Source organism: Sceloporus undulatus, chromosome 6 (assembly GCF_019175285.1).
Source record: "Sceloporus undulatus isolate JIND9_A2432 ecotype Alabama chromosome 6, SceUnd_v1.1, whole genome shotgun sequence".
NCBI lineage: Eukaryota > Metazoa > Chordata > Lepidosauria > Squamata > Phrynosomatidae > Sceloporus > Sceloporus undulatus.
The window spans coordinates 24,115,467-24,259,645 of NC_056527.1; the positions used below are offsets into that span (position 1 = coordinate 24,115,467).

Below are 144,179 nucleotides of genomic sequence, written 5' to 3' on the forward strand. Positions count from 1 at the left end.
GAAATGGGCAGCATGAGGTTTCCTAGACTTCAGTCTACTTCCTCAGGTGCATTTGGTGGAGTGCAAACCAGGCACAGGCATATGTGTGTGTGTGTCTGTCTGTCTATACATGTGTCTGTAGAAGCCAGGTACAGGGGTGTGTGTGTGTGTGTGTGTGTGTGTGTGTCTGCGGAAGCCAGGTACAGACATATAATATGCCTGTGCCTGGCTTCCAGTCCACCAAATGCATCTGAGGGAGTAGACTGAAGTCTACAAAAGCTCATGCTACTCATTTCGTTCTTTCATTTAGTCTCAAAGGAGCTCCAAGATCTCTCTAGTACTGATTCTACAGAGTCATCGTGCAGACGTCGGCTACAACTACTACAACTGGAGTAGTTGTACAAGGAGGCCATTCCCTGTATCTTGCGCTGCCCAGATCCAAGAATCTCAGCCTGTCATTCACGGGTGTTTCTTGCCTGCTGTGTGGATTCTTCTTCTTCTTCTTCTTGGAATGTTTCTTCTTCTTGCAAACTCGGGAGTAAAACAAGGATAGGTTGTTGGTTGTGCCCAACAGTCACCAACTAATCTCCTAGAGATGAACAGCTTCTGAGTTTCAGGCTCTTCTCAAATATTATTCCCCAAGGGCAAAGAGGGAGGAGAGGCACCCACTCCACACTTGTTGGGACATCGTTTCGAGTCCTTTGCTGTCTGCCTGCCATTTTGTGCGCATTTTACGCACAGAAACCTGACTGATTTGGAACGAAAAAGATTAGGATGGTGTTGTGGTTTGAGCTCTGAAGGCCAGGGCTCCATTCCCTGAAGGGCCATGGACATCCACTAGGTAACCCTGGGCGAGTCACACTCTCTCAGCCCCAGAAAACCCTGCGATAACTTCGCCTTAGGATCGCCTTGAGTGGAAACCACTTGAAGGCGCACAGCAACCACAACGGGATGAAGAAGATGGTCATTCGCACAGCGATGCACGAACCCCTTTTAAAAGGCGGTGATGGTGGGATAACGTGGGCAAGCAGATTGCTAGTGGTTTGAGTGCAGGGTGAGCAGACGCCCTCTTTTTCCAGGACGTGTCCTACATTTAAACTTTCTGTCCAGGAGGAATGTCAAAACATCGGAGCATGACTAAGAAGCACGCATTCACATTTCTACGCACGTTTTTAGCTTTTATTTAGTAATGTCCTACATGTTTCTGGGGATGCCCCACATTTTGTAGGGAGGATGAGCACAAAATGTCGGGCAACCCCAGAAAAATGTAGGGCATCGGGGTTAGGACATTCGGCCACCCTCTGTTTGAGTGTTGGACTAGGAATCTGGAGACCAGGGTTCGAATCCCGCTCGGCCATGGAAAGATCACTAGGTAACCCTGGGCAAGTCACACCCTCTCAGCCTCAGGGAAAGGCAATGGCAAACCTCTTCGGAACAAATCTTGCCAAGCAAATAGGGTCGCCCTGAGTCGGAAATGACTTGAAGGCACACAACAACAACGACCTTTCGGCATTTCCAGCGCTCGGGAGCCCCAGGTATCCGCAGGGTGACCAGCCCTCCTCCTTTTCCAGCACATGTCCTACATTTCGACCTTCTGCTCAGCAGGAATCCCAAAATGTCCTCCATTTTGAGCATGACTAAGAAGCAAGAATCCACATTTCAGTGAGAGTTGTTAGCTTTTATTTTGGAATAAATCAAAGATTTGTTTTTCGTGAAGATCCTACATTTTCCATGCCTTGTCCTCCTTTGTGGCTAGGATCACCTGCCCGCCTGGGAGAGAGCGCCCCCTGTCGGCCTCAGCCTGGCACTGCTCCCCTCACCTGAGCCGGAGGGAGAGAAAGGAAGGACTGCGAAATCTGGAGAAGGAGGAAGAGGAGGAGGAGGAGGAAGAAGAAGAGGAGGAAGAGGAAGAGGAAGAAGAGGAGGAGGAGGAAGAAGAAGAAGGAGAAGGAGTGAAGGATGAGCCAGGGGGGAAGGACTGCTGAATCTGGCATCCCCCAGTGATGATTTTCTGGCCGCTGCAAAAGGAACCCCGAGATCCTCCTGAGAAAAGAATGAAGAGCAGCAAGCGATCTGGAGGAGGAGGAAGTGGGAAGAAGAGGAGGAAGAGGAAGTATAGGAGGAGGAAGAGGAAGAAGAGCAGAAGAAGGAGAAAGAGGAGGAAAAGAAAGAGGAGGAGGAGGAGGAAGGGGAGGAAGGGGAAGAGAAGGAGGAGGAAGAGGATAAGGTGAAAGAGAAGATGAGGGAGGAGGAGGAGGAATAGACGGAGAGGAAGGAGAAAGGAGGAGGACGAGAAGGAGGAGAAGGTGAAAGATAGGGAGGAGGAGGAGGAGGAGGAGGAGGAAGGGGGCAGGAGAAGCAGGGGGCTCTTTTGAAAAGGCAGCACCTGCAAGGCTTGCGGGTTGTGAGGCGCAGGATGAATGGCTGGGGATGGATGGAGGGATAGGGGGAAGCCGAGGGGCGTACCTGCGCCTCTCTTTCGGTCTCTCTCCCTCCCTCTCTCCTTCTTCTCCCCTCCTCCCCCTCCTTTTGCTCTTCCCGGCCTTGGAGGCCTGGGCTCTTGCTTGCCTCCCGTCCCTGGCGCCCGGAGCGCTTGGGAAAAGCTGGCCAAGCTGCAAACCGAGGCCGGTCCATGGGAATCTGGCCACTTGTGCGCTGGGCCGCCGGGAGGGAGCCAGAGAAAAGGAAGGCAGAGAAAGGAGAGGAGACACAATTAAGGAAAACGCTCAATGAACATAATAAATGATGGGCAATCGCTCCGCAGATTGCCCTAGCAAATCAAATTATATATGGTCGCTCACGGGTGATTGCCAGGCCTTTGACAACCCCAAACAGGTATCTTTTTGTGCATCTGTCTCTTGCCCCGGCTTGGATCCCCCGCCTCTTAACCACCACCAACAACTCCGATTTGCAGGAACAGCTTTCTTGAAACAACAAAACAAGAAAGGGACCAAATCGTGCCCCCCCTCCCCTCCTTCCTTCCTTCCTTCCTTCACAGACGTCGGAGAGAGAGAAAGCCTGATGAAAAGCGGGCCTTTGGGGCATCACTCACATCTCTCGACATGGCCCCCTCTCCTCCCCAAAAAGACCACAACTTTTGTTAGCTGCTGGATTTTACACCAGGAGTAGGCGAAGGCAAAGGGAAGAAGTAACACTTTTTACAGGTTGCATCCATACTGGAGAGATAACCCGGTTTGGCACTGCTTTAACGCTTTGGCTGAAGGCTATGGAATTCTGGGAGCTGGAGTTTGTTGTGGGGTCCACAGCGGAGCAGCTCCGCTCTGGACCCCACAACAAACCCCAACTCCCAGAATTCCATAGCCTTCAGCCAGAATGGAGTTAAAGCGGTGAAACTGGGTTTTTTCTCCAGTATGGATGCAGCCAGGAGAAATAAAGGTGGTGTGACCTCCTTCATAGAGTCCATCCATGTAGCATTCAGTCTCTCTCTCTCTCCCTATCCTATCTGCAAAACCATAAGTTGACCTCATGTCTATGTCCAGGGAGGGCAGGTTTGGGGTCCAAAATTACAGGTTTTGTTATGACCCATGGATAAAGTCAAGGGCAAAAACCTAAGGGCATGTAACAAAGGCTCTAAAGGATGAAGCAAAGGAAAGCAAGGCCAAAGGACATACACAATTCTGGCAAGTATAACTCTTTGTGTTCATCTAAATGTTGGATGGATGAGAGAGTAGAAGGGGAACAGTGTTTCTGTTTCTCACCTTTCACCAAGGGATGGATCCTTTTTTAAAAAATAAGTGTTAAAGTACAGTACTTAGATTGACTGGTGGATAAGTCAGCTCAGGTCAATGTTTGGACTACAGTTTCTAGACTTATACATGAGTATATACAGTACTTCCCTCCGCCTTTCCTAGCATTGTTGTCTTTTCCAGTGAGCTTCTTTCCACAGCCTTTTACCTTTCCTAACTTTATTATCTTTTCCAAAGTACCTTCTCACGATCATCTTGGCTTCCAGGAGGATTTCAGACCTGATCTGTTCAAGGACCCATTTGTTTGTCTTTTGGGCCATCCGCAGTATCCTCAGGTAGAGGATTCAAGTACAAAAACATCAAAAGATATCAAAGCCAAGCCTGTCAGGGTCTAGCTTTTAAATCAGCAGAGCAGCAGAAACGTGTCCTTGTCTAACAATGCTTCTCTAAAACCTGAGCCTGACTCAAAGGCAACACAAATACCTTGAAGTTTTAAAAAACTTTACTAATGGCTTAAATCTACATATGCATAGAAGCTACATCCTAACCTATCTAATGAATACTTCAGGTAAAAAAAAAAGAAATCTTTATCTCACCATCTTTCGGAAGAAAGTTGATAGAGTAGGGAGATAGGAAGCCCTGAGGATAGCAGGAGGATCTTTTGTGTGTGAGAGAAAACTTCTAAAAGGAAGTTAGCGGAATCACATGACTTGTTTACCAATTTACAAATGTATTTATTGCCCCTGTGATTCAGTGGGACCAAATGGCATGCTTTAAAAGAGGGAAGTCAGTGGAGTTTGCATGCAGGGAAAATCCTATCCATCTGAGGAGGGGGAGAGAGAATGCAATGCTTTTCCAACACTCTTCTCCAGCACCACATCTCAAATGAGTGCATTTTCTTCTTGTCTACTTTCTTCACTGTCCAGCTCTCACATCTGTACATAGTGATGGGAAATACAATGTCTTGTACAATTCTAACTTTGGTGATCAGTTGTATATCTTTAGGATCTTTTCTAGTTCTCTCATAGCTGCCCATACCATTCCTAGTCTTCTTCCGATTTCTTGACTGCAGTCCCTATTCTGATTAATGTTTGATCCAAAGGATTGGTCCCAGTATCCAGGTAAGAACAGAACAGCCAGGCATTTGGCATCACCTTTCCTGGAATAAGTCCATCCGCTCAGTTATTTGATGACACATAGCTTTCTTCATTTCATAATTTAGGGCAAGAGGGGAGTCATTTTCTAGCCACTGTTAAATCAAATAGAGTCAGGAATTCTTGCTGGTGGATAGCAAAATATCCAGAGATCTACTTGTAGACCCAGATACAGCAGCTTCTGCCCAACACCACTCTGTGCCAATCTTTTTTCTCTCATCTACACAGAGGCCTGATTTCTATGTATGAGTCTGAACACTGAACAGCTCAGAAAGATGACAGGAAGAAAATTGGGGCAGTTGAATTTATGGAGAAGGGTTTGAAGGATAGCAAGGAGAGCTGAATAGACAAATGAATGGAGTCCTGGAGTAAATCAGACCCGATGACTAAGATGAAGCTGTATGCAAAGGGATCTTGTAGCACCCTTGAGACTAACTGAAAGAAAGAATCTGGGAGCCTGAGCTTTTGTAGACTCAAGCCTACTTCCTCAGGTGCATGTTTGGAGCAGAGAGTCCAGAGACAGACCTATACGAGCTCTGGACCCTCTGCTCCAAACATGATTCTGAAGAAGTAGACCCAGGTCCATGAAAGCTCATGCTACCATCTTCTTTCTTTCAGTTAGTCGCAAAGGTGCTGCAAGATCCCTTTGCATACTGATTTTCCAGACTAACACAACAATGTCTCTGAAAACTGAAACTGTGGTACTTTTGACACATCATGAGATGGCACTAGAAACGTTGAAAGCAGCAGGAAAAGAGGAAGAGCTCATTACAGATGGATAGACTTAACCAAGGAAGCCACCCTCATGAATCTGCAAGACCTGAGCAGGACTTCTGCTGTCTTGGAGGCATCTCATAAATGCATCTGAGGAAGTAGACTTAAGTCTACAAAAGCTCATGCTGTCAACTTCTATCTTTCATTTCATCTCAAAAATGCTACAAGATCTCTCTACATACTGATTCTACAGACTAAGACAGCTATATTTTTGAATTCTACCCTAACATCCTGCTAATGACACAGGATAGTATATGTTGTGCTAAACATGGGGAGGGGTATTCTTGGACAAAAGCAGAATTGTGCATATGGGACTGCTTGAATGTTCACAGAATAGTGTGTGAAGGAGCATTGCCTCTGCACATTTTGTGTTGCAATTTCACAATAAATTATCAGCCATGTGCATTGGCCATTAGTCTGCATATGTTTCCCTGTGTTGGTATCCAGGGCATGGTTTGCAAAATATAACCCCACCAGTGGATATATACACTACCCTGAAGCAATATAGGATCTCAGCTGTTGAAAGACAGAGGTGGAGCTTGTGAAAACTCCTCTTTTTTTGGAGTATAACTCTCCCAATCCCCAGGGGATTCTGGGAGTTGTACTTCAAAATAAGAATTTGACCAAGTTCTAGACAGCAGCCCAAGTCCAGAAATAAATTCAAATATTTTTTTGGAAGGAAGGAAGGAAGGAAGGAAGGAAGGGAAAGGAAATAAAATAAACTGAAGGCAGTTGTTTTTCACTTTGTCCAAAATTAAAAGGACTGTTGGAAGCTACAGTAGGAGAGGGAAAAACTAACAAAAGTATAGAGAGATTGATGAGAGAGATTATTTTTCTCAGGAGATAAGAGCTGATGAGAAGCAGCTCTAAAATAAAGGATATATTTCACACTACTTGCTAGCTAAACCTATTGCAACAGAATCATAAGAGACACTACCTTGGTGTGAGGAGGAGGGAGAGAGGGAGATTGAGAGAGAAGGGACTGAGATTTATGGTGCTATCTACGCCAAACAATTCTGAGTTATGTGGAATTCTGGGATTTGTGGTTTGGTGAGGAATTTAGAATTCTCAGCTGCTAGCAGTTTCTAGTGATGTAGTCTCAGGGTGAGTGGGCACAAAGAACTCTCTGCAGCAGAGAATTACAAGTTCCTCACCAAGCTATTAACCTCAGGATATCATATGATGTAGTCATTGCAGTTAAAACAGTATCAAAGTGCTATGAAATTATAATGTGGATGATAAAACTGTAATCTCTTGAGTGTTTATTTAGGAATATGTTTAATGGAATTGAAAGGGATTTGCTTATGACCAGCCATACATGCCTGCAATGCTTTGTGCAGTCTTCACTTCTGAATAATTTCAGATGCCGTCTTGTGCACATTTATTTAGGAACAACTAGCCTTTCCAAATTCAAGGAGATTTATTTCTGAGAAAACATGCATAGGAGGAAGCTGTAAATTATATAAAGCACAATGGAAGCAAGTCTGCAAGGAACTACTTTTTACCTCTGACAGGCAACATTTTTTATTGGTAGAGAGGATGTCACATTTCTCTGATTGATGGAACCTGGTCATCTACCATGAGAGGAAAGAATATGAATCTTTTCTGCTTGTTGCAAAATTCAGAATAATAAAAAGCTGGGTATTTATCCATCAAGAGGAATTTAATCCTACAAGGATAATGGTCCACAGAAAGAGATGTGCAAGATATTTGGAGATGAGTTCTGAAGGTTGGATTTCTGAAAGGACCAAAGCAAGTAATCAGTTCTATAATTTCCCCAATTAGTCTGATGGTGTGTGTTACTAGTATAGCATCTTGCATTCCCAGAGGTTGTTGAACTATAACTTCCAGAAGCCCGGCCCCTATCACTAGCCATACTTGTAAGGGTTTCTGGGAGGGATACTTCAACAGCATGTGGGGAACCAAGTTTGAGAATCACTATACTGTACTAGAAGTGCCAACATGGTATAGCGGGTTGAATGTTGGACTATGACTCTGGAGACCAGGGTCCGAATTCCTGTTTAGCCATGAAAAACTCCTGTGTAACCTTGACCAAGTCACTTTCTTTCAGCCTCAGAGGATGGCAAAGACAACCCCCCTCTAAACAAATCTTGACAAGAAAACCCTGTGATGGGTTTGCCTTAGACTCACAATATATTGGAAATAACTTGTAGGCAAACAACAACAGCAACAAATACTGTACTAGAGCAATCCTATATTTATATTGGGTCACAAGTATAACTTTATATTCTGCTTTTTCCTCAGCAAGCTCATGAAGTGCCTTTGGTGGGCAAACGTTTCCAGTCTCAGTTCTCTCTAAAACGGAATTATGAAAGAAGTGGCAGCTGCATTTGTGCATGGTGGAGAACACTAATCTCCACCATGGAGATCCTTCAGCATGTTGCATTCCTTGTTGCATTGATGCATTCTGCTTGTTGAAAATCCTTTAGATTGTTGCATTCCACTGGAACCTTTTGCAATAAACGTATTCAATCCAGATTTCATCAAACTTATAGTAGGGCTTGTTAGTTGTGCTATGGGTCCCACTTTCAGAGGTTGTTGTCTCAGTGTGGCTGTATGGCTTCATCCCAGCATAATGAGGGGGGAAATGCCAGTGAAGAAAAGTTAACACAGACTAGAGCGGGCAGAATCCACTGTATCTGGGTCTACAAGTAGATCTTTGGATATTTTTCTGTCCATCAGCAAGAATTCCTACTCTATTTGATTTAACAGTGGCTAGAAAATGACTCCTCTCTTGCCCTGAATTATGTAATCAAGAAAGCGGTGTATAACCAAATAACTGTAAATTTAGTGTATATACTCATGGTATAAGTTTAGAAATTTTATTCAAAAAATTAACCCCCAAAACCTGAGTTGACTTATCCATGGGTCAGTGTAAGTACAGTACTTTAACTCTTATCAAAAAATGAACCATCCCCTGGTGAAAGGCAAAAATATAATCTGTACGGGAATCACTGTTCACCCTCTACTCTCTCATCAATCCAGCCTTTAGTGTGACCAAACAGTTATAACTGTTTGTAAGTTTTTTAACATTGTTTTCCTTTGTTTCATCCTTTACATTCTTTGTTACATGCCCCTAATTTTTACCCTCGACTGATCCATGAGTCATATTAAAATCTATGATTTTGGCCCCCAAACCTGCCCTCGACCTATATGAGGCTGATATATAGTTGAATATATATGGTATATGTGGACCAGGACTGGGCAACTGTTAGGGGTTGGATGATGCATTGGCCCCTCAGGGTCTTCTGTCTTCCAGCACCACCACCCCGTACAAAAATATTAAAAAGACATCAAAATCGCATATATTCCTGCATTCAACTAGTCTTACTGTTGGTTTGAAAAAACCTCTTACAGCATCATGCATGGTAGATAAAATTTGAAGAGCTGGTACTGATCCATGTATTTGTCATGTCTGCATCCCTCCCTTTGCTCCTGACCATAAGCTGGGGTTATGGGAGTCTGGTCACATCTGAAGGGCCACAGGTTGTTACCTCCTCATCTACTGGCTGTGCCCAGACCACACTAGAGATGGTACTATTTCATATTGCTAAACTGAAGTCAACAGCAGCCGTTAGCCAAAGCCACATGCCTTGCACAGCGTCTTCTTTTTAAAACATCTACTCACTGTATGGTCTATGGTTAGAAAGGGGGATGCTTCCTTCCACTCCCCTAAGGTCAAAAGGTAATGTGCATTGATGCACGTTTTTGGAGTGTCAGTGGAAACACTAATAACCAGCTTGGCATGTATGCACACAGGATAATATCCAATAGAATTAATGGGGAAATCCTAAGTGTGTCTCCTAAGGAATAAGCCTCATAGAGTTCAAAAGGTTTTACTCCCAGCCAGGTGTGTATATTCAAGGCAAAGAATCTGGCAAAACCACCTCTGAGTTTTTCTTGCCTAAGAAACCCCTATGAAATTTATAGGGTTGCCATAAGTCAAAAAGCCTCTTGAAGGCACATACACAGGCAGGTATGTATAGGACTGTAGCCTAAAGATGTTAAATGCAACCATTTTGATTTAGTGGAATTATAGATCAAGCTCTTAGGGCCCTTTTGCATTGCACAATTATACCACTTTGATTCCACTTGAACTGCCACATCTGCATCCTATGGAATCCTGAGATTAATAGTTTATTGCGGCACTTAGAATTTTCTGCCAGAGAGCTATAGTGATTATTCAAAACCTCAAATCCCAGGATAACATGCAGCCATGCCAGTTAAAGTGACATCAAAGTGCTTTAATTGTGTAGGATGAAAATGCTCTTAGTTGGTCATCAACATTCCTTAGACAATATATTTTCCTCCTACCACTTATGTTTTGATTTGCTGGGCCACATAAATCATGTAACTGCAAGTCCCAATAATTTAATTACAATGAATGCTGTACCAATATGTACAGCCAGAGGTCCTAGTGCTGGCAGAATTATCTCATGCCACCTGTCTCCGATTACTAAAATGAGTAACACTGTGGCAGGATTTAATGCTTATTTGTTTTCCTTTGTCCTCTCATGTTGTTGTTTGGGTGGGGCTGCACCTGTTCATTGCAGCTATGTGGCTTGGGGAGCAACAACAAGCCTTCTGAGCTGGCATATGAAGACTCAGGGAATGGGTGTAAATCCAGTGCCCTCTTTGTATGGTGCCAGTGTTCACTTTGGGCACCGCGTAGCTCTGTACAGCTTGTGTCCTAATTTATCATCCCCTCTGCTGGGTATTTCTCACACTGAGTTTGCCTTTCCTCTTGGAACGATGCCATAGCTGCTTAGAGTCATTAGATCAGATGGTTGGCATATTCCTGTCTCCATGAGAGCAAAATCATCGTCATTTGGAAAAGCTGATAATATTCCCCAACATAAGGCTGTGTGATGAATATCTTTTTTGCTTGCTAAGAAAATATCTTCTATCATTTGATCATGAAATATTAAATGCTGAACAGATTAGGAAACTGATTTTCCCAATGATAGGTTTGATAGGGCTTCAGATCCAGGAAAGCTCAAAATACAGTTTGAACTCTTCCAAGGATTTTGGCACAGATTCAAATTTTGAAATAAGAATTAGGGCAGGCCAATCAAATGCAGATCTCGTTTCTAATTTCTGGAAGACTAATTATGTTATAGACCAATCCTCTGCTCTGATGTGCATCAGCAGATTAACATAAGATCACAAAGTTGTCAGCTCTGGTAGAAGAATATGTTGTCCTCTTGATCTGAGCACCAGAAGTTGCCTGTCAAGATTAGAACGCAAGAGGCTTTGATGTGATAACTGGAGTAGAGCATACATCTCTAGCCACTTTATACTGTGTATCATTTTGGATGAGGTTCAGACCCCTTGCATTAAGAGGCCCTTACATCATGCCCCTCATCCCAAGAGACTGGCATCAGTAGTGACCAGGATTCTAGGAGGAATCTCTGGGGAAAACCCTTTTCATCAGATGCAATCTCATTGTCTGGTAGACAAGAGAGCCCCTGATTCTCAGCCACAGCCTCATATCTGACCCCCCAAGGTGAATACTTTTGTGAGCTTGGAAGGGCAAAAGAAGCCAATGAAGGGAATAACAGAGTTGGAAGAGACCACATCCTGTCCAACCACCTGCCATGCAGGATGCCACAGTCAAAGCACTCTCAACAGATGGCCATCCAGCCATTTAAAAATATGCAAGAGACTCCACCATACTTGGAAGCAGTGTATTCCACTGTCGAATGGCTCTTACCATCATGAAGATCTTCCTGATGTTACGATGATAACTATTTCCCTGTAGTTTGAATCCCTTGTTCTGTATCCTAGTCTCAGGAGCAACAGAAAACAAGCTTGCTCCATGTTCAATATGGCATCCCTTCCAATATTTAAACATGGCTATCATGTCATCCCTTAAACTTCTCTTCCCCAGTCTAGGCATATCTAGCTCCCTATGCCAGTCCTCATAGGGCATAGTGTTGAGACCCAAGACAGTCTGAATGCATGCTTATCAATAGGCCCAGAAGGTAGACCAATGACATGAGGCCTGCTGCTTTAGACTGAGAAAATAGGTTGCTTCTTGCATCCTACTGAGTTGAGAGTCAGACAACTGGGTCATGTAGACCAGCATTCTCTACAATTTGCATGACAGTCTGTCTGACAGCAAGTTCTCCAGTTAAGTTCTCCAGCTAAGCTGAAGATAGCAAGCTGATTCTCTACCTGGTGACAGCAAGCTGCCCACATAAAGCTGAAAACAGTTGGTTCCCAACTTTAGTTGGACTATCCACTAATTGAACCTGGAACTTTTTTCTATGGAAAGCATATGCTCTACCACTAAGCTATGGCATCATGACAAAGCAAATATCTATGTGGTGACAATGAGCTAGAGAAAGGAGGTAAGGCTGTATAGGACTTAGGTACCACCAGAGAAGTCTTGCCCAATTCTGACAGAGTTTCACATTCTGTTAGTGACTTACAATACCTTAAGTAGACTGAAGTCTACCAAAGCTCATGCTGCCAACTTCTTTCAGTTAGTCTCAAAGGTGCTACAAGATATCTCTATATGCAAAACCTTAAGATGAAAATGTGTTTTTATAAGTCTTTTTGTTATTGCAGATGCAGTGAACAACATCCTCCAGGACAGGAAAAGAGATTCCACTTCAACATTAGGAAGAGCTATTCAACAACGGAATACACTACCTTGGAGAATGGTGTAGTCTCCTTCTTTTGAGATTTTTAAACAGAGGTTGGATGGCCATCAACTGAGTTAAAAAGTATTTTGTGCATTCCTGCATGTCAGGTGGTTGGAGCTGATGGCCCTTCCAATTCTTCCATGATTCTAACTCACCTTTCAGCTGCTACGTTCCTATAGCGGGATGCAAAATAATGGCTTTATCCATCAGGACCCACAGGGGCTGTGGAGTGGGGACTGTGACAGCTAAAAAGTGAGAGGAGGGGAAGAGATGGAGATGTATCATGTTTTTTTCTAAGTATTATTATTATTAACCTTTATTTATAAAGCGCTGTAAATTTACACAGCGCTGTACATACAATCTTTTTAAGTAGACCTTCATGATACATCTCCTGGTGCATGATCTCTGCTATCACCTACTAAGTGGGCATACAATAGAGCATGGGAAAGTTACTTTTTTGCAACAAAGTTCCCACAATGTGCCTAGCCAATATGGGGAATGACCATAATGTCTGGGGCATTTAGGGGATTTTAATCCAAAAAAGGATTATAGCCACTATGGAGAACTGTTTAAAATGGGAATGCTTTGTAGCATGTGCCCGTTCATATTTTCATGGATGAGAATGTGTTTGTAAATTTACCAAAGATAAGTGGACAACAACTGGAAATTCACTTTAGTTCCTTTGTCCAATTGATTCACTTCCCCTTTCCCCAATAAATCCTTAAATCAGAACATTGAAAATATATGTGATGTCCAGAAAAGTATGTGTTTATTTTGAATTTTATTTTTAAATTAAAAGCATCAACCTTAAGCAGAGGACTTGCTGTGAAAAGAGAAGAATTTGCTCAACCCTCCCCTCTGCCCTGCTTTGCTTTTCACAACGCCTTGGGAAGGACTCCCCCCCCCCAGAAACACATTACACCACATTACCACACTTGTATACCTATGCTTTATATGGACTCAGTACTGCATCTGAAGTAGTGGACTTATATCTACAAAAGCTCATGCTAAAATAAACACCAGCTAGTCTTAAAGGTGCTATCACATTCCATTGTTTCTTCCTCTCCCCTTCCTTTTTATTACTGTTTTCCATCAGTACCCACATATGGAGTGCAAGCAGCTGCTGTCCAAATATGTTTGTAAAAGACAAAAGAGATTATTGTTTAAACTACAACTCCCACAGTCCACATGCATATTGCCACTTTGGGAGCTGTAGTCCAACAAGGTACATTTTCCAAAGTAACTCAATGTGTATACACCCTTGTACTTCAGTTGTCCAACTCAGGTGAAAGTGAGTGGCTGAGGTCAGGTACATACTTTGTTGTTAACTGCCCTCAAGTCAACTTTCAACCTATGGTGACTCTATGACTGACACCTCCAAGTTATCTTATCCTCAACTGCCCTGCTCAGCTCTTGCAGACGAATGGCCGCGTGACTTCCTTGATTGAATGTATCCATCTTGTATGCAGCATTCCTCTTTTCCTATTGCCCTCCACTTTACCAAGCATTATAGTCTTTTCTAGTGAGTCCTTCCTTCTCATGATATGCCCAAAGTATGACAACCTCACTTCAGTCATCTTTGCTTCTAACGAGAGTTCAGGCTTGATTTATTCTAGGACGAATCTATTTGTCTTTTTAGCAGTCCACAATATTCACAGAAATCTTCTCCAACACCACATATCAAATGAGTTGATTTTCTTTCTATTAGCCTTTTTCACTTTCCAAGTACAAACTAGTATAATTATTAGTGGAAGCACTTCCTTAACACCCCCTCCAACCACACTGATTTTAGATACAAGAGCATCATTCCCTTTCTTAGGTTTAGCCAGCAGAACATTTAACTAGTGATACACTCCAATTGAAAGAAGGGGGCAAAGCACACAAAGTAAAACAGGGAACAGGTTAAATTGGAGGGAAGAGAATTCAGAGAATTCTCCATAACTGGGAATCAAAACTAGGAGTGGTCCAATTTGTTCTGCATGAGATCAGTTGCCTTGTAGGACTTCCAGTTTGTTTCCATTTAAGTTATGACTGTACAGTTAGAAAAATAAAGCAAATATTAAAAAGGCATGTTAAGTTTTCAGTACTCTCTTGCAAAGGGAAACTTAACTTAGTAATACTTCCCAAGAATTTGTCACTACAGTACTTGGAGAAATGGGGAGCAGGAAACAGGAATTATTATTCTTATATAATAATAGTATTATAATAATGGAGTCATTTTTTTTTAATATGGGGTATAGGCAAAGGTGGTAGGAGATGTAACTGTACTGTGATGCTTAAAGAATATGATGTGGGATTAAAAAGACACAACTATGAAGGATTGCAGGAGGCTTACTCTCTCCCAATGCAAACCAGTGTTATCTTCTCCACACCAAAGAAAGAACACTGTACATCTGTCAAGCAATCAGTAATATAAAATAAACTGTCATGAACCAGTGGGTCAATTTTTCTTACTTTATTTACCCCAGTGTTACAAATGGTGACTATCACAAGAATGTCTGTAGGGCTAAATTGGTTCTTTGGTGCCATCTTGTGTGTTAAAAAGGAACTAATGCATTTCTTAGTCTTGTCATTGCCTTTCCTGTTGAGCCTGAAAAATTAGTTTATGTCTTCTGTCATAACTCAAATCTTAGATTGTCTGGCTGTAGATTTGTAGAGAGCTTGCAGGAATGTTCTAAGTATATCTAGCCTCATCCTTTATTAGAGGTGTTCTGAGTTTCGCCATGTATTTCCTTCTCCCACTTTCATTATTTGCACAGGATAAGATTATTCATACATATATATAATAACGAACAGTTAGATCTATTCATATCCTTCTTTTCCTCAAGTAAGTCAGAATAACATTTTTCATCTCACAAGAATATTGTAAAGAAATTAAACCCTCTCTCTGTGTGTGATTTGTTTTGGTTTCTCCCCCAGCCCCAATTTTGCTGGTTATTATTTTAAAGACTTTTATACTTCTTTCCAATTTCTCATCTGTACCATACAACATCAAAATAAAATCAATTCTTAAATTACAATAATGCAACCACAAATGAGGGACCATGCCTCAGTGACAGAATGACGTCTTGGCAAACATAAGGTCTTTGGTATCTCTTGCCAAAAGAATCCTGGGTAGCATAGCTTGGGGATATCCTAGGACAGTCATTGCCTGTCAGAATAAACAGTTCTGAGCAAGGTGAATTGGTGGTCTATCTTGGTATAAGGCAGCTTTGTACATTAATATTAACGAATTCAGTGGATCCTTGATATCTGCTGGTTTTTGGTTCCAGGAACTCCTGTGGATACCAAAATCCATGGATGTTGAAGTGCCATTATATCCAATGGTATAGTAAAATGGTGCCCCTTATATATACAGTAATGGCAAAATCAAGGGTTGCTTTTTGGAACTTATATAGTTTTGAATATTTTCAAGCTGTAGATGTTTGAATTCATGGATAAAGAATCTGTTGATACAGAAGGCTGACTGTACAATAAGACACTGCCAATAGTTGCTGAACTAGTTAAAAACAAATAATTCGCAATAGGTACTCAGGAAGTCAGAATAGTTTTTACCTTGGCCGCACTGCAGAAGTGATGCAGTTTGACACCTTTTTTAAACTGTCATGGCTCCATCCTATGGGATCCTAGGATTTGTAGTTTGTTGCTGCACCAGAGCTCTCTGGCAGAAAAGGCTAAATATCTCACAAGACTACAAATCCCAGAATTCTTTATAATTGAGCCATGGCAGTTAAAACAGTGTCAAACTGCATTATTTCTGTAGTGTGGATACAGCCTTAGTGCCTCAAAACCATGTCAGGCAATAGCTAGTGAAACACAGAAACCTGCCTTATATTAAATCAAACCATTGGTCCGTTCAGTTCAATGTATCTACACTGGTGAATAGCAGCTTTGGGGGATTTTGAGCAAGTGATCTCTTTCTTAGCTCTGTCCGGAGATGCCAAGAATCAAACATGGGATCTTCTGCATGGAAAGAATGTGGTCTCTAACAGAGCTATGGCCTCTCACCATAGGAGAGGGAGATGCTCATGCTGGTCACTACTACTTCTCTGAGGGAGAAGGCACTCGGAGGGCCTCTCAGTCAAATCTTAACTGAGACATTTGACTGGGCATAGTGGGTCTTTCACTTGTCCTGGTCCCAGTCTATATATGGCTTAATGGAGCAAAAGCAACATTTTGCAGTGTTCCCAGAGACAAACCTACCGTATATGAAGTTCTTCAAGTGATGGTGCTGCATATTCATTCTTCTTTTTTACTTGTTTTATTTTTTGTGGGGGGGGGGAGTGCACTGTTATTTATAAATGTAGTGGTAAACCTCAGTTAATGAAGCATGTATCCTAGTAATAATTGCTTTTAAAAGATATGTAAAGTTCTGTGTACAAGCTGTGAGTAAATGTATTAACATTGGACTTTTAAAAAAGCTTTCATTATTTCTGTGGATGCAAAGAGAAGGTAGATGGATGAGGCACTCAAATGTAGTCAACTTGTCATGCTGCCCCTTCAGATGTCTGCTGGGTGCTTCTTGGCACCAGGAAAGATAGTTCCTTTTGCTTGGCATTATCTCTCTCTTCAGCTGTTTTTCCTCACTGGATGTGTCAAGCCTGTACCCGTTAGCGAGGTCAGGTAATACATACAAAATTGTACAATGAATGCTTTCTTGTGAACAGACAGAAAAGAGGGCATTTACCTTGGACCCCTGGTTCACAGTACACATGCTTAGCTTCGACTCTTCCTAATTCATAATATGGCACCTGTACAAGCCCCTCTCTGCCACCTCCCAAATAAAGCAGTCCTCTGCCTTTCGGTTCTGTGCTACATGCAGCATGCAAATCAAGGAACTGAAGCCTGTATCTCCTTTGAACCTAAGAGTAATAGCACAGAAGATAATCAGGGTTGAGAGCCAGCTGTAGGGGAGTTCAGATAACAAAACAAGAGATGCAGATACAAGATCACAGATTGCCACCTGCTATGTAGCTTTAATCTACACCCCTAAAGTCCAATTGTTTGCAGAAGTTGCTGGCAAAGGAAGAAATGGGGATTGCCTTTTAAGTACAAGAGGCATTAGGATCTCATTGGAGGACCTATGAACAGCATAGCATTAATGCCAACTTTATGCTCAGGCCACTTGCTGGGTTCTGGGCTCCATGAATTCCTTTTAGCTTTCTGTAACACTCTTGATGTGTTAAGTGTTTCAGCCCTACTGGGAGATGTAACTGTTTTACAGGTAGGAAACAGAGACAAACATTACATGAGGTGTACTAAGGTTACTACACGTGGCTTTAAAAAAAGGTCTATTACCAAGGGCAGAAGTGCCCTTGAAACCTAGCCAATATGAAGTCAGCAGAGAATGAACCACAGCATTTGTCATTTCAGTTTCTAGTAGACAGAATAAACTGTTTACCTGGTAGAATAAACTACGCACATTTAGGCTATCCTCATGCATCAGGACAGGATGTTTAAGTGCCATCAAACTCACTTTTTAAGAATACAGACAGTACCAGAACAGGGGTGCCAGAGTGAAAACTAGACATGGCTCCTGTACCTTTAATGGTTGTGTAGAAGAAGGAATGTCAGTAGGTGGTTCTTGTCAGGCAACTAGTAAGACGCAACACTAGCTGAATATTGTTTCTGAAGGACTAGGATAGCTGTCATTCTCCATGAATTCCAACAAAATTGACTGTAAACTAGGAAATGAATCCTTCTCTCCTCCTCTGAAACAGATACACACACCTACAGGAATACAAACTGTCTGACAAACAAGCTCCTTGTTAGTGTTTTTATGCCTATCCAGACCCCTTTTCCTCCTCACCATGCTTAACTGAAGGTTTTTATTAGCAGCACCTGTGGTGAGGGAGGATTGGAGAAAGACACTTTTGGCATCTAGTTGCAGTAGCATGTCTGTGGTAAACAACACAACAAAGCTTGAGTTGGGAAAGAATGGGGTTCTACTATAGCCAATCCAACTACCCGTGTATGCCTGCCTACAACAGGCAAGGTGAACAGCAGTTGACTCTACAATCTCTTATTGAGCATGTGCGAACAGCAAATCTGAGAGAAAAGGTGAAAGCAAATAAGCCTGCCTAAATAAACCAAGTACTCCCCAGCATGTTAAAAAGCATAGATTTATAAGTTTGGCCACCAAAGTGGAAATCATAAGAAACATGGAGACTGAGAGCATGTGACTTGCCCAGGGTAACTCAGTGGGGTTTGTAGCTGAGCTGGGAATCAAACCCTAGTCTCCAGAGTCATTGTCCAACACTCAAACCACTATGGCATGCTACTTATGAATAATTCTGGGTGTATATCCACAGTCTAGGTACAGTGTACATGCATTGAATGTGACACATACTGCTGATTTGTATACTGGTAGATTTTCATATGTAACATTAAACACATGTGTATACCATATCGAGACTGCTGATTTCCTTTCTGCACATGAACACAATACTGTACCTTTGTTTACTGTAACATGTGAATCCCTTGTTGAGAAAGCGCAACTGGCCCCTGCTGACACATGTCATGGCTAAACACAGATTTGAATTTCTGATTTCTCAATCCCAATTCATGCAGCACATCATCAGTCTAAATCAGCCCAAGACATTTTCATGCCTAGAAAACCAAAATGTTGTTCCCCATAATTTTGCACTGGCTTATGGATCTATGATTTTCTTTCTAGTTATAAAATACACAGCTAACTTAAAATGAAGTTGCATGCATGCAATCTAGGTGAATATAATGTTTGAACCGAGGTGTTTTATGAAACAGATGTGTCCTAATTCAGGAAGAGAGGGTCTATGGTAATGTGCAACTGTATTTATCTCTCCATCATTTTACTCATCTAAACTCTACTGAGAGAGCCAGTCTGGTGTAGTGGTTTGATTGCTAGGTTCAACATACTCATTCAGCCTTAGCCTGAGAGGAAGACAAAGGCAAATCCCCTATGAACAAATTCTGCCAAACCTCCCACTCCCATGATAGGCTTGCCATTAGTCAGGAATGACTTGAAGGTACAAAACAGCAACACCCTATACTGAACTGTTTATCACTCCTGATACAAATAAGTATACACACCTATGTTTCCAGACCCAAACTTTTACATATAACTCCTTCTGCAACAGGAGTTGGATCAGCTATGTTTGTAATTGGGCCTAGCCTCCTAGGGAGGCTACAATGGCTCCTTCTTGCTGTCCTTACATCAGTGAGGGAAAACTTTTCTATGCCAACATGCATTTAGGAATTGAATGCAACAAGTTCCTAAGTGAACTGCCTTGTTGATTTTTATCTTCTGTTTAATGGATTTTTAAGTAGTTGATTCTATAGATTATTTAACTGCTTTTTAAAATAACTCTTATGTATTTTTGCCAATTTGTAAGCCACCTTGAGTCCTAGTGCTGGGAAAATAGAAGGAATGAATATTATGAAATAAATATAATGAATAAATATGAAATAAATGATTATTACTGTGTTGTTGTTAACTGCCCTCAAGTCAACCTCAACTCACAGCAACCCTATGGATGAGATTGTATACTCAAGACCCCCTGTCCTCCACTATTCTGTTTAAGACTTGTAGATCAGGGGTAGGCAACCCTTTTGAGCCGGGGGCCGGGTTGCTGTCCCTCAGACAACTGGGGTGCCGAAGCCAAAAAATAAATAATCAAATACTTAAAAAAAGTTTTAAATAAATAAATAAACGGGGACAAATGTAGGACAAAATTTTCAAATGGAGGGCACTTTTTAAATAAAAACTAAGGACATGCGAAAAAATTTGCTGATTTTTTAAAAAATATTAAGATAAATGCATGTTTCTGAGGCTTCTATAGACAATTGCCCCAACATGCCCCTCGCGCGAGACGCCAAAGGCCCTGGAGGCAATCGGCAGCAGGACTGGGCTGGGGCCGGTCCCAAGGCCTTGCTGGGCCGCAGGTTGCCTACCCGTTGTAGATTAATGCCTGTGATCTCCCTAATTGAGTCTAGCCATCTGGTGAGCGGTTTCCTCTTTCTACTAGCCTTAACCTTTCCTAGCATTATTGACTTTTCTATTGAGTCTTGACTTCTCATGATGTGGCCAAAGTATGGCAGCCTCATTTTGATCATCTTGGCTTCTAGGGCTATTTCAGGCTTGATCTGTTCAAGGACCCGTTTGTCTTTCTTTTTGGCTGTCCACAGTATCTTCAGTACTCTTCTCCAGCACATCATCTCAAATGAATTAGGGTTTTTTGTTTGCTTTCTTCACTGTCCAACTCTCACATCCATACACAGTGATGTGGAATGCTATGGCTTGGATGATTCCAATGTTAGTGCTTTATATCTTTGCTTTTTAACATCTTGTCTAGTTCATCACTGCCCTTCCCCAGTCTTATCTCTTGACTGTAGTCACTATTCTGGTCAATGCTTAATGCTAGGTATAGGAAATCTTTTAACTACAGCTCACCTTCCCCAACTGCGGGCTTGTCATCCGCAGATTTAAGCATCTGTGGACGGAAAGCCCCATTACCACTAATGGCAGAATGACCATGTGTGCATGAAGGACACCATTAAAAACCATGGGACTTGAGATTCTGTTGTTGTTTTTCATCTGCAGGGTGGGGGGATTCAGAATGGAACCCCCACAGATATGAAGGGCTCATTGTATTTTAATTTCCTAATTGTCTAGGTTGAATTTATGCAGGTCTTCTGTGGTCATTATTTTTGTTTTCTTTATGTTCAGCAATAAGCCTGTATTTGCACTTTCTTCCTTGACCTTCCTCAGTAATTGTTCCAAGTCTGTAATGTTTTACACTAATAATATGGTGTCGTCCATATATCCTTCCTCCTAACTTCACCTCTCTTCTAAGTCTAAGCCTGCTCTTCTTATGATATTTTCTATGTATAAGTTGAACAAATACTGTAGGGTGACAGAATGCAGCCTTGCCTGATCCCCTTGCCACTTGAGAACCATTCTGTTTCTACATATTCTGTTTGAACTCTTGTTCAGAACTTTCAAATGTAGTGGAGCTCCCATGTCTCTGAGAGCAGTTTTCCATGATCAATGCAGCCAAAAGCTGTGCTGTAGTCTATAAAGCACATGCTGATTTTCTTTTGGAAAAGAAATTTTGGTGCATTCTATTAGTCATTATATGTTTGCAATGTGGTCCCTAGGGCTTCTACCTATCCTAAACCCAGTTTACACCTCTGGGATTTCTCTCTTCATGGAATCTGTGTTACAGAATTTAAAGCATAATTTTGTTTGCATAATAATGATGATGACATATATATAATTTTATAATTTAAAAAACACTGAGTTTAAGTTTTGGAAATTGGCATATTTATTTGCATCTGCTTGATCACATTGTACAGAATAAGTTCAGTAATCAAGTAACCACCTTTAATTGATTGAAAAAAATAATTTTCTATGTAACAGAATATAAACATAGTGTTCTTATATATGGTAATATACACATACTGTTTGTTCTTTGATGTTTGTGCAGGATTTAATACAACAGTCTCTTAGTAAAAGAGCTCTGCATGCGTATACAGAATCCACAGACTGGGCTGGCTACATCAAAGAAGCATATTCCATTACAGAATAAACACAACAAATCTCACATCAATGGCTTGGCACTGGCTACATAAATGCTAATTAACTGCCTTCACTATACAAGTATTTACATAAAATAGACACATTAGCTACAGGCACCTGGCTCCTGATCCATTTTCAAGGTAGTCCACTTTGTCAAGAGAATTCTGAGTATTAAAGCACTTTTAACATACAATGTAAATATCCAAGCCTCACTGTCTTGAATTCGGTTTAAATGTTAATGAAACGCTGTTGATGCAGAACCGCTGCCCAGATGGCTTGGGACCATCACTGAACACATGGCCCAGATGGGCATCACACTGTAAGAGATGAACAGACTTGAATGCAGCACCAGTTTCTTAAATTATAACCTATCTACATGAATTATACAGATTGATTTCATAGCTGAAGGGGCCAATTAAATTAACAACTGCCATTTAAGCAACACCTTCTGTGTTTAAGTACTTGTTTCCAAAAATCATCCATTCTAGCCTCCATGTTTGTGAACATCCAATTATTCTGGAACAAAAAGTGCAACTTTTCCTGGCTAATTTTTTTCTATATGTTTTCCTATGTCAGGAATTATTCTTACTGTAGACACTATTTCAGATTCAGTTAATAACATCAAAAAATTGAAGCAAACAGAATCTTCTCATTGTTACCAGCATCCCACTTTTAAATTCCAAGAGTTTAAACACCGTATGACTATTGAGAGTCAACTTTGGAGGGAGGGGGGATGTTGTATTTGATGGTACTTCAATTTAAATTTGCTCAATGCAATGCAATGCAATTTTATGCATATCTACTGCAAAGAAAATCCCACTGGGAGCAAAGAAATTTACTTCCAGGGAAGCATATACAGGGCAGAAACTATATTGCATTATTATTCTTGTACAATATGCAACTGACCTGAAGAATCTTTAGGTGGAAACACTAGATGAATTCACCTAGTTGCAGATCATGCAAATGGCAGTTTCCCAAGATGCTAGCAAAATTAGCACAACACCTGCATTATAGCACCTATTAAATTTTGTGCAAGTCAGATATACCTGTTTGCAAATGACTTCTGTCCGGCTCAATCCTGATGCATTATCAGGCCGCCTCATGATATTAGTATCACTTTCATCTGTTCCTTGTGTTCCATAGGCTTCTGAAAAAGAGGGCCACCCTGTGCCAGAATCATACTTTGCTTCTGAGCTATTAAGGATAGCAAAATAGAATATTAATGAAGTCTTACTATAAATTAATTATTTTTATTGCTTATTATATCATTTTTTTGTTTTGTTTTCTTGTGAGCTGGAAGCTTTGGAGAGGTGCGGTTTTTGAATACAAAAGGGTTAACCTTCTCCTGCTGTCAGCCCCCACCTCGGGGGTTTCATTACCTTGAATACCCTGCCCCAGTGAAGACCAGGAGACTGGTATTAGTCTCACAATATTTTCAACATTCTGTGCAGTTTGAGCCTACTGGGTTTTCATACGGAACCTTTATGTTGCAGAAATAAATTTGTTCATTTTGTTTGTTTGTTTTATAACGCCTATGGTTTGTTAAATGAAATAAAGGCATTTGTTCATTAATTCATTCATTCACATTTGTTCATGTAAATACAATCCTCATCTGTACGAAGAAGAAATGTCCACTAACTCATCACTGACAACTTCAACCTTTTGGAGAGGTTCAATGGCTGTTCTTTTAAACAAAATTGAAGATGTTGTTTTTAAAAAGGTGTTCTAGGAATGTTCATCTTCTAACATATCAGATTCAGTTCTCTTTAGAGACACCTAGTGGAGGGTGAAAAAATGAACAACTACTGTATAGAGACTACAGAAAAATCTTGCCCAACACTTAAAATAACCTCAAATAGAAATGAGAAAAAACCCCCTCATAAACAAATGTTTGCAAACATTCCATAACCAAGTAAAAAACAGACTTTGTTTTAGCACTTCCTTTAAAATAGGGCTTAGGAAATAAAGAGGAAATTCAAGCAAACGTTAAACACTTGAAGTCCCATTCATTTCAAATGGGGAGATTTAAGCCCACGTATATGCTCTCAGCCTCAGGGGAAGGCAATGGCAAACCTCCCCTGACCAAATCTTGCCAAGAAATTATAAGATTTTCTTAGGGTCATCATAAATTGAAAGCAACTTGAAGGCAAACAACAACAAATAATAAAATTAAAGAACCAGTGTAGTATAGTACTTTGAGTATTGGACTATAACACTAGAGGCCAGGGTTCAATTCCTGGCTCAGTCATGTAAACCCACTGGGTGACCCTGGGTAAGTTACACTCTCCCAGCCTCAGAGGATGACAATAGCAAATCACCTCTGAAGAAACTTGCCAAGAAAACTTCAAGATATGGAGACTTTGCCTTAGGGTCACCATAAAGTGAAACCACTTGAGGGCACACAACCACAGCAGCATAATGAAAATCTGCAAAATCCAATGCATGATCTAAAACAGTGTTACTCAAAGTGGTGGTCCTTGAATCAGTACTGACCCCTGAGCCATTGTGTGCTGACCCTTAGAAAGTTTCCAGGAAAGAAAAAAAAATTAGCCAATGGGCATCAATATAGTTCCAGTTCCAGTCACGCTGGTGAAAAAAATAGTGGCCCGTCCTCCACATCAGCTAGCCTGAAAAACATTTATGAATTTTCTAAGTTATTTACAACTGAGTTCAGCTGGACTTACACCAGTGAAATAAGTTTAGCATTGTAGCTTGGTACATGTCCAGTTTGCACTGGATTATGCCCAAAGCTTCCACGTATTGGTATCTATACAGTACTATTAAGGGACAAGGCAAATGTGAAGTCCAAAGAAAGAAATAATGCATATCTGCTTTCTAGTTTAAAAAAAGAAGCTGAAATCTATAGCATGCTTGAAGGAACAAAATGAAAACACAATGTCTAATTATGACAATTATTTACTAAAATGAACGAATCTTTATTGTTTATAACATCCTAAAACCAATAACCTTCAGTTGGTAGACTGTGTGATCCTTTCTGTTTCAATACAGATTCTGAAAAGGGTTTACTTTCTGTATCTCAGGTATGCCACTTCAGCCACATTATAATTAATAAAGGGATGGAAACCAGGCAAAATCCAAACTAAGAAGGGGGAAAGGCAGAAAAAATATATAGAACCCCACCTTAAATTATTTCTTTTTCACATCTTCTAATAAAGAGTAGATTCTGGACCATGAAATACATGCCACAATGAATGAATGAATGAATGAATGAACGCAAACGGAATAAAGAAAGACTCACAAAAAAATTGTGATTTCTATTAGGTTAAAAAAGACAAAGTGTTTTTTATTTGCATTTTTTCAACTTTCAGGGGGGTTCTGTGTCCCTAACCCCAGCGAATACTGTAATAATAATAGAGAAGGGAAAAAAGAGGGAAGAATGTAGCATGAGCTTACATATAATATGCAGCTAAAGATTACTGACTGAATGATAATAATAATAATAAATAATAAAATTTTTATTTATATCCCGCCCTTCTTATAATCAGGGTGGCTTACAACAAGATTAAAATACAATCATACAATGATAGGTAGAAAATGGTTATCTTTCTAACCTTAGAGTAGGAGTCTTTTGTAGCAGTAAAAGAATGCAGGATCCAATAGCTGCTGCAACTGTTAAGAGACAATAGCCTCTACTGATCTACTGCAAATTGTCCCAAGAGCCACAAACAGAATCCATACTTCTTTCTTTCCATTCGTACTCTTTCTTCCAAGTGTGCAAGCAGCTATTGTTCTTGCTGGAAATAAGATCCTGCTTCTAACTTTAAATAGAGGTCATTCAAAAATCATCCCACAAAAACTGAGCCTAGGATAGGGTGCTGAAGAGGTTTGCTGGGGCTACATGCAGCCTGCACTTTGCCCACCCCACTCCACTCAATTCATAATTGGAATTCAGAACAGATAGCATCCATCTGTGTGCCTGAACTGAGGACCAAAATCTATCCATCTTAGCCAAAGTTCTGCCTTGTTAACATATAAAAATATGGCAAGTTGTCTGGAAAAAAACACACAGAAAAGGGGAAAGGCAATATTCTGCCACCTGCTGGCATTCATTGGCTTTTAAAGCAATTTTCCTCCAGTCCAGCTCACTTCTGGTTTTGGAACAGAGCTGGAAGGCAAGTGCTTAAGGCCACAGAATGAATTGAGAAGGTAGTTGGATAGACAGGGGGACAGAGAGAGAGATTTAATGTGACCAGACTCTCCGTTGACTATCTTATTCAAGAATGGAGCAGACACGTGGATGGCTCCTCATGATGTCTTGTTTGGCAACAAAAAGGAGATAACACACCAGAGTTACATGTTTAGGCTTGAAGATATCTCATGCAAAGCAGTAGTTGTGTAGGAACATTCCTGATTTGGGACCAACACAATTATACTCTCTCATTCTACTGACTGTGTTTTTGAATGGGTCTTGTTCATTGTCCCTTCTGCATCAACTCAATTGTTTATACTTGCCGCCAAAACTCTGTGCCAATTTTCCATCCTATTAAAATTGCTCCCTGCCACAACTGTCCTTGGGTGGTTTATTTATAGATACACTGCTTAGATTTCTGCTAGAAACATTTTAGTGGCCACCAAAATACTGCTGTTTGACATTGTATTTGTCCTTTGAAGTAGTTCACCGGAGCATTTATAGATGAATGGACATTCCTCAAACATGTGCACTAGATTAGCTTTGAATACACCATACCTCCAACATATGTTGTTTGCTTTGATCTCTGTTTTAGCTGTCTTGAATGCAGTTGAGATAATTTTAAGAAGTCTGACCCTTGGTTGTAATTTTATGACTGGATTGAGGTTCCATGTTCCATTAAACTCCTGTAATTTGCTATCTATAAAAATTGAGGCTTATGTTCCATGTATTCCTAATACTCAGTGAGTGTTCTGTAGTAGACAGCAGCAAGCTACATACTGCAGAAACATTTCAAGTATCAAAGATATGGATACTTTAATGGACAGTTCTTTGGATGGGTTCTGAATGTGTCTTTAACATATTAAAAATCTGGGACTTTTTTTCTACTTGCAAAAGTCTCCATGTATAGATAACAATTAGCTTTTTACACTAGACCCAGAAATACAAAACAGTTTGGTGGAGAGATAATACAATTGGCCCTTTGTTTTCGTGTTCCAGACACACACATCCCAGTAAAAACAGAGGCTCACACTTATTCAAGACCCATAGGCTTGAATGGAGCATGCTCCTGTGCATGTGTCATGGGCGTGTGCCCCCAGTGCAAACGCCATTGCAAATAGTGGAGGTCACCCCTCCACGAATATTCAAGTGTGCGGAGCTCAGATCTGTGCATTAGGAGGGGCGACTGTAGTTGAGTGTGTTTTCTGTTGCTCAGTATTCAAAACAGAAAGGATTTTGCACTAACTGGTATTCACGCCTTCTCCATTCTGGTGCTCAGTGTCCTGTCCTACAATACCCATACATTGTGGAATTATGTGAGTTGTAGCCCAAAACATCTGGAAGACATGAAGCTGGTCTTAAACCACCTATAAGAATGGCTCCGCATAGAGCACAGTAAAATAACCAACCTGAATACCTAAGCATACAAAAGAAAGGCCAGTTGTCAGGAAAAGGACTATCAGATTGAACTGGTAAATTTAGAAAACAAGACTTTTTTCTCTGATTAATAATAATAATAATAATGAAATATGTATTTGTATCCCGCCTCTCCCTTTAGAGGATTGAGGCGGGTAACAGCACAAGTTAATACAAATACAAAGATAATAACAAAGAAAACAATGCCCCAAAGCCATAAACTCTTCAAACCTCCCTCCTTAAATATAGAATTACAACCTATAGGCAGTGGGTTTCTATTACTGGTCCAACCTACTTGTAAAAAATTACTGTTCAAGGTGCCATTAGGAACCATGACTGTCAATAGTTTAGCATCAGATATGCTTTGTGTAACACTTATGTAGGTATAAAAGGGATTCCTCCTTTGATGAATGCATGTACATATGATTTCTCATGTTATCCCACATTCTATCCCAGATGTGGTGAAAATGAAACTCTGGACTGAATACAGACTCCTAATGGTGTTTTTATGGCCATCGGCTCTTCCAGATTCCTCGGCCTTCCCTATCACTCTGGCGAAATAAGGAAAGGGTAAAAAAAAAGGGGGGGGGGAAGGGGAAGTTGCCTGCCTTGGAGAGCCAGTGTGATGTAGTGTTCATCTGTGACTCTGGAGACCAAGGTTCGATTCCCAACTTGGCCATCGAAACCCACCGGGTGACTTTGGGCAAGTCACACTCTCTCAGCCCTAGGGGAAGGCAACTGCAAACCTCCTCTGAACAAATCTTGCCAAGAAAACTGCATGATAGGTTCACCTTAGGGTTACCACAAGTCAGAAACAACTTGAAGGCACACAATCAACAAAAAGTTGCCTCTCCCAGAAGTCTTGTTTCAAATAGGTTGAAGTTTTTTTCCTGTTTAGCTCCCCAAATACCTCCTTTTCAAAACTAGGTGTTTTGGGGCTACTTTCACGTTACTGTGCTATTTTTCACAGTCCATGTGGCCCCTGGAAAGTCTTAAGAGAAAGACAATTGCCTCTCCAGCCCCAACTCAGTTGCTCACTGCTGTTTCACAGGGGGTTACCCTTCTCCCGAATAGCAGCTGGGAGGAGGACTGGGGAAACTGTGAAAAGAAAATAATTGAACTGCTCAGTCCCCATTTTGTTTTGGGAATCCTCTCTTTCAATTGCTTTTTGAAAAAACAAGTGGAAGATCCAAGTTCCATCTTTCTCCAATTCTACCCTTAAATCAAGGAAAGCTCATCAGGTGACCTAGGCAGGGTTGTTATTAGGATAAATAGTGGTAGTGGTGGTAGTAAGCAAAGCAAATGCTCCTAAGAGGGAGGAATCTAAATATGATAAATAAAAAATAAGTATGTTACAATTGGACGCCTACCTGAATAGTGGGGCATTGCAGCACACACAGTGGTACATCCCAGGCTCCGTGTTAGTCAGATGAATTCCACTAAAAGGCTTCAAACATGTATGTTAATATTCTAGAGAGGTGCAGGGCCTTCTCTCTGTCACTTATCTTCTCTCCCAACCTGTTTTCCATGGTAATATTTCAGTTGTACAGTTAGATCTTATAGTCTCTTGACTTGCTTTACCAGGTGGTGTGTTTACCATTTAAGTGAAATAACTTAAAAATATCCTAAAGGACTCCAGCTGCATTTTTCGTCCATTTACTCATTCTGATAAGTTAGGCCTGGACATGTGCCCCAAAGTACTACTTGGATGGCATCACTGATTCCACTCCACCCCTCTCTGTCAACTGGGCAAACTGGTCTTGTGAAAAACTGCTGCAAGGAAGAGGTTGCAGAACGTAAAATGCTCAACACTCTCCCATCCATGCCCTCCCCACTTTAAATTCTGAGTAGGACAGAACCACATATAAATACATGGATCTGTCACAGATATATTTAGTTACCCCATAATGAAGACACCTCCACTCATTAAGGAAAAAGCAATTTTACATTATGGTCCCTGTCATACTACACAACCATGATTCCACTCTTCCACTCTAGGTGTAGTTATTTGAGTGTCAGACTAAGAAACTGGGGGACTAGGGTTTGAATCCCTGCTCAGCCATGAAAACCTACTCGTGACTTTGGACAAGTCACACTCCCTCAACCTCATAGGAATGCAAAGGCAAAGCCCCTCTGAACAAATCTGGCCAAGAAAACCTTGTGATAGGTTCCCCTTAGGTTTCTTAAGCCAGAAATGACGTGACATACAGCAACAAATGATTTCACTCTAACTGCTATGTGAATCCTACAGCATCCTGGGATATGTACTTTGGTGAGACATTGTCGTTCTCTAAGAATTCTAAACACCCTCTCTTTACTGCACACCTCAGGATTCTACAGGATATTTCCATGGCAGTTACGGCAGAATCATTGCCTGACATCCTGTTATGGCATACACCTTATGCCCGTGTATGTCTTTCTTTAGTCGTTGAGAAGGTTGATTCTCGTTCTCCTGTTGCAATGACCAAAGGTCCTTCTCCAGAATTTACCATTGGGGCATTGCCATTTTAGGGCTTCTGGAGAACAGTGGGAACCAGAGAAATGTCTGGCTATATCCTTGTAGCCAGAAGTGTTACAAGAAGCACAAGAAATGATTACACAATCCATTGAGACGTCCAGGGACCTTAGAAGACATGTATTTTTCTATATAGACATATAGAGACTTAGGGAGAGGCTGATCATGACAGGTGCTAATGAAGTAGGTAGGATAAAAATACAGTTGGCCCTCAATATTCATGGATTCCTTAACCATAGATTCAATCATTAATTATAATTGTTACTACTAGTAGTAATTATAATACTACTTGGGGTCCTCAGTGGATGAATCCTACATGGACATACTCAAGACATTTTCCCAATCTCCCCCCGCCCCAATTCCACCACCCACAGAATGACTAGGCTGTGCAGAAGCAACTTAGTGGTAAGCTTAGGAGTGTCAAATGGCCAACTGGAGCATATTTCGGCCTATGGAAATCATAAGCTGTACTCTGCCATACACGATTCTGGACGCTGTAGCATAACTGCGTAATATGAGTAGGTTTGACATATCTATACAGAAACATACTGTCTATGTATATATCCATACTCATCCCATATTTTTGGAAAATGCTACATATTTTAGCTTACCAGTTCAGTCCCTTTTTCTCTGGTGACATAAAACTGCTCAGGAGTCAATTTCTTCTGCCAATCAGTAGTAATTCTTGATTCATCATATCTTGTCAAAGAAGCTTGATTCTTATCTGGAAAGGCAGGACAGCAAGAAGCCTATCTGAATGTGATGAAATGCAACTGAGTCACCATATGCAGAACAGGTGTCTACATACCACAAATTGCAGCAGAAGGAAGCCAATAATTGCAAAGGGAAGGGGGGAGAGGGAGGCCTCCAATCACAGCTGACAGTGTGCAGAAAGATGATGCATTTGGAACAGATGCTAAGAAAGGGGTTTCACTCTGTAGCAGGGGAATTTTACTAGGAAATTTTCAAAGGCCGGTTTTCATGTAGACGATATTTAATGGAGCCCTGGGTGTAATAAAAAAGTATTCCATACAGTTACAGAACAAAAGCCCCTCTGTAATTAAAATGATTTCAAACAGATATACTGACATATGAACATCTCTTTCCCCTCCCAGTGGTCACATCCATCTTCTAACACAAGACAGCATCTTAACCTCTTCTTCTTAGAGTTTGGAGGTAAACAGCTACAAACAACCAAGTTACCTGCAAATAATTATACTGCTCATTCACCCCTTAATGAAGGCAAAACACGCTGCAGAAATAATTCATTTTGAGACTGCTTTGTCTTGACTCAGCTCTAAGGAATCCTGGGAAATGTAGTTTATTATGGAACCAGAACTCTATAACTGTATGGAATACTTTTCTATTACACCCAGGCCTTCTGCAATGCACCTGTAACTTACTTTTCAGGTAATATTAGATTACAGAATGTGGATAAATGATGGAGAAGGAATATTACAAGATTCTATTGCTGGCTTGTGGTGTGCCTCATGCCCTACTGCGAGTGCTAATGAAGTAGTTAGTATGAAAGCACAGTTGGCCCACAGTATCCACAGATTCCTTATCCATGGATTAAATAACCCAGTTTGAATATATAAATTTCAAAAAGCAAACCTTGATTTTGCCAAACTATAAAAGGGACACTATTTTACTACACCACTGTATATAATGGGACTTCAGCATCCATGGATTTTGGTATCCATGGGAGGTCCTGGAACCAAACCCCATCCGACACCAAGGGGGGCCACTGTATGTTTTGTAGCACAGATAACCCAGCATGAGACCGCTTTCACTGCCCTGGCTCAATGCTAGGGAATTCTGGGAACTGTAGTTTTGTGAGACATTTAGTCTGGCAGAGATTTTTGGGGCCACAATAAACTACAATTACCAGGATCCCCTAGCACTGAGCAAGGCACTCAAAGAGGTATCAAACAGTGTGTTTTGGACCTATAGTTTAAATAAACTGAAACAACAGTGGCAACTAATGGCTTATGAAGGGTTTTTAAAAAGCCTCGGAAAGAAAGGAGTAATTTGGCAAGTAGTTTGTCCAAACAGGAATAAGAAAACAGTCTGTCTCTCCAGGCTGCCAGAATGAAAACTGGAGACGGCTCCTGTACCTTTCGTGAAATACAGTAACAACCAAAACCTACAAAAAGTGATACCTTTTATTCAGCTAACCAAAACGCACAAAATGACGCAAGCTTTCAAAGCTCCACTGGCTTCTTTGTCAGGCAAAGGTGTTACGAATCACACAGGAGACAAAAAATTATAAAATGACAATGTTAATCACCAGCCTGCATTTTGGGTGTTATTATGCTTTGCTATATGGCCAGCAAACACAGCTACCTGTGAATATGCACCTTTAATGGTTGCGCAGAGAAGTGCCACATTCAAGTCAGACAACAAGCAGCTGACATTCCTCTTCTGCACAACCACTAATAGCTACAACAGCTGTCTCTAGTTTTCACTCTGGAAGCCGCAGTCCTCTGCACTGCTTTCAAATCCCAACTCAGCCATGGAAAGCCATTGGGTGACTTTAAGCAAGCCACACTCTCTCAGCCTCAGAGAATGGCATTGGCAAAACCCCTCTGAAGAAATCTGCCAAGACAACTTCTTAAGTTTGTTTTAGGGTCACCATAAGTTGGAAACGACTTGAAGGCACACAGGACGACAACATATCAGAATAATTCCTAGTTAGTCGTTGTTTGTTGTCGTGTGCCTTCAAGTTGTTTCTGACTTAGGCTAAGCTTCGTACCCTGTTTCGGGCACGAGGAAAAGAGTTGTGAGGCCCATCATTTAACAGCTTCATGGGAATAAGTTTATTGTCTTTGCCTCTATCTTACGCGGCATCATGGGGTTTTCTTGGCCAGGTTTCTTCAAAGGGGGTTTGCCATTGCCTTCCTGTGAGGATGAGTGACTGTGACTTGCCCACTTCATCTCCCAGAAGCCTCAGCCATGTTGACCAACAGTGTGGGATTCTGGGAGCTGAAGTCCAAAAGCCCTTGAAGAACACAGTTTGGGGACCACTGCTCTAAACCAATGGTCCCCAAAACTGTGTGCTGCCATTCAAGGGATGCCAGCTTGGCTGCAAAAGTCACACTCTCTCAGCCTCAGAGGAAAGCAATGGCAAGGGCCCCTCTGAACAAAGCTTGCCCAGAAAACCCCATGATGATAGATAGGGTCCATAAGAAAGCACGCAACAACAACATATTACACAACATATGGCCTCCAGGCTCCATCTCTCTCTGTAGGCGGGAAACAAACAAGACCTCCGCCTCCTCGCCACAACTGCTGCCCCGCTTTGGGTCGACCTGGCCCGGCCCCATGTAGCCCAGCAGCCCACTCCCAGAAGCAGCTACCCGCCGGGCTGTTGTCGGTTTTGGCCCCTCGCCACAAGCCAACCCAGGCCCCGCTACGATGAAGGGCCCCCGGCCCAAGGAGGCAAAATGGCGGCGCCCGCCCTTGCAGGCCAGGGGCCAGTCTCCTCAGGAGCCCAGCAGCAGCAGCCATCCTCCTCGCAAAGGCGGCCTCGCTCGCTCGCTTTTCCCCTCGTCAGGCCCCGAATAAATAAAAGCAAAGGCCGCAGGCCCCAAACTCCGCCCTTCGCTGCTTCCTCCTCCTCCCTGACAGCCTTGTCTTTTAAAACAATGCTGTGTTTTAATGTTGTGTAACAAGCTATTGCGATATTTAAAAATTTTAAACATTAAAAAAACTTTTTATAGTTTTGTTTTGAAAGTGTTGCTTTAATGTGTGTGTGTATATACACACACACACACACACATTAATACACTTATATTATATATATATACACACACATTAATACACATTATTTTATATATATATATATATACACACACACACATTAATACACTTATTATTTTATACACTTATTATATATATATATATACACACACATTAAAACAACACTTTTATTATTTTATATATATATATATATATATATATATATATATATATATATATATACACACATATACACAAACACACACACATTAAAACAACACTTCATTATTTTATATATTATTGTTATTTTTATTATTATTATCCCACCTTCCCCCCAAAATTGGGACTCAAAAGCAGTTTACAGTCTAAAAAACACAGCACAATTAAAAGCTTTACAAAAAGTGACAACTGAAACAATACAATGTGTGTGTGTGTGTATGTATTATGAGCTGCCTTGGGCCCCAACTTGGGAGAAAGGGGGGGATAAAAATAAAATAAATTAATGAAAATAAATTAAAACACACCAAAAGTAGGATGCCATTAGAAAAAGAGAAAGGCAGTTTTAAAAAACCATACGCTTAAAATAATTCCTAGTTAGTAGTTGTTTCAGTTGTCACTTTTTATAAAGTTTTTAATTGTGCTGTGTTTTTTAGACTGTAAGCAGCTTTTGAGTCCCAATTTTGGGGGGAAATCAGGTTAACAATGATAATATATATCATCTAATAATAATAATAATAATAAGTAATATCACTTAACTATAACAACAAAAATAGATAAAGTGGGGTACTACTACTACTACTAATAATAATAATATCATCTAGAATACTAATAGATAATAGTAATATCACCTAAATATAACAACAAAACAAAAATAAATAAAGTGGGATAATAATAATATTAGAAAACTAAATGTCTCACAAACTACAGTTTCCAGGGTTCTCTAGCACTGAGCCAGGGCAGTTAAAGCAGTCCCAAACTGGATTATTTCTGCAGTGTGTTTTGGACCATTGGCTTTGTAATAAGATAGTTGCTGGGGGATTTCATGAAGCAAATAGATGGCAGATTCATCATAGCAGATAGAACAATTCTGTGGTTATAGAACTACAGTATCAGACTTTACCTAGATGTATACTTTAAATTTTGTCAACAGCATTTCACACACATAGTCAGTGGACATTGCTAAATGTAATGGAAACCAATGTCAATATTCATTAAAAATAAATAAATGAGATTAACAATCATATTTTATAAGAGAAGTGAATTGCGAAGATAGCTTTTGTGTTGGCCAGATTTACATCTTACAGAACAATTTAGCCCTACATGTTTTTTTTAAAATTGCTATTGCATCATTCCCACTTGACATAAATTACTTGAACACTAAGCATAGGTGCTAAGTTCAGTGGAAAGTGAAGGCACTCAGGAGATCAAATTATTAGACTCATCAATTTCTGTCTAATCTTGAGTCAAAGTTCATGAAAACTATGCAGTGAAAGAGGCCCAGCACTAAGTTTAATTAATGATTAAGTCTGATTGCTTTGGCACTCAAAGGGAGCATGCTGTTAATTATGGGGGTAATGATTTTATAGTATGTAACAGGGGGTGAAGTGAATCTACATTCTGCTTGCAACAGTTCCTGGAGAGACATTGATTGAACAAAACATGAAACAGAACAAAAATGTAATTGCATGAGTTGGCAGGTATGAAATCAGCCAGCACTAGGAATAATGCTACTGTATTTTAGTGTATGCTTAAGGCAATTAAATATGTATCGATTCTGATATGGTTTATGTTACACACTAACGGTATTGTGTGTCAGGGTTTGTTTACTTGTAATCTGACAAAGCAATATAATCAAGCTTAAAATATAGAAATGGCAGTGCAATGTCTAAATGCAGTAATAAACTCGACAGCAAACACAAAATCGGCCAGTATATCAATAGCTTTCAAACACCTTCTTAAACTAGAAAGGATGTTCATTGGATGATGACTAAAAACAAAGAGGGACAAGGGAAGCATCTTTGGTTGGGTGAGGGTGAGAAGACCTGTGCTGCAGAATTAATGCAGTTTGATGCCACATTAACTGCCATGGCTCAATGCTATGATAATCTGGAATTTGTTGTTTTGTAAGATATTTCACCTTCTCTGTCAGAGCGCTCTGGTACCACAATAAAGTACAATTCCCAGGATTCCATAGCATTGAGCCATGGCAGTTAAAGCAGCATCAAACTGCATTGTTTCTACAGTGCAGATACAGTCTCGTGCCATTATAAGTCTTATTACAGGAAAAGAGGGAATACCAACCAAAGCCTTTGAAGCAGGTCTGGACATTCCTAAGGGATATTTGAAATGCAACGCAACCTTCTAGGAAAACATCTTTTTGTGTAACAAATGAGTAGTAATTGTTCATTTATTGCACCATGAACCCACTGTCTGTGTGGTACAGAAGGGTGAATGTATTATGAATTTTAGTTTCACCAAATGTCTTATTTCTCTGATCGCAAATTCAGTTTGGCCTAACTTCATGTGGCAAAATTCATTCAAAGGAAGTCCATATAAAAAATAATTCTAATTTTTATGCACGTTTCTTATAATACTTGCTTAGTCTGTGTGCACTTTTTCTAGTGTGCCCTGATTTTGCAAGCATTTTGCCCTAATGGAAAGTGTATTCCTGTGTGCATGGACATTTTTGTATATCTTTTCCTACATTTATGCTACCCCCTCTCTGCCCTGATATTAGAGTTGTAGACTGGATGGCTAGATACTGGAAAGGGCAGATTTCAGAGGTCTGCTGGCTCATGTAGATTTTGTTTTCAGTAGGTTAACTTGGTAAGTCTATACAAAAAAGCCAACCTGAAGACTTTCTCCTAAATGCTTAATATGAGTAGACTCTTCATGGATGCAAGCAGATTCAGAAAAGGATAGCTTGTATATAACCTTGCTAAATACTGGGAGTGGGGAGCAGGAGCAAGATAAGAATGGTTGGATCTTTCAAGATTCATACTTATAGGAAGGAGCAGCAGCAGCAGCAGGCGGAAAAACAGCATGTGTGTGGGTGGGTGTTTGAAAGTGTAGGTGGTAATATGGCAAGTCTCTTCTCTATACAGCAATATCTTTTTCCTAATTTAACTGTACCTTGGCACAACCTAGTTGGCAACTTTGCAGGGCAACCTAGTCAACACATACATTTATGTCAACAGATGCTGAGGCAAGTGGGTGATTCATGAGGAAGCAGGCGTCACCTTGTACAAACTCCTTTCAGCAGCAAAGTTTCTGAAGTATGTACTCAGTTCTACAAACTTTCTGATTTTCATGTAATTAATATTATGTCTCTCTTGCACTAATCCCTAGTACATTTGGGCAGATGTCTGGTGTCTATGTATGACTGAAGAGATGGACCACTGAGCTGAGTGTTCTACCTGCTGAGATCCTTTCTGCTAACTCTTGCAGCAGAAGTGAGCAAGATGGATTTTGGTTTACAGTAGTAAGTGGTGTTCTTTCTTCTCTTAAAATGGTGTTAATTGGCCTATCCATTGTTACAGTCACTAAGGCATAGGTGGGCAAATGTGGTCCTCCAGCTGTTTTTGGTCTGCAACTTCCATAGTCCTTACCTCTGTCTATATAGTGTAAGCAAAAATCTGTCTCAGGGGCCATAGTTTCCCATCATTTTGGACTGCTGGTATAGTTTGAGTCTTCCATTACCTGGCTAAAATAATCTTAGTAACTAACCAACAGGTACATCCATAATCTGCTCTTCAAACCTGCTAGTACACCTCAGTGCCAAAAGTGAACAGAATACATGTGAGATCAGTTGGATATTAGTACTATATAAAATGAGATTCCCCTGATTTTTTATACAATCTGGTAGAGATCATATAAGTAATCTTATTCTGAGCCTCCTCCTGTGACAGCTGGGTACCCACTATTATTACCAATAAAACCCCACCCACTTTCAAAGGACTGAAAATGCAGCTTTGTATGCCAGGATATTTTGGACTCATCTTTGCTTCCACCAGATCTCAGAGAATACAAATCTTGGAACAATACAATGGATGAAGAATCATTTGTCCCCAGCAGCTTCCCTGTAGGTTGTTTGAATGGATTTATCACCCTGAACTGGGTCCAGGCCATCTGTTACATCCTCTAATTACAAATGTGGAAAGAGGTAATTCACAATTGCATCATAAAAAAAGTGAAATATAAATGATTTAAGGGCAGGGGTATGTCATGTTTCATGCACCAATCAGGACTAAATGGGCTTCTTTTCTCGACAGACCAATTTCCTTGCTAAAAGTATCTGGTTTCTTGTAACAGGGGAATCAGTCTGGAATTCTTCCCTCAGGAACCAGAGATGTGTTTTGGTTAGCTGTGTCCACTATAAATGGCGAATGAGCAATAATTAAATACGGCCTTCTTATTTGCTTCAGTGCCCTGTTGCTGATTATTTTAGTGGATTTCATATTCTTTGATTAACGTCACATTTTCTTTTCTCCTTTGCGGGTGTTTTCCCCAGAAAAGTATGTGGGGAGCGAGGTCCAAAATGGAAGGAAGTATTTCTGGTTTAAACCAACACTGTCGGGAGATCAGTGCTTCAGTTTAGTGGCTCTCAGGCTGCACACACTCTAGTCTCCCAGAACCTAAAAACTCAAGCTTCAATTACATGATTACAGCACAAGCAGTTTGACTGAGCAAAGAAGATGGTGTTGCTTCACTTTCTCTCCTATATGTAGAACTTGGCAGAGATATCCTGGCCAGGGGATTCTGGGAATTGCAGTTAAAAAAGCCTTTCCCAAGATCTGTCTGTGGGTTCTATTTCAGGGAATCACCTTTTATATATAAACAAGAACATGTGAATTCATGGTTACCTCATTACATTTAGTTCAGTAAGATGGTCTAATTATTTCTTCTGCTCTGGCTCCATGTCATTATCATTAAGAGTTAATGAAAGTTACATGGTAGTTAACAGGAACAAAAAAGGGCAAACAATAGACCTGTTTATATAAATAGTAAACTTAAGGGGATATATATATATATATATATATATGGCAATATTGAAATGAATTGCAAGAGGAGACCTGCTGCTGTTAAAGTGAAAGCAAATGTCCTGGTGACCTGTGATACATTAAACCAAAAATTTATAAAACATTAATTAGCAACCACTTTACTTATATCTCCTTTTATTCTGGGTAATGCATCAAAGATATGACCAAGGCTTGTCCTTAAATTCTATACAATGCCTGAAGTGTTTTCTGAGAGTGAAGACATTAAGTTTTCAAAACTTTCAGTGAAAGAATGACAGTTCCATAGCTCCTTTCAGATTAGTCAGTGCACATAAAGGTGCTGTGCTTGGCACCCAGGTCAGCTTTGAAAATAAACCCAAGAAACTACTCTGTGCAAATGTAAAAATCTAACTAAGAAGTTGCTTTCTGGTTGTGAAGAATTCTGGAAAGATAATTAAATGCGGCGATAGTGATTTGCTTCTGGACTTCCATCTTTCATCAGGTAGCCTGGTTGGTACATGAGATCTACAATAAATACTTGAGGAGGAAGCAGAAGTCCAGGTATTCCCAAAGGAGAGTCATCAACTAATTTCACCTCATTCCATCCTCTATTGTACTCGCCACGGACTAAGCTGCAACCAATGCCAATTCTGTCTGCCAGAACCTATGGAAAGAAGCAACCAGAGTATTAATTACTATATTTATTTATTCTTACTACATTTATAGGGTGTTTTACTATATTTATAGTGTGTCTGGAGATATTTTACAGCTTAAAACAGCACTTTGCCTTACAACAGATAACAGTACAAAAGGAGAAATAGAGGGATGGAAGAGAAAAACAAGCAACCAGGTACCATGCCCTGTGACTTTTTTGGAAAGAGAGCTTGGCAATGCAGCTAGAAGGCATGGCTGTAGATGGGAGGCAACTTTTGAGAGGCTAACAGCAGAGGAGTATCAGCTTTATTTAAACTTTATTATTATTATTTATTATTTCAAAGGCTCATCTGGAATATAATTCCCAGAATCTGACCAGAATGGCCAATGCCTATAATCACTGCAAGACCATGTGAGTTGTAGCTTTTAGTAGCTCTAGCTAATCTATACAGGCAGAATAAGTAACTATATCTGGTAACTATATTGCAGTTTACATATTTATTAGAATAAGACCCTTGTATCCCCTTAGTCAACACATAGGTAAATCCCAATGTTTTGGTGGCTCAAATATGAGTTGGAATCCTGTTGATTAATCCAACTAGAGTAGATTCACTGGATTACTTGTTGAATGCTAGTCCTGTGGAGGCTTGATCTCTTAGATCTCTCCCCCTAGATCTTTCAGATCCCCTCACACTGTGCCTCTCAGATTCCACCTCAATGGGTCTTTCGGATCCCAAAATTATGTGACCACCACAGATTACACAGGATTCTTCTGTCTTATGACAAATAGTTTGAGGCTTCTTTTACCTCAGAACTCTCTCTCTAACCCTTGGTCCTCCCACTGACTTAAGTGTTTTTATTATTCTTGGTAGCATATTTTGATGTTAAATATAAATCATTCCCAGCCACTCCTTTATGAACAAAAAGAAAATAACTTTTATTTACAGAATGAGTTTATGAAGGTATCTCTTTTGGCAATTGGTTCTCAAATCTTATGGTTACAAAGTGTACATTGCTTCACTGGTTACAAACTGATCTTTTTTAGTTCACTCAAGGACTTCAATTGCTCTTCAGCTGTGTTTTAGTTTTTTTCAGATTCACAGAGATTCTATGAATCTCTAGCTTTATTCATAAATTACAATTGTACAGAATAATGTGAATCTGAGCCTTCCCTTCACTGACTCGCCATTGCTCAAAGAACTTATCAATTTAAACTGGTTTCACATGACTTTTTCTGTCCTTGGAAATCCCTCCTTCTTATATGGGAATCTGAATCTCCCCCAAGGCCAAACCCTTAGTTCCAACTGCACTCTTGGCAATTCTAAGACACACACCTGCCTCAGCAGGCTTTGGCACACTCTTAGTGTCACTGGACTTCTTTTGTCCCTTTAAATCCTTTCTCCTGATATGGGAACCTGAATCCCATTCAGGCTAACCTTTATTCCCAAATGCACTCTTGGCAGTTCTAAGACACTCTCCTGCTTCAGCAGGCTAGACACATTCCTTCATTAACAGCGCCTCCTCCTTTTTATATCAAGCAGGCCGCCACCTTTTTGCCAGCCTGATTCCAATTGGCTGCTCTAAACATTCAAATCTGCCAGTGCACCTCCACAAATCCTCCTAGGTAAATTTTATGGATTCAGTGGGTTTACTGTACTCAAAAGTAATAATAGGATATAGGTCATGGCCTCTACCTCAGCTGTATGAATTGTACCTGGAAACATACTGGTGGCAACTATTGGAGTTGGTGTAGCAAGGGACTTGTATGGTATACTTTACCTTGAAAAGCAAAGCTCTGTGGTAGAAGGTCCCTTTGTTGATCTTCCCAATAGGCACAACATTGCATTTAAGTTCATATTCAATTTCACTTATATGAAGTTCCCAGCTAAATTCATGCAGCTTATCTCGTTCAATGGGACCACCCATTTTGTCTGCAACAAACCTGTTTTATAATTCAACGAGATGGAAGTAAGTCAGCCATTTCCATGTTACTTATTAGGATTAACAATACTATGGCTTCGACAAGACTATCTGTTTAGTGTTTTGATGATCCATCTCATGATTATGGACAGCATGGAAGTAGTATATTTTTTGAATACTGAATGCTTGTGATAAACGAGAACACAATCAACCATTTGTGAGTCCGTGGATACATCTTCTGGTGTCAGTAAAACACTTTACTAGATGGATCATACACAGATTGGGCAAAACATTTTTTCTTTCCTTATATTCCAAGCAGTTGCAAGTAGTTACAGTGTAGAAATGAAGGACTTCCCCCCAATAATAATAATAATAATAATAATAATAATAATAATGGCCACTCACAAGCTGTAAAAATTGGAGGGCACTCTGAGAAACATTCTCAGGAGACAAGCAAAGGTTTATTAAAAAAAATATCTAGGGACTTACTATTAATAGCATCCATGTATTTCTTTTGTTTACCTTTTCTCCTTTAAAACATGTTTTCTGTGCTGTCTGAGTTAGCACAGAGGAACCATATTTGGAGACAACCAGACTACCATGTTCCTCTGCGAGTGTTTAACATGGAATGTTATGGAATGGGTTTCTCCTAACAGACAGAGGAGGGGAGGTATAAAAAATACATTTTAAAGAAAGAGAAGTTGGAAGGGGTTACCATGTCACTTTGACTGGTAAGCTCCCAAAATTTTAAAACTTTAACCTACCTCCTGTAGAAAATCTGCACCCATTTTAACTAATCTGAAACTTTCCTCCCTGAAATGGATGGAAATGTTCGAAACAAAACTTTTAGAACAGAGCTATTATAGGCTATCCTTTCCATATTTAGTAACAGACTAAAAGAACAGGACTAGTAACATGAGAGATTTCATAAGGAGGGCATTTCTGACTCTGTGCAGCCTGAGACACTGAATTTGCCAGGCTTCAACCATTTAAGCATAATGGTTGAGGACCTGTTCCTAAGACCAAATGGACGTTTTAGCTTACTAGCATGTATACTACTTGTATTAAAATATTACATTTTTATTCCACCTCCATGAGACTAGATTTGTATACATGGTTTCTTCTTCCGCTGCTTTAATTCTAATAAGCCTGTGAGGTAGGTTAGTATGACTAAGACTGATTGCCCAAGGTCATCCAGTGAGTTTCATAACTAAGAAGAGATTTAAACTGAGATCTGTTTGGTCATACTGGTCTATCGGTTCTCAATCTTGACGCTTAGATGTTACAAGACTATAGTTACCATAATCTGCAGCTAGTATGGCAAGTGGATAGGGCTATTTATAGTAGAGCTGAGTCACAAAATTGAGAACTACTACAATGTATCACACTGACTCTCAATTTGTTCCATTTGACTACTTTTCACAACATTCCTATCACTCATATAGGAATCAATAAAAAGTTCTGGTTAATTAATATGGGTAACTTTTATGTCAGCATTGCCAATAATAAGGGTAACTTTCATGTCAGCACTGATAAGGTATGAAACTGCTCTCAGTATGTATACAAAGACTCGACAGTACGTATGGCAAATAAAAATGTATTAAAGTCATCATAGCTGCTTTTATTTTATTACCCTGGTTCTCGGAGTATGCTAAATATAGCTGGACAGATTAAAATGCTAATGCTTTTTCTTATAGGTCATGCTGTTATGTTATCTTTATAGACCAACCAGTCCTGGCTGTTTCAGGAAATCACTGCAATGCATAATATCCTTTAAAAATACATAAAATGTCTGTTTATGATGTTGCCTGGCAAGCAGCCTGCTGCGTACAAATATCCCTTATCAGAAAGAAGCTACCTGTGAGAAGAAAAAGCTTTTTATTGCCTTTGTTTTTCCCAAATCTCCTTACCTCGAAGAATCATATATGAGGACAGTCTGATGAGCAGCTGTGCTGCATAGGGTGTGATGAGTACATTGCAGCACTGCAATCCAGAGCTCAGAAATGGTGTTACAAGCTCATTAGTTAAATCAAGCTGTTACTGCAATGTAGGCTGTTACTGGACATTTGCAATTATTGCCACCAGTTCCAGAAATTAAATAATTATATATACTAGAAACATGTCACAATAGGGGATGTGACAGAGCAAGAACAGGTGGCCTCCATGACATGGCATTTCAAATTAATTCTGGCCACCATGGAAAATATTGCCTGACTTGGTAAAAATATCTTGTACCCAGTGGTCCTTCAGAGATAATCTTTACCGTTGTCCTGTCAACCAGCACCTCCACATGCCACTCTATAATCAAACTTAAATAGGTTTTGGATTGTCCCATCTTAGTAACTGCAGTTAAGTTATTTTAATATATCTCCAAAATTATTAGCTGCTACCACTTACTGAAGGAATAGAGCAGTAGGTTCTCTACATAATGTGAGGGGAATGATCCAGCTAGTGGGGCTAACAAGTTATCATTCTGCCATTTCTAAATTTTATCCATCCAGTTCCCAAAGCAGAGACTGACAACTTCCAGATATTTTTTGGTCTTCAACACCCAGCAGCTCCAACCACTACATCCCAGCCACAAGCTGAAGAACCTTTCCAGTAGGAACTCAAGTCCCAGTAGTGGGATCCCCTTCCTTGTTTCAATTTTTTAGGCACCTGTTTTTGGAAGCTTATAAAAAAAAAAACTCCCAACAGCTGCAAACTCCCCACCTTTCAGTGTGGGAAGAGTATTACTTTTTAAAAGTACTTTTATAACTATCAATTTTATTGATTAGTTTGTAGTCTTGTCTTCTGATTATTTTTTTATATGAGACTGGCTTGTGTCTGTTTTGTGGAAGAAATGCAAGCTACCAGTGAGTAAACGATGAGATGAGCTCTCTGGGGAGATGACAAAATAGGATACAGTCAGCCCTCCTTGTCCACAGATTTTTTATCCATGGATTCAACCATCCAAGGTTTGAAAATATTAAAAAAAAATATAAATTCTAGAAAGGAAACCTTAATTTTGCCATTTTATGTATGAGATATACATTTTACTACACCATTGTATTTAATGGGACTTGAGCATCCTCATATTTTGGTATTCACAGGGAAAGCTGGAAACAATCCACTGTAGATTCCAAAGGCCCACTGTATAATAGAAAGTTGGTCAATAGCTTTTAAAATAAATTTCTTCCCTTTTTATTTCACATTACAGCAAATGCATTCTTATACTCACTGTGCAAGCTGTATAACCTGTTCTTTGGTGGTTGCTAGTGGAAGAATTGTTTTGGAAATCTCATTGATGTACTCCTGCAAGATGGTGTCAACAGGAGGAAGCCATATAATCTTTTCAGGAACGTCTTCCATTATTTTAGGCATAGTTGTCTCAATTTCCTCTTCTTTGGGTTTTTCTTCTTCCTTTTTCCATTTCCCTTTTCTTTTGTAAAAAAGACAACACATGTTTTCTTGGGGTACCACTCCTAATAAAGCCCTAATTTTAATTAACATAGACAGCACAAGACCTGTCTACTTGAGAGGGGAAAAAGATTTTCCTAACATTACATGTAGCTTTGAGTTGCAATGAAATTGGATGTTTTGTGCTCTTAAAATACTTCCTCATACTTCCTATTTTCTGTAAGATATTTGTCACTTTCTAAGCAAGTCCAGGAGATTTTGTAGTAAGCATGACCTAAAGGGGAAAACTCCAAACATCTGTTTCTTTGTTAGCATTTCTTGTACCTTCATGTGGTTCATCAGGATGTCTTATTTTGAAATAAGTACTATATGTAATTTATAAGTACATATTGTTTCCCTCTTTATCCAGCCTCATTACCTCCCCTCCATTTTTCTGTGTCTATTTTTAAAATGAAAAACCCTTTGGGCAGAAACTTGTCAAACTTGGCCTTTGTAAAATACCAAGTACATAGATGGTACAACAGATAACCATGTTAAAATAATAATTTGTTCAAATGTTTGCACTTCTGCTCTAAATAAAAGCACAGGTACCTTGATCCTTTCTCTCTAGTGCTTCCTTTGCTGATTGAAGCATTCCGTCCTGGAGATTCTGGCTTATCCTCCACTGCACTATAAAAATCAGAAAATTCTTGTTGACTTCTGTAAGGCACAAGAATTCTTAAAGGGTTTTGCACAAATTTCATAGAGTGTAATGGAAGTGGTGTTAAGAATCCTCAGGAGTCTTCCAAGCAAAAGGAAAGGGCACATTAAAAAAAAAACCAAACAGGTGGTGATTGCGGACACCCCGTCTTCCCCTTGTAGCCCAAATCAAATATTTAAAGTAAGTCACTCCACCCTTTGTTCTTTAAAAGTTTATCTTTCTCTAATTTCTTTCAGTGTTTCAGCGGCATATGACACATCAACATAGATCTACCACCACTCTGAATTAATTCACTCACAACAACAGGAACCCATTAGGTAGGTTGTAACTAGCTTGCTTTTGACATATCCACACCCACCTACATTTTTATCAAGTACCATCACAAAAACCAACTGATAAATCAGTGTCTCCACTGATCTGCATATTGGGGAGAGGAAGAAGGATGCACCTCTGAAAACTGCTGGGGAAAGCCAATGGCCCATCACTCACTAATGATTCTTAGTATGTAGAGAGATCTTGTAGCACCTTTGAGACTAACTGAAAGAAAGAAGTTGGCAACATGAGCCTTTGTAGACTTCAGTCTAAAGCATCTGAGGAAGTAGTCTGACGTCTACAAACACTCATGCTGCCAACTTCCTTCTTTCAATTAGTCACAAAGATGCTACAAGATCTCTCCACATACTGATTTTACAGACTAACATGGCGATATCTTTGAATTCTACCTCTAATGATGCAGGGACTTTTCTGAGTAGTGAAGGTTTGCTCTGCACTGGTGGTTTTGGATGAGGGGGTGTCGCATCTCTTTTCCCAAAGCAATCTAATGAAAATGTTAAACAGAAAACATTATTTTGAAAATGATTGCTCCAGTAAATTGACTCTTCCACCCTCACTCAGCTATGTCACCCATACTAGTGTGGCTGGAACAAAGGCAAAGTGTAATTCATATCATAAAAGCAATCATTCAGTAGAACTAAGACCCTCCAGTTTGGAAGAACCACTGCTACCTTTCCCAGTTCCTTCAAAAACACTTGATTTCCTATTTTGTCCTGGAATCAGAAGAAATTTCTCTTCAGCTTTAGATAATATTACCAGACATTTCTTCTTTTGATCCAAAGTCATATGACTCAATTAAGCAGGCCAGGCACTGGCCAATACCTAGATGGAAAGTTTCTGGGAATTTCTATCTATGGTGTTACTCTAATTCCTAACCAACAACCAAACCACAAAAAGAAAGAAAAAAAAAGGAGTAAAGCGGTAACAGCTTAACAAAAGCAGCAGCAACAGCAGAAAACTCTATTTACAAAAGGTGTGGTACAGAATAAGTTAACTGCACCTAGACACCACTGAAAACAGTAGAAGAAGTTACACCTACATATCTGCTGTCATATATAAGCTCCAATAACTTTAATGGTACTGTTAGATAAGTATGTAAAGAATTGCCTCCTTTGACATCACTAACATACTTCATGGATTTCAGTGGGAACTGTATGCAACTAACTTAAGTTTGGACCCACCTCTATACATTTACCAGACATACAACACACAGATACAAACGGTTGGATTTGAACTGGAGGAAAGAAGCACCTAGTCAATAGAGATCCAAACCAGATGTGACTGGTAATAAAGTACAAAGATACATCTTTTTGTACAAATGGTAAACAAATTTCATTTCATGCTTGAATGCAGACCTGCATCAGAGGGAAATAAATGTGATGGCTGGTGGCATTATTTCACAGTTATTTTACTATAATGTATATTATTGCATATAAATCATGTCTGGAAATGTCTCAAGTTATTATGTTAAATGAGAGAAAAGACAAGAGAACTGTTCCTGCTATAGCAGGAAATCACAAATGTGGACAAGAAGCCACAGATACTCTCAAATATTCACTGGAGAACTGAAGGCCCTGTTGAAGACTTTCCCTTGCAGCTTTCTTTAACCTGGTGCCCTTCAGATGTGTTGGATTACAGCACCGATCCTCCTCAGGCAGCCTGACCAAAAAACTGGAGACCAGTTGGTCTAGAGGACATCAGGTTGGAAAAGGTTGCCCTGTTTATTTGGTGCTCATTAAATGTGGGCTAGAGAGATTTCATTTATGCAGGTGTGGTTGTAAGTTTGCATTCATTTTTATGGTCAGGATCCAGTTTGTTGCATGCACTGACGGAAGAGCCTGAAAAAAAAAACCTAGGAGGATGATTCCCTACCACCATGCAGCCTCTGGGTGTTTCTCAATATGATCTTAGGAGGACTGGGAAATAGTCAGAAGCAGAATTTTCAGTGGAACAGAAGGATGGGGGAGGGAAGGAGAGAGGAAGAATATTCTGTTGTGGGCATGCAGGAACAGTGCAGGGAGAGAAATGGGATTCTGCTTAATACAGATTTAGGATGAATGTGTTTTCCAGATTTTCCAGGTAGATGTTAAATAGCCATAATTTACTGTTACAACTAATATCTTCCATTATTTCCTGAACATAAAATACATAGTGGATGCTTTACTTGAGATAAAACATGCTATAATTGACACTCAGAGGATCTACTCTGAAAGAGAGAATGAACTGCAATTATTTTATAAAAGATGTCTGTTACGACACGGGAGGTGTTGCCCAGAACAATGATGCCATTTTACTACATGGAACTCTTTAGCGTCCATTTGTGTGGTTTTCTTTTTATAGAATCATAGAATCATAGAGTTGGAAGAGACCACAAGGGCCATTCAATCCAAGCCCCTGCCTTGGCCCCCAAGCCTCAAACACACCGCAGAAATAATCCAGTTTGAGACCACTTTAACTGACCTAGCTCAGTGCTAGGGAATTCTGACAACTAGAGTCTATTGTAGAACTCTCTTGACAGAGAAGGCTGAATGTCTCACAAAACTACAGTTCCCAGAATTCCCTAGCATTGAGCCAGGGCAGTTAAAGCGATCTCAAACTGGATGATTTCTGCAGTATGTTTGGGCCCACATATGGCTGGCAGTGGCCTCCCCATGCTCATCTCTGAACTAGATGGTCAGTATTTTTTCCTGTGATTATGATTTTAAACTGTTGACTGTTGAAATTTATTATTACATGTTTACTAATATACTATTTTATAGTTTTTGTTCTCCAGAGAGCACAGGCTTGAAATGCATAATGCATAAAAGCAGAAAATTGCCTAGGTAATAGTTGATGGTGCCTGCAGCTTTCTCTTTAAAGAACAGTACTAACAGAGTTTTATTTTTATCTGTCAGTACAAAATGAAATCTTTTGAAGATGACATGAGTACTAACAAAGTATGGGATGAAATGACGAGTGGCTAATTACAAGGACAACCTTTTTTTTTAAAAGAAAAAAAGGTTTTGCAAAGGCTGCTGTTAGGTAAAAACAAGGATCTTCTTGTTGTTCGGTATCAATTAAGACAGAAGATCAACAAGGATAAGCAGAAACACCATGCACATTAGAAGTTGCAATGCATACAGACCCTAAGGGTCAAACCAAATATGACATCAGAACATCTTTAAAACCTAGGACTAGCATTCTCCTCTCTCTTTTAAACCTACACAATCTGCAAGAGGCTTTGGTTTTAAGTCCTTCCTACCCACAACTGTTTTCTTACTGGGGGGGAAAAAACCCATATCCCTGAAGCTGCTAGTTCCTGCAGCAGCCCTGGGGCAAACAGCAGCTTTGGAAAACATCAGTTTCTTCTTCGTTGTCTCTGTGATGGTTTGTGCCTGTGCAGAAACTCCATTCAGAATGTGAAATCGAAGGCTTTCATGGCCGGCATCCATAGTTTTTTGTGGGTTTTTCGGGCTATGTGGCCATGTTCTAGAAGAGTTTATTCTTGACAAGAACTCCAATCATCACCCAGGACTAAAAATAAGCACAATAAAAACACTGGTAGACTGGGCAAAACGCATCTGCAAACCCCATTTCTTGGAAGATGAATTGACGCACCTAGACCGGGCTCTACAGGCAAATGGTTATTCCAGCTCAGACATCAGAAGGGCTGCCAAACCCAGAAAAACCCAGAGGAGTGAAGACAAGCAACCACCCAAAGGGAAGGTATTTCTACCATACATCAAAGGAGTCACAGACAGGATAGGCAAAGTGGTGAAGAAGCACAACTTCCAAATGGTTTACAAACCAACCAAGAAAATCCAGCAAATGCTGCACTCAGCGAAGGACAGGAGAGACCCTCTCACAGCCACAGGAGTTTACTGTATACCATGCAGCTGTGGATAAGTCTACATAAGGACCACCAAAGGCAGTGTCCAAACACGAATCAAGGAATATGACAGACACTGCAGACTGGGTCAGCCAGAAAAATTAGCAGTAGCAGAACACATTATAAACCATTCTGGGCACGAAATGCTGTTTGAAAACACTGAAATTTTGGACCATGCCAACAACTATCAGGTCAGAATGCACAGGGAAGCCATTGAAATCCACAAACATTTGGACAACTTCAACAGGAAAGAAGAAATCCTTAAAGTAAATACAGACGGGTTACAGACCGCCATTTTGGACGTCCTCAGGACATCCCAGTTTGAAAAAGGGGAGTCTCTTCTAGACACCCCTTACCCTGTTATGGACAGAGACCGTAACAAATGGCGGCGACCGTTCCACACGGCCACCGCCATTTTGACGTAAGGGACGCTCTGTATCCGCACATCGCGCGGTGGAAGTGACGCCGTGAGTGCGCGCTTTGGCACTTGTGGCATCTCTTCCGGGTTGCTGGAAGGAGCGCAATTTTCACGCTCCTTCATTGCAGCATGGAGGAGTCGCGCGGTTTGGCTGCTGCGACTCCTCCGCGCTGCAACCAGCAGCGGCCGGAGACCGCCCCTTTTGAGCGGTCTGTAACGGCCCAAAGTTTGGCTACCAGTCCTGAAGAACACCAAAACCAGGACTCAGCAAATGCAAATGAGAAACCACTCAGGATCAGAGGCTTTCCCAGCAGACAATGATCCCCAATTAGCAGACATTAATCCTCTTTTGCATATCCTTCTACCCTGAGGCCCAGCCACCAACAACAGAATAACACAGAGATTAACATGACAATCAATCCTCTTTACCCAGGATCACACAGTACAGTTGTCCCTTCCCTTATGTGGGGATCTGTTCCGGATCCTCACCCCCGCGTAAGGGAAAAAACACAGATGTTCATTCAGTGGGAAAACAGTTCGGATACAGCCCTAATTTAGGCCAAGCCCCTCTATGGCTGATCAGAATTTTAAACAAGAAAAATGGAAAGATTGAAAGGTGAGGCTAATGCCACGTTGCCTTAGATTTCTTTAAAAACACAGCAGAAATGGAAGTAATCAGTAGCAAGCTGGACTATGATAAGGCATGGATGGGAAGGAGGAATAGATGAAGATAGGAACTGGTGCCAGGATAGTTTTCCAAATTTAAATGGAACAAGAAGTCATTTTGTAATTTACCTTAGGAAACAAGATGTCTTAGAAAACTGCATTGATCCATAGTCATAGGCAGCATTTTGATTTTAGTTCCTCGCTCTGCTTTAGGCTGACTAGACAGGTGTTTCCCTCTCCAAAATAAATATATTTTCATTGAATTCAGAACAATTGCTTCAGAATTTATCACATCCCAAGGGGAAAGAGCAATTATAAAACTAAAATACATACCTGTTTTTTTCTTTACTTGTTTTTCTGATCGTACTAACAGAAGACAAATTCCGGGTGGTAACTATCTCTTGCACTGCCCTTTCTTCTGTAGGAAAAGGAGTGGTGGGTTCACTGAAACAATAAAAGATCCCAAGGCATCAGCAGTGCTTGAGGTCACTTTAGGCTCTGTACCTAAAGGCAACTCACTTAAATCATAGCATAGGCATAACTACAAGAATAAAACGGAGTTCCTTTCTGCTTTGCAAATGGTAAACTTACATACCTATTTGGAAATTAACATTTTTATATAGAAAAGGGTGCTGTATATATTTCAAGTAAAAGTAATGAATGAGCACCCACATGAGCACTATGTACATGCTTAGCTAGCTGACTCCTCACTGTAAAATGTTTTTATAAAGAAGAAGAAGAAGAAGAAGAAGAGGAAGAAGAAGAAGAAGAAGAAGGGCTACTACAATGAGCAATGATTGCCCCAGTGACCACTGGCCCAGATTGAGTCTAGGCCTGTTTGGCACTATTCTCATCACCTGCCACTCTCTGGGTAGTCATGTGGAGAAGCAGGATTCTAGGACTTTGGCCCCAAGGTCCAAATTTAACTGTGCTACAGTATGTTGCCACACAACACACATCAGACAGACTCCCAATATAACAGAATAAAATGTATCTGTATGACTAATGCAACAGTGCCTGAACTTATTTAATTCAGTGGGAAAGGGAGTAGGGCATGTACGAAGTTGAAGAAGACTGGATTTGTTGACACTTGTGGGCAACTGACATTGACATGTGAGGTTTAAGGGCAGAAATAAAACTATAACAATTTAGGAAACTATATGGTATTCATTTCCTGTCACAATGCTTTGTAGGCACCGACCCCGCCATTTCCCTCCTTCATTTGCTCTTTGTGTTGGTTTATGAGTCAACATAACATTTTACATTTCTATTTCTGTGCCAATGTCTTTCCTTTCCTTGGGCATACTCTTTTGTTTACATGGCAAGAATGCTTCAGCTTAAACCATGAGTGCTGAGAAAATGGCAACTTACTAAGAAGGCTGTGCAAAAGAACTTTTTAGATGAATTTGCGGTTGACATGGAGAAGTAGAAGCAAGCAATAAATTAACATGGAGCAGTAAGCAGAACGGTATAGAGCAGCCCTCAGTGAGAATGGATTTAGTATATCACTGGAAAAAAGCAATCTAAGTGGTTTTCAACAACAGTTCAAATAGGAGGACATCAGGCCAGGACCAATTATATGAGTATAACCAATAAAATACTATATTTTTGTATTATGGTTTCAGTATATGCCAGCAGATGGTGGAAGACTCAAGGATGATGCCAATGGGAACCTCTAGCTATATTTGGGTTGAAAATAATGCAGGGAGAATTAGGGTTTAGTACAGCTCTGGTACATCTCTCAAAGTAGAAAATATTTCACAAAATGAAACACAAATGGAATGCTTCCTTAAGTGTTTTTTTTAAAGAATCTAAAATATATGGAGGTGCATTTAGCTACAACTATGACAATGTACTTTTAAAAAATGTAGCCCTCCACACTGCATGGCACTGCCTTTAGAATAAGGGCAGACCACATACCTAAGAAACAAAACCAATAGTTGAAATTGGTTGAGGGAGAGAGGGTGTTCTTTTGGATACAACAGGTTCTAGATCATTCCCCAGCCAGAGAAAGATCTTTGGCTAAGACTGTGTTGCCAGGTAAGGTAGATATTATGGGGCTTTGGATTGATTTCAGTGTAATATAATTACTCATAGTAAACTCATTCTACAAATATGGGTACATACATGCAACCAAAATGCAACTCAAAAATCCTTGGGGTACATATGCAAACCTCCACTCCGAGTGTGGAAACTTTCAAATGATCCCATTAGCATGTTTACTTGGCACTGACTGAATAGAGGGGAAATGGAACAGAGTAACATAGAAGAGGGCACAGATGGCTGGGAACCCAAACAAGAGCACTCTGCAGTACAGCATTTTGTTATAGGTCCCATTTGTAAAATAATCTTCAGCAAATGCAACACACAATCCAAATCAGGGTAATGTGGACTCACGGTTCTGGTAATTTAGCGTTTACTAAGATTATAGCACGGTGATCATTAAGCTCTTGACCACTGAGTTCCTCCAATGACAACAGTTTCACACCAGGTTTTACCTAGAAAGAATGAAGACCATGACAGAATCACCTACCACTTTAGGCAAGCTCACAGAAGGTCACTGGTAGGATTTACACATAATGCCAAACCATAAATTAGTGCTAGATACATGAGGAGGAATGAATCCACATGAAGTGCTTCTCACATATGCAGCCAAAAGAAACAATAAACCAGAATTTACTTTTACTTTGGCAGATTTCTGGCTTGTTGTTATGAACCAGGAATTTTGGTTTAAAATAAATGGCTCTTTAAATAAGGTGAAAGAACAACCTAAGGTTTTTTGTTGGCTTATTTAACAATTAGCCAGAGTTTCTTTTAAATTACAATTGCTCATTCACAGATAACAATTCAGAAATCTGCTAAAGGACAGCTTTCCAGCGCTTGTTAAACTACAGCTTCCACCAGCTCTAACCAGCATAATCAATGGCAAAGAAAGCTGGAAGTTGCAGTTTAGTGATATTTTGAGGGTCACATAATTCTCACCATGGTGCTACAGTAAAGATGAATTCTGGTCCATTCCTCTTCTTGGAGGAGGGGTTTCACATGGGCTCCTTCCTACTTATTCACATAGCACTAAATTGTGGTTTAATGTTACACATGAATTCTTCCTCTATGTGAGAAATCAGCATCAAATTATGAATAAAAAAGGAAGGGTGTGAGTGTACACACACATGCACTTAATGTTGTTACTGTGCTGAAAGATTTTGCTTTTTTGACACACCACTCTAAAACAAGCACTCCCTTCAAACGATTTTAGGTTGCATTAATAAAAATTACAACATACATTTTTATAGATGCATAATGATAAATCCACTATTCTGTTTGAGGGAAAAGACAAACATGTTGGTATGTTTCTATTTAGTAGTTATAAGGCAAGGAAAAACTGGGGGGGGGGAGAGAAAGACTATGATTTTAAGTTTTTTTCCCCTTTAAAAATAAAGAAAATATCAATAGCATATACCTGTATGCTAGATTACAACAAAAACTGCAAAAAACAAACAAACAAACAAACAGAAAAGATAAAACAAATCAGATATTTCCCTGCCAAAAGTACAGTGTTCTTAATGTACTCTAAGACTCATTGGCAGTTTGAAAATAGCTAATGAGTAATATCTCTTTACTGACAGCATGGATTACATTGCCTGAACTTTATAAGCAATTTGAGCCTATGGGAAAGATATAAATGGTAGTTAATAGGGTTGTGTGCTCTCCGCTTCCCCAAGCGATGAGGAGATCCAGGAGCAATATTACTGACAGTTGGCTTGCTTTGGGGAAAGAGCTCTGGAGACTGTCAGGGACTTTATAATATTTGGTTTATTTACCAATGTAAAGCAAGAGTATAAATAGGTGCATGCCCTTCTACCAAATAGAAGCTCTGTCATTCCATAACCAGTCTCCAAAGAGGTATCCTAGATTGCTTCTAATGATTAGCTCTTAATTCTCAACCTCATTATCTCTTCCAAAAACTGTTTATCTGATCCTTTGCATCTGCACGCACACACAGACACACACAAATGTCAGAGGCACCTCAGAAGAAGAGCAGTTTAAAACCAAAGATGTAAAGTGTCTTATTAAAGTGAAATAAATTGACACTCCTTAAAGGAGTGACAGTGAAAAAGTTAAATAATTATTGTGTACCATTGCAAGAAAGAGAGATAAACGTGTGTACAATCCTCAATTTATTTACTTTGTATGTTTCTGATTATGCACAGTTTGCTTCCATTTTCAGTTAATCGGTTTAGTTTTAGATTAAACTGAGATTAATCATAACTATAGACAATAGAATGCATTCTTCTCAGAGCTGTAATTAGTTCACGCTCTTGTGAAGCCATATCTCTTTGAACTGGCCTTTGAAAATATGTTGGTGTTTATAGATTTTAAATAAAATTTAAAATTAAATAAACTAAAATTTAAAAATTAATTTGATTTTAGTGATGACAAATCATTTCGTTGTTTAATATTTGTTTTTAGTAGTACTAACTGTTTTAGTATTATTTCTAGAAAAGCAGGACAAAAACAAACCAACAAAAGGCCACTGAAACAAGCCAGCTTCACAGACTAAGGTTTTAAGGTGACTTGTTACAGTAAACCATAGTGCAGAATAATCACGGTTTGTCAAGGTAAATACTAAACTGAGGTTAACATATATACTCGTGTACAGGCCAACTTCGTGTATAAGTCGAGGGCAGATTTTGGGGACAAAATTATGGATTTTGATATGACCCATGGATAAGTCAAGGGTAAAATTTAGGGGCATGTAATGGGGCTAGGAAGAGGTTTGGGCAGCAAACGCTCCCTCCTCCTGCATCTTCCTAGCCTGGCTGCCCCCTCCGGAGGCAACTGGGCTGGGAAGAAGCTTGGGAAGGGAGCATTTGCACCTCCTGTGTCTTCCCAGCCTGGCTGTCCCCCTCTGGAGGCAACCAGGCTGGGAAGAGACTTGGGGAGGGAACGCTTGCTCTTCTGGTGTCTTCCTAGCTAGCTGTTTCCTCTGGAGGCAACCGGGCTGGGAAGAGACTTGGGAAGTGAATGCTCCCTCATCCTGCTACAGTATTGACTCATCTATAAATTGACCCAGGTTTTTTGGGTCACTTTTGTAGTATAATTTTTTTACTTATAGGTAACTATATACAGTACTTTTACTACCAAAACAAAAACAAAAGTGTCTTTTTCTTGTACACCAAAAGAGGAGAGGGAGGGAGAGGAGAGGGCATGCACAAAGTTCTCCTAAGCTCACTCCTATAAGATTGAATTATACCTTATCATTAAATCTTATCAGTGGAAGAATGCAATAGATTGTTTAATAAATGGGAAGTCTTATCTCACCATTAACTTTCTGGCCAATTTTCAGGGTTTAGATGAGCACATAGGCAAGAAGAGACCTCCAAAGATTTCTGACAGATAGCAAAATTGTTTTACCTGTCCATAATCATAGAATCCATCTGAAATGATGTTATTGCATGATAAATAGCCCATTTGACTATATTTCTGGGAAAGATTGTGATCAAGTATTTTGTCCAAAGCTGCTTCACTGAAGTTATTTTTCCGCCCTATGGACAGGTTAATTTCTTCAAGAATGTCTAAGGCACTGTTCCAAACAAAGAAGAAAAACAAAATATTTTAAAAAAAAGTCTTTCCAGTTCATTAAAAAAACCTTCATCTTCCAGGTTCAAACCCTTTCATAAAAGGTTTGGCTTAAATTAAGAAGTCCTTCAGTCTTCTCTTGTCATTATATATATTAAAGCCACTGCATAATAGCAACAGTGGTGAAAGAGTACGCTGCAATAACTACAACAGTGCTATTTCCTAATTTAAATCTGTAAAATAATTTCTCTTAAACACTATTTAAACAACAAAAATCTCTATATAATAAATGTTAACAGAAAGCTCATTCTCTGAGTGCAAATTGGAATGCAGGCAAAATTAGTTTCATCCACACATAAGAGAGAAGCTATCAGAGGCTTGGTTAGCTTACCCCAGCCTGGTCATTTCAGCTGCTGTTAGTTCATCACTGGCACACACCATAACAGCCCAACAGGCATTTCTTCGGACTTCATCATGCTTAGAATGTAGAAGTTTAACAAGCGGATCAAGACCACCAGAGTTCCTTAACTAAAAATACAATATTTATTGAGAGGAAAAGATAGACGACACACGAGAAGCAGAGGCTATATATATTCCATCATCAAAGGCTGTACAGTATTGTTACTAAATGCTTCATATACTACCAAGGCTGGAGTCTGGGTTCTATCTGCATTTGTGATTACTCAAAAATGTCTTTACTGATAAAAGAAAGGGAAATGATGCAAAAAGTAACACAATAATTACTTGTACAGTAAACAGAATGTCAGGCAGGGATGCTTATTTGCATAGACCTATTCAGAGCTGATGTCAGTAGTTGGTATCATCCATATGTACTAAGGCCCATTCCTTGACAGGAGATCCACTGCTCAGCCCCAGAGCATCTTGTGGATGATACTGCTGCCTATTCAACTTCTTTCTGTGACTGAGTAGTAAGAAGAGTTCTGAAGAGGGGCAGCAACACTAAGGAAAACCTATCATGGGCTTTTTTTTACAAGCTTTGTTCAGAGGGGATTTGTCTGTGCCTTCTTCTGTGGTGGAGAGTGTGTGACATGTCCGAGGCACCCAATGTGTTTCCATGGCCAAGCAAGGATTCAAACCCTGGTCTACAGAGTCATAGTCCAACACTCAAACCACTACACCATGCATATGGCTCACCTCAGCTCTGGCCTCAGCATCACAACAGACAGCTGCAACAACAAGAGCTGCTCTACTCTGCACAGTGCTGTTGTTGGAATTTAGCGGTTCAACAAGTGCACTCATTATACCATGGCTCTGGATGTTGAGACGCAGTGGCTCTTGTATGGCCAGGTTTGTGAGAACCGTAGCAGCGCTAGCGACAGCCCCATCTCTTCTTGAGCTCAGAATGTTAATTAGAGGTTCAATGCCATCAGCATCAGCAACAGCACTAGGAAAATGGATAAAATGAGGACAGCACTAAATCTGTGTTAATGTTACTGCAGGAAAGCAAGGAACTTCAAATGCATGCATGCTCATAAATCACTAGTACTGTACAAATCAGTTGAAGTGGTTAATTGAAAATGCTCTATTAAACGCTTTAGACAGAAATATTCACATCACCATCCCAGAGGTTGGCAACCTGCAGACCTGCAAATGTTGTTTGACTGCAGCTTCCATCAGCCATTGCTAGCGTAACAGCCAACAAAGAGGAAACCATGGGACATTGGCAGACCACAACTTGCCCATCCCTGCGTCAGATGTTAACATAAGAAGTCCCACTGAATTTAAAAGAGCTAACTCCTAAGCAAAGGCGGCACAGAACTGCAGCCTTTCCAAAAATGCATATACAAGTCCACTTAGAACAATGTTGGGCATCTTAAGGATCCTCAGATGTTGCCAGACTGCAACTCCTATCAATCCTAGACAGAAAAGCCAGAGTTGGTGGGACTTGCAGCCCAACAACATCTGAAGGGCCATATGCTGCCTGTTTCTTGCTTGAAGCAACTCTGATTAGATCCAGCTAGGTGTGCTCATTACTGTGGTCTTAAGGCAGGAAAGCTCCATCAGACTCAAGATCAGGGAGGAGAAGTTTACATTACTGCAATCCCAAGGAAAGCTTCCCTGCCACCAAAACTATTTTCAATGGGAAGCCATTTTCTCAAAACAGATGGAGAATTTAGGGCTTCTGGGGGAATATTCTCAAAAATACTCCCAATTTGCCACCTGTGGCTTGAATGAGAAACTTGGTGTGGGATAATATTAAAGGAAACAATTAGCTTATACTGTTCTTCTTCTTTTGGCCTTCTTCTCTTAACCCACATTTCTTTCACTCCCTAACATAAACTGGGAAATATAATCACATTCAGTATTACATTTCCTCAAAAGCTTTCCCCCTGAATTTTTTTGGACTGTCAGAAAATACCCTGAAAAATATTCAGCACCACCAGTAAACTCACCATTTTACAGTGAGGTGGAGAATCTGGAGATTGGGATTTTTGCTCAGCCTTATTATGCACAAGCAATTTTTCTAAATAAAACAAAATAATAAATTAAAAACTACCTGTGTAACAACAGTGGGATTGTAATTATAATACCTGTATTTATTTCTACATGCCCCAAATTCCAGTGATTCATAGGGGGTGTCGAACTGTTGCTGAGCATGTAAAAAAGCATGTGTATACCACACTTGTCCAAGTCACTTGTCAGCAATATAGAACTCAGAGACTGGAAAAATGTGCCAATATTAATTCTGTCAAATTACATTGGGGCAAGGAGGATGTAAGCCACAACATAAAACACCATTTTTTGTTAAGGTATTTCATCAGGGAATGATACAGACATTACTATTTTATTTTGATATGCTGTTCCCCACCACCACATTTTGCCATTCTCACCAGAGTTTTCTATTCCATGGCAAGTAGCAGGAATATCAGCGAGAGGCAGCACAATGGGCAAAACAGGCAGGGTTTGTTGTTGTTTTTTGACAGAGATGCACAATGTGGGAGCTGTGGTCCACTGCCTAGTGGTGTAGAGGAGCAGAAGGGAAAGGAAGCCTGGTCTATGCAGAAAATTGGGATGGTGTGAGGAAGAATGGACAAGATGAGAGAAAGGGAAGAGATCGGAAAGATACAGGAGCAGCACAAAGAATCACATGAGACCACAGCTACATGAAGGAGTGGGAAAGAGACACAGACGAAGAAAAAGGCAAAACAGTGATCAGATAGAAAAAAAAGAAGTAAAACACGAAGAACTTGAGAGAGAGGAAAGAATGAAGCAACCAAAATAAGAGGGTGTAGGAGAGGGGGCCAGAGACCTGGAGATATTTAGACATCAGAAAAATCAGTGCAATTCAAGAATTTAAAGAGCTCTCTACCTCTTGATCTGTCTCTTGTTTCTTCAAAAGGTCTGGGAATTGTTCTTGTGATGTATTGGTGCCACGAGATGGCATTGGGGATCAGGTGGGTGTAACCTATTAATATTTATTTCTATATAAAAGATGTTTGGTTGGTTGTTTCCTGTGCCATTCTTGTATGTGTGTACTTCTAAAAAACCCATACTTGTTCTCTACTGGTGAGTAGTCAAGCAAGAAATTATTTTTTTCTAAAATTCATCCATCTGTTTTCTTGACTCCCAAATCCAAAGGGAAAGAACAAGATAAAGTGTGAAATCATGGACGCGACTTTACACCCTCATTCTTCAAAGGTTTTTATTGCAGCAATGTAATAAAAATATAAACACCAAAACAGAATCAATGTGATTGAAATAAACATCCCATTTTCAGCATTACTTAATTAAATAAGTTTTAACACTTTTTAGAGTAAAAATCTAGTATAAAAAGGTTTTAAAAACTCCTTTTAAAACTCTTTCTTGGCTCTGATAGGATAATAAAACCAGTTTTCCTCATATGAATTTAGGATAAGGCATAAGTCATCCACATCAGTTTTCTACAGAGGAAAATATCTTATGATTTCATAAAGTCATAGAATTGGATAATACAGTACTTTAGAGACCATTTCCTTCAACATCTTGTCTGATATGGGAAATCCAGAGCCAGAGCAACCCAAAGTGAAAGTAAAAGCCATGGTGGCAGTGATTTTTTTTTTTCATGAGTGATATTCAAAGAGAACTACATGCATACAGTTTATCCAAATGAGCAGCTGATAGCGACCTTTGAAATCCTATGCACACTTCCCTGAGAATAGGTTCTATTGAAAGCAGTATAAACAAGGATGCTCCCTTATACTGAGTCAGCTCATTGGTCCACTCTTGAAATCCCAGTCATACCAGAATTTTAAAGGCAGAATGCTCTGGATGCAAACCATGTGCTGTATCAGAGTGTTGGCTTCTCTGTTACGCGTTGGGCAGCATAACATCTTGCAACCGTATTTAAAGATGGGAACAGTTGTAAAATTAAAATGTGGAAGAAAGAAATTTTTAAAAAGTTACCTAGCTTTTAAATGGTTCTTTGTTTCAGATAAAAGATGTTTTGATTCTTTCTTCATGGTGTTATAGCTCCCCCCCCCCCCCATTTTAGTAAAGCTAAGTCAATCAAGCAAAGGAACAGATAAAGGAAAATAAGACCTGTTCCTTCTCTGGAGAAAGCTGGAATTTAATAATAGCTTGACACTTGTCTTACAGACAAAAGACTGGCTTTTGGAAATGCCAGTGGAAGAAATAAAATAGTGTGTCTTTCTGTCATGATCTCTTTAAAATGGTTTAATTATAAAGCATTATCCTCCTCAAGTAAGTTTTTATACCAAGCAGAATAGGAAATGTTATTCTATTCTCCAAGTTATGAGTCATTTACATGATAACACATTTCCTATATTATCTACTGATGATGGTGGGGAAAGCCACAACAATAATCTCCCTGCCTTCTTTGGATAAATGAGAGGTTTGCTTCCTCAAAACAATAATGTGCCTTTTCCTCCAAATCTTATACATGTATGACTGTCACCTAGATTCTCTTATAGGCAGTAGATGGAATTCTAATGCTACCCCTTCTTTACTTTGAATTTATCTAACAGTACCATACTCTGAAAAATTGAATGCTTCCTTTTATATGCCTTCATAATATTATTTCTATAAACAACATAAGGCTTATGCTCAACTGACTATCATTTCATAGTCATTTTATACTAGGCTCATCTGTTTGTTAAACAAAACTTGGCAGGGGTGTTAGCACAGGAAATATACAGATGGAAATCTCCATTTTCAATGTGCTTTCCTATTTATACCATGGCGCAACAGCATCCTGTGTATTTACTTAGAACTGGGTTCCTGTGTATGAAATAAAGTTACTCCCTAATAAATATAATTAGGTTTGCAATCTTGCAACCGAATGCATTTTTATTCAAAACGTCTCAATTGGGCACAATGGAGCCTATCTTCAAGGAAGTGAACTAAGCAAACTGAACTAAGACACATATATAAATGAATCTTTTCTTTACAGTAGACAAGAACTAATAACTCCTATGGAGAAACCACCACTGAGATCCCTTTCAGGTCACATAGTTATAGCACTGTGATTCCATTTTTAACTGCCATGGATGCTTCCTATGGAACCTTGGGGTTTGTAATTTGGTTGTAATTTGTAACTAGAGCTCTCTGACTCAGAATTCTTAAAAACATTCCCTAAACTACAAATCCCAGGATTCCAAAGGATGTTGCCATGGCAATGACTGGAATCAAAGCACTCTAATTGTGTAGTAGGTAAGAGTCCAGATACAGGGTGTAAGTAAGGAGCAGAACATTTTTTGTTTGTGTGCAACTAAATTTGGTGCTTCTTTCTTAGTATGGGGTGACTGATGAAGCATTATTGCCTTGTTTAGTAAGCCATATCTTCTCATGATATGGCCAAGTATGACAATCTCAGTTTACCCATCTTGGCTTCTAGAGAGAGTTCATCTTTATTTGCTCTAGGACCCATTTATTGTTCTTTTTAGCAGTCCACGGTATCCATAAATTCTTCTCCAGCACCTCCTTTCAAATAAGTTAATTTTCTTCCTATCAGCTTTCTACACTGTCCAACTCTTACAACCATACACAGAAATGGGAAATACAGTGGCATGGACAATCCTAACTTTACTATTCAGTTATATATCTTTACACTTCAGGATGCATATGGTCTTTTCCCCCTCCCTCCACATCCCTTGCTTTTGTCTCATCACCATCATCATTATCATTTATATCCCACCTTTCTCTCAAATGGGATCCAGTGAATATGAAAACATGTTATTACAAAAGTGGATCATTTATTTTTGTATGTTTACTTTCAGAACGGCTTTTGAGATGACACAGAAATTTTAGAAAATAATTTTCTGTTCATATTAAGCCATGATGGTTTTTTTGTGTTTTGATACAAAACATTTTGGCTATCTGAATCATGTATATTGCACTGTGTTACCATGTTACTGTACATTTATGATACATACACCCTACAAGAATTTCTCATTAATCTTGTGGGCAAGGACAAAACTGCATACATTGTCACTATCATGAATAACTGACAATTAATACTTTATTCATGCCTGAGAAGAAGCTATAAGAAGAAGTGTTCTAAACAGACACGCTCTAGTCTATATTTCAGTTCTGGATGTATAATCTGGTTAACTGATACTGAAACTTCTTATCAGCAGGATGTAATCATAAATAATCCGCGTAGAACAGTAGACCTTCCAGAAGCTTAGAAAGGTGTTTTCCTTCTTGCTATAATGAAATATAAACACAGTCATTTCTATCCTCCCAAGCTTCAGAGCATAATCCACAAAAGTAACCAGAGTATTCTATGCTCATCATCATAAGACAGTTGTCTAATATGGAAGCCTCTTCTACAAAGGTATGCTGCTACTAGTTTGTTGTTGTTCTGACGTATAGTGATCCCAAGGCAATTCTATCATGTGGTTTTCTTGGCAGAGTTTGTTTAGATAGGGTTTGCCCTTGCCCCGCTGAGGCTGACTGTGTGTGACTTGTCCAAGGTCACCCAATGGGCTTCCACAGTTATGCAGGGATTCAAACCCTGGTCTTCCAGTGTCTTCTTCCAAGGCTGAAACCACTACACCACAATGGCTCTCTTGCCACTCACATTCTCATACATTTTATGGTAAATTATTCACAATGTCACTAGGGGTCAGTATTGAGACATAATGTATCACAACAAAGACTAGCTCTTTTATTCCAAAATTCAAAAACAGAACTATTATTCAACGAGTGGGGGAAAACCTATTATATTCCACTCTGTCAAACAATATTAAATCATCTTTTTTTTAAAAAAAGGATTTAGTGAGACATAAAAGTGTACTATTATAAATGTAAACCTCAATATAAATTTATTATCATGATCGTGAAACTACTTTAGAAATACAATTCAGTGGAGTACTCAAATTTTCAACATAAACTTAACAAATAAGTCAAACTATTTACATAAATATTCTTGGATAGAGATGGTTATGTGCTACTTCTAAAACTCTGTCTAACAGCATTAATTCAGTTCTGATGTTTTCAACAAACAAGATGCTATTCTTATCCTTTGTTTGCTATGTGCCTTCAAGTTGTTTCCAATATATGGAATGATTTGTTCAGAAGAATGTTGGCCTTTGCCTTTCTCTGAGGTTAAGAGAATATGATTTGACCAAAGTCACCCAGTGGGTTTCCATGGCTGAGCAGGGTTTCCAGACTTGTAGTCCAATGCTTACACCACTATGCCATGCTGGCTGGATACATGTAATAGGGCTTTCTTTCTCTGTAGCAGTACCCCTACTGTGAAACTCCATACCCAAGAAAGTTAGGTTGGCTCCATCTCTTTTAAGCTTCTGAAAAGCAGCCCAAACAGGCTATTCTGCATGCATTTAATGTTTGAAAATGCTTTAAGTGTTTTAAAATTGGATTTTAAGATTTTTTAAAGAAAGTTTTCAGGAGGCTTTAATGAGTATTTTAACATTAAAAAATATTTGCATTATTCATCACTTGAGAGCTCATGTGGACTGTGATACAAAAATACTCTAAATAAATAAAAAATCTTTGTTCTTCTAATACAGTGGCGGGGTACAAACCCCGCTTTGCGGCACTCCCCCGCCGCCGCCATTTGCTCCGTGCGGAGCCGCACAGCCAAACGCGCGACTCCCGCGCGGAGCAAAAAAGAAGCTCCATTTCGGAGCTTTTTCTCGGCGCATCTCTGATGTCGCGAAGGGCCTGGCGCGGACGCGACGTCATAGGCGCCGCGACACGTCTGGACACTGTGCGTCCAGTACGTAAAGATGGCGGCCCCATGTAGAAGGGGCGCCGCCATCTTGTACGTATAGGATACGTACTAGGGTTAGGGGTGCGGAAGCACCGCCCCTTCCTAACCCTAGTACGATATCCTATACGTACTAATGGCGGTTGTGTAGCCAGTGTAAGCAGTTGGAAATCCCCAAGATGTTTTGGTGATGTGGAAATTTCAGCTGGTGCATTTGGAGAGTGTCACTGTTAGATCAGCATCACTAAGCAATACTGGCATTGAACTTTTCATTGCACCTCCTTTCCACTGTATTTACAGTAAGACATTTAAACACTCTGTTCCACTCAACCTGACTGAGCTCTCCTTAGTACTAACGTTTAGTTGAAATCAGCTTTGAATTATTTTTCTAATAATGTTTTCCAATATCAAGACTGCCATTTTAAAACTTGAAAATCAAGGTCACTTCTCACAAATGTGAGATGCTATTATTGCATAACTGCCACCAAGTTGGTTTTGACTTATGCCAAGTCTAAGAATGAGACCACCAAGACCATCTGTTATTAACAGCCCTGCTAAAGTCTTGCAAACTCAGGGGCATGGGTTCCTTGATTGATTATATTCACTTGTAATGAGATCTTCCTCTTTTCCTACTACCTTCCATGTTACCAAACAATATTGTCTTTTCCAATGAGTCACGTCATCTTATAGTACGTGCAAAGTATAATGGCCTCAGTTTAGCAGTCTTGGCTTCTAGAAAGAGTTCAGGACTGGTTTACTCTAGGACTCATTCATTTTTGTTTTTTTAGTAGTAGTCCATGGTATTCATATAACTCTCCTTTAATACGTGACAAATGTGTTGATTCACTTTTTGTCAGCGTTCCCTCCTCTCCAGCTTTCACAACCATACATAGAAATCAGAAATACCAGAATGATTCTGGTTTTGTTATTGAATATTTTTATACTTGTGGATCTTATCTATTTTCTTCATAGCTGCCCTTCCAAGTCTGAGTCTTCTTCTTGACTACAGTCTCTTCTCTATTTTGATGAAGGATTGAGACAAGGTATACAGGATCATTTGATGCCTTCATCATTCACTTTAAAGTTAGGTAAATCATCTGCTACCCAGTTTTTGCACTTTCTTCCATGACTTTCCTCAATAGTTGTTCCAAGTCTGCCATTTTCTGCTACAAGTATGGTGTCATCTGTATATCTTAAGCTGTAGGTGTTCCTTTCTTCAATTTTCACAACTCCTTCCTCCAAATCTAAATTCAGTATGTCTAAATTAGAGATATAGACATAATGAAAGCTGCAATAATTCACTTTATTAACTGTGTTAGCCACCAGCCACAGGATACCAAATCTTCTAAATACAAATATAATTAATTTATTCCAGTACAACTAGAACTTCATCACACTGAAAAGACATACTTGGCTTTACTTCGCGAACGAAGATTCAGGAAGGACTCATCCATGCTTTCTACAAACATGTTGATGACGATGGATGTATCCTTCGAGCCTGTGCAATGGGTTTTTCTGGTGGAGCGCAGTGTGCACAGAACTGGCCTCACCCTTTAAACCAGAGGTTCGTCTGCTGAGGCCTTAACAAGCATGGACGGTGGCAGCGAGGTCCTTGGGTCGTAGGTTTGATTAGAGTTTCCTTCTCTTAGATGGTTGACCTTACAGGGTTAGACGAGCACCATCTGCCCGGGTTTGGGATTAGAGTTTTCCTTCTCCTAGGATGGTTGCCATAAGGCTAGAGAGCCCATCCTGCCCTTTGGCACTCTTGGTCAGACCCTTCGGTTGTGACCTGTCTGGCATGGGAGGCCCTACCGGTGGCTATTATACCACTGCCAGCATAGCTCACAACTTCATTAGGGTATGCAAGCCTCTCCCCCACACAGTCACAGTCAGCTGGAGGGGAATAGGAGGCCAGAAGATAACAGTTAAGGAGGGAGGAGCCGCTTTCTTCAGGCTAGCCCTGATGGAGCTGGGTCTGCCTGATCACTCCCTCTCAGGCCGGAAGATGACAGTTAAGGAGGGAGGAACTTCTTTCTTCAGGCTATCCCTGGTGGAGCTGGGCCTGCCTGATCACTTCCTCTCAGGCCGGAAGATGACAGTTAAGGAGGGGGGAGTCTCTTCCTTCCGGCTAGCCCTGGTGGAGCTGGGCCTGCCTGATCACTCCCTCTCAGGCCAGAGGATGACAGAAAAGACATAGATGTATATTAAAAAGTATTGTTTCTGTGGTAACATAAATATTTCTGAATAAAAGCAAGTATGCTTACATAAACATATACTGTCAGTTGTTTGTATGTAACAACTTTTTGGTTATGACAGTCTGTAAACTATTATATTTCTAATTAATACAAATACTAATCACTGTTAGAAACTATGTAGTGGTCAATGTTCCTGCCCCCTAAATATTTCCTGCTTGATAAAGACAATTAAAAAACATAAATGACAAATTATCAAAACTCATCTCTTCCGGTAACCTTTGTGTACTGAAAAATGTTCTGTAGTAACTTGCTACCAATAATAATATTTAAAGATAATTAAAATCCAATATAATGTTACTCTAATCTTCATTGCACAGTAGCTGTTTATCCTAGCAAGGCTTGGGTGATTGTTAAAATATAACTAGCATTAATAAAGCAGCAACCTACTTCATTTTACATTTTAACAGCTGGTATGCTACATTTATTTTGTATTAATAAAAATTAACATATGACTCAACCTCAATAAAATATGGGATGAACAAAAAAGGATAGGACCAATAGATGGCAGTCATACTGTAAATTAAATACCAAACTATATCGAAATAAAATGTCCGTAATTGGAATCTAGACTTAAACTCTTGGTATAGTTTTGATTACTGCCTAATTCAATAGATAGGGAATGAATTAGTAAACACATGGAGAGGCACCCTTAGATTTTGCACAAGTAACTGCATTGCCTCCCTGGGAGTTCAGAACTACTATTTTAGTTAACATATGGCTAGCCAAGATGGGTTACTTAGACCAAAACAGTACTTTGCGCTAGGCATGTAGGAGCTGCACAGGTCCACTGCGGAATTGTTGAAACATAAATTTCTGTTTTCAAAACATGTACCACTGTAAAAAATAAAATCTGGGGCATCTGAAGGATGCATAAAACAGCATATTCAGTACCCTTAAACATATAAATAAAACATGACACAAATTCAGGGAGGAAAACAATCTCAGGGCTGACACCTGTCCAAAAAGACAAAAATGGCTTCAAGCTAAATTCCCCTACACTTACACTGAGGGTTCACTACACCAGAAGAAATAAAACCTTCTAGATTAAAAGGTGACATGTCCTTAATACTCTAGCAACTATGGATAACCAAAAACAGCATTGAATATATCATTTTCTTGAACTGGATCCTGAAAAGGAGAGACAGAAACTACACCACCTTTCTGCTCAAGAATAGCTTTTACAGGAAAATCCTCAAAGGTTTGTACCAATCAACTCTGCAATCATTTTCTAGCTTGAGAGTGGAGCAAAGCAATTCTAGCAGGGTTGGACCCCAGAGGCCAATAGCTAGTTCTCTACGTGCGAGCCTAGGTACAATTGACATTAACTGAGGAGTAACAAGAAAGGAGAATCATAGTCAATATCTACTGCATTTTTTCACAGAAGAGAACAGTAGGTAGAATACTATCTTCACATGATAAATGATGCTTGTTCTGGTAATGTTAAATTCATGCCATTGCATGCTAGAGCCAAGTGAATAATTTGTGACATAAAATATTTCTGACAAATTATGTTTCTCTCTCTTCATGGAATATCTGTGAGTCAATCATTTTATTTTATTCATTATTTAAAACTCTCATAGAAACATTTTGCAAATTTCATTGCTTGAAGTCCTTTAAGATTTGAAATGCCATGTTCATTTGTGACTGCTCATGTAAGTCACATATGGGTTTTTTTCTGACTAACTGAACACAGCTTTTATAAACTAGATGCAGACTGAAATAAATGGAGGAGAAAAATGTCTGTGTATGCACATATGTGAGTTTGTATGTATAGAACAGGTTTTATGACTTTTCCTGTTTATTATTTATTTCTCTATTTACTTTTGTCCCATCTTTCTCCCAAAGTGGGACCCAAGGCGGCATGTTTAAACACATGAATGTTCACCAACAACAGAGTAAGCGGAATAATTCTGCATATAAATTTTGATGAACTATTGACTGACCAATACACGGGTAGGGAAACTTTTTGAGCCGGGGGCCGGGTTGCTGTTCCTCAGACAACTCAGGGGCCGAAGCCAAAAAATAAATAATTAAATAATTTTTAGTTAAATAAATAAATAAAATATAAAAAATAATTCCTACATACACTGCATACATCATATTTTGGAGTAAAAACCAAACCAGTCGTTATGCAACCTCTCTGTTTTTTCTTTTTTCTTTTCTGCAGCCTTGCAGTTCTGCAAAAGCAAACCTCCTCCTGCCTCTTCTGCACACAAGACTTTATTGGGAAGGAAAGGGTTTGAAAAATTAACTACTACTTCTTTCCTTCTCTTTTTGCCTTGGGCATGTCACACTCTCTCAGCCTCAGAGGATGGCAATGGCATCCCCACCCCCTCTGAAGAAAACTGCCCAGAAAAACCCCACAGAAGCCATAACAACTTGGAAGGCACACACAGCAACAAACCCAAACTTTGCCCGGGGAGGGGGGGGGCAAGTCACACTCTCTCAGCCTCAAGGGAAGGCAATGACAAACCACCACCACCTCTGAAAAAACTTTGCAAAGGATCGTTTCATAATAAGTCGGGAAAACGACTTGAAGGCACACAACAACAACCACACCTCCCAGCCCTTGTATCTTGAAAGCATGAGGGCACAGATGGCAGAAATGGACTTCCCTTTCTGGCTAAACACCCCCCCCACACACACACACACACAAACACACAATTCCAAAACACACACTAAGCACATTTGGGCATTTCACGTGGCTTTACTTAACATGGCAATCTTTTGTATATTTAATAAAAGGATTATTGCAGAACCAAACTCTTTGGGTTTCACACTGAACATGGTTTAACATGGCTATGTATATTGAACATGTCCAGGTGGTTTCACAAGAAATAGATTTGCCCTCGGTCTCAGGTTTCTTGCACCAACTGTACTTCTCAGAAGTGTGCACTTGGTCAAAGGATTTTGGTTTTTCTTCACTGCCCATGAGTTTGTAAAAATCACAGCAACTTTTATTGGCCATGCCGCAGGCTTGCTGATATCAATATCACCATCAAAGAACCAAAAACACACAGAAAAGGCACTTTGGAAAGTCACACTCTCTCGGCTTCTGAAACAGTGCCTGCATGCCTCTCAAGCTGACTCATATCATCATCATCATCATTGTCATCATCATCATCATTGTCATCATCATCATCGTCAAAACAAGGGAGACTTGTTAACATTAACCCCCCCCCCCCAAAAAAAAACCTTGAGGCCTCTCTGGCCACTCACCTCCTCCTCCTCCTCCTGTTCCCTCCTCTTCTTCCTTTTCCCTCCTCCTCCTCCTCCCCCCTCCCCTCCTGCTCCTCCTCCCCCTCTCTTCCCTGGGGGCGGGGTGGAGGAGGCAGAGGAGGCGGGGCCGTGCTCTGAGGGCGGGGCCTGCCCTTTCCTCTCTCTGCCCCAGGCCCCAGCGCCCTGCTCTTCCTCCTCCGCGAGGAGGCGGCAGCGCGGGGCTGCACTCAGAGGGCGGGGGGAGGGCGGAGAGGGCAGCACGCAGCCTCCCTTTCCGCCCCCTCCGCCCCAGGCCGCGCAGCGCGGTCAACCCAGCTGTGGCGGGGGCGGCAGCAGGACCAGGCAGGGGCCGGTCCCAAGGCCTTGGCAGGCTGGATGCGACCCGTGGGACGTAGTTTGTCGACCCCTGGACCAATACAATAGTGAGATAAAATGCTAGTCAGAAAAGTCTGGTTCTGAAGCACAATTAAGCAAGAAAGCGGAATTCTACTTATCTGCAGCCTTTGCAGCAGAAATCTACTTTCCCAATCTTTCTGCAGAGTTGCAGAATATCATACCAGTGATTATGTATAAATAGGGGGAAAGAAGAGGGAAACTGGTGCTAAATGGTTCTGCAAGACCTAATCAGAACAATGACAACTTAGTGGTGGTTCCTACTACGATAAGCTCCAAATCCTGATTTGGGGTATATGCCCCTAGTTCCCACTGGAAATCGATTCTGATCCTCACTGGATCGATTCCAGGGGAAATAAAGTGGAGCAAACGCAAAAAGCCCAGGTTTTTTTGGTAGCAGTTATTTTGAGGTTCTTTTGAGAAGAATCTGTTCTGACATGATTCCTAACAGTGGGAACGCCAGATCAGAAGCAATTCTTTCTGAGGGGAGGGACAAATAGCAGAGGGGTGACGTTTTGACAGATCCACTATCCCCCCTTGCTTCTGCCTGTGTACTTGTGGTTTTTTTTAAAAAAAATTAAATTGATAGAATATGTATAAACATAAACAAGTTTATTGAATAGCCCGAGGGCTGTTTCAAAATACTCAAAACATAGTAATACAACAATGCCACACACATGTATATAAAATGTTATTATAGTGCACTAAGTGCAATAAACCACAATACAATATCGATACGGATAGAATATGTGATTGATAGAATATGCGATTGTTTGATTTTGTAACTACTTGTAAGTCAAGTAGTTGCAAAATCAATCAAGAGAAAATTATATATACTGTATGTGTGTGTGTATATATATATATATATATATAATTGTCTTCCCCTTCATCCTCCTTCTCCGTCCCCCCGCTGCCTTCCTTCCTTCCCCGCTTGCCTCCCCGATGCCCTCCTTCCTTCTCCACTTGCCTCCCCAGTGTCTTCTTTCCTCCTCGCTTACCTCCCCAGTGCCTTCCTTCATTTACCGCTTGCCTCCCCCAGTGCCTTCCTTCCTTCCCCACTTGGCTTCACCGCTTGGCTTCCCTGGTGCCTGCTCGCTGTCCCCAGCCCTGGCTCTCTCTCCCTGCTGGCTTATGCTCCATCACCAACTTCTCCCATCACCGGCTTGAAGCAGCACAAATAAGGATGAAAAAAAGAAAAACAATTGAGGTGGCATAAAAAAAGATCCTCTTTTATAGTGAAAATGAGGGATCTTTTGACATCGGTTACAGCCACGAAGAGGATCCGAATCACAGCCCGTGTTATTCTGCCAGAGGGAATGAGCCCTTAGTTCCATAACACTCAGTTTAACAAGGAGGCACAGAAATGCACACAGCTTGGAAATGTTGCTATAATTCCCAGATTCCTCAAACCAATAAGGCCATTGGACAATGACAGACATTGTAGCACAGGATTGGAATCACATGGCCCTCCAGCAATTTTCGAACTGCAACTGCAAGCAGACCTAGCCAGCATAAACAATGCTGAGGATTTCTGGGGGTCGCAGTCCCATTACATCCACATGATTTACACTCCTGCCCCAGTGATGGCCTTCCTCACTAGCTTCAACAAAAATTATCTGGATTGCCATCAAGATTCTTTGACAGAACAGAACAACAACAACTCCTTCCCTGCGAGTATTGCATTATATCATGTTGTATTACAGGAAGAGATTCTGAAGCAGGTAGAGGAAGGAGAATGTTTGGATATAAATGTATTTCTTTTTGTTACATAATAATGGTATGGGTCATATCTGTAATTCCACTTACAGTACTTTGGGTTCTGAGCACATTCGCTTCTGGAATCCATATCCCATCTTTAGAAGGGTTTCAAAACTGGTATTGTGACAATGGACAAAAATAAATAAATAAAAAGGGCTCCCCATTCTTACAGAACCTTATCCCCTCATCCTCCACCACATATTCACAGTGGGATGTACATGCATCATATCAAGTCACTTCAGTGGATGGTATACTTCCCAATCTAGCCACCTTCCTATGCTCACTAGGAGAACATACCGTATATACTCGACTATGAGTCAAGCTCATGTAAAAGTCAAGGGCAGGTTTGGGGACCAAAATTGTGGATTTTGATATGACCCATATATAAGTTGAGGGTAAAATTTAGGATCATGTAATAAAGGATGTAAAGGACAAAGCAAAGGAAAAAGATGGCAAAGAACTTACAAAATTCCAGCAGACATAACTGCGCTCACCCTAAAGGCTGAATGGTTGAGGGTGGGGGTCAGTACTTCCAGAATGGATTACACTCTTGCCTTTCACCAAAGGATGGTTTCTTTATTTATAAGAGTAAAAGTACAGTACTTACAAGGGCCCATGGATAAGTTGACGCAAGGTTTTTGAATCAATTTTTTACTAAAATTTCTAGACTTATACATGAGTATATACAGTGCCTGTATTGGACTGAACCCATGGTATTTAAATCTGTTTTTTTCAAAGAGAATTAAAAATAGCACACCTAAATATTCACATAATACTCTGAATAGAATATTTATAGAGAAGGGAAGATTGACTAAATAATGAATTTTGAGAACTGTAAACTGTTTTAAGCAATTTCTGAATTTATTATTACCCGTGTCTTTAAAGTTTTCCCAGATATAAAGCTTGCATATTACATTTTGCTGCATATTAGTTCTAATACATATGGTTCCACGTTGCCTATAAAAACCTAGCTAGTTTCACAATACCAGCTTCACAAATTAGTATTTTTAAAATGGTAAAACCTTAATGAGAACAGATTCATTAAATGGCACAAGGATGAAACATAAAGCAAAACAAAAGTAAGAAGTCGATGGAATTGCAATTCCATTGGAATTGCATTAAAGTAAAATATATGTCTTGATTAAATCATTCACCCATCCTTTATTTATTATGCTCTTACCTTGCATTGCCAAGATGGGATGTTGTCAGATTAACTAGAGCTGTAGCAGCAGCTTCTTTTACCTCTTCATTGTCGCTGCTTAGCAACTGAACTAGCTGGGGAATTCCTTTGGAGAAAGAAGGGGAAAATGTATATATGGAGTTTCAAAGTAGCCATGGCAAAACTGTAGAATGATACATATTTTTTCTGCATCAGAATTCCATTTCCATCATAACTTATTTACCTAGATTTCCAATGGTTTGTTTGCTAGCTAAATTCTCACACATAGCTGAGATGGCTTGAGAAGCAGCGATTTTAGTTCCATCATTATCTGTTCCCAAAAGGGTGACAAGACATTTTTCAACTTCTTGTTCATTCAAGATTTTCCTGTTTTCAGCTGTACATAGAAAATGATAAAAACAATAAATCAAAACAGCACCAACATTCAATTGGCAGATGGACAGAACAGAAACTACTCATCTGCACTGCATGGCATTCTTGACATACTTGCTTTTGTTCAGTGCAACATCTAAACAGAGTACACTAACATACATTCATAACATTTATCAACCTTAGGCTGCACACAGAACCTGATTCAAGCATAGTGAAGTCTGTAGAAATACGGGAATCTTTAGAACAGGTCAAAAACACACATTCCAATTACCAACCATAATTACATGGACTAACAGCATTAGCAATTATGTTCCCTTAAAAAGCAACAACCCAGAATTTATGCAGAGTCAGGAATGCACATGCCTTTCCCCTCGCCAGATCTATCCTTGCTATGGTATAATGCCTTCCCTCAATTAGTGCTAATAGGAGCCATGTACATGAAAATTAAAAGGTCACTTTTCCAGTAGAGATACTGCGTATTTGACAGTTGCATGAACCAAATTAATGCACAGACTAGCTACCATGGAAGTCTAGTTAAAAATGTGTGTGACACCTCTTTCACAGATTCCTCTATCCTCCATGGAGATGCAGGCTAACAGAATAGAGGAAGGAGGTTGTGTATGTACTTTTTTCATCATGTGAAGCAAAACACTGGTGTGAATGCTTAATAGTTTGACACCAATGCAACAGACACCTCAATACACTCAGAGAAGTCAAGCACTCAAGATTGCAAACTGGTCCTGAATGAAGAGCAAAACAAAATATCAAAGAGTTATATTTGGGAGTGTCAAAGCTTTTCATAGTTTGCCCATCTACAAATCTATTGAATGTTGCAGCAAAGTATGCACAGGGTATGCAAAGAAGTACAGATAGTTCCTTATGCAACTTATCAGGATGTGATAGTTTGACTTCTCTGTAGCATTAACACTATGGGTTTTATCTGAAGCCTAGTAGCCGTATAAACCTCACCTCATTTGTTTTTTTTAGTAGTATCTACCAAAGTTAGGCTTTCCAAAACAAAATGAGAAAAAATTTGTCCAAAATTGTTTTATACAAATGAACAAATATTTCCTTCAAAGAAAGGAAATGGTAATTCCAGCTGTTTCACTTTCTTGGTATTTGATCTGTTTTATTTTCTCAGTTTTATATCTCTCTTGTCAAAGGCATGCCCTTTAACATAATTTTTTGTTCAGTTGATGTTGTTTTGCACAAAGTCAAAATGGTTTGGGACAATTCTAAATAGAAATAGAAATAAGGTTTGCCACACCAGCACTGTGTATCTGCCAAGACTCTAGAGATGGCATTAACTGGGATTACAGATTGGCTTGACATGTAATGGACTTTGCCTCTAGCTTGATGCTTGCCAAACCTGTGTGTAATCCCTGGTTATGGTCTCTTGGGGAACTCCATGCTTTAGTAATTTGTTTTTGACACAGTGAGTTATTAATTGCTCAATATATGGTACAAAAGTGTTTATGATTCTCACTTTTCTTCCAAATAGTAATTATGATAAAAAAAAATGGAAACGTATTTCAATTGTGTAGGAAGAAAAGTGAAAATGAATGCTTGCTTTATTAGCCAAAAGAGAAAACGAGAACCATCTGAAGGTCTAAGACTGCATTTCATATCTTATTAGAGAGGCAATGCTACAATAGTACGACTGATGTAAATTAAGGCTGCACTAGGGAGTATCTCTAGCTAAACATAATAGAATTTATTCCTGAGTAAATGGGGGTAAGATTAGGCTGCACATCTCTTAGCAATGTAATCATGGAAAATCCACACCCTACATCCACAATATAAATAAGGACCTGCTTGTTATAATCTTATACCTAAACCAAATATTTCATCACCACTATCCACTGTTGAAAATTACATCCCAGCCTGGTTTACATAGACAACTAAACCATGGTTTAGTACAGAAAGTGGCAGATTTTTTGGACAACCCCCATCTAGATAATTTGAACCACAACTTCCATCAGCCCCAACCTACATGGCCAAAAGTCAGACTAGAATTATAGTAGTTGTCATTCAAAACATCTGGAGGGTACTGGTTTGCCTAATTCTGCTTTAGCGAAACATGATGTCACTAAACAAACTGCCATGAGCCTCAGATGTGCATTTCCCTTTTTTCCTGAACTGCTAAGACGATATATTGGCAGTGGCATCACTAGAGTTGGTGTCATCCAGTGCATCAACTCATGGCGTCACACCACCACCCCACTGACCCCCAATAGCACACCATGCAGAATCCTTAGTAATATTTTTTGTGCTAATGTTACTCATAAATCAGAATTCCAATTATGTCCAACTTTGCTAGTGACATAAAACAACTAGCAAAACTAAAATTATACAGCTGACTCTCCATATCCACTGATTTTTTATTCATGGATTCAATTATCCATGGCTTGAAAGTATTTTAAAAAAAATTCCAAAAAGCAAACCTTGATTTTGCTATTTTATATTAGGGATACCATTTTACAATCCCATCATATTTAATGGGACTTGAACTTCCGCAGATTTTGGTATCCACAGAGGGGTCCTGGAACCAAAGCCCAGTGCATACCAAGGGCCCAGTGTATCTTTAAATTACAATATCATATGCACAGCCTAAATGTATTTACCAGTACATAGTTTCAAGTGGTTAAAGTGAAGCTTTGGTAAAATGTGATGTTTTAAATTAAAATTTTAAAAGAAATTTAAATTTAAAATTTTAATTTTTTAAATTAAAAATTGTTTAAATTAAAATTTCTATTTTAATTTTTATAAAAACTGAGGCCTCTCCTTTCTCCACTCGCACCATCTCTTCATTATTTTAAAGAGGTGCAGGAAAATGCCACAGCCCATTTCTGCCAAAACGAAGATGTTTGGGGAGCAGTGGTATCACTCTCTCTTAGGGTATCACCTGGTGCAGACTAAACCCCCTGCACTTACGTCACGGGATGTTGGCAGAATTTAGTATCACTTTCCATAGCATATAGTTAGTTTTTATGTAAAAATCAGGGACCATCGTTTAGAACAAACTCTGATTAAATAGCTAGATTTTTAGCCCATGTTTTGAAATCAGGCTATTTAGAAACTGACCAGTACAATTTGTTTCAAAATGTGTTCTTTAGTTCATATGCAATCACAAGTCAGGTTTGGTAGAAAATGAAAATAAACTTTTCAAAAGTCTCCCTCACAGTTGTTAGTGTGGGGGGGGGGTACAGTGAGCCTGAAGGCCATAGTGGCTTCTTCCTCTTTCGGCACTTCACATTAGGTTTGTGTTATGTGCAAACAATACCTACATCTTCTGACCGTTGTATTCATTTACTCTGCAATAACATGTCTTTCACTGCATTAAGTTACATTGCTGTTTGTTCATATGATTAAAGATGGTGATGATTTTGATTTTATTTGATTATGAAAAAATGTATGTTTGACAGAAGTCAATCACTTTTCAAAATATAACTCAGCAGCTGTTATGTGTGAAGTGGGGCATGACATGAATGGCATAGTACCTTATCATTCATGGTCATGCAGTTAAATGTACTGTATTTGCACCACTCTTGGTGTGTCCCACCCATTGTCTGATCAGGTGGGTGGCAGGGAAATATTATTCCAAGTGCAGTACAAGGATAGTGATCTCAATTAAGATTGCTCTCTCTCTCTCTCTCTCTCTCTCTGTGTGTGTGTGTGTGTGTGTGTGTGTGTGAAAATGTCACTCAACTTGCAGTTGTCTCACTACCATGATGTCAATTTTTCACCTCCTCCCTCCTTCCCATCAGTCTTTAGATCTGAACTTGTAGGGAGAAGAGGTACTTAATGATTACTGACAAGACAAATCCACTGTTTCACAATCAGAGATTTAATTTCTATTACTGGGTTGCCACAAATCAGGCCTCACTCAAAGGCAGCTGACAAGAACAAAAAAATCTTAGCAGAGAGCTGAACTCTGAAGAATGGCAACTCTAATAGCTCACATTGACATCCTAACAGTTAGACTGTATTGAAATCATGTGTGCACATGTCTCTATGGACTACCAGTCCTAACATGAGAAATTCCATATGTAATTTGATATTCTTTTTTTTATTATAAAGAAATTTTATTTATCTCTTCAAACCATACAAACAGTTAAAATACAATAAATCTTCATCATCTATTACATCCATTTCTAAGTCTACTTTATATATTGCTATCCCCATCCCGTTCTTCAATAACATTTCCTTAGGCATAGTCCAATCTTCCCATACCTTCCTATCCTGACCTACTAGCTCTTATCTTTTTTCTATATTATTATTCCATAGAATCTTACCTTAACTATCTTGTATGTTCTTTTCCATTTTAAATCATCTATTCCTAATTTATTTCCACTTATCTTCCTACTGCTTAACAACCCCTTATTGTGGTAAAAGTTCAGATCTCAAACACTACATCTCTTTTTTCTTTTAACATATATTCTTTCCACTCTCTATAAAATTTATCCACTGAGTTTTTTCTGGTCAACTTATCTAGTTCTTAGAATTCCATAACCTTTATTCTCCAATCTTCTATCGTTGGTAATTGCTCAGATTTCCAATATTTGGCGAATAGCATTCTTGCTGCAACTATTATGTAAAACATTAATTTCTCCTTTCCTTTTTCCATATCCAGGGTGTCTATTTATGTTCAAAAGATACATTTTGGGTTTAGCATTTTCACTACTTTTCAAAATTTTACCAGTTTCTTACCATAGCTATAAAATTAGCCATCAGAGAGAAGACAACTCTGAAAAAACTAAAAACAAAACCTTCTACCAATCAGAAAAGATAAGCCTACTAATACAGGCATACACCAGTTACCAAACCTCTGACAGGAAGCTCCTTGTTACAAAGGCTTTTTATACCCAACTAAGGTTCTGTACAGACGGGCCCTTTGCGGCGCACCCATGACGTCCTAGGGTTGCCTCGGGGCGGCGCATGCACACGCCCCGCAACCCTAGCACGTGATGAGGGCCTCGCAGCTGCGCAGAACCACCCACATGGCATGCAGAGCTATGACATCACAGCTGCACAGTGTCCAAACAGTGCTGCACAGCTGCGATGCCATCGGGATGTCTTTGTAGGTTTGCAGCGGCGCAACTGCACCGCAAAAGGAGCCACTTTTTAATGCTCCTTTGTTGCTGCTGCGCCTCTTTCTGGTGATCTGTACCCCGCCTAACCCTCCTTTTCTTAAGGCTGGGTAGCTGAAGAAACACAGACATTTTAATTTTAATAATAAATTTTATTTATTTTATGTCACATCACAGCAGCATGTCTGTAGTAAACAATGCAACAAACAAAGCTTAAGCTGGGAAACAGTAGGATGCTAACTCTAGCTGATTCTATGGAAGCCAATCCGTACATTCCAACAACTATCACAACTAACAGCAACTGACTCCAGAAGCCCTGAGTATGAACAGCAAAGGAGAGAGTAAAGGAGAGAGCAAATAAGCCTACCATACCATCTACTCCCACTATGTTTTAAAAAAAACAAACCGACAAAACTACTAGTTTGGCCAGTGTGGAAATCTTAACAAAAGCAGAGTCTGGTGAAAAAACAAATCATCCCTAGAGGCATTTGGAAGAATCATTCAATTGGTCTCTACACAGTTCAAAATGTTTTTCTCTACTTATGCAAAGGTTACCTGACCTGGTAGTTTCATTACAAACATGCATACTGTTAACATCCAGGGGTAGCTGTGTTGGCCATTTAACAAATACAAACAAACTCCTGTTTGGTTTGTAACATCTTGCCTGATGGAGAAGCCCATGGAGCTCTGAAAGCTTGCAACAAGTATACATAGGTAAGCTTGCCTTCTGCGGCTTTGAGCTTAATTAATATAGGTCCAAAACACACTGCAGAAATAATCCAGTTTGAGACTGCTTTAACAGCCCTGGCTCAATGCTGGGGAATTCTGGGAACTGTGATGTTTGTGAGACATTTAGCCTTCTCTGTCAGAGAGGTCTGGTGCCAAAACAAACTACAATCCCCAGGACTCCCTAGCACTGAGCCAGGGCAGTTAAAGCCCTGGCTCAAACTGGTTTATTTCTGCAGTGTGTTTTGGACCATACTCTACAATAGTAGGTTAGGGAACCAACTAGAGGGGAGGTGACCCTAGATTTAATCCCATATCATACCTGGGACATGTTATGACAAGTGTTGCTGACCCAATGAGAAACAACTGCCACAACGCTATCAAATTATTTTAACACATGTGAAAAATTAACAAGAAAGTCCAACACAATCACACCTTACTGTAAAAGAAAAACTTTCCAAAAGTGAGGGGACTATTTAAAAAGATGCTATCAGGGTAAGTCAATAGGATCATATCCTAAACTGACATATATGCTGATGGCTTCTGAATTGCTTCCTACCAAACAGAAAATAGATCTTTGTGTTATGGTTAGTAGTTCCATTAAAATGTCAACATAATGTATGACAGTTGTGAAAATGGCGAATTTCATGTTGGAGATCATGATGGAAAAAGCTGAAAATAAAATTGTCAGTATTGCAAAACTCTTACACATATCTATGGTATGGCCTCAAATGTGTTTATTTCTGGAAGCCACATCTCAAAAAGATGATTCTGGGCTAGAAAAAGTGCAAAAAAGGGAAACTAAAATGATCCAAGGACTGAACAACATCATGAGGAAGAGTTACAATATTTAGTGGAAAGGGTTGGGAGACATAAAGTTTATTAACTGTCATAGACAGTCCAATCCGCTCCAGTTTAATCCACTTCAAAAACACAAGAACCTGGGTCATGAATGGTAGAAAATTCAACGAATACCCAAGTAAATACATCTCTACACAAGAAGGTGAGCTATACAGTTTGTCACCACAAGATGGTTTGTTGGTCACTCACTTACAGTTTTGAAAGGGCATCAGACAAATTCATGGTAGGTGTAGCTATCAATGGCCTCTGGATCAGCCCTATTTCCAAGATAAGAAGTACTGTAGCATGCCTCTGAACAGGAGATAGTTGGGAACAGTAAAGAGGGCTGTTGCCATCCTGTCCAACTTGCAGGCTTCCCAGATATCTGGGATCCCACAAGGTAAGCCTTTGGTCTCATCCAGCATAGCACTTTTAATATTTCTTTTGCCATTACCATCTAGCAATTCTTGTAGAAATTTCTTATAATCAAAGTATATTTCAATATTTGCCATATTTGAAAAGGTTCAAGCCAACATGATATTAAGAAAACAATAATGGATACTCTCTGATCCTAAATGCACTGCTTGGAAGCAGGAGTTGTCAGTTTCAATTGCACTTGTTCATGGGAATATTGCAATTGAAAAATAAGAGCTCTAGTTAATATTGAATATTCACTTCAACAAATATATCCTATCCATTTTTTTTTTCAGAGCAACTACATTATTGTATATACTTGAACTTTTTACTATATATCCAGATAAGCTCACTACTGCAATTTGGCTAGACAAAGCAGTATGCCTATACAGGGTACTTCTACCTCTCCTCTTCAGCAATAGCTCTGCTAAATAACCTATGATAGTGAATTGCAGCTACAAAAAGAAGGATTAAAATATTTTACACATTCCTATTCATACTCCTCTTTGTAAGCAGCTTATCAGCAACTGAAGACAAGAGATGGGGACAAGAGGAAGAACATTCACAGCTATTAAAAAGTTACTAACAATGGAAAAATTCTATATATGTCTACTCAGAAGGAAGTCTCATTGTTTTCAGTAAGGTTTATTCCATGACATGTCTCTACAGGGTTGCAAGCTCAATGAGCTTTCCAGCATTTTGTTAGAAACTGTGATAGCTGCAGGTTGCAACAACCAAAATACTTTGGGTACAACTGAATTCACTCTAGATTTTAGGATGTTTAAAACCTTTGTTCCTTTTGGGAAATAATAGATCAAAACCGCCTGCATATCACTGTAGTCAGTCTGATACTTCTAACCTCTCACTTTTGTTCTGTCAAGCAGCTGCATTCATACTAGCTTGTCACCGAAAGATAAAGGAAAACTTCTGTAGTGAAACTATATTGATTTCATTTATAAAGAAAGGTAACAAGGGGGAAAAAACATCATTGGCATTGACAGTTTTATCCAGAGATACCATAAGTAATAAAATCATGATATGAGTTGCTCTTGTCAGAAATATGTTGTAGCCTGTAGCACCATTTCTTACTTTTAACAGTGCCTATAGAATAAAGCAAAACAAAAGAAAGCAGAAGAAAAGAAGTATGTTGTTCTTTTCCATGTAGATGTAAAAAAGATATAATAATAATAATAATAATAATAATAATAATAATAATAATAATAATAATACTGTATATATTACAGTATTATATATACTATATTATATTACATATTATAGGCTGAGTATCCCTTATCCAGAATTCTAAAATCCAAAATTGTCCAAAATCCCTAATTGTCTATGGGTGACTGAGACAGTGACATCTTTGCTTTCTGATGGGTTAGTGTACACAAACTTTGTTTCATGCTAAACATTATTAAAATATTGTACATGAAATTATCTTTAGGCTATGTGTCCAAGGTTTATATGAGGCATGTTTAGACTTGGGTCCCATCTCAGTTGCATCATGTATATGCAAATATTTCAAGATCTGAAAATCCAAAATACTTCTGTTCTCAAGCATTTAAGATAAAGAAGACTCAACCTGTATTATAATAAGGTAATGTTATAATCTTATTATATAAAGAATAAGTGCTACAATATGAAGAACGTTACTCTTTATATTACTATATTATACAATCCACCCTTGGTATCTATTCCAGACACACACACATACCCACTACTGAGTGCAATGTGTGCATGGCCACTAATTGCCACGTACATACATCCCCATTGAAAGCAATGGAGCTTGCCATCTGTAGAAGCTTAAATCAGTGGATGGCAAGCTCGCAGATATAGAGAGTCCATTGTAATATTATAAAACACTGTTTTGTTTTGTTTTAAAAAAAGAAGTCACACGAAAAGATAAATATACAGTGTGCCTACGCCATATGCAGGTGCACGATACATGTCTTCAAACTTACACTGAAGCCATGCAACAAGTAAGTAAATGGCACATGCACCGTAAATGCATTGCACTGTGAGCACGCAAGCACTGCGAGCATGCACCCCATTGTTTACAATGGGGCTAGAGTATGTGTGGAATTCCCCTTATGGGGGGGGGGGAATCCGGAATGGATCCCTTGTGTAAGGGAAGGCCCCACTGTACTTATTGATCTGTTTGTTATGATTATTGGTCTCCTCATTTGCCAATCAACATGCAGGTAGAATACATGACTAAATCAACAAATCACACGCTCTCGGCCTTAAGGGAAGGCAATGACAAATCTCTTTGAATAAACTTGTCAAGAAAACTCTGTGATAGGATTGTCATAAGTTGGAAATTACTTGAAGTCACATAACAAGAACAACAATAAAACCTCTTTTGAATATCTTTTACCATGAAAATCCTATGATGAGACAATCTGAAATGAAACAACAGATTAAGCAGAAAAGTGAGTGATTTGAATTTTGCAAGACCATCAGTTTGTTCGTCACAAACACATTCTACCAGGAGCCAATTATGGCATAGACCATGAATGGCTGATTTAAAAGAAGAGAGTAAAGCTACAGACGAATATTAAACCAAACATTGTGCCAAAATACAAACTAAAGAACATACTTGTGGAATTTAAAGATAATATAAAAAACTGATTTGTACTATTTGCACTGCTCAATTTGCACTATTAAGCCAGACTGACTAGGATTCAGAACAACTCTGGACTGAAGCCAGAGACACTGTTTGTCAGGCAAAAAAAGCAAAAACAAAAAACCAGAAATCCTATCTGTAATATACTATCTACAAAGTAGACAAAGAAGACATTGAAACAGTTCAAGATTTTCCATACCTTGGCTCAGCCATTAATCAGAATGGAGACTACAATCAAGAAATCAAAAGATGAGTGGGACTTGGAAGGGCAGAAGTATCAAGGTATGTCATTGAATGCTAAAGTTAGGGATTGCCCATGCCATCGTAGTCTAATTTTATGTATGTTTGAGAAAGCTGAACAGTGAAGAAAGTAGATAAGAAGAAAATCAAAATGAAATGTGGTGCTGGAGAAGAGTTCTGCTAAAAAGACAAACAAATAGATCCTAGAACAAATCAAACCTGAGCTCAATCAAGCCAATACAACTAAATTGAGACTGTTCTACTTTTTCCATATGATGAGAAAGCATGACTTGCTAGAAAAGATAATTATGCTTGGTAAGACAAAAGGAAGACTACATTCCAGCTAGATAGACTTAATCAAGGTAGCTACAGCCCTGAATCTGCAAGACCTGAACATGACTGCTGATGAAAGAGTGACATCAACAACAACTCAGCAATGTACTGTCTCAGACGATGTCTGGTTCTTTTTCACTGGAGATTTTAAAGCTGATGTTCAAGGGCCACCTGTCATGAATACTTTAGCTGTAGATTTCCTGCACTGGTAGGGAGCTGAATTAGATGGCCTTTGGTATCACAAGCAGCTCTACAGTTATAGTATGTGATACTATGATACATAATGTAATTCTATATTAAAGTTCAAGCAATCCAGGACTGTAGTTTTCCATCCAAATATATACATCATAAATGCTAAGGACTGGTTGTGGAAGGGGAGGATGGGGAATATTTGTGGCTCCAGACATTATTGGACTGCAATCCAAACCTCCCTCACCATTGGGCATGCTGACTAGGGCTGATGGAAGTAGTAGCCCATCTGCATTTGGAAGGCCCTATGTTGTCCTCCCTGGCCTAAAATGTATAAAAGGCATCAACAATGGTGGTGCCAATTTTTTTGTTGTTGCGTGTCTTTATATAGTTTCTGACTTACGGTTTTCTTGGCTAGATTTGTTCAGAGGAGGTTTGCCTTTGACTCCCTCTGAGGCTGAGAGAGTGTGCTAAGCAAGGATTCAAACCCTGGTCACCAGAGTCATAGTCCAACACTTAAACCACTACACCACACTGGCTCAGTGTAAATTCTACCGTTATAACAGAGCAACAGAGAATCTCAGACAGATGACATCTGCAGAAAGTTTGGTGGACTAAAGTTCTTTGTAAATATCCCCAAGCAATTTTCAGAAAAGGGATTGGATCAAGCTAGTCTTCAAAGAAAGATATAAGGGCAACAGCACAGCAATAGCAGAATACTTGGTCTTCCTGTTGTGTTTTGACCAATTACACATAGAAAGGAGGTAGAGTTTGAAATAACCGTTTTATATAGGATATACAATGGTTAATTCTAGGAGTATTTTTTAAAAATAACAAATCTGCATCATTAGTTGTTTTTTTAAAAAAATCTATTCTCATGGTTAAAAAAAACTTGAAAAATATATAACGAATTCAAGTTCCTTTTCTGTGATAATGATTATCTTGGTTGTATAGATCTCCCACTGACACTCTGTGTAAGGAATCTTTGCTGACAAGTTGTAGAATTAGACAGCAAACAAAATATCAAGTACACTGATGTCAGTCCAAAGCTTTGTATGGGTTCATTAGCACCTATAAATAAATCTAAAACTTCAGTGTGCCATGTCAAACCAAAACAAGACAGGAGAAGAGAAAAATATTTAAAATATGGGAAAGCTAAGGTACAACATGAAATAAGAAGCTTTCTTGAATTAGAAACAGTGTATAACAAATGTACATAAATTAATGGAATAATGCTAGAGTTTCTGGAAATAACTAATAACCCAGAGATGATGGAAATAAAAGCCATCTAAGTCTGTCACAGCTTATGTCACCAGAATCCCTTGAGGGACTCTGAATCCTATTATGGACAATAAGGAGTACATTATTCTTCATATTATTACATTTCGTGATATGGCACTGCTGTGCTTCAATGGCAGTTTGACAAATCACAATATAGATACAACTCTGAGACATATTTAAACGGCATTCTCATGCTGAGTGCAAGCTAGGAGAACCCAGTGTGCTTGCCTTAGAATTCCATAGTGAATTCAGAAGCAGTGAACTGTTTATATAAACACAGAATTACGGAATGAATAATTATAAAAAGATAAAATGAAGTTGGTAATGCACTAAGGACAATAATATGTATGCTATGTTAAAGTAAGTTACATATTTGCAAGAAAAACATCTGCTTTTGAGTTGCTTTATGTGGTGAACTCAAAAATTAGAAGAAATTGGGTTAACAGCAGTTAGCAGCAACAACAAATAAAATTGTAGAACTTGGGAAAAACTGGATTTATCACAACTCCCAGAATGCTTTAGTTAGCACAATGACTTTTCCAAGCTCTAGACATATTATTTGGATTTCAGAAGTGACATACGATCATAAGCAGCTTTAGTAATGGCCTTTGCTGCATTTCTTTGAAATTCAGGAAGAGTGGACACTTCGGTGAATGCAAGTAGTTTTCTGAGACACCCTGTTTCTTGAATCAGTTGCATAGTATCCACATCCTCTAGACAATTTGCCACCACTCCAAGAGCTTCTACATGAAGATCATTGAAATCCTAAAAGTTAAAAAGACGTAGGCATTAAATGAAGACTACAAGGGTTACAAATTATATTCCATCATTTAATAATAATATTATGAATATTATCATGAGTACAGGTATATCTCAGTTAACAAAGAAGGTGTGTTCCTGGACATTACTTCTTTAGCAGAAAATTTGGTACAAGAAGCAGAAATAATAGGGAAAGAATAGGGATAGGTTCTGGCACCACAAAGAAGAGCAGTTCTACATGTTTTAGTGAACATTTTATCTGTAACTAGCAATATGAACATGTGAAATGAAACAACCAACTCAGTAAGTCAGTTGCATAAGTACACAAAAACAATTGGAACTTTCTGGAGACCTCTTGAAGCTTCTTCCAAAATTTATCCAAGGATGATTTTTCTTTCTTTCACCAACCATTTTTTGTATGACTTCCATGTTGGGGAACTATGTTCTTCTGGCATCTGGCATGTGTGGGGTAGTGTGAACTGGGGCATGCTTATCTGGTCTCCCTCTTTTCTCTCTGTTACACATACACAGTAATGGATTCTGGAGGCAGCTGCCATTTACCTTGTCCATGGCAGGAAGGTGCACATGGCTAAAGTAGGATCACCTAGAGTAGAACCCCACTCTTTGTAATCTCAAGCTCTATTGCACTGCATAGTTTTTTGGTGTCAGGTTGCAGCAACATGTCTGCATTGCTTAGTGCAGACATGTTGCTGCAATCTGACACCAATAGTCAGTGTACCTCAAGCTCTTCTTCACTATCTGCCCACTGCTGATTCTGCTCTTTCACCTAGACAAAGGATACGGAGGAAAAGGTGCCAGAGGTTTTGTTAATTGAGGTATGCCTGTATTGTCAATATTATCAATAGCATGTCATTCATTGGCATGCCCTTTAAATATATGTTTTCTTTCGCATAATTCAAATAGCCCCTCAACTGTACAAAATAGCTTGCTGTGATCTATGTTTAAGTCAGCACCAATGCAAAGATTTGTATAGCCTTCCATCCTTTCGTATGTTGGTAAAATGAGTACCTAGCTTGTTGGGGACAATTGGTTTACAGATTGTGAATCACTTAGGGAGTGCTAGTTCACTAATAAGCAGTATAGAAATGTACTTGCTATTGCTATAGAGTGCAATTTATATGTACACAAAAGGTGGTATCTTCATAATAAGGCAAATTTTTTTTTAAAGAATGAACAAAACAGATTATTCTCATGTTTAGGATAATGTAAAGAAAGGATAATGATAAGAAAGAATAAGACGCATGACTATTATTTGTTATTTGACACTTTTAATTTGTTGCCTGCTTTACTTTACTGAACCCTTTCCTGAATTGTTATGTATTATTTATATGTATTATGCTATTTTTCTTAGATTGTACGCTATGGGCAGGTTTACTTTATCTATTTTATTGTTTGTATGTACAGCGCTGTGTAAATCTACAGCGCTATATAAATAAAGAAGAAGAAGAAGAAGAAGTAGTAGTAGTAGTAGTATTCCACTGACTCTAAAAAGATTAGAATATTAAAGGTAAAGGTAGCCCCTTGAATCGACTGTCTAGTCGCAACCGACTGTAGGGGGCAGTGCTTATCTTCGTTTCTAAGCCAAGAAGCCAGCGTTATCCGCGGACTGCTCTGGTGGTCATGTGGCCACCATAACTGCACCAAATGTTGTTATCTTCCCACTGAGAAGTGGTACCTATCTATCTACTTGTATGTGCATGCTTTTGAACTTCTAGGTTGGCAGAAGCTGGGACTAGTGACAGGAGCTCACACATCATGCAGCATCCGGGCCTCGAACTGCCAACCTTCTGATCTTCTGATCATCAGAATTGGCATCTTATATTAGAATATTACTCAAATGGTATTAAAATAAATTAACCCACTTACTTTCCCTTTGTGACAAATAAACATAATAATATGTTTTTATTAATTAAGATATCTGTATTATGCCAAAGAAACAGAACCTTTCCATAGTCTGAAACACAGGCTGACATAGGACACTTTGCAATAAAAAAGTACTTTCTTCCTTAGTGTTTTATATCATCAAACAAACCATCAGCATAATATCTGATTATTACCACATACCAATACCCACACAATATTTAGTCTAATTCATGCCTTTGTATCCTACATGTATCCAGCTAGCACCTGGGCCTGCATGAACTGGCTGTGTTTGCTTGTGTATATAGCCAAATAAATAATTAAATCTGTCTTCGACAGCAATGTTGCACTGCTAATCACTGTTATGGTTTTTGGGTTGGACTGAGGAGCAATGCCAACCATACCTTTCTTATCAATCAGTAACCTAGTCGATAGGGAGAGAGCTTCTCTAAATTTAGGTAATTAAAAACTCACAGTTTGATGCATTTAGAAAGAATAAGTAAATGATTTTAAAAATGGATTGAAACCATTCTGCAGCCCCAATCCAGTCAGCTTTGGCCCCAAATAGGAGCAGAAAAAAGCTGCCCCTTTGTTGCTGGAGCTGGCTTTTTGCCGGCTCTGAGGTGAGTGGCGTCTAAACGCCATGCCCCCAAGTTGCTCGGAAGCTGGCCAGCATGTAATCGCCGGCATGGCTTCTGGGCAACTTGGCGGCATGTTGTTTCTAAATGCCAAGCCCCCAAGGCAGTTAGAAGCTGGCTTTACCAGGCCATCTGTTTCAGCCCTAAGTGGCTGTGGAGAAAAGTTTTTAATAGAATCTTGTGTGCTGAAATTTTTACATTGTTCTTGTCATGGTTTTAAATTATTTCATACCCTTTTAAAATATTGATGTTTTAAAATGGTAGCTTGTTTAAATGGTTTAAACTTTTTATTACATTTTTAAATTCATACAGGTTGAATGAGTATCCCTTATCCAAAAATCAGAAATCTGAAAGGCTCCAAAATCTAAAACTTTCTTTATGGGTCGCTGAGATAGTGATATTTTTGGTTTTTGATGGTTCAGTGTACACAAACTTTGTTTTATGTACAAAAAATATTTAAAATATTGCAAAAATTACCTTCAGCCTATGAGTATAAAGTATATATAAAATATAAATGAATTTGGTGTTTAGACATGGACCTCATCACCAATATATCTCATTATGCATATGCAAATATTTCAAAATCTGAAGAAATCAAAAATCTGAAGCACTTCTGGTCCCATGCATTTCAGATAAGGATACTCACCCTGTATATCTCCTTTTAATTCATGGCTGAGACAACCTGGATCCCATTCAGAAGAAAAGTGGGATACAAATAAAATAAAACAGATAAAAAAATAAAATAGTTTTTTCTGGGTTTTTCGGGCTATGTGGCCATGCAGGCACGTTTCGCCAGCAGGAAGAAACTCTTCTAGAACATGGCCACATAGCCCAAAAAACCCACAAAAAAGTATGGATGCCGGCGATGGAAGCCTTCGACTTCAAATTAATAAAATAATTATTTTAGAAATATTAACAAAAACAGGGGATGGAGGTTGCAATTTTTGTCTTACAAGGGGCATTTTCTCCAATGTAGAAGGGAAGAGAGAGGATGTAAGCTTTGACACATGCATTATCAATAAACAAAGTACAGTTGGCCCTCCCCTTACGTGGGGGATCCATTCCAGATTCCCCCGCATAAGAGAAAATTTGCGTATGCTCGCGCCCCATTGGAAACAATGGGGTGCATGCTTGAGGCTTGGGGCAGCGTGCGTGCCACAGGTGCACACGCCACTGCTTTTATCATTGCATGGCTTCCACGTAAACTGGAAGCTGTGTATAGTGCACCCACGTATGGCGCGGGCACACTGTATACTCCTTTCTTTAAGTCTGTTACTTTTCTTCAACATTAATTCCTGCAACTTGAATTGGTTAATATGGACTAAAATTAATGCAAATACTAAATGAGTAAAATTTCTTGAAGCAATGACTTATTTAATTTTAAAGACATGGTACCTTAGTTTCTAGTATCTTGAAAAGATGATCTAGTCCTTGATTTTCTCTTAGCATCATTCTGGTTTCTTTGTCAATGGTAATGATACCTAATGTTTTGAGAGCCAATAATTGAATAATTGGATAATCAGACTTTAAAAGTTCCAGCAATGGAGGAATCACGTTTAGTTCACGAATTGCAGCACGACTCTGGAAATCCTGCAGTTAAATACCAAATAAAAATGATGTGAAAACACACGTGTCATTCAGAATTAAAAATTATAACTTTTAAGTTAAGAAATGCCATGTTGAGTTTGTTTATGTGTAATTTCTCCCATCAGTTTTAGCAAGTACCAGGTGCAGTTGTCCAGATATATCTTACAACAAAGACAGTTAGATACCAAAGAAAAGAAACAGCAAAATGTGATTCAGAATAAAGACATGCTCTGGTACCCTAGAAAAGACTGAGCTGTGAATTGAATTCATTACTGAGTTGATTCACTTACAGCTAGATCCACAACACAGTTAAATTGGAGTGCTTGGATTTAAGCCAATTTGGTACCATTGAAATCAATGGTGCTAAATCAGCTTAAATCCTAATGTTTCAGCTTCTCCAGATTACGGATCAGGCTATTAGATACTGAAAAGAACTCCCACACAAATGCATTGTTCTTTTCCTAACCAGCATCCGGTGACATTAACACTGACTGTGAAAGTAACCATTCACAATAAGCTTCCTTCACTTATGAAAAGAGGCTGTCAAAAGCATTTACCAAGAGTTAAGATGCACAAAATCATGATGTGTAATGCAAGAATGTGGGGAAAACCTTTTGTTTCTGCCCCCCCCCCCCCCCCCCCCCCAAAAAAAAAAATAAGACAGGTCATTTTATAACCTGTTTTGGAAGATACACACACAAACTTGCACAATGAAGAGATAATGGACTTTATGCATTTCTGTCTTGAAAAATACTGCCTTCATACACATGCAAATAGACCTACGCTGAACATGTTTCATTGGAAGCAAATTTCATTGGACTCAATGGGATCTGCCATTAAGTAAATCACTCCATGCTAGTATAAGAGAACTGCACCTGTGGGTCTCATCATCCAACTGCAGAAAGGTGTCTAGGACAACAAAACTCCTGCAAGCAGAACCTGGATCTGAATGCATAGCAAAAGGATTGATCTCTCTTTATTCAGGGATGGAAAAATGGACAGCAGACCCTTACTTCCCTCCTGTGTAACAGGTGATCAATAGTGTTAGAGGTGACAGAGCTGACTCCCACTTAGGTTTGAGCAGGGGAGCAGAAAAGAAAAACACCAACAGGCAGATGAGTGAAGTGTTTAGACAAATCCTATATCAACCACTCCTCAAACTCATACCCGTCAGGTGTGTTTAAGTACAAGTTCCATCATCCTAAAACAATATACCTGCTAGGGACAATGGGCATTGTAGATTACTACACTTAAACAGTAGTAAACAAGGAAGTGTGCTTTAAATCAGTACTTACTGCTATATGGGGAGACTGAAAGATCACCCCTTTCAGTAGCACTGCCTTAGTCTATGGGGCATGAAGGATGGAGTGTTTCTGAGAATGGGATCCTAGGAAAACTCCCCCCCCCCCAATACAATAACATGGCAGATTAATTTATCAGAAAGGGCATATAATTTTGTAATGAAAAATGAAGGGGGGGGGGAATCTTCACCTGTACCAAATTATAGATGCATTCAACACAGTTCTTCTTCACATCAGGGTCAGGGCTTCCCAGCAGTCTGATAAGAGGCTCTAATCCACCTTGCTCAAATATTTGAACTTTACTGTTATATTCAACTGCCATATGGACCAGACAAAGGCTGGCAAATTCATGGATCACTACATCTTCTAGAGCACAAAAATAAAACAAAATAACCAGACATTAAACAGCACAGAAAATGTACATTTGTGGATTGTTAGGATGATGTTTTTAGAAACTCAATGACCAGTAGCTCCTAATCCATTCACATCTCAATCTGCTATACCTACACAATAACCAGGGGGAGCACAAGTATACATATGTATTTCCAACAAAACTGCACAATACAACAATAACTTGTTATGAAATGAGAGAAGCAAAAAAAATTTTTGCACAAAAGGGGCAATGCACATTACCTTCTGGTGCCAGACGAGCTATGAATGCACTTGTGACATCCAGCTGCCTTAATGATTTCTTCACATCATCTATAATGAAACAAATATGCATATGAAGCAATATTTCTTTTAACTGAAGGAATACAGTGAATAGTCAGAACCAGTGATGCAGACCGTTTGCTATTATTTAATCATACAAGGGAATGGAATAAAAGGATTAGACTGGGAGAAACATCAAAGACGGAGCATACTTCTCCGGGTGATGACAGAGCAAATATATTGTGAGAAAAAACAAAAGGAAGAAAACTAAGAGCAAACCATTTCCAAGAAACTTTTAGATAGCTTGTTTGCCAACCAACGTTTGTCATATAATAATATTCCATTACAGAATGAAGACTCACAAGTAATCCTATTTACTAAATTTGGCAACATTTTGGCAAAAGCTTTAACACTAAAGGTTGGATAAAAAACAAGCCATGTTTTGACTGCCTTGTGGATTTATTTCCATTTAAAAAAATGTTGTCCAAAATTACTCCAAAAAATTCAGACCCTTTTTGTGAAGGCCAAGGCCATTATATGCAATGGAGTAATTCCAGTGATGGTTTCATAATTTATGAAAGATTGTATCAGGCCAAGTCATGCTGGAAATTATTCACAAACATTATTTATTATTGAGATAATATTCCTTCCTGAGTTCACTTTATATAAAGTTTAGGTAGGAATCATCCAAGCCATTGTATTCCCCATCACTATGTACAGATGTGAGAGTTGGACAGTGAAGAAAGCAGGTAAGAAGAAAATTAACTCATGTGAGATGTAGTACTGGAGAAGAGTGCTGAGGATACCATGGATGGCTAAAAAGACAAACAAATGAATCTCTGGAAGCCAAGATGATGAAACTGAGACTGTTGTACTTTTGTCCACATGATGAGAAACCACAACTCACTAGAAAAGACAACAATGCTAGGAAAGGTAGTAGTAAAAAGAGAGGAAGATCACAAGCTAGACTAAACTAAGTAGGTCATGGGCTTGAATCTACAAGATCTAAGCAGAGCAGTGGAAGACAGAAGGTCTTAGAAGTTCCCCATCCACAAGGTCACCATGAGTAGGAGTCGATTTGAGCACCGTTAATAACAACAAAAGGAATCCTGCAGCCCTCCAGGATTAGTTCTGGCTGGAAGTTCCAGCAGAACTAGCTAATATAGCCATTGGTGAGGAATCCTGAGAGTTGTTATCCAACAAAATCTAAAGGACCACATGAATCCACCCCCTCCCAATGTCAAGTAAAGGATGTCAGACCACCATTTGCACTTGGTCCACCCTCTGATTCTACTTAGCTATTCACTTGTTGATAGAATAATTTAATACACTGTGCTTGTCTGAAAAGTAATACTAATAAACCTGAATTATGCAGATCATCATCCCATGCCCTTCAAAATATGGAGATCAATCTTACTATTTGGGCTTTCATGCATACACTCTGCTCAAATTCTAAACCTATATATGGGCTTTGAGGTGCGACAGAGGCAGGGCAGCTGTACCCTAGTGAGCAATTTTACTTTCCCAGAATAATAGGGAGAAAGGAGGGAAGAACACCACTTCTGATGAATTAACATAAATGTATCCTGATTCCAAACTTCTACTCTTATGAAATGTTACCATATCCATTAACCTTGTGATATTTTATTGATTAGTAGTAAGAATACCCTGCTGCAGATGTTAGAAGTGGCTTTCATTTGATATACCAATGCCTTCCAGAACATTTACAGAGTTTGACACATTGTGCCTGTTCCATCTGTATGAAACCATGCCCACTGGAACTCCTTGGCACACCCACTACCATGTTGCAAAGCAATAGAACAGTCCCCAGATTACATGTTACATGCCCTGAAAGAGGGCCTGTCTATTCCAAGCCCCTGGAGAGGCAGCCCTATAACTGCTTCTCAAACTAATAGTGAGTAGATTCAAAAGGTTAAAAATGAATCAACTGCAAGTTATGTACTGTTTGGGGAGCTCTGCCACTAATAACTGCAGATGGTGCTACAGTATATAAGAAGACTTACTGTGAGAAGCCATGATCCCCACGACCATGGTTGCATTTCTGCGGACAACTGGATCTTCATGTGTAACTAATTTAAACATAGGTTCCAATGCTCCTAGCTCAAGAAGTGTCAGCTTATTTTCTTCACCTAAAATGAAAATATTAAGAGACTTTGATATCAAAGTATAAAGATAAATAGCAATACTAACATAAACATTAATAAAACTAAAGATGTGTGAATCAAACAATTTCTGTTCCATTGCATTTGTGTATGTTCATTCATTTGAAGCTGACTAGCACCAACTTTGCAAGTGGCTGTTCTTGAAAATGATGCTGCTTTCTGAAGCCCACCAGGAAATTAAGGAGAAGATGGACCTCGGAAATACTGACATGCTGATTTTGTACAGTGTTGTCTTCTGTTAATGTGGGTTTTTGTATGACAATGTAACTTTTTGCATGTGCAACATGTATTAAATATTTTGACATTGCTAAAAAAGAAGAAAAGAAACAGTAGCTTGGCCTTCTCCATTCAAATGGTATACATGTACAATGAAAATCTACCTGCAGCTGGAAAGCTTATACTGTATAGGAAGCTAGCTACATGCAAATTTTTGTTTAATTCATGTTTAAATAAATGATCCCTCATACAATTCACAAAAAAATCAGAGACTCTTGTGGTTCCTTAAAGAATAAATTTACAATATAACCTTTCATAGCTTGAAATCCACTCCATCAGTTGCCTCTGATAAAGCGCACAGTATTCCATAAAAGCTTACGTATCCCTTTGTCAACTCAAGTGCCTTCAAGAGGTTTTTAACTATAACATCTGCCATTCTTAACACTGGCCATATTGGCTAGAGCTGATAGTAACTGTTGTCTAACACACCTGGAGAGCATCAACTTGTGGGAATGCTGCAAGAATGGTGCCATAATAATCTCTGCTGCTTTTCTTGCTACAAACTAATCCTCCTGAAATCCATTTTACAGTGCTACAGTCTCATAAAACTTATGACAGAATCACCCATCAGTCTGGTCTGGTTAAGACTTTCCTTCCCGATCCTCATCCTGCAGAGATTGTTCATTGGTCATTTGGCTCAGCTAGTCAGGTGGCAACTCTGCTAACTATCTTGCTTACAGTAATGTGGTCAATGAAATATTGAGTAGTAGAAGTTGTTACTAATGGAAGTATTTCCATTACGTAGATTGATTAAAGAATGGAAATATAAGACATGTGGGGAGATGTGATCATTTCGAAACAAACCTTTTGCTGCAAATTTATAAAGAGCTTCACATGCTTTAGACAAAACTTCCTCTTCAGGAGAACTAAGCATGAGTACCACTGTTGCAGCTTTCTTGCTTTCAACTGATAAAGGATCGAACTAGAAAGCAAAATAATAGGATAATCAATAAATAAAAAAGAAATCATATGCATCCCATATACAGTTTTCATTCTGTCAGTTTATTGTGGAAGGCAAAGAAATCTAACACTGCAGACATAGTCTAATATTTCAACTCAGGAAATAAATCTTGGTGTTACCAACCTACCCTCTTTGTTTCTTTGCTACTTTGACAGCCATTTAACACTCTTATGAGAAGGAAGAGGCCAAAGAAGTACTCACATATGTTAATAGTTGAAACATAGTGCTTTAAAAATTAGACACTATAATACAAGTATGGTATTATAAATGCCACAAAGGAATGCAAAAATCCAAGTGAAAAATCAAAACTAGCAGCTTAAAAATACAATTGGGTAACTGGTTTCTTGGCTACTGAATAGGGCAGGATAAATATTCTCTACAACATCAGCCTAACACTCACAGAACTAAATCACTATGAATATAATTCTGGCAGAGATGGGAGAGAGCAGCCTTGCTTCAAGGACAGGCTATTTATCCATTCTTTAAAGAAAAGAACAGAAGAAGAAGAATATATACTCTTTCTTCACACCAAAGCTCCCTTCCACGTTTTATAAAGAAATAAGAATGCAGAACAAAAGAGAGAATGTTCTGTGTTCATTTTTGTCCTTTTAAAAAATCTGTACACTTCTGCCATCATTCAAGACAGCCTGATGAACTAGCATTAAAAATATAAATGCTGCTATCCAATACCTGTTTCCTTGAGTAGTGAGAAGTTCCAAGGGCAGCAGTAGCAGGATTTTAGAGGACAGATCTCAGCAAAGTATGTAATTTTTGTATTTTTTTTTTCACTTACAGTATAAAAGTGGAATACAGCAATGGTTCTTAACCTTTTGTTTACCAGGGACCTCCTTTAAATATCTTTTATTGTTGTGGACTGTGGAGACAACAGGCACTCGCCAATGGGAGTGAAGCCTGGAAAAGGTGGAGGCTGCTCCCAGGGGTATATAAGAGGGAGGAGCAGGTTTGAAAGAGGTTGGTCTTTATTGTGCCCTGAGGGGTGAAGAGCCATTGAGGTTAGGTTAGGCTGCTGTGAGGGCAGTTAGAAAGGGTTTTAGGTACCCAGGAAAGGGATGAAGAGTGTCCTTAATTAAATTGCTGTAGTGTCCTGCAGGAGACATAGTGTTTGGTGACTAGTGGAATCACAGGTGACCAAAAGGATTATTAAGATACAAAAGTTTAATAAAGGTTCTGTGAGAACTTAGTCAGTAAGGAAACATATATAAAGCTATAGAGAAATAATTACAAAAACAAGCTTAAAAAATTGCTTCAACAAGTCTGAAGTGATTTCAGAAATACATTAAAAATGCTATCAACATTGAGAAGAGTCTTTTAGGTTTGGGACACATTAGATAGTGGGTGTGTGACTGTCAAAGAATAGTTGCTGCCAAGCTAGGGTTGGGGGGGGGACTTGGAACCTAGAGTGCTGACATCTAAAGAGATAGTGTAGGGGACATTTAATAGAGTCCCAGGTTCGAGTTTCGCAATGAAGAATTGATGGGATAATGGACATTATCTTCACATAATTGGTGGCAGAGGTGGGATAAAGAGATCCACTGGGCTGCCATCCAAGAAAGTAGTTGGGTGGGTGACTCTCATCATGAAATGCCCCCCCAAAAAAGCTTCATTCAAGAGTTAAAACCCTAAAGTATATCAAATATGTATTTACAGTTACTCATCAAATGTCTTTAAATTTGGAGAAAAGGGAGAAATAAGTTTAAAAAAAAACACTCCTATTATAATATTGTTATTTGAATGACTCCATGCAAAATAGTAGTAACACCGAACCATGGCCTAACATTACTTATTAATGTTAATCACAGATCAATATCACTATAAAACTCCAACCTACTAACTAGAGATAACTGGCTCCAACTAGCCTAATGGTTGACAATCCAAGTCACCAGATAGGCTTTTTGTGCCCAAGGAGCCAGTCCCCTTGTAATACAACTGCCCCAACACAAAGCACGAAAGAAATTGCAGCCTTAGCCTGCTGCAGGAAAGGTAAAATGATTTGCAACTCTGCCAAAAGCTGGATGAAAATTTACTGTGGCACGAGCTCTTCCCTGGTACTCCCAGTCAAGAGCCCCTTCTTCTCACGAGGTACCTGGGGCTACTCTGCCTTGACCTCCCCTCCCCATCCACCTAACTCTTTCTAGCAAGTCTCTCCTGTATCAGCATGGCCTGTGAGCCATCACACGTATCACCACAGCTATCCAGCACCATTCAGCACCCAAAGCAGGTTCTCCTGAGCCCAGCCACAACCTAGCCTTCATGTATGAACATGAAGTGACAGGAAGAGGTAAATTGTTTTTTTATGGGGGATTGTGGAGAAGAAAATTATAAAATTATAAATTATATGGGTGCAGGTAGAGAGAGATAACTGTGATTGTGAGTCAGAGGAAAAGGCAGTGAAGCAGGCAGCACGTGCATCAAGGAAATGTCAATTGCCCACCCAGCCATTCATCCTCTGAATGGTTGCAAGGCTAGGGAATTGGAACAAAGGATGACTGTTGTCTTCCCCACTGAGGCTGACCCCTTTCTCCTTGCTTCCTTCTCCCAGATCTTTTGGCTCCCATTCCTGTACTTCCCATGTCACTCAGGAGTTGAGAGAAATGTGAAGCAGTTGGTTGGAGGGAAGGAGACTAAATGCAGTGCATCCACACCAGCCACTGAGAAAGAAGACCAATGGAAATGACGGCACAAGTGCCATCTTCCTCCCCGCCCTTGACTGGATGCTCTGAGACTGGGAGTCCTAAGAGGCCAGAAACCTCGCCAAAGCTGTGTTCCAGTCCTTAGGACTGGAACACTGCTTTGGCATGACTTCTGGCCTCTTAGGACACATGCATCATTTAAACAGCAAATCTCCAAAGTGACCCGAAGAGCTTTATTTTGGCCTGTCTGTTTAGATCCTTTGTCAATTGGTTTGGTTCCCAGAGGCCAAAGGAGAGAGTGAAGGCCACTGATGCCACACAACAGAGTTCCAAGTATGCTTAGGCACTCACTATCTCACTATTCGGTATGCAGTTCCCCAGACTCTAGGGACTCTTTCTTTCTTTCCTAGGTGGCCTTCCCATAAGGGAATCACAGCCCTCCAGGGGTCCATGGACCACATGTTAAGAAACGCTGGAACAGTGCATAGTAGAAGCAAGTAAAATACACACTCCTGAGTTTTCAGCTAGTTCTCAGTACACACACAGTCTCTCTCTCTCCCTCAATCTGTGTGTCACTATCTTAACATTGCTTTTAATGTGTACTCACACATTCACATGCACACCATCTTTAATACCATTCCCTTAGCTGAGGTGGAAGGGTCAGAAAACAAAATAGGTTTACATTCTAGAGAGATCCCTCTGTGTCTTTCAAGCATCATCTCCCATTGAAGACATGTCCAGCACTTGCCCTGGAACATTTAGCTAATAGTCTGCTTAACAAAAGAGACTGCTGACTATCCATCAAAGAAAGCCTGGACTCAGTCATTTTTCTTTTTAAAAAATGCTAACAGCTTTTCCTGGAAAAGAGAGTAATTGGACATGTTCACAGGGAAATCAAAAGCATACACACTGAGTCACAAAATCACCCTTGCCATTATAAGTTCTCCCTGTGTTAAAAACTATCCTTTGTATGTTCTATTCAGATGATCACAATACAAAAGCAAATGTTTAGAGACATCAAATTTCTAGACTTTCAGCTTTTTTCATGTTGCTAATAAAACAAAAAGTAAGAATATTTTCAAACCTGGTGGCCCTCAGTCTACATATCTGACAAAGTGAAATACTGTGTTGATTTGATACCATAAGGCAGGATGATGAAACCTTATTTTTGGACATTGGAACATTAATCATTCTGAATATTTCATAGAAAGAAATATTCAACTAATGACAGCCTTCCTCAATCTGGTGGCATCTAAATGTGTTCCATGTTAATCACCATCCCCAGCCACAAGGCTATGCCTCTTCAGCAGCACCAGTGTTCAAACATTTTCCTTTACCAGTAGAAAGCATGCACGCACATTCTAGCAATTATAGCCCTCTTGAATTCATGTTGCTAATGAGATGTCTGCCAAATCAGACATCTCAACAAGGTATTGTAAAGGCATTATTAAAATAAATCCCAAAATCAATACACCAATTTCCAAGCCTCAAGCCGCAACTCCACCCTCAAAAAGTATATTTTGGCTTAAGACTTATGCTTTGCTTTGGAGACTGAATAAAATGCTGAGTTTGTAGCAACTCAGCAATCAACTCTGGCTTAATGTGTCCCTACTGGAACCTAGCATCCATGCAGTTAAAATATGTGGCGGATTTGTACTAGAATTTTGTTATTAATGACTCCATTTTAGCTCAGTTACACTGCCTTACAAATAGTACACAAGGAAACACAAGTGATGAAAAATGGCATTATCATGCTTTGGGATTCTATTGCAAGAAAGGTAATTTATGAGATTTTTGTAGTATTTGGTTTATTTACCTATGTACCTGGATAGCACATACACAGCACCTAAGAAGTCACACTATAACACATCAAATCTCTAGCACAGATGAAAACATTTCCTTACTAATGAGTAAGGACTTTGAATATCTTTAACCAACTGAAAACAAGTGAAAATGCAGGATCTTTCAGGACTAAACCAACTTAAAGTAGCTTTCCAAAGGACTACCAGTAAACAGGCTGGTATAAAATGGAAACAAACAGGAAGACACAAAACAGAAGGATTTGCTTGTCTCTGGATAAGACTTTGAAATTAATGGAATTCTAAGTGAGAAAGAATAATGCATGAATATGAAAACGAAAACTTAACAGATCCTATTTAGCTGTGTAAATTCAAATATACAACATCATGTAAACAAATAAACAAAATTAAAATACTTCTTACTCAACTGGCAACAAGGTCCTACACAACAAGGTCCTAGAGAAAAAGGTCAAGAAAGTCATGAATAGGGATCACCATAAATTATTCAACGGAGAATTCTGTTCAGCATGCAGTGCAGCCACAAATTAAGTAGGCTACTATAGATATAAAGGAAATGAAAAGGCAGCAAAGAAAAAGAAACAAGAAAAAAATAACATGCCATTACACAAACCAATTATTCACTTTCATCTAGCAACTGTGCAAAACAAGAGCACTTCCAAACTGGAGTTAGGATACAGATAAGCTCACGATAGATAAACTGGTATATACACAAATAAGGGATCCTATAGTTAACACTTTTCCTTCCACAAAGGAGCCTCCTCAAAGATATCTTATTTGGCAATCAGACTTACAAATTAAACTTGCATTTCATAGAATCATAGAGTTGGAAAAGACCACAAGGGTCATCCAGTCCAACCCCCTGCCATGCAGGAAATCTCAATCAAAGCATCCCCAACAGATGGCCATCCAGCCTCTGCTTAAAGACCTCCAAAGAAGAAGACTCCACTACACTCTGGGGGAGTGTGTTTCACTGTCGAACAGCCCTTACTGTCAGGAAGTTCCTCCTAATGTTGAGGTGGAATCTCTTTTCCTGGAGCTTGCATCCATTGTTCCGTGTTTTAGTCTCTGGAGCAGCAGAAAACAAACCTGCTCCCTCCTCAATCTGACACTCCTTCAAATACTTAAACAGGGCTATCATAACAGCTTCCTAAGTGGTCCCTCATAGGTCATGGTTTCCAGACCTTCACCATTTTAGTTGCTCTCCTTTGGACACGCTCCAGTTTCTCAATGTCCTTTTTGAATTGTGGCGCCCAGAACTGGACACAATATTCCAGATGGGGCCTGACCAAAGCAGAATAGAGTGGCACTATTACTTCCCTTGATCTAGACACTATACGCTGGGGTTTGGTTCCAAGATCCCCCATGTTAACAAAATCCGTTGTATGCTCAGTCCATTAGTATAATGACATAGCAAAATGGTGTCCCTAATAAAAATGGAACATCAAGGTAAATTTATACTTTTTTGGAACATTTTCAAACCGTATATGCTTCCGTGTATAAAAAATCCGTGTATAAAGGGCCGACTGTACTTTTATTGATGCAGCCTAAAATTGCATTGGCCTTTTTAGCTGCCGCATCACACTGTTCACTCATGTTCAAATTGTTAGTCTACTTGGACTCCTAGATCCCTTTCAAATGTAGTTTCATTCAGCAGATGTCCCCATCCTATATCTGTGCATTTTATTTTTCCATCCTAAGTGCAGTACCTTACATTTCTCCGTGTTGAATTTCATTTTGTTAGCTTTGGCCCAGCTCTTCTAGTCTATTCAGGTATTTTGAATTTGATACTGTCCTCTGGAGTATTAGCTATTCCTCCTAATTTGGTGTCATCTGCAAATTTGATAAGTATGCCCCCAATCCAAGTCAATGTAAAGATGTTGAATAACACTGGGCCAGGACAGGCCCTGTGGGACCCCCACTGGTCACTTCTCTCCAGGATGAAAAGGAGCCATTGTTGAGCACCTTTTGGGTTCAGCCAGTCAGCCAATTACAAATCCATGCAACAGTTACCTTGTCTAGTCCATATTTTACAAGCCTGTTTGCAAAATGTCATGGGAAACCTTGTCAAAGGCCTTACTGAAATCAAGATATACTATATCCACCAGCATTCCCTTCATCTACCAGTTGGTAATTTTATCAAGAAGAGATCAGATTTGTCTGGCATGACTTGTTTCTCTGAAACCCCTGTTGACACTTTGTGATTATGGATTGCCAAAGACTAATTACTACACAAGGCATGCTCAATGCAAGACATAAGGTAAGGATAATCATGTGTTATAAAGAAGTATCTTTCGCCACTTGAAGGAGCATTTGTTTGAAATATTTTCTTAAGATATTGTTTAGTTTGACCATTAGACTGGCTGTAGTACAAGTAATGTGATGACTTGGGAGGCAGAACCGACTCTGCAATTTAGGTTACTTAGGCGGGGTACAGACCGCCGCCAGTAGGTCCCGGGGGAGCCGGAGCCTTCACACGGCCCGACTCCCGTGCGGACCGAAAAAGAGCTCCAAAATGGAGCTTCTTTTTAAGTCGCGTTTGCGACGTAGTGAGGCGCCCGGGGCGCATCCACTACGTCACACACGCCGCGACGTGTACGGACGCTCAGCGTCCGTACGTAAAGATGGCGGCGCCCGTATGAGGGCGCGCCCTCTTGTACGTATTCAATACGTACTAGGGTTAGGGGGGTGCGGAAGCACCGCCCCTTCCTAACCCTAGTACGTATTGATGACGTACTATTTGGCGGTCTGTAAACCGCCTTAGTAACACCAACAAAACGGAAATATTCTAGTATAAAGATACTCTATTTGTGGTAGATTCCTTCTCTCACAGTATGTAATTATATAGGTGTGGAACCTTTTGCAAAAGCATGTCATTAGCCCCCCAAAAACAAAGTGAGTCCTGAAGATAGCAAATGAGGACTCAGCAAATGCAATGGGAAACCACTCCGAGTCAAGCTTTCCCAGCAGATAATGATCACCAATTACCAGACACTAATCCTCTTTTGCATTAGCCTCCCAGCCTGAGGCCTGCCATCAGCAACAGAACAATACACATGCAAATCACTCCTGCATTCCCAGGCTCACACAGTGTACATATATATATATATATATAAATAATATTTACACACAACACACACACCACAACACACACACACACGTTTTTCCAGGCAGCATTCTCTGAAGATGCCAGCCACAGATGCTGGCAAAACGTCAGGAAGACACTCTTCTAGAACATGGCCACATGGCCCGAAAAAACCACAAAAACTATGGATGCTGGGCCATGAAGCCTTCGACTTCACAAAGTGAGCAAAGTTCACCGAGACTCTAGCAAGACCTTTTATCTCAGGTATTGTTGTAGTTGTAACAATGACTTGGAACAAGCACAGTCTCATAATTAGTGTTTTAGAGCACGTTTAAGCAACTTGATATCCTCCCAAAGATTGGCTAGAACTCCCCATAACCCTCACAGGGACTGTGGAGTTTGTGAGTGAAACGGTTGCCTAACCTTGTTTTAGCAGGTTCTGCACATGAGCTAGTCTATCCTTTTAGTTACTATGAACAGATGAAGAAACAACTACAAAATTTTTTTTTAATTTGATTTCATATATGCTAACTATTTATGAATAAGGTTTACAAAACGATTATAAAGCTAACTTGCTAGCTTCTGAGAATTAATGAAATAAAGCCTACCTTTGAATGACTGTAAATCTTTGGATTCAGACACCTTTTTGTGTTTTAATAAAATACCTTCTGACTGGTGTCCAAACGAGTATGAAGACTCCTGTAAATTTACCTAGTCTTGGATGATCTAAGTCAGGGTAGGCAATCTTTTTGAGCCGGGGGCCGGGTTTCTGTCCCTCAGACAACTGGGGGGCCGAAGCCAAAAATAAATAATTAATAATTTTTTAAAAAATTTAAATATATAAATAACCAGGACAAATGTAGGACAAATTTTCAATGGAAGACTCTTTTTTTAAAAGGAGGACACGTGAAAAAAATTGCTGATTTTTAAAAAAATGTTATATAAATGCATGTTTCTGAGGCTTTATAGACCAATGCCCCCCAAAGGCCCGGTGGCAATCGGCGGCAGGACCGGGCTGGGGCCGGTCCCAAGGCCTTGCCGGGCCGCATCCGGCACAGGGCCGCGGTTGCCTACCCCTGATCTAAGTCAACCCCTCATGGCAGGGATTCATCTTTTCACCAACTATATGGTTGCTCCTGTACAATCTGACCATTTCAACAGAAATTCTATCTCTCCAACCACTCCATCTGAAACCAACAAGACTAGTACAGCATAGGTCAGTGATGGTGAACCTTTTAGAGGCCAAGTGCCCAAACTGCAACCCAAAACCCACTTATTTATTGCAAAGTGCCATGTCCCTCTGGCTTTCTAGTAACAAACTCTGGCGATCTCTGTGTTGGAGCGACAGCACATGTGCGCATAGAGAGGGCTCTGAGTGCCACCTCTGGCACGCGTGCCATAGGTTCACCATCACTGGCATAGGTGCTTGATTTGTGCTGGTCTTAAATTTCTATAGGTGCTTTGTGGGTTGCATTCATAATTTCAGGCACAGTTTAATAAGATTTCCCATACATTCAGCAAAGCTGAGAGGATATTGCAGCTCCCTTGTGGATCCATGTCACTTTTGAGGTAATTTTTATTTAAACTTATTTGTTCTATGGCAGACAAGATTCCAAGATGTTTTTGGCAACTTCCATTTGCCATTCTGGTTACTGAAGTCAGAAAACTCTCTCGGGAAAATAATAACAGCAAAGCAACCTCACCAATTCACTCAAGGATGGTAACAGAATTTGGTCATAGGTGGCATGTTCTGCACAACTACAATGAATTTTTAAAATAGACTACTCCTTCTTATGCTATCTTTACATCAGTTTATATCTCAAAGGCCAGCACTCCATGATGCCAGATCGGTCAAAGCACTGTCATGACATGATTCCTGTTCAGCCATCTGGAAGCGATACAAAATGTTCATTTCCATTTCTGACCTTTCCCAAACTGAGAGAACTCCGTGATGAAATCCAGCTGCTCTGATCCTATTTAATGGGCTGTTTGAAACTGACATAGTTTGAAGAAAGGGCAAATGTTGTAAAAACCTTTGGCTCTTTAGAAATCAAACATTTTAGAAGGTTTTCTATTCAAACACTAACAAAATAGAACATTTTTATTGTACTCCCTTGAAGCAATATCTTCAAGTTGGGGGAGGGGAGAGGGGAACAGTCTTTGGCCTGTGGTGTTACCAATATTTCAAGAACTGTGGTTTTTTTTTATAAAATTATGCTACATGGTATTAGAAATTGTCATTCTTGCTAGATCATGGTTCTGCAGTGCATCTGCACTGCCTTGTGGAACTATTTGAACTGCCACACCTCAGCTTTTTTCAGGTTTTGTTGCATTACATCCTGAAAGTGAAACAGATTCAATTGGCATTGTTGCCACTTTAGATACACAAAATACTCAATACATTAGATAAGCAAAAGCAAACTGATACTTGCAGTTTGCACATGTATCCTCTGCAGCATCAGTCAACATTTGATAGAAGAATCTTTGGAAGCAATTACAGCTGTGCATCATCTTAGGTAATTCTCTATTGCTTTTGTGCGCCTGGATCCTGCCATTTTTGCCCATTCTTCTAAGGAAACTACTCTAGCTCTGATAAGTTGGATGGGGGCCATTGTGAATAGCAATTTTCAAGTCTTGCCATAGATTCTCAATTGGATAAAGTTATGAGTTTTAATTCTCTGTCTTGTCTTAGGTCCCTTGTAGATTGGAACAGGATTTTCCCTGGAATTGCTCTGTATTTGGCTTCATTCATCTTGCCCTCAGTTCTAATCTTTTCCACAGTCCCCTTGTAGGAGAGATGCCCCATATCATCATGCTCTTCACCATGCTTCATTGGGGAGGTGGTGTTCTCAAGGCAAGGAACACAGTTGCATTTGTGTCAAACATAGCGATATGCTGCAAAGCCAAAAAGTTTAACTTTGGTCTAATTAGTCCAGAGAAACTTAACAATAAAAATAAAATTATTTTGCACCCCCACAGTGATCTTGTATACATAGGGTTGCCAAATGTCAGGGCTTGATCTTGAATCTCCACTTTCACTGGGTCATCTCAAGGTAGGAGACAAACGTACAAATTCTCCAGTTTTGGTGAGCTCAGCTCTGGCCAAGAGGAAACAAATCTCCAGCTAAGCTAGAAAAGCATCAGCTTCCTACAATATGCAGGGTTTAACTGATTGGTTGCTGCAACTTGAAGTGGCTCTCAGGTGGAGGGATGACTATGGTGCGTTACAGACCGCCGAAAAACAGCGGCCTGTACCTGCCCCTTTCCCTGAAGTATCGGGGCCTCAGTGGCCAGAACAGCAGCCGCTGAGGCCCCGGTCCGCCGCTTTCCAGGCCGCGGGGAAGCAGCAAAAGGCCGCTTCCCCGCAGCCTGGAAAGGGGTGTCCTTGGAGCTTCAAGCCCCAAGGACACCCTGCGGCGGCGGGGAGGAAGAGAAAGGGGCTGCTTGGCCCCTTTCTCCCTTGCGTTGCTGGGCGCAACCGTCTGAAGGCTGCGCCCAGCGACGCAAAGCAGTGACGCAAACCAGGAAGGAGCTCCAAAACGGAGCTCCTTCCTGCTCCGTGCAAAGGGCGTACTAAGCACCCTTGCACGGAGCGACGACATCACATCCGTGCCACCCCATATAGAGGCGGCGCGGTCGTGACGTCATCATGGAGGCCCCCATGTAGATGGGGCGCCGCCATTTTGTACGGACTGACTCCGTACTAAAAAGCCCGTCTGTAACGGGCCTATGTATTTAGTTCGTTAAATTCCTCCCTTTCTCCCAATCATTATGATGTTATGGCTCACTCTCCACTCTGTTCTGCATTAGCCTTGTCCAGAAACATGTAGGCTAGATCAAATGTCTTATCCCATCTCCCTAAGTAAGTGTGAAGAAATTCTCTCATTTCATCTTCATCTTAAAATGATCCCTTTAACTATGATTTTTGTCTGACTTTCCAAACAAGAAAATATGTTAGCATGTGTGTGCTTGAATGACAAATTATGAACATTTGGTTAGTACTTTATGTATAACACTTAATGATATCACCAAGAGCCATCTCTGCTTGTCTACACAATCACATGGATTCGCATGGCTGCACATTGTTAGCAAAGGGAGGGTGAATAGATGCAAATTTTCAAAAGAAAGTGAAAGCAATTAAGTGTCAATGTGAATGTGTGCAAACTTGCAGCAATTCATGTAATACATTTACATACACACTAGCCCTCAGATTTTGGCTACAAAGAGATCTCATGTCTTTCTTTATGCTATAACCATATAAGCTTCAAAGTGAATACAGTGAGCCCTCCACATTTGCTGGGGTTATGGGCATAAGGCCTCCATGAATGTAGAAAAACCACACACACACTCACACAAAACACTTATTTCTATTTACCGGAAAGAACACTTCTCTAGGTCCTACAGTGGCCTGTTACAGACAGCCAAAATAATGCTGCTTCAAGTCACTTTGGAGGTATGGTATTTCAATGATGCATGAATCCTAAGAGTCTGGAAGCATCACCAAAGCTGCACTTCAGGCCTTAGGACTGGAGTGTGGCTTTGGTGCGGCCTTTGGACTCTTAGGACGCATGTATCATTGAAATACCATACCTCCAAAGTGACTCAAAGCAGCTTTATTTTGGCTGTCTGTAACAGGCCAGTGTATTTGTAGGTCCTCCAGAGCAACATCTGCCAGAAGCTGACCATAGAATTGTGCTGGAGGACCTACAGATGCCTAGAGACATGTTCTCTCTAGGAATCTCTAGGTCCTCTAGCATGGCTTTTGGTGGAACACACAGAGGTTTGACCACAGAGTTGTGCTGGAGGACTTAGAGATTTCTAGAGAGAACCTATTAATCAAATTAGCAAAAGTCAAGGCCACAAATATGGAGGGCTGACTGTAATTGCAAATACAAAATAAGCCACTAAGCACAGCTGAATAGAAATGCTTTACTCAAAGCAATCTTTTTTATCCTACTTTTTTGTTATTTGTGATCAAGTCCAACTTATGGTAACCCTATGAATGAAATACCTCCAAGAGCCCTAGTCATTAATTGCCCTGCTCTGATCTTGCCAATTCATGACAAATAAGACAGGTGTGTAGATCTATCATACTTATTACACCTTCTATAAGAGATTCACCTGCACTAGAACGTCATCCTTAACACTACTCAGTTGTGCTACAAAAGTAAAAGCCCTATTATAGGGCCTCAACAGACAGGCCAAAATAAAGCTGCTTCGGGTCCCTTTTGAGGCATGCTGTTTAAATATGCATGTGTCCTAAGAGGCCAGAAGCTGCACCAAAGCCATGCTCCAGTCCTTAGGACTGCAGCGTGGCTTTGGCACAACTTCCGGCCTCTCAAGATGTGTGTGTGATTTAAACAGCATACCTCCAAAGTGACCCAAAGCAACTTTATTTTGGCCTGTCTGTTCAGGCCCATATACTCCTATCCTCAGGCTCAAACCAGTGTATTTTGCTGTCTCAGACAGAGCAGAAATGGTTTCCCCTGTTTTCGGTTGAAGTGCATTGTATCCTAATCATGCCAAATTATCTTGGCACCTGATGTTAGATAATTAAATAACTAACAATTTTGAGAGGAAGCCTATTTTATACATTTACAAAGTCAAGAAGATAAGAGTACATAAAAATCTATGTGGTTGGTCTCTTTGTTTACCCATACATAGTTCAACCCCGGGGGGAAAATGTTATTATCTTTACAAGACATTTTTAGATGCATAAGAGGAAGTAAGTGGGAGTATAAGACTACAGAAGGAAAGCAAACTTAGAGGTAGTAATTGTGAAATTCTTTTTACAGTGAATAGTATTTTGTAAACTTACCACATCCTTGGGAGGAGGTTCCACTTCCTTTTTTATTTTTTTACCCATTCTAAAAACAAACAAAAGAGAAGAGGATGAACAAGCAGTGGATGTTGAAGAAAATAATTTCTTACATAGGGCTCAGCCCTAACTCACTGAGTTTAACTGAATGATGATCATTTGCATGAGGAATGACTCTTACATTTAACAGGTCCATTGAGTTCCAACCATTAGGAAGCACAGGTTGCTTACCTGTAACTTAGGCTCTTTGAATGTTCATCTGTGAACTCATATAATGGGGACAGTCTGTGCTTACACAGCATCAAAACAGAACGTACGATAGCTCTTCTGCAGAGGTTTTCACACAGTCTCAAAGGTACAGTATTACAAGATCCTTTTGCATACTCATATATGTATGTATATAGAAGACTCCCTCCCCACTTTTTTATTAAAATATGCCAGTTTCTCACATACAAACAATTTACTATTTTTATTTCATATTCTCTGTAGTGCTAATAATGACTGAATGTCAGAGTACTAAGTATGCAGACACACTTCAATTTATCACACACAGAAGATAAAACAGAAATGAATCATTCTACCTCTGGAGAAAAAATGGATCTCGGTAGGTCCAAACCAACATAAATGAAGTGAACAATTATGTAAGGAGCACTTAAATTTATTAAAAATAATACCATGGAATTGATTCTCCACTGCCGTTGACCTTGTGCTCTTATTTGCACCTGTGTTAAATGAGTATCTAACCTCGCCATCTTGAACTAATCAGACATTTTGTTCACTGCAAGGTGTAGCTGCACAAGCCCTATGGTGCTGAAGAATCAAATTTTCACCTTGGGATTTCATTTAGAGTGTTCTGAATCATATACCCTCAAAGTATTGTGCTATAATAATTCCAAACTTTATTCCTGCTTGAGTGATGAAAGCATTCTTAATGTTATAAGAACAATTACCATAAGTGTACTGAGCTATATAATGACCGGAATGAATATTAAATGGATATGAAGCTACAGGTTAACAATCTTTCCATCTTATTTTGGAGCTTAATTACCTCTCTTACTGCACTGCCCACAGCTTGGAACCAAATGATTTCTTCCCCGTCTTGCTAGTTCGTTGGGTCTGCTCTTTCCTCTCAAACCTGAAACAACATAGATCAAGATGCTTGTTTATTGGAAGTTTGAAAGTGGACATGTCACACCGAAATGTGCGATCTCTCCTAATCAAAAGTATTTACATTTCAGATGTCTCCAAGTATCATGACATCCAAACTGCACATCTAGGCCTGCACCCAATTATGTGTGATTGTAGTATTCGTGTAACCACAGATCTCACACAGATAAAAAGCTTCAGATATAAACTAGTTACTTAAACAGTTTCTTAGTTCAAAAGTACATATTTGCAGAAATGCTCAAGCCCTAACAAGTAACTTTACATGCCAGTTATATTGTCTGAGAATGAAAAAGCAAGATTGGCTTTTCAATGACTTGGTCAAATATGAATCCAATACCGTATTCTACGATGCCACAGAGTTAGAGACAGCAACATTAGTGGAAAACAGTCAACACATTAACTCAACCACTAATAAATTGGAAAATGTAATCCAATTGTATTCACATTGAAATAGAGGATGTTTTAAACAAATACATTAATTTTAAATTTCTCCTCAAATACATTATTTCAGAACACTAGAAGAATAAAGGTGGAAAAAATAAAGGTAAAAAAGCCCATCCTTTTTTCTAATTCCTCGTTCCTTTATTTCAAGCTTTGGAGCAAAGGGAACAACTAAATGAATTTTTGAAAACCCTGTTTTCTCCATCTCTTATGATCTCCCCAAAATTTTGAAAAATCCAAGAGAACCAGACTTTAAGTAAAGAATCAACTGTTTAATGTGAAGTCTATTGGCTCTGTGAATTTGTGGGCCAGAAAAAAGTGGCTTGAACCAGCTTTTTCTGAAAGTGTCTTGAAACTGCACTGTTCACACAGCCTGTTCTCAAAGCAGGCCATGAACACAAATTGTCAAGTCACACCACTGGATAATTTTTTTGTTACCTCCCCACCATGCATATGCATCATTGCACAAACACACCACCTGCGACCTCCAATTACTGTACCTCCCAAGTCCTGCCCAGATTCCATTGGATGTCCACCAATATGAGAGGCCACACAGTCTCACATGCAATACTCCACCTTATTTATTTATTTTGCATGCCTCAGTTTCTAAGCCAATTATCAAGTTCCTTGTGTCTGAATTGTTCAAACCATCTTTATGGACAACATCAGGTATGTTCAAACTATAATTTGCTTTAGTTTTTTGTGGGTTTTCCGGGCTATGTGGCCATGTTCTAGAAGATTTTCTTCTAGAGATTGCATTAGAATACAACAGTAAATTACAATTTGGCAGAACGTGGAACACAGTTTTCAATTTTGCACACAGAGAGTGGGGCAGGGGAGAAAAAAAGGAAATAGGGGAACCCAAGGGCTACAACTGATTGTGCATGTAAAAGCACAACCTTGATTTGGTATTATTCCTGTATGCCTCTTGAAACAGAGCTTTCAAGTGTTTACATTAAATGACAAAGTCAATTTGTAATTTTTACTAGTTAACAACAATTATGAATTTGGTGAAATTAACATCCAAGAATTAATGATTGAGGGAGAGGGAGTACAAAATTCCACAGTACATTCCCACTTCTTTAAGCATTGTTCAGCTAACTGAGTACTAAATTCTAATGTGAAGAAATAAGTGACCGAACCACATCTGAAAAACTGTGAAACCAAGTTCTGAGTCTATTGTGAGCTATTTAAAAAAGGAAATTAATTTTCATTGTGGCTGATCTAATGCTTAACATAGTCACTAGTCAATTATATACCAAAATTAATGAAGACATATGACAGTGTGTGATGAAGCACATCCTAAACTCTGCAGTCACAGGGTGCTTAAGTCAGGATCTTGAATCTAGGGGCGATTTGTACACCATCAGTCCTTGAGGAAATCTCAAGCTGTGACAAACAATATGAGTGCAAACACAATGTGTGAGATCCCAACTATCTTGCTGAGAAGCACAGTAAAATCCTCCCTTCTAAGAGAGAGAGGCTTTAAGAAAAAGTACTTTAATATGAACCTTAAAGAAATGGAACATGACAGCTATTCAATCAGTTATTTTAAATTAACAGCAGGGCAATTTTATCAAGAAAATTAGGAAGGCCTGTCTCAAAAGCAAATCATATTAAAGGGTCACATCAACTAAAGAGCTTCTTCAAGAAGTGTCAGTGTAATTAGATTAAGCCCTGTTTTCCATCTCTTAAGTAAAAAATGTACAAATGTTGTAGTGGTGATCTTTGGTTTCTGTCTGCTGCCGTAAGAAACAGAATGATATCTATTTCAGATGAAGCTGAAAAGCAAACTAGCACAAGAATTAATATATTATATCACAGCTAATTTAAAATCTGACAGATGTTAAAACAGGACACATAGTTTTGCTAATTTAAAAAAAACACATAATCTACATTAGTCAACAAGCAACTATAATCTGACATTGTTAAATCAATTAATAAACCAATTAAACAACACTCCTTCTGCCCTCCTCTTAATTCACCTGAGGGAGGGAAAGGAGCCTTGTTAACATTATTGGAAGAAGTAAGATCTTTCTAGTTCATATTTTATTGTAAATCTACAGCGCTATATAAATAAAGTTTAATAATAATAATAAATTATTTTTATTATTATCATTTTATTTTCTTATATCCTGCCTTTCTCCCAATATAGGGATGGGAAGAATAAATGCTGAGTTTACCTCTAATTGGTCTAGCCTTGTTAGTTCTCGAATTAGATCTAACTGAAAATGAAGTCACACTCTCTCAGCCTCAGGGGAGACATGGCAAACCCCTCTGAACAAATCTTGCCCCCCCCCCAAAACCTAGCATTAGGGAAATGAACTGAAGGCAATTGAAGGCAAACAACAAACTTTGATTTAATTGGCAATTTTTGTTGTTCAATTTTTTCTACTTTATATTTTGAATTCTTATAAAACCCAGTTTTTGAGTAGACAGGCAAAGATTACGTGAACAGTGGAGGAAAGCTGCCTAAATAATTTTAAAAAGGCACCCAGATCCTCTGATCTGTAAGATAAGCAGGGACAGCCCTGGTTAGTACTTGGAGGGGAGACCAATGGGTTCCAGGTGATGTAGGCTGTGTTTCAGGGAGGAACTGGCAAAACCACCTCTTGTCTTCTTGCCTAAAAAAAACCCATGAAGTTCATGGGGTTCTCTATGGGTAGGCAGCCGTCTTCACGCTGCATCCGCACTGCAGAAATAATTCCGGTTTGGCACCACTTTGGTCCAAAACACACTGCAGAAATAATCCAGTTTGAGACCACTTTACTGCCCTGGCTCATGCTATGGAATTCTGGGAGCTGTACTTTTGTGAGACATTTAGCCTTCTCTATCGAGAGCTCTGGTGCCACAATAAACTACAGTTCCCAGTTCCCTAGCACTGAGCCAGGGCAGTTAAACCGGTCTCAAACCGGATTATTTCTGCAGCGTGTTTTGGACCATGCTCAGTACTATGGAACACTGGATCTGTAGTCCTTTGTTGGGATCTGTAGCTTTGTTCCATTTGCTCTCTCTGTGCCACAACAATCTATAGTTCCCAGAATCCCACAGCACTGAGCCATGGCAGTTAAAGCGGTGTCAAACCGGATATTTCCCCAGTGTGGAGGCAGCTTTAGAGGCCATTCGCATTCAGCCTGATTGAAGTCTGCAGGACTACCCAGGATTCAAACACAATTCACTTCCTTTCTTTCAGACTCACTCCGCGGAAGCTACAAACGTGAAGCCGCCTTCCCAAGACTTCCTCCTACAGCCTTTCGCTTCTCCTGTTGCTAAGTGACGCCCCAGCCTCAGAAACTCCAGGGCGCATGCGCCGCGAGAGATGCCGGCGCCATTAGGACCAGAGCAACGACACCGATTCAGCCATGTCGGTCATAGCGTTGGTTAATGACTGATCAAAAGGGTATAACTTCCGGTGATGTTGGCCGCATTTTGTTCTGCCTGCTGCAAATGAACTCTAGGGAAGTCAGGTTTAAAGGGATCATGTATTGCAAACAGCACATGATAATATACTAATAATATATATAATGATTTTAAAGGATATATAAATAAAAAAAAAATACAAAAGACATATCAAAAAAAATACATATATAAGTAACAAAGAAAGAGACAATAACAAATAAAAAAGATATAGAGATCTAAAAAGCTATAATAAAACCAGAAGCAATCAAATAAAATCTATAGATTAATATGATATGGAATATATATAGTATATAGTCAGTATATATACGATGATATATAATACAAACTATATAATAAAGATATGTAGTATATTAATATATAGAATTATTATATTGATATATATATTATCATATTAATGCTATATATCTATATAATATATATGTTATTATATATAATTTACATATTTTATTAATATTAATCATACTAAGTTTTTATTATAAAATATATAATTATACTATATATTATATATTTATATAAAATGTATATATTTATATAAAGTATATAATATATATATACACACACATTTATTATTTATTATTATTGTTATTGTTATTGTTATTTTAATTATTTAAATATTTTTAAAACCCCACAGTATTGAAGTCTTAGATTTCAGGTGACCTAGGTAGTGTGTGCATTTTTAAATCTCTCCTGTCAACTTACGGCAACGCATGAATTTCATGGGTTCCTTAGAACAGTTACCTGCACTATATTGGTCCAAACACACTTCAGAAGTATACTCCACATTCTTTGGGGTTAGGGGCACAGGACCTCTGTGAATGTGAAAAACCCCAAATAACAAAAACACTATGTTTTTATCTGAGAGAACACCTCTCTAGGAATCTCTAGGTCCTCCAGTGCAACTCTGTGGTCAAATCTGCCAGACACTGACCATGAATTGCACTGGAAGAGCCACAAATGCTGACTGGAATGCTCTCTCTAGGAATCTCTAGGTCCTTTGGTGCAATTTGGTTTAAAGTTGACCACGAGTTTGTCTGGAGGACCTAGATATTCCTAGAGTGAACAGATTCATAAAACACATGAATAATCAAATCCGCAAGAGTCAAAACCGCAAATGTGGAGGGAGGGATGAGTGTAATCCAGTTTGAGACCGCCTGAACTGCTCTGGCTCAAAGCTAGGGAATTCTGGGAAGTGTAGTTTTTCGGGAGAGCTCTGGTGCCACAAGAAACACTTCTCCAGGCATTTGTAGGCCCTCCAACATAATTCTATGATCAACCGCTAGCAGATGTTGACCATAGAGTTGCACTAGAGGACCTGGAGGTTCCTAGAGAGGTGTTTTCTCAAGTAAAAAGAATAGTTTTTCTTTTAATTTAAATTTTCCACTTTCACAGGGGTATTTCACCCTTAATCCTGGCAAATATAGAGGGACCACAATAATAATAATAATAATAATTATTATTATTATTATTATTATAATGTTTTTCTCAGGGGTCCTTCATCCTTCAGCCCAATGAATGTGAAGGGACCACTCTAATTAATAATAATAATAATAATAATATTACTATTATTTGTTTCCTGCCTGATTCCATGGGGAGAAGTGGGTAAGAAATGATGATGATAATAATAATAATAATAATAATAATAATAATAATGGTTTTCCACATTAGTTCCAGGCAGGTAAGAAAATAATAATAATAATAATAATAATAATAATAGGATTTATTTATATACCGCCCAATCACTGGGAATCCAGGCGGTTTACAACAGAGGGGATAAAAGAGGGTTCTTATTATATATATTATTAATAATAACATATATATATATATATATATATATATATATAGTTATTATTATTATTTGAGGGACAACCACCATTAACAAACCAACATCAGTTAAATCACCTTTGTTAAAACACAGCTCGGTTTAAAAGGACAAACTAGAAGTACACATATTGAAACAACCCACATCTAACAATTCTTCATAGAATCATAGAGCTGGAAGAGACCCCAAGGAGGGCCATCCAGATCCAGTCCAACCCCATTCTGCCATGCAGGAACTCTCAATCAAAGCATCCCCATTGACAGGTGGCCATCCAGCCTCTGTTTAAAGACCTCATTTAAAACTCAACATTTAAAACAAAAAAATAATTTTTTTACAATGTTTATTTTAAAAAATAATTTAAATTAAATTAAACAAGTCCAAAGCATTTAAAGAACAGTTTGCTCGCAGGTGAATTTTTGCATTAAATTGAACGTGGGGCTTGGAATGAAAGAAAACTAATTTTTAATGCTGCTGCTGCCTCCACTTTTTAAAGGTGTTTCATTTGGGAGACTCTTCATGGAAAATCGTCACTCTGTATTTTTATAGCTCTATGCACCGACTAAGTCGTCGTCGTCGTCGTCGTTGTGGCTATTGTGGCTGGCGCATGCGCAGTCGCTCTCAATTTAGGGTTGGCATTTCCATTCCAATAAAGCTCCTCTCTGAGGCAGTTGTTGCTGTTGTTGTTCTTTTTCCTTTCCTCACGCCTCGCCTCAGAGAAATCCCCTTTTTCCCCTTCCCTGACGCCCACGCCATAAAACATGGCAGCCCTGCTGTAAATGAAAAGTAAAATAAGAACCACTATAGGTTCCTAACGTTCACATTCCTTGTTGTGCCAAGAAAGAGATTTTTCCTCTTCCCACATTCAGAAACAATAATCCACACACAGGATAATAATACAGAATTAATATTCTGACATTAATAAACAACAAATGCATAAATAAAGAATAGTAATATATATAATAAATTTAATAAAGAGGAATACAGAATAATAATGCAAAATAATTAATTTTCTGATATTAGTACATAAAGAATAGAAATAAATAAATAATAGTAATATATAATAAATTTAATAAAGAGGAATACAGAATAACAATAATACAGAATAATTAATTTTCTGATATTAACACATAAATAATAGTAATAAATAAATAAAGAATAGTAATATATAATGAAGTTAATAAACAATAGTAAATAATAAGTGAATAAAGAATAATACAGAATAATGTTACAGAATAATTAATTTTCTGATATTAATACATAAATAATAGTAATTAATAATAAATAATAGTAATTAATAATAAAAAGTAATATATAATAAATTTAATAAAGAATAGTAAATAATAAGTGAATAAAGAATAATAAAGAATAATTACTTTTGTGATATTAATACATAAATCATAGTAATAAATAATAAAAATAGTAATATATAATAAATGTAATGTAATAATACAGAATAATAATGCAGACTAATTAATATTCTAAAATTAAATAAATAAATAACAGGTATAAACAAAATAATAAAGAATAGTAATAAGGAATAAAAGTAAGTAAAGAATAATACAGAATATTAAAACAATTTTTTCTGGTATTAATATATAAACAATAGCAATAAATAAATAATAAAGAAGTGTAATATATAATAAATTTAATAAAGGATAATACAGTTGTCCCTCCTGATTTGCAGGGGAACCATTCTCGACCCCCCTGTGAATCGGAAAACCACAAATATTCAAGCCCCCATATAAAATAATGTTGGCATGTTCCTGTATGCGTCCTCACGCGTGTGCCATTTTCTTCCTCCTGGCTTCCCATCCACTGAAATCCAAGATTAAACTTCTGATGGAGCATTATTAGTTACAGAGGCAAATCGTCTTATGGCATAAGACGAACAGAGTTCTTCAAATTCATTTGATGCTACAGTACTGCTGATCTTGGCGATACTCTTGGGGTTGCCTGCTGCATTTATTTATTTGCACAACTTAGGAAAACACTCGTAATGCTTCAGACAGTTAACTTGATATACATAATGTTGGCTCTGAGAAGCTGAAAGAGGTTGGCTGCGTGTGTAAAACCTTATGAGATTTTTAATGAATTTGTTTACCCTGTTTCTTTTTGTGAAGCTGTCCGCGCATCTGAATATGGTCTGATCTGCGCTGCAGAAATAATACAGTTTGGCACGGCTTCAATTGCTGTGGTTCAGTGCTAAGGAATTCTGGGATTTGTAGTAGTTTTTGAGGCTATTTAGTCTCTGCTGCCACAATAAACTGCAAATCCCAGAATTCCATAGCATTGCACCACAGCAGTTAATAAATTGGGGTCAAACTGCATTTTTTTCTACAATGCAGATAAGACCTATGTGTGTCAGTTTGTGTGATTCTGTGGAGCTCTAGAAAGGCAAAGTTGAATACCCTAAAGAGGAAGGACGTCAGGAGCTGCATCTGCACTGGAGAAATAATCCAGTTTGGCACCACTTTAACGGCCATAGCTCAATGATATGGAATTCTGGGAATTGCCAATTGGAGTGCATCAGGCTGTGTTAGGACAGGCCTACAGAACTGTTCTTGATGCATTTGCTTTCTCTGCCCTTTTCATACAGCATGGTTTTTATAGATGATTGAATTATGATGTTCTTGGCTACCATACTCTAAATATTTATTCATGTTTTATATTAAATTGGACATCATGCTTTATGTATATTGCTTGTTTTATGATGTTTATAATAACAAGTTTTGGAAGCCAACTTGGGAATGTTTTTTCCCTTACATATGGCATATACTGTAAATACAAAAAAGAAAAAGAAAAAAAAGAAATTGGCTAGTTTGGGACTCTGATCATCGTTAATTGCTGGATATGCTGATTTGGGCTGATGGGAGTTGCAGCCAAACAACATCCGGAGGCCCACATGTTCCTCACCTCCCTAATAAATATAGGTCTGTTCCGTGTAAAGTAGTGCATAAGACTATCCTCGCTGCTGCTTCCATTCATCATAGTGCAGCGTTTTGCAATTTTTTTTTATGTTGTACTTTGACTCTTCATGTTTATTATGGATCATCTTGGAAACAGTCCACTGTGGGAAAACGACACATAAATTACACTTAAAATAAATTAAGATTATTGGGGTTTTTTTGGAGGTTATCAATGAAAGTAGCTGGCCATTATGAGTGAGATGGAACAAGATATGAGAGAAAGAGGGAGATTCTGCATACTATGACTGCAATGATCAAGAATTTGTTGCTTTTGTTGTTAACTGCTGTCAAGTTGGCACCTATGAATGAAAGACCTCCAGGTCACGGTGTCATCAGCAGCTCTGCTCAGGTCTGCAGACTCAGGGCCTTGATTGACTTGATTGAGTCTATCCATCTGGAATATAGTCTTCCTCTTTTCCTACTGCCTTCTACCTTATCAAGCATTATTGTTTTTCTAGTGACATGGCCAAAGTATGACAGTCTCAGCTTAGTCATCTTGGCTTCCAGAGGGAGTTCACACTTGATTTGCTCTAGCACCCTTTTATTGGTCTTTTTGGCAGTTCACAGCATCCATAGAACTCTTCTCTAGCAACACATCTCAAATGAGTTTATTTTCTTCCTATCTGCTTTCTCCACTGTCCAGCTTTCATAACCATACATAAAACTGGAAGTATGATGGCATGGACAACACTAACTTTATTATTCAATGACACTTCAAGATCTCATCTAGTTCTTTCATAGCTGTCCTTTCAAGCCTTAGGGGTGAAACAGACCACCCCTTTGCTCCACCATCTGGGTGGCTTCAGAGAGAGGCGTTTTGATGTGTGTCTTCGGGTGGGGTGGCTTCATACTGCACCATCTGGGCCATCTATTTCTGATTTCGTAACTTCATTTTTCATTAATGACAAGGTATGGAAAAAATTGAACTATTTCAATGTCTTCATCATGTACTTTAAAGTTATGTAAATAATCTGTGATCATTATTTTTGTTTTCTTAATGTCCAACTGTAAAGCTGCCTTTGCATTTTCTTCAGTAATCATTTAAAGTCCTTGTTATTTTCTGCTGGTAGTATGGTGCCATCTGCATATCTTAAATTGTTGATATTCCTTCCTCCAGTTTTCATGGCCCTAATCCAGCTTTATGTATGATATGCTCAATGTACAAGTTAAACAGATAGGGTGATAAAATGCAGACTTGTCTAACTCCCTTGACAATGGGAAACTATTCTGTTTCTCTGTATTCTGTCCTGACACATGGTATCATCCAAACAACCAAAATGTCATCACACATCCATTTCTTTAATAGTGATCCATAATTTTTAATAATCTACATAATCAAGGGCTTTACTATAAACACAGGCTGATTTTCTTCTCCTTTTTTTTTTATGTGCTCCATTATCCAGCATATCTTTCCTTGCCTAAGAAATCCCTATGAAAAAATGCATGGAGTTGTCATAAGTTGGCAGGCAAATTGAAGGTACATATACATGTAATGTGTTCCCCAGCTGGTTGTAAAGCATCCCCATTCTTGGTTTAAATTTCCCTTTGATTTTTTTAAATCTTGTTTAAGAGGTTTCTTGTTCTTCATTTTTTGTTACCTTATACTGTATTTTTCTGCATTGATTATTAAAGTAGTTTTCCTTATACCTGTATACAAGTAGTTGAACATTCATGCTTCTGACTCTATTTCTGCCCCCTTTTACTTTTGGTTCTCATACGTCCTTAATTGTTTGAAGAGTTTCATCTGTCATTCATTGAGGAGTCTCTAGCTTTCAGGTATTGACCATGAAATCTAACTTGGCAGCCCTATAGGGGCTGTCAACTACATTTGCCTTACTCTAAATGCCACTGGCCACAATGTCTCTTTTTTATTTATTTATTTATTTATTTATTATATTTATTTGTATCCCACTCTTTTCCCAGATCTGGGACTCCTGAGGACCACCCCTAGCCTATTAGATAAAGGTTTATACAATTGGCCCTCCATATCCACAAGGGATCCATTTAGGACCCCCCACAGATACCAAAATCCATGGATGCTCAAGTTCTGTTGTCCCCAATGGAGGCCTGTGCACATGGCCGCGTTGCCATTAGGGACAGCCCCTGTTGTCCCATGGCGGTGCATGCACACAGCCATGTCACCACTGGGGACAACAGAAGTTACTGGTGGTGCGGCTGTGTGCATGCACTGCCATGGGACAATGGGGCTGTCTCTAATGGTGGCTGGGCCACATGTATGTGCCACCATTGGGGACAATGTGGGCTTGCCATCTGCAGATGTTTGAATCCGCGGGTAGCAAGTCCATGGATACTGAGAGCCAACTGCAGTTCATAGTAAATAAAAACAACAATTTTATTCTCGTCTCCTTAATTTTCATTTAGCCATTTGTTTTTACGGTTTTATTTTAGTCAACATAGAAATGCTGGGAAAGGGTTTATTGTAGCTAACTCTGCAGCATTCCCCTGCTGAGAAAATTACTAGTAAAATTCACTTTACTAGACCTGTTACCCACTTTGAGGTGGGGAAACTCCAAATTGTTATGCTAGACAGAAAATGGGGGTGGAGGTCTGGCTGGATTAGATGGTAAATTTGTGAAGATGGCTTTCACTGGAAACTGATAAACATTTTTTTCCCAGTTGAATGAAAGTGCTTTCTGAAGAGCAATAATATTTCCATCTGAATAGAAATGTCCATATTCATTTGCTATTCAGTTCAAGTTACAGACAGCAAGTAAAGTAACATTAGATCATAAATATGTTACTGTTTTCAGAATTCTTTGGAGGGTTTTTTAGCATTCATATTGTGGTTTCTCTCCCAGTGTTATTTCAAGCAAGGCTTTCTGTTTGACCTTTTAAAAACAATTACTTTGGAGTGTCTTATTGGACCATTGCTATGTGTCACGAGAAAACAATTCAGTTGCACTATAATGTTTATAGAAAATATCCAACCACTAGACATTCCAGTTTATAATGCTGGTCTAAAGAGTAACTGAAATTGTTACTCTTTTATCCTGCTTCTGATGATTTTGCCTCCCTCAGTTCTCATAATACTATCCACTGCTTATTCTACTCCCAACAAGTTATATTTGATTTAAATTTCAAGAGATGTTATAAGACCTAATAGCAGCAATCTCATTAGTGACTCATCTTTCCCAATAATTTATATGCCGCCACCTGCCCAAATGTTCTTCCCCTGTGTACCTAGGACAGCCAGCCTCTACACAACACATGGATTCAAATCAGGTGTTTAAAATGACAATAGTCAGAAACCAGTGACCATTATTAGTCTCCCATGTTGCTCTGTTGCTTTTTCACTAAAATCATGCTTCTTCAAGCTAGGTTTCTCTACTATGGAATTGCCAAAGTGGAATTTATTAGTAATTTTTATCCTGCTTTCTAGGCCACTGCAGACAAAGAGCTGAGATGGTTTCCTATAACATAGCATTATAGCAATACAAAAGTAAACCAAGATGCAGCAGTAGAGAGTCGCCTTTCTGTTTACCTCTCGAACCACTTCTGTTCTAGTCTGTTCCTGAGGGAGACAGTCATATAAGTGTGCCTTTTGTTGTGCTACAAAATCCATTTGGCAAAAGGCACATTTTTACAACTGTCTCCCTTTGGATGGAGAATTGAAGTGCTACAATGTCATGTAGGGAGTTAAGCAGAAGGCCTCTTGTCTTACTTTTGTGATGAGATGAGGTCTAAAGGTTTCTTCTCATTTTACATAAGAGCTGCAGAGAGGATTGTCACACATAGAACCCCATGGCTACTTCTCCTCACTGTGTACTAGAAACGTGGGCTACAGGGGCTACAGATACCACAGATTGACAAAAAGACAAATAAATGGGTCCTAGATGCAAGTCAAGCTTGAACTCTAGATACCAAAATGACTAAACAGAGACAATCATGTTTTGGACATATCATGAGATGACATAACTCAGAAAAAGGCAATAATGCTGGGAAAAGTGGAAGGGAGGAAGAAAAGAGGATGACCAAATTACACATGGATTGATTCAGTCTGTAAAAGCTGATGATCAGGGATCACTATAAGTCAAAGTCTGTTTGATGGCAAACAACAACACCAAAAGCCATGCACAGGATTGCACTGCATATGTGTTCATCTGTAAGATGCCCAAATACCATTTACTTATTTTCCAATGCAACAGAGACTGCCCCTCTGTTAAAATTTGTTATTGAAATTGACTTGATATTTGATTTTAAAGCTGATATACAGTGCAGTACTAGAATCATAGAATCATAGAATAATAGAGTTGGAAGAGACCCCGAGGGCCATCCAGTCCATCCCCATTCTGCCATGCAGGAATCCAAATCAAAGCATCCCCGACAGATGGCCATCAAGCCTCTGTTTAAAGACCCCCAAAGAAGGAGACTCCACCACACTCCGAGGGAGTTTGTTCCACTGTCAAACAGCCCTTACTGTCAGGAAGTTCCTCCTAATGTTGAGGTGGAATCTCTTTTCCTGGAGCTTGCATCCATTGCTCTGGGTCCTAGTCTCTGGAGCAGCAGAAAACAAGCTTGCTCCCTCCTCAATATGACATCCCTTCAAATATGTAAACAGGGCTATCATATCTCCTCTTAACCTTCTCTTCTCCAGGCTGAACATCCCCAGCTCCCTAAGTCATTCCTCATAGGACATGGTTTCCAGACCATCACCATTTTAGTTGCTCTCCTTTGGACATGCTCCAGTTTCTCCACATCCTTTTTAAATTGTGGTGCCCAGAACTGGACACAATATTCCAGGTGGGGCCTGACCAAAGCAGAATATAGTGGCACTATTACTTCCCTTGATCTAGACACTATACTTTTATTGATGCAGCCTAAAATTGCATTGGCCTTTTTAGCTGCCGTGTCGCACTGTTGACTAATGTTCAACTTGTAGTCTACTTGGACTCCCAGATCCCTTTCACATGTAGTTTCATTCAGCCAGGTGTCCCCCATCCTATATCTGTGCATTTTATTTTTCTGTCCTAAGTGCAATACCTTACATTTCTCCGTGTTGAATTTCATTTTGTTAGCTTTGGCCCAGCTTTCTACTCTATTCAGGTCATTTTGAATTTTGATCCTGTCTTCTGGGGTATTAGTTACTACTCCTAATTTGGTGTCATCTGCAAATTTGATAAGTATGCTCCCAATTCTGTCATCCATGTCATTGATAAAGATGTTGAATAACACTGGCCCCAGGACAGAGCCCTGTGGGACCCCACTGGTCTCTTCTCTCCCAGATGAAAAGGAGCCATTGTTGAGCACCCTTGGGTTTGGCCGGTCAACCAATTACAAATCCATGTAACAGTTACTTTGTCTAGCCCACATTTTACAAGCTTGTTTGCAAGAATGTCATGGGAAACCTTGTCAAAGGCAACGACGTAGCTAGGATTTTAGGAAGGGGGGGTTCTAGACTAAGTGCCACCATTATAATGGGGCTTGGGTGCAGCAGCGCAGCAGCACACACCATTCATTTTTCTAATGGAAGGGGGGGTCCGGACCCCAGAACCCCCCCCCCGCCCCCTTGGCTACGTCCCTGTCAAAGGCCTTACTGAAATCAAGATATACATCCACTGCATTCCCTTCATCTACAAGCTGGTAATTTTATCAAAGAAAGAGATTAGATTTGTCTGGCATGACTTCTTTCTCTGAAACCCATGTTGACTTTTATGATTATGGAATTGCCATCTAGATGTTCACAGACTCTCTGTTTAATGATCTGTTCTGGAATGGGATTCCTTTTTGATACATGATACAATTTTTCTTTTTACTCATGTATCATGATTACTTCTGTTTTTTACTTTTAAAAAAATGATTGATGGCATTGTTATTTATCTACAGGCATTTGGTGTTTTTCAGATATTTGATACAAAGCCTACCTTATTCATGGAATTCATGTTGTAGTAATCTGAGTGTTGGCCCAGGACTCTGCAAGACCATGATTCAAATCCTCACTTGGCCACATAAACCTACAGGATGCACAATTATCTTCCATTTATATCCCTCCCATGTTTTCCAACCACTTCTCTCATCTTTTTGCTTTCCACACACAAATGTTAGGGAGGAGAAGACAGCATAGTGACATGATGTCTTTTGACTGGGAATGGTAGGAGCTGCCTTCTTGAAAACACTTTCACTTGTATTTGATAATCATAAAGAAAAACAGTTTTGAAACAGAAGTGCTTCCTGGTCATTCATCTTTTGTAGTTCATACTTAGTTCTTTCATCATTAATGGTTTCAATCCAGAAATCTGTGAGGAGTCCTCTTAGGTCATGTGTAATTTCTATATTAATTTTCCCCCTCTTTGCCAAACTTGAAAATCTTCTCTGGAGGGTTAAGAGACTCCTCGGGAGCAATGTGGAAATTGCACTAGGGCAATGGAGAAGAGTTTCTGCTGTACAGAACTAACCCACAGAAGGCCCAAATCCATACTGCAGAATGTCCAGAAGAATCTTGCCCATCCTATCCCAACAGGGAAGCAAGTGGAAGGAGAGTTACCTGTTGTATCTCTGTGACCAGTGATAACATATAGATTTTTCTCCCCTGTCCTTCACTATTTGCACTCCCAGTTGAGAAGACAAGCAGAATGGGGATCTTCACATCATCTCCAACCACAAATAAGTATCAAGTCAGCTATGGGATCCAAGATAAAAGGGGAACTGGTAACAACTGCTTCTCCACTCATGTTTGAGGGAACTTCCACTGGATCCCACTCCAAACTGGAGAATTCCTTTCATTCATGGGAGAGTTTTGTTGGAAGTATCATACTGTGGGATTATGTGTGTTTTGGGTAACACTATGCATATATATTTAAACCATATGTATTTGCTAATAGGACACATTGCTACTATGTGCTCTTCCACACAAGCTCTGTTGTCGCAACATTCACACTAGCACCTAGGGACTGGCATGATTACCAATTCATTCATGGGTTTCTCCTATCAATGAAAAGGGACAGATCGGGGACAGGGCAGCTACAGATCTGAGGTGTCATTGTACGATGAGCACTGCCAAAGCTGCTTCTTTCCCAATATAATTGCAGTTTAAAAGTCATGTGTAGTAATGTCCTCTGAGTACAGAAACCTTACCTGAATTTATTAAACTCAGATTCATGTGAAACAAATTGAGCGTGACTTTTTCAGAAAACTTGAAACCCACAGACATTTGGAGTATTCCCTTTATTCTTCATTTTGTAAAGGCTTTTAAAAAGCAACATGTACTTGCACATCAAAAGCTTCACATATCTGAAAGATTCACACTTCAGACAATGTACGTACTTTTCAGTTTCTGAAATAATCTTTACAAATACACAGAAAGCACCCTACTGTGGGAACCATTTTTCATTTCCTGAACAATCAGTGCCGGTGTTATTATTTGCCAGATCACATATTTGAGAACAGCCTTGTTCATATAATGGTTTGAGGGTTTTTTGGTCCAGAGGCATCAATCATTTTACGTTTGTGATCAGCTATGAGTTATGAGTATGATCTACTAACATATTGTACAAACCATTCTTCATTCACCATTCTTAAAACCCTGGAAAGATTAACAATAAAGAACCTCATAGAGGGGGAAAAACCTGACACATGTAAGAACAAATGGTCATCAAGATGGGGCATATTTCTTCACTGAAATTATTAACAGAATGCAAATTGTGTTTTTAAAAGTCTCCACAAAAAGAAGGCAACAAAAAGTTGTGTTTTATGTATGTACTCTCTCTACTTGGTCTGGTGAACATGTGTCCTTCTTTTGCTAGCCATAGATGGAAGCTGCAATCCAAGGACAACTACAGTGTGAGAGATAAGGGAAGCTATAGTCCAACAACAGCTAGAGGGATACATTCACCACTCCTATTGCATGTGGACACCCCTGGGACTAAGTAACTGAATGAGGAATAAAAAGGTGGAAGAGTTTCTTTACCTTTGTAGGGAACTGAAGAAAACTCTACCTTCGTAGGAAACTTACCACCCAACAAGGGGCTAGAAACTAAATACTGTATACTGTATATACTTGACTATAAGTCGACCTCATGTATAAGTCGAGGACAAATTTTGGGGCCAAAATTATGGATTTTGCTATGACCCATGGATAAGTCGAGGGTGAAATTTAGGCACACATAGCAAAGGATCTAAAGGATGAGGCAAAGCAAAACAATGTCAAAGAACTTACAAAATTCCAGCAGACATAACTCGTACTTACTTTTAAAGCTGGATGGATGAGAAAGTAGAGGGGGTCAGTGCTTTTAGGACAGATTATACTCTTGCTTTTCACCAGGGGATGGTTCCTTCTTTTAAATAAGTGTTAAGATACAGTACCTACATTGACCCCATGGATAAGTTGACTCAGATTTTTTGAGTAAATTTTTTGACCTAAATTTCTAGGCTTATACATGAGTATATACAGTATGTAGATCTTGAAAGGTTCTAAACCAGTGGTTCCTGCATGTGGTTTCCCAGATTACAAATCCCATAATCTATTGGCCATGCTGGCTCAAGCTTTGAAGAACTGAACTACAAGGACACCAGGGGATCCATGTTTGAAAACTACTGGTTACAATAGTGGGACAAAAGAGAGATTTTAATCTCTCTCCTTCTTGCCCCTTTCCTACTCCACAAGCCATCAAAGCTTGTGTTGCCTGAGATGATGCCAGGAAACAACAAATGCTTGTTTCCTTTTCACTTTAGGGCTTTAGGGATCATGGATGTGTGGGAACTTCAGGACATATCAAACAAAGTACAATTTCCCTTGCCAGAGTTTGAGGAAGTTACTGTTTAGGACCATGACTCCCAGAATCCACCAATTAATATGGCTGGTGGGGGATTCTGGAAGTTCTCCTGCAAAGAGTAGCTTTTCCAAGCTCTGCCCATATCTCTTCCTCCAATAAACTTGTTAGCTTTAATGTGAGTTGCCAGGATAAATATCTAAGAAGCATTAATCAACAAAATATAATTTGATTGACACCTCTGGATCAGACACATTTCTTCTCTGGATTTTTCTGTGTTTCACATAAAGGAGCAGGTTGTTAATTCACATGACCGTATCTTGTCCTATGATAATTTCATGGATGATGGCTCAACAGCCAGAAAAGAAGTCAAGCCACCTTTTCAAAAGCTTGACAAGTGTGGGACAACCTCACTGACATGAGCTGTCCAATGCTGTCAAGAACTTATGCTCTTACCCCAAGACATTTTACAGCCCGAAGCAACGGACAAAATGCTTCTCCTTCCAATTCCACAAAGAGAAGCTAACTAGACTGTCAGCTGAGTCTACTTCAATACTAATGATGGAGTGACATCTTCTATTGTGTTTAAGGTCCACAGAGTAGAATTGCTGGTTTGTTTGTTTGTTTGTTTGTTTGTTTTATGGCAGCAACCAGGGTTGAAATTGCAAAAAACCCTGCAAAACTTGTATTTTCTCCATAGAAAACTGGTGGCATCGTGTATGGGATGTACTGTTAATGGAAAAGTTGGTTGCAAAATCAAAAGTTCTTACAAAACCAAGACATTTTGCAAATCTTTCTCTTTCCTGGACTATGTTAACAACAACATCAAATGTTCAAACCTACCAGCTTAGCACTTGGTTATTCAACAGGTTTCATAAAGGAATCATACTTCGAGACAGTAATAGAAGACCTTTCATTTCTACTTCTAATTTTTATTTTGGCCTTTGAAACACAGCTTCTAGTTTGTTTTATTGTATAGTTTTTTGTTAGGGAAATTGCTAAGTTTGTTCTTATGTAATTCATGTATATTGTCCTAATTGATCTTCTACAATAAAATTACTTTATTAAAAAAGAGTGGAATTGCTGGGTTAGGCACAGGAGTAATGATAAGGGGACAGCTTTCACTTCCCTGCAGCCCATGCCACCTAAAGCAGTCACTTCACTTTGACTTTATTTAACTACTTATTGACTCACAGCCAGCTAGGGCCCCCCGAGGTGCTGTGCAAGAGATAAGAACCAATGAAGACATTCATTTAGAAACAAATCAAATCCTTTTGTGAAGTCAAAGGCTTTCACGGCTGGCATCCATAGTTTTTTGTGGGTTTTTCGGGCTATGCGGCCATGTTCTAGGAGAGTTTATTCCTGACGTTTCATCAGAGTCTGTGGCTGGCATCTTCAGAGAATGCTTGCCTGGAAAGGAGTTGGGTATATATATTGTGTGACCTGGAAAGGCAGGAGTGATTTGCATGTGTATTCTTCTGTTGCTAATGGCAGGCCTCAGGGTGGGAGGGGCTGCAAAAGAGGATTAGTGTCTGCTTGATTAGTGCTCATTGTCTGCTGGGAAACCCCTGACCCTGGGAGATTTCTCATTTGCATTTGTTGAGTCTTGATCTTGCTATTTTTCAGGACTGGTAGCCAAACCTTAAAGTAAACAAGGTTTGGCTACCAGTCCTGAAATCATCCTAGAACATGGCCACATAGCCCGAAAAACCCACAAAAAACTATCAAATCCTTTTCTTTAAAACCAGTTTTAAACAATACAGACAGTACCAAATGCCAGTGATAGCATTAAACTGAACTGTTGAGATTAAATTTGGATCTTTTCCCACTCCCCACCCCTCCGTGCCTTCTGTGGATTGGGAAGAGACTGCAAAGATCGGGCTCAAGCTCGACTCAGGCTTGCAAACTTCCGAGGTCGCTAAAATGAGTACCCAGATTGTTGGGGGCAAATTAGCTTACAGTTGTAAACTGCTTAGACACTGCTTAGGCGGTATGAAGTGGTATATAAATGAAGTTTGTTTGTTTGTTTGTTTGTTACTGCCTGGGGCCCTTCTAGTGGGAGACTCAAAGGGGTTATTCAGAAAGTGAAAATCATCCTGGCAGAATGCAGGTTGCTTTGAACATGTTTTGAATACATCGGCATCATCTTGTGCCCGTCTATGACCATAATAAAGTTTCCATTCTATTCCATCCACATCATCGACTCCATCTTTATTTGAGTCCTGAAACATGTGACCAACAGAACTGATGCACATAGATGTGGTTCTGATAAAAAAAATAGCGTGAACAACAAAACCAGAATGTGTGATTGAGATTATTTGGATAGTTGTGCTAAAAAATAAAAATGACAGAATAACTGCAAAGTGCTCCTGGCTGCAAAGAAGCTGGACAACCAGATGAGGCAAGAGAATGAGCAAGGTAGCCATTTGTCAGGGTGGGCAGAGGGGTAAAGAAGATGTATCCTGTGCCTGGAGCAACCTGGTGCTTGGTTCAGTTGGAGGAAGGAGGACTTTCTTCCATTTCTCACACAGTCAGGCAGCTCCATTTGGAAGCAGCAGGAGTGACTCCTGAGAAGTCCACCATCCTGTCCTGTGCTACCCAGCAACAGTTTTGCATCTCTGGCATGCCGGCTAAAAAAACTTTACATGGGATTTCAAATTTTGTAAATCATTTTTGTTTTCTTTGAAATTCACCAGTTTTACAATGAAGGAATGACAAAAACATCAACAACTCTGCACCACAATAACAACTGATAATGACACTACCAAGGAAGACAAAAACATATGGAATCATAGAATCATAGAGTTGGAAAACACCACAAGGGCCATCCAGTCCAACCCCCTGCCATGCAGGAAATCCAAATCAAAGCATCCCTGACAGATGGCCATCCAGCCTCTGTTTAAAGACCTCCAAGGAAGGAGACTCTATCACCCTCCGAGGGACTGCATTCCACTGTCGAACAGCCCTTACTGTTAGGAAGTTCTTCCTAATGTTGAGGTGGAATCTCTCTTCCTGTAGCTTGCATCCATTGTTACGGGTCCTGTTCTCTAGAGCAGCAGAAAACAAGCTTGCTCCCTCCTTAATATGACATCCTTTCAAATATTTAAACAGGGCTATCATATCACCTCTTAACCTTCTCTTCTCCAGGCTAAACATCCCCAGCTCCCTAAGTCGTTCCTCATAGGGCATGGTTTCCAGACCTTTCACCATTTTAGTCACCCTCCTTTGGACACGCTCCAGTTTCTCAATGTCCTTTCTGAATTGTGGCGCCCAGAACTGGACACAATATTCCAGGTGGGGCCTGACCAAAGCAGAATAGAGTGGCACTATTACTTCTCTTGATCTAGACACTAACTTTTATTGATGCAGCCTAAAATTGCATTGGCCTTTTTAGATGCCACATCACACTGAAACATAGTCAGGCCAGAGGCCCCTTTCCAGACAGGTGGACCTTGGTTATTTGTATTAGTTTCCACTCCCTTATCAATCCTGGTTTTAAGAACTAAGGGATGTATGGAACAATGCAGTCTTGGCTGCTCAAAAGCGACAGAACCAGCCCAACCTCAACTGGGAGGGAGCTCTCACAACTGAGGTGTCACTGCTGTCAAAGCTGTGTCTTATGTACTCACTGATCCAACCTCGCAGGGTGCAGGATCCTCCGTTAAGGATCTCAGATTTTGGGCAGCCACAAATGGGAGGTGATTCTTTAGATATTCTGACCCCAAAACATTTGGGACTTGGGGGTCCAAACTAGCACCTTGAGTTGAGCTTTGAAGCAAATTAGAAGTCAGTGCAGATGGTATAAGATAGGTATGCTCTCTAAAGTGCACACCAGACAACAATCTGACTACTACATTTTGTATAAACTGGCCATAAAAGAGCTTGACCTGCCTGGATCTCAACTAGAAATTTTGTGGCCTGAGGCTGAAACCTACGCTTTTGCTCCTAAGCCTCCCGCTGGCCTTTTAGTGGCCAAAGGAATAGAGGAGTTCAATAGCAGTCTCTTGTAGAGTTGCTGGGTCATGTTTATTCACACCCTGAGATTTCAGAGACAAAAATAAGACATAGGCACAATTCCATGTGATAACTCAGAGGGTGGACCCTAATGATGTTACAAGGGGCATCCCCTGATGGGGTTAAATATGATACTTTAATCATCTATCACAGTTGCATGTGATTCAAATATAAGGCATCAGATCTAACACATGAGGAAAAAAACATATCCATACCCTTTTCAAGGTAGCACTCTTCCCCCTCACCCTAAAGACCAGAGAGAGTGTGGGGCAGAGACAGGCTGGAGCCCTAAGCCTGTGTGATTGGTAGATGGTATAAAGCCTCTGCAGTTGATCAGGCTGATTAAAAATTCAAATCTTGTTCATACTTCATAGATCCCTTGTTGGATGCACCTTTCTATCTAGACTTGTGTATAGCTGTCTCCAAACTGATGACCCTGACATCTAAATGGCCACTAGACTAAGCAATTACTATATGACAGACAAGGTGATTTGGAGTGCTTTGTGGTATACCAGTAGCACTTTAAAAAAAAAGTGTTTCAGGTTAAGTTAGAGTTGCCAGGTTTCCAAAAGAACAATAAGGTACAGTTAAAATTTGTGATGTACGACAATTCAGAAGTGATGATGCTAAAATTCCTGTCTTTCAGGCAACATAGGACAGTTGCTTTAAATTGCCAGCCAATATATTACATCCTCTCTTCTCTGGCTAGGATGTTACCAGTTAGAATTAAGCTGTCCATCAAGTTGCAAAGTAAGTGAACAAGTATTAGTGTGTGTATTTCTCCCCTCTTTTATCAACCTTGCCTAGCAATTAGCAAATCAGTGGCTAGCTAACATAGAGAAAAAGTCTTGCAACTTTATTGCCTGCCAGCACAAGACTGGTCAAGTGTACAGAAGACCCCTCTGATGTCTTGTGAGAGAAGGGCTTCTTGTGAATATTCCTGGCACCCACAAGATCATATAGCCCACAAGAACCTCTTGGAAGTATCATGATGGCTGGCCAGAAAAAAGGAGGACTGCTGCTAGACTACTAATAGCTACTGCTACTAGGCTGAGTGCACTGCTCAGCCTGGAGTGAGAAGAATGAGCACAAGCTGTGCTAATAATATGTCCTCCAACACCTGTTTGAGAGCTGCATGACTTCTGATGTCCTATTTAATGCTTTCCAAACCTTAAATAAGGGGTATTTCTTACAATAAAGGACATCTAATAACCTTATATAGGACAAGTTTTTTTAGCTCCTGAACAAGGAAAATCCCTCACAATAAGGAACACCTGGCAACCACAGGTTAAGTGCATGTTTTGATAGATCCACAACTGCTTCTGCTTGCGGTCATCTTTCATATGAATATACCCAGTCTAAATCTCAATAAGTAGATCTGAAACTTTAGAAGCAAGAAGATAATCCAATCAGCAGCAAAAGTTCCAGCAGTGCAGGCAAAAAGGCATCAAATTGCACCTGGCCTAATGGCTAAATTGTGCAGAGAAGAAAATGCTGTACTACTAACCAAACGGGATAGCTGTTCCACAGGAACAGGAGGCGTTCTGTTCCACTTTCCCCCTACAAAACAGCCAGGGGCCAATCTCACACAAATACGATAAAAACTATGCCTGACTGTAGTAATTTATATGCTGTTAGCTGTGAATTATTTCCCTTTTCATTGCTGGAGCCCATTACAGGCAGCTGAAATAAACAAAGTGCTTGTGTTGTGTGCAGTTATTCCTTAATCTCCTTCTAAATTATATTGTTCATTTTTGATATGCACTGCTAAGCCCAGAAAGCACTGGTTATATGCAGTTTTGCTGCTGATAATCAAGCTGATGTGATGTGCTTAAAAAAAACCCTTGGCTTACCCTTCCATATAATTTCCTATTATTGGAAGCCAATTGAGATGATTACTATGGCTTCAGGTTTTCTCCTCCCATTTATTGCGCCAGATTGCAAAAAGCAGCAGGTAGTCATACACATTATTATTATCATTATTATTATTATCTAATTGGATTTAGCAAAGGTCATGTTTGCCTTTTTTATAGTTAACTATAGGCAGGATACAGACCACCAATTTGGGGCGGGCTGCAGCTGCCCCTTTGCGCCACGTATTGGGGCCAGGGCAGCCACAGCGGCAAAATGCCACTCCTCCCTGGTCCCAAAAAGGGGTGTCCTTGGGGCTTCATGCCCCAGGACACCCTGGGAGCCGCAGCTAGGGGAGAAAGGAACCACTTGGCCCCTTTCCCCCTGGTGCCATTCCCGCGGCAATCTAGTTGCCGTGGAAATGAGGCACTCTCCGGGAGAGAGCTCCGTTTCGGAGCTGCTTCCAGCACTGCTGAAAGGGCACCACAAGCGCCCTGTGGCGGCGCCAGGACGTGACGGCTGCGCTGCACCGTTTGGACACGGCACAGCCATCACATCAAAATGGTGGTGCCCATGTAGACAGGACGCCGCCATTTTGACGTCCTGGCAACGTACTAGGGTTAGGGAGCATCTAAAAAGGACGCTCCCGGGCAACCCTAGTACGTTGCCAGGATGTACTAAAAGGCCCATCTGTACAGGGCCTATAGTTAACTTCTGATCTAAAAGGCTGTCTTTGCATTGTTGACAATTTACATTTCCATACTTCATAGCTGGTTAGAATTTTCACTTTTGGAAGGAAAGAAATGTGAAAGAACTAGTGAGTAGTTCTGTCTTAGTCACATAAAAGCTACAGTTGTCTTCACCAGCCTTCCCAAACAGGCATGCTCCAGCTGTGCTGAACCACAGCTTCCATCATCCATTGCTGTAAATGACCAATGAATATATTGTCTGGAGCTGATGGGAATTGTAATCCAACTCAACTGGTGGCTTTCAGAGCAGGGAAATGCATACTCAATTGGGAATTAATTTAACTGAAAATGGAGGGTTTCCCCCCAACTACACCTATAAAGAGCAGGGGTGGATAATGTTTTGGAGTTGGGAGGGTTGGGTACAATGGCTTCTTCTAATACCATTTAGGTACACACCCTTTCCACATCTCCACTATTAGAAGTAGCATTGCCAAGCCACAAACCTCCTGGGGTCTGAGAACTAAACCTTAGAGCTAGGGACACCCACTATTGATGTATTTAATCACAATACATTAAGCACTGACCACAGTTGTTCAGATCATGTAATTCAAACAATAAACACAAACTCCATATATTTCCCTGTTTCACAATGACAATTTCCATGCTCCCCCCCCCCCCCCCGGAGAGAAAGCGCTTTATGTTTTTTTGCTTTTATCGACTTTGCAAGCACCTCTTTTAAGAACAGATGGGAATTGCAGTCATTCAAATAAAGTTTTCCAGCCTCTGCTTTGAATACTCTAGAGCAATGGTTCCCAAGCATCCTGTGACAAAAGTGTGTAATTTTCAAGCCAATGCTTTTCCTCTGAAATTCTTCCTCCATGCCTTATAACTGGAGAGGAACCAGGCTCAGAAAGTTGGGATTCTGGTATCACAGAAACTCCAGTGATTCTTTTGGAAAATGTGTGTGTGCTGTGAAGCCTATTCCTTACTGAAAGTACATTCTCCAAAGCCTATCAACGAGATGTCTGCACCTAATTCTGTGTAGAAATAGGAAACAGGCCAGGGTCCTCTTATACCAACCTGTTTCTCAAGAAATTGCTAGAAAGAGACACACATTCCCCATCCCTGTTCTGGAGTCTTCTTCTTGACCATGCAGCTCTCAGAGGGTCCCTTGTGAATATCCTGTCCTCTCAAATCCCCCCGACTTCAGAATCTGAAGAAAATTAACTGAAAATGCTTTTTAGCTATAAAAACCCCTGATGCAGTTTTAAACACCAACCCCAGAAATGGCAAAAATCTGGTCCAGAATTGACTGAAAGTGACTCCTGGTTGTGGAAGATAGAAGCAGTGGTGGTACAATGACTTGTAAGGGGATCAGAAAAACTGGAAATGGTCTTCTGGCCTCCAGAGTATTCCTATCTCGATTCTTGAACCTTGACTACTTTTGTGCTATGGAATTAGCTGTGCTTGAGGGAAAACTATTCTTTCTAGTAATATATTGGCACTGAGAGAAGGAAGGTAAGATTGGACAAAGCTTAGAAACATTACCTTCTGGAAAGATTGTAACTTTTAGAATCCCCTTGGCTATGCTGGCTAAGGAATGCTGGCAGTTGTAGTCCAAGAAAGTTATATTTCCAGACTCTGGGAAATAAGTATTCCCAGATCTCTGAGGTTAGCCACTCTTTTCCAGTCCTCAGGGCAAGGGGAAGGAATTTGAATCTGAATGTGTACAGTCAGCCCTCCACATTTGCAGCTTTGACTTTTGTAGATTTGATTAATAATTTTTTCACAGATCTGATTAATATGTTCTCTCTAGGAATCTCGGTCATCTATGACTAACTTCCACCAGACATTGTGAAGGACCTAGAGATTCCAAGAGGGAAGACTTCTCCTAGAGAGCTGTTCTCTCAGGTTAACAAAAGTTGTTGCTTTTTTATTTGTGGGTTTTCCACTTTTATGGGAGCCCTGCATCTCTACCCCAGTGAATGTGGATGGCTCATTGTATATATGTGTGTGTGTGTGTGTGTTGCCTCATTTGTTAGACTTGGTATTTCTGATTTAGAATCATAGAGTTGGAAGAGACCACAAGGCAACTCAACATCCCTCCTCATCCCACATTCCCAACCACCTTTGAGGCTCAAGGCTAGTTCAGAGGGCTCAGGACAAGGCCCTATGGCATACATGCCCTACAATATGGGGCCACCCAGAGGATTCATGAGAAGAAACAACTCAAGGCGGTCTGCTGTTGTTCCCCATTATCCACTGCCTATAGTTTAGTATAAGCTGTGCTATAACAATCGCCATCTTAGCTGAATCATAGAATTGCCATGTAAAACATTTTAAAGCTCATAATTGAGGTAAAAGGAATCATATTCTGAAATGCATGTTCAAGGTGCTACCTTAGGAGAAATTTAAAGTGTTATCATTCCTTCAAGAATATCTAGCTAAATACATTACTTTTCTTGTGAGATTTTTTACAATCCTTCACAGCCTAGTGAGTACATATTTTACTAGTACTGTGGGGTTTTTTTCCTCTTTGTGCTTCACAGTGCACATTTGTAAAACAATATATTTCATTGGCTTTGTGTAAGCAACAATTATGGGAATGCAGTTCTAAAATGCATCTTTTACAGCTGTAATTCTGCATATTAAGAACATTTTATTCCAAAAAGACCCAGTTCTCAAGAGTTGCTTATTCTCCCCTTAGACACATTAGCAATGTTTGATTCAGTCCAGCAGAAAACTGGCTGCTTAGTCTCCCTCTCACACAGAGAGACACTGTGTCTCTAATATTAAAATGCTCATGAAGTAAGCATTAGTTATTAAAATAATTTTCTTTGCAATACAAAGCAGAGGGCACAGTAATAGTCATGTGTACAGAACTCTTAGGAGGAGATTCTAATTAATAGTGACAGTCTGGTGGTCATCCCAGTGTACAGGGGAGGCAGAGTTATGGTCTTTAAGCCAGTTTATTCTTTTTCAAGTGAATGGGGAAATGTTTGCATTGAGGAACAGGTTGGGATATTTTTTAAACACAAGCATGCAAAAAGTAGGACTGCTGACATAACGAGATATCCCCATTATAGATCTATAGTCCAAGTACAATTTATTTCTTTTACTAAATTAATTTCATTTACAGGGAAAATCACAGTGGGGGGGATTGCCAGGTGTTTAATTCAACATTTTAAAAAATACAGGTGAAAACCAAAAGACAGGATTTACAGATGCATGAGAACTTAATGTCTATTGCTTCGTTACCCTTGTTATTTCTCTTGAATTTTGGGCTTGCTGATCAAAACTAACGTCAGTCCCATTGATTTCAACGGGTCTAACCTTAGATAGAACTAACACTGGAATTAGCCTGAAAAATCTTAAGAGATTACTTTTCAGGCCCACATAAAACTCTTTAAAGAATTTAAAGCATGAACAATCCAAGGAGAATTTCATACCACAGCTAAGAAAACTCTACTGCATGGTTTACCACCTCTATGGCATAAACAGGATCTGCAGATGACCCATGGACCTAGGGAATGGTTCTTCCATTTGGTCAAATGAGAACTACCCACCTAATCCGCAAGATCCTTCCCAGCTATTGGTAGAGTCCTAGATGTACGCAGACCTTACAAGGAAGAAACTCAAGTAGAAAACTAGATATGGTTGGCTGTGCCATTGGTGAACCTTTCACCTTGCATCTGTTGATCCTGCCCTCTGCCCCTAGAGCCACAGTTGGCATCATCCACAACAATGAGAGATGAATCTGACACATAGTCATCCTCAAACAAAAAAACAAACCGCTTCATTTATATACTGCTTCATACTGAACTAACGGGATCCACAGGCAAAAGTATCACAGAGCTACTATAACAGTCCTCTGAATGTACTTTTGCCTGTGGATCCTGCGGAGATTAGTTTAACAAAGAATCTTCCAGACTGTTGTTTAGAATTTAAAGTGTAATTAGAAGTGAATGTTCTCTATTTATCAATAATGCAGATTCAGCCCAGCTCCTCTGCTGTTGATGCTGCTATTATTATGCAGCACAATATGTTCACACTGACAACACAGATCCAATTAATAATTTATAGATGATCTGAATGAGTCTGTCACACTGAGCAATGGCATTAGTCACAAAGTTAGTAGCTCAATGTTTGCAGATGGCCCCAGATTAATGATTATGTTAAACTCGGTTCCATAAGTTTAGCATGCCATTGATTTCATGCGAAGCAGGGCTAAGTGATTGAACAAATGCATAATGTGCAAAGAAACTTTCTTTCTTACTTGACAGTGAGCAGGTGGAGTTCTGGTCTAGACTGAGATCAGGTGATCTCCTCCCACCCCCAAAAAGTATTTCCATCTCCCCAGACAGAATAAAAACATGCACAAAGCAATATTTTATGAGTGGGAAGACATGATGCTGCGGATGTCTCTGGACTAAGGATGATAGTTGTAATTCAGCAGACCGGGGGGGGGGGTGTACCAGGTTAGAGGGAAGGCTAGATTAGCCAGATCATTCAGGATAATTAATTTTCTTATTAGTCTGGACTTCTGAAAACATATTTCTCAGATTTTCACCATCTCCTGCAGCAATCCAAACAGTTTGCACTAGAATCTATTAATGAAACTCTGTTATTTCAGCAAAAGTATTAGAAATAAAAATGGGAGCAATGTCAATGCACAACAAAATCTATCCAGACTGCTTTTGCTCAGTTTTGGTTTGTAGAAAGCAGCCAGTGGAGATTTCCACAACAGAGAGGTAAGCATGACCATCAGCACCCAAGTTAGTGTTAAAAATACAGGAGCGGGTCTGTTTCTGCCAGTACATCGGATGTTAGAATTTACTGTTAAAACAATCATACAAGTGTTTTATTTTTAGTCTTCCTCCCACACGCTCTCACTTAAAGTCTGCAAAGAAGTAATATCCATGCCTGTTATTCCACTTTGTAGAAGTATCTCCATCCTTGTTCGTCACCTGAAAGCTGTGGTGCACATTCCATTTTTTAACGTATCATTCTTTCTTTCTTTAAACGTTTTGTTCTTTCTAGCAGTCTCTTGAAGAAATCTTATCGGTAAGCGCAGAAATAAATGAAACACAGATGCTAGCAGTAGGGAAGCTTGTTTACATTCCACAGTGTCAGTGGACTGTTTGGATTGGATAATAAGACACCCAGAATTCATCTAAGGCTTCAAACAACATCGTCCTCAAGAATCCCATCCAGTAGCAGATTTCAGAAGAGTAGCCATGATAGCTGTTGTACCAAAAAGAACAAAGAATCCAGGGGCACTAAACTTTATAGTGGCGAATATCCAGCAGTGTCACTTACTTTGGCAAAACTTTTTTCATTAGTATCAGGCAGAGTATGGAAAACTTCCTGTTTTGCGCTCTTATCTCCCAGAAATGTCAACCAGCATGGACAGTGAAGTGATGTTGGCTGGGAATTCTGGACGTTGCTCTCCAAAACCAGAAACTTTTCCAAACTCTGGTGCTAATACATTTGATTTTACTTTTGTATTTCTAGCCTTCACTCTATCATGAAGTCTCCCAGAGCAGCATATAACTAAAACAATATCAACAGTTTAAAACAAAACAAAAATAATAAAATAATTTAAATGAGATAAAAGTGTAGTAAACACACCATCCAGCAAAAACAGCAGAAAAGGCAAAAACATTTAAAACCATGTACAGGTAAGGGGGCACAGGGAGAGACAGGCCCCAAAGGCTTTAACAAAAAGCCATGCTTTAACTTGGTATTTGAAAGAAACCAACATTGGTGCCAGCCAAGCCTCCAAGGGAAGGGCATTGCATAAACAGGGTGCCACAGCAATTAAGGCCCCCTCACATGCTATCTTAGCTAATGTAAGTTATCTAGTTTTGCAAAGAAACGTCTACCATACAATGTGTAAATGATGAATCCTGGCAAATAGGGTCTGTGAATCAATGGATGGAGAAAATGTAGCCCTTCAGATAATGATGGACAAGAGTTCTCACAATGCCTGACCGTTGACTATGTTGTCAGGGACAACTTCTAGAAGACCATGGCTTGTCCACTCCTAGTGTAGAGTCTTCAGAGATTTCCTTAAATGAGAATGGCACAACCAAGACTTGCTCTACCACCTGCAGTATCTGTATGTATAGACAAGTGTTAGCTCAGGAGAATTATCACAGAGATATTGTATAAGACTAGGCTGTTTGTCCATATAGATTGATATTATCTACTTTGGTTGGCAGTGTCTTCGGAGTGGTCTCCAGCTGAGATCTTTTTCATTGGAGATCCTAGGACTTGAACCTTGAACATTTGGGACACAATCAACAAATAAGCACTAGGATTAAGCTGTGATTTCTCCCTGTGACCATTTTATAAATCCTGAGACACTTTCTGTACCTTGTTTGCAGAAATGTTGGGGCACAAATTAATAGCTTAGATGTGTAACACCATTTATCTTGTCTGCTGTATGCCAACTGAAATTTGACAGTTTTAAATTAATTCAAATATACTCAGCTTTATCTGTTGCAAAAGGGATGTTCCAGACTAATGAATTTCAAATGAAATATGAAATACGTACATATTGCAAATACAATTTTAGCAGTTCTCTAAAAATTATTAACTTTCATGTTCTCTTTTAAGCAAAGCAAATTATTTTGCAGCAGATTCGCAAAATCTGCTTGATCTAAATTATATTTTTCACACAGAAATATGCAGAACATCCAGTACTTGGCCTATGATGAACGTGTCTTGCTTTTATTGCCTATTGATGTTGTTTTATTCCCCTGTATGCCATCTATGTCATGCACAAACTAGTAAAGATAATTCCATTCCTTTCATTTTTTCTACATTATATGCTGAGCAAAGACAGCATGTTTTCTCTTACATTCACATCTGCTGCAGCTAGAGACAATTAGAAGAAGCAGACTAGATTAAGAACCAATTACCTCTGCTGCAAGCCTGAAACGTTTTTGGAGCCCATTGCATAAAACTTCATTGCTTTAACAGTAGGGATGGTGATATTTTTTCTGGGCTGAGACATTAAGCCCAAGCAGTTGAAATTGTAACATAAACAGCTTCTTTAGCACAATTTTGTTGTTGTCTGCTTTCAAGCCATTTCTGACTTATGGTGGCCCTAAAATGAACCAAGTATATGGTTTTATTGGCAAAATTTGTTCTGAGGAGATTTTTCATTCTCTTCCACCAAGGCTGAGATAGTGTGACTTGCTCATGGTCACCCAGTCTGTTTTCATGGTCAAGCAGGGTTTCGAACCCTGGCCTCCAGAGTGATAGTCCAATGTTCAGACCACTATGCTGTACTGGTTAAACCTTCTGCAGGAGTTGCTTGTGTACAGCAATTTTCTTTATCCATTACAATCTATGTGAGACATGGAATAATTGTGTCAGTAGGGAGTGAAAGATTATCAAATCTAAATTCTACCATAGCAGAGATGCTAAATCTCCCACTCATGAATCCCTTCCACGTCTCCTCCATGTAGTACTGAAAATATAGGAAAGTGTCTTAGTTCAGGTAAGACTATTTATCTGTCTAGTTTAGTGCTACTTGGTGCTGACTACTCTAACAAGCAACAGCTATCCAGGCCTTAAATCTAATTGTTAGTCCAAATTACAATGGGCCAATTGAATCCAAAGAAATTACAAAAGTGTTGACTCACTAAATTCTCACTCATTCAATGAGTCTACTCTAATTGGATTTATGCCCAGAACATTAAGCAAAGATCCACCACCCATCATTTGCTTCCTGTTCTTTGAAAATGAGATGTGACAGATTGGATCTAGGGCCTTCTATATCCAAAATACTGTATAGGCTTCACCATATGATTATAACCACAATATGCCTGCCATAGCATGGCAACAGTGACAATGTCTATAGACATTTTTCCCACATAAAACTCTTCTTTATAACAGAAGAAAGCACCAATCTTAAATCCCCAAAGAGATAGCAGCAGAGAGGACCCCTCTGTAGCCACCAAGAGAATGACATCTCAGGACTGCAGGTCTGTGCTGAAGCTCCAACCCTAGTCAATAATCCATTTAGAAATCAATAATCCATTTTGAGACTGCTTTAACTGCCCTGGATCAATGCTAGGCAATTTTGGGAACTGTAGTTTTGTGAGATATTTAGTCTTCTCTGTCAGAGAGCTCTGGTGCCACAGTAAACTGCAGTTCCCAGGATTCCCTAACACTGAGCCAGCGCAGTTAAAGCGATCTCAAACTAGATTATTTCTGCAGTGTGTTTTGGACTTTTGTGTCCATAACTTAGGTGTTTTTATAGGCTTTTCTTTGCTGTCTCATAATGACTGGGTGGACCATGTGCTTGGGAGCACACCATTCCAATTATCTACAATAGGATTCTATCCTATTGGGACAGAATCATAGAGTTGCAAGAGACTTCAAGGGCCATCCTTTCTGGCCCCCTGATATGCAGGAATACACTGTTTAAACACCTCCGACAGACAGTCATCCAGCCTCTGTTTAAACCCTCCAAACAGATTCCACCACACCCCAAGGCAGTGTATTGCACTGTCGCATAGCTCTTACTATCAGAAAGTTCCTCCTAATGTTCAGGTGAATTCTCTTTTCCTGGATGGATCTTGTGATTGGGATCATGCCATTCCAAGGTCATAAATCAGGTGGCTATCTCCACAGGTGCCGGCCATGAGCTGTTAATCAAGCTGCTATGGTTCCTCCCCAAGTTGTTCCAGCTACATATTATCTTTTAGAGACACTTTGATTGGCAAATATACAAAATACATGTACATTATTTAGCAAAATCAAAGCAAGTTCTTGCTCAGAGACGTCTGGTGGCATGGAAGAGCAACAGTGACAGGGCATTACACCTCCTTGATACAATGCATCTTCTGGTAGCTGCCCATGCAGAAGGCCTTCTTCTCTGTCCTTCCATGGTGCATTGCTCTAAATTATGGAACACAAAGGATGGCTCCTTCAGCATTTCTTCTAGCCCCCTTTTAAAAAGAAATAGAAAAGAAAGATTGGGAACTTAAAAGACATGTATGTGTTTTCATGAATACTCTTTGCCGACCAAAACTAGGTTAAGTTGTAATGTAAATACTGTGTAATAAGTATTGCTTTTTAAAAATAATTTTTATTCATCTCATCATCCAGTCATAACAAACTTGTATTGACTACAATACAAAAATACAAAAACTGACATCTCATTCATTCCCTAATAATAATAATAATAATAATAATAATAATAATAATAATAATTTTATTTGTATTTCCTGCTTCTCCAAAGATTGAAGAGGGATTACATCATATTAAAAATACAGTACAATACAAATGTGAACTATAAAATACTAACTCTGAATTAAACATTCCTATTAGTTCCTTAAAATATATAAGGAACTGTAGTCCTATAAGCATCATTGGGAGTGGAGAGTTAATTATGGTTTTATATAGAATCAGGTGGATATGCCCGCCGGAAGAGATCTGTCTTAAGTGCCTTCTTGAAGGTATGTATGGTGGTAATAAGACGGATCTTCTCCGGTAGACTATTCCACAATGTGGGGGTTGCGGCTGTGAATGTTCTATGGGAAGTCAATATTAATCTCATGTTATAATGGCGGGTTACACACCGCCATTAAAGTACGGAGTCAGTCCGTACAAAATGGCGGCTCACCTTCCACATGGGGGCCGCCATGATGACGTCACGACCGCGCCGCCTCTATACGAGGCGGCACAGATGTGACGTCGTCGGTCCGCGCCAGGGCGCTTAGTGCGGCCTTTCCGCAAACCAGGAAGGAGCTCCGTTTCGGAGCTCCTTCCTGGTTTGCGGCGCCGCTTTGCATCACTGGGCACAGCTTTCAAACGGCTGCGCCCAGCAAAGCAAGGGAGAAAGGGGCCAAGCGGCCCCTTTCTCCTTCTCCCCGCCGCCGCAGGGTGTCCTTGGGGCTTGAAGCCCAACCCCTTTTCAGACTGCGGGGAACGGCGTTTTGCCGCTTCCCCGCAGCCTGAAAAGTGGCAGATCGGGGCTCAGCGGCTGCCGTTCTGTAGCTGAGGCCCGATACACCGGGGAAAGGGGCGGGTACAGCCGCCCCAAATGGACGGTCTGTAACCTGCCAATGTTCCAATAGATTATTGCCAAATGTTCTGAGTGTGTGGGGGTATTATGTAGGGAGACGCAAGTAACTCGGGCCCGAACCA

General features: G+C 39.6%; 2 protein-coding genes and 1 long non-coding RNA gene across 7 annotated transcripts in view; all 3 read right to left on the minus strand.

The window, feature by feature from the left end:
- Positions 1–21,566: 21,566 nt before the first annotated feature.
- Positions 21,567–33,527, minus strand: MSRB2 (methionine sulfoxide reductase B2). Its single transcript, XM_042474027.1, has 5 exons — positions 33,285–33,527; positions 30,537–30,649; positions 28,781–28,857; positions 22,891–23,038; positions 21,567–22,161 (listed from the first exon to the last, which is right to left on the minus strand). Exons 1-5 carry the CDS (start codon positions 33,433–33,435, stop codon positions 22,054–22,056), a joined length of 597 nt encoding a protein of 198 aa, XP_042329961.1. The 5' UTR covers positions 33,436–33,527; the 3' UTR covers positions 21,567–22,053.
- Positions 33,528–38,840: 5,313 nt separating this feature from the next.
- ARMC3 (armadillo repeat containing 3) lies at positions 38,841–113,835 on the minus strand. Of its 5 annotated transcripts, none has more exons than XM_042471112.1 (20): positions 113,727–113,835; positions 109,968–110,054; positions 108,920–108,968; positions 95,392–95,509; positions 94,153–94,278; positions 92,111–92,179; positions 91,668–91,840; positions 89,985–90,179; positions 85,893–86,076; positions 73,424–73,576; positions 73,201–73,306; positions 57,357–57,606; positions 56,593–56,729; positions 56,037–56,205; positions 53,019–53,119; positions 50,955–51,065; positions 45,228–45,305; positions 44,458–44,658; positions 41,097–41,259; positions 38,841–39,327 (listed from the first exon to the last, which is right to left on the minus strand). In XM_042471112.1, the coding sequence occupies exons 3-20, from the start codon at positions 108,965–108,967 to the stop codon at positions 39,118–39,120; spliced, it is 2,592 nt and encodes an 863-aa protein (XP_042327046.1). In that variant the 5' UTR covers position 108,968; positions 109,968–110,054; positions 113,727–113,835; the 3' UTR covers positions 38,841–39,117. The 5 variants fall into 5 exon arrangements, with proteins under 5 accessions (XP_042327046.1, XP_042327047.1, XP_042327043.1 ...); XM_042471113.1 differs by having other exon boundaries at positions 91,674–91,843; XM_042471109.1 differs by having other exon boundaries at positions 91,668–91,843.
- A 28,994-nt stretch (positions 113,836–142,829) lies between these two features.
- Positions 142,830–144,179, minus strand: part of LOC121933354 — a 3,281-nt gene continuing 1,931 nt past the window's right edge. The window contains exon 3 of the long non-coding RNA XR_006104519.1: positions 142,830–142,978. This is a non-coding gene — a long non-coding RNA (uncharacterized LOC121933354). The remainder of the gene's footprint in view (positions 142,979–144,179) is intronic.

Bases quoted from the DNA above. Each gene is read 5' to 3' on its own strand.
- MSRB2 (XM_042474027.1), bottom strand. From the start codon at position 33,435: ATGGCTGCTGCTGCTGGGCTCCTGAGGAGACTGGCCCCTGGCCTGCAA. The intron at 28,858-30,536 runs GTAAGCTAAAAT...ACATGTTTGAAG, and splicing joins GAGAAAAAGGGACTGAACTG to CCTTTTAGTGGAATTCATCT. The intron at 23,039-28,780 runs GTAGGCGTCCAA...TATCCTTAATAG, and splicing joins TGCAATGCCCCACTATTCAG to CTCAGAAGCAAAGTATGATT.
- ARMC3 (XM_042471109.1), bottom strand. From the start codon at position 108,967: ATGGGTAAAAAAATAAAAAAGGAAGTGGAACCTCCTCCCAAGGATGTG. The intron at 57,607-73,200 runs GTAAGAGCATAA...CCATTTTCCTAG, and splicing joins TCCCATCTTGGCAATGCAAG to TGCTGTTGCTGATGCTGATG. The intron at 56,730-57,356 runs GTGAGCCATATG...TTGTATTTTTAG, and splicing joins ATGCTGAGGCCAGAGCTGAG to TTAAGGAACTCTGGTGGTCT.